Here is a 133,593-nt window from a genome sequence, read left to right as displayed (position 1 = left end):
TAGGTGCTGGTGATGAAATTCCCTGATGAGAGACGGGTCCAGGATGTTACAGATGGGGATCCAGCACCTCTCCTCAGGACTGTAGCCCTCCCAGTCCACAAGGTGCTGGAAGCCATGGCCCCGGCGACAAACATCCATCATTTGTCGCACCGTGAAGGCCTCTGACCCATCGAAGAGCCATGAGGGAGTGGGGGCTTGGGGACAGGACACAGGGGGTGGCTTGATGCAAGACACATGGAAGGTGGGATGAATGCGGCGGGGAGTGGAGGACAGCTTGAGATGGACGGCAGCAGGTCTGATGACTTTAGCAATGGGAAAGGAGCCAATGAAGCGGGGTTGGGGGGTGTGCTTGCAGGAATCCACCTTGAGGGGCAGGTCTGGGGTTGAAAGCCACACGTGCTGTCCCTGGCAGTAACGTGTGGCCTTGGAGCGATGGCGGTCAGCTTGACGCTTGATCCTAGCAGAGGCATGGAGAAGGACAGAGCAAGTGTGCCTCCGCGTCCACTGACAATGGCAGATGAATGCCTCAGCAGATGGAATGCCAACCTCCTCCTGGGCAGGAAACAGTGGAGGTTGGTAGTCAGGGCAGCACTCGAAGGGGGACAGACCGGTGGATGAGGATGGATGAGAGCTTATGGCGTATTCGGCCCAGGGTAGCTGCTGACTCCACGCAGAGGGGTTCTGGGAGACCAGACACCTCAATACTGTCTCTATTTGGTGGTTGGCCCATTTGGTCTGGCCATTGGTCTGTGGGTGGAATCCTGAAGACAGACTCACAGAGGCACCCAGAAGATTACAGAATGCCCTCCAGGAGAGCCCCTATCTGACACAACATCTACAGGTAAACCATGCAATTTTAGAACATGCAGTACTAGTAATTTGGCTGTTTCTTTGGCAGAAGGGAGTTTAGGTAAAGGTATGAAGTGTACAGACTTGGAGAAACGATCAACTACTGTGAGAATGGTGGTGTTACCATCTGATGGGGGAAGACTGGTGACAAAATCCAGGGCAATGTGAGACCAGGGTCTCTTGGGGATAGACAGGGGTTATAACAGACCATTGGGTGACTAGTTAGAGTTCTTGCCTTGAGCACAGACCAAGCAGGCTGAGACGAAGTTGCAGATGTCATCTCCTATGGAGGACCACCAGAACCGCTGACTGATGAAGGCCTGAGTATGCTTGGTTCCAGGGAGACAGAATAACCGGGAAGAATGACCCCACTGCAGTACCTGTGAGCGGGCAGAGCTGGGAACATAAACACGATTAGTGAGGCATTGCCTAGGGGCTGCCTCACTCTGTTGAGCAAGTGGCACAACATGAGACGCTGCACCCACGAGACAGTGAGCAGAGAGGATGACATCAGGGACTTCAGAGGTCTCAGAGGAGGGAAATCTTTGGGAGGGCATCAGGTTTCCCATTCTTGGAACCAGGGCTGAAGTACAGAGTAAATTTGAGACTTGAGAAAAATAGGGACAAACGAGCTTGACGGGAGTTGAGATGCTTGGCAGTACGGATATATTCCAGGTTCTTGTGATCAGTCCAGACTAAGAATGGTACCTTGGCTCCCTCCAGAGCTAGCTTCATGGCCAGCAGCTCCCGGTTTCCGACATTGTAATTCTGCTCTGTGGGAGTGAGGCGGTGAGTGTCATACTGGGGCGTGCTGGGAGCAGACCCAAATGCAAGACACAGACACTGAAGGACTACGAACGGGACTAGCTGAGTCAAGCAAGCAAGGGAAGTAGGGAATAAACAACGCTGGACAAGACACAGGCCCTGGACGAGGCTAGGATACAGGGCCTGGGCTAGGACTAGACTAGGGAAACGAGACCTGGACGAGGAACTAGGGACTTGGAATCTGGACAAGGACTCCGAGCCAGAGACTGGACAGGGACCCAGGATCTGGGTCTTGACTCGGGCTCGGACCCCAGATCTAGGCGAGGACGAGACGTGGCTTCAGGATGAGGAGTGGCAACAGGACTGGACGTGAAACTCCTGGACAGGATGAGGGAACCCCAGCACTGGGCTAGGCGAGGTACTCCTGGGCTGAGTGAGGCACATGACCAGGAGGAGAACATGAAGATTGGACTTGGTCGAGGGAGAGAGGATTGCAGAGCCTTGGTCAAGGGAGAACAGAAACACAGAGCCTTGGTCGAAGGAGAACAGAAACGCAGGGACATGGAACACACAGCCGGGACCTCTCCTTGGGAACAGCACTTGGGGCCGGGGCTCTACAAAGAACACAGAGAGATAGTTCTCAACACAAGGTAGCAGCAAACAGCCGGACCTACCTAGCGAAGGCGTGGACACAGAGACAGTTCCAAACAACGAAAGACAGTTCCTTATCTAGACACAGCAAGGCCCTGGTCTTGCCCTGGGGGTTGAACCTGACGGCATTACAGGCGAAGGTAGCAGGCGAGACTTCAGAAGAAAGGGGAGGGAACAGTCCAGCAACTGAAGCTGAACCCAGGAGCTGTTTATGTAGCCACCCCAAAATGGGAATCATGTGCCTCAATTAAGGCACACAACAAGGCAAGTGAAAACTGGAAAACCTGGAATAAGGAATGATGGACCGGACCGTGAACTGGAATGCAGACCTCACGGACTGGACCATGAAAGTGAGAGAAGAAGGCGCAGGGGTATACCTTCTCATCCTTGGCCAAACGCCGAGAGAGAACAGCTCCTATGTCAGATGCATCCACCTCCACAATGAACTGACGGTCAGTGTCGGGTTGAATCAGGATGGGGGCAGAGGTGAAATGTTCCTTCAAGCCAGAGGACGCTTTTTCAGCAGCAGGGGACCAGGAGAATCTGACAGCCGATGAGGCAAGAGCAGTGAGTGGTGCAGCCAGTGTACTGCAATTTCTGATGAAGCGGTGATAGAAGTTAACAAAGCCCAAGAAGCGTTGCAACTCCCGACAAGTCAATGGTTGGGGCCATTCGACCACCACCTTGACCTTCTGTTGGTCCACCTGAATGGAACTGCCTGAAATTACATACCCCAGGAAGGAAACGATATTGCGATGAAACTCACATTTCTCAGCCTTCACAAAGAGCTGGTTCTTCAGAAGGCACTGGAGAATTCTGCAGACATGACCTGTGTGTTCAGCAAGGGACTTAGAAAAAATCAAAATGTCGTCGAGAGACACAAAAACAAATTGGTTCAGCGTGTCCCTGAGAACGTCATTTACCAGGGCTTGGAAGACAGTGGGGGCATTGGTGAGACTGAATGGCATGACCAGATACTCGTAATGGCCTGAGGGTGTTGAAAGCAGTCTCCCACTCGTCCCCTTTGCGGATGCGGACAAGATGGTAGGACGTTACAGAGATCAAGCTTGGTGAAAACTGAGACTCCTTGCAGTAGTTCAAATGCGAAAGTCATGAGCGGAGAGGGTAACGGTTTTCAACAGTGACTTCATTCAGTCCCCGGTAATCAATTCATAGACATAAGGAGCTGTCCTTCTTTTCAACAAAGAAAAAATCAGCCCCAGTAGGGGAGGAAGACGGCCAGATGATGCCTGCAGCCAGAGACTCTTGAATGTACTTAGTCATGGCTTCTGTTTCAGGTATGGACAAGGAATACAGGTGGCCCTTGGGGGAGATATGCCAGGAAAGAGGTCAATGGCACAATCATATGGACGATGAGGCAGTAAGGAAGTGGCCTGGGACTTGCTAAACACAGACTTGAGGTCCATGTATTCAGAAGGGATGTCACTAAGGTCCAGAAATTCCTCTGGGGGATCTGAGCTTGGAGACAAGTGAATCTGAGCCTTGTGAAGACAGTGGGAGTGACAGAATGGGCTCCAGCCTACAATCTTGCGACTGAGCCAGTCAATGTGGGGGTTGTGTTTAACTAACCAGGGATGGTCCAGGACAATGGGAGCTTGAGGAGAGTCAATAACATAAAGGGATTAACTGTTCATGATTGTTGCCGGATAAACTAAGACTCACTGGGGCCGTGACATGGGTGATGTTAGTCAGTCTCTGACCGTTCGAGGCGTTGGCCACCAGTGGTGACTGGAGAGCAGCCATGGGTAATCCCCACTGGGCTGCCAAGCTGGAATCGATAAAACACCCTTCCTCACCGGAATCAACCAAGACGGAGACTGCTCACCGTTGGACGCCCCACTCCAGAGAAAAAGGTATGAGAGTGAGTGGTGTTGAGGAGGGCCAGACAGGGGTCCCCCTCACTAGTACTCCTCATCCTACTGGTGAGTGCTTGGCTTTTACTGGGCAGGTGGAGATGAAGTGGTCTGGTTGGCCACAGTACACACAGGAACAGGTGCTGATTCTCCTTTGTCTTTTAGTTGGCGTCAGGCGGGTACAGTCAACCTTCATAGCTTCCGGCTCTGGAACAGGAATAGTCAATGGGGCAAATGGCAGGGCAACATTGACTAACGAGGAGCTTGGAACTCACCCAATGCCCCCAGGGACCCACTGGAACTCCTCCCTCTGTTGCGCTGCTGAAAGTGAACATCAATATGGATGGCCAAATCCACCAGGGCTTCAAAGGTAGCAGGAAGGTCCTGAGTGACCAGTTCATCCTTGATGTCTTCAGTGAGGCCATTTAGGAAGGTGTCGTACTGTGTCTCCAAGTTCCAGCCGCTGGATGTGGCTGGGGTCCGGAACCCTATGGCGTAATCTGACACAGATCTGTGCCCTGGTGCATATGCAGCATTTCACGGGCAGCCTCTCTCTGATGTTTGGAGCGATCAAAAATAACTGTAATATAATATGTAATTTTGGATCATTTTTCTCAATAAATAAATGAACAAGTATATGGTTTTTGTGTTATTTATTTATTGGGTTCTCTTTATCTAGTTTTTGGGCTTAGACATGTGAAGATCTGATCACAGTTTAGGTCTTATTTGTGCAGAAATAGAGAAAATTCTACAGGTTTCACAAACCTTCTCAAAGGCATCCGTTAGTCTTGCGAGACCATGGATCTGCACCTGGAAAGACTTCACTCTCCAGGGTGCAGACCTGGGCAAGGTTGTATGGAAGACCAACAGTTGACTATGCTACAAGTCTCCCCTCTCCACGACACCAATGTTGTCCAAGGGAAGGGCATTAGGACCCATACAGCTTGGCACCAGTGTTGTCGCAGAGCAATGTGTGATTAAGTGCCTTGCTCAAGGACACAACACGTTGCCTTGGCTGGGGCTCGAACTCATGACCTTCAGGTTGCTAGTCCAATGCCTTAACCACTTGGCCACTTGCCCACTAGCATCACTGTATTTGTCCCTAGCACCTGAGGAGCTTTACTTCGAGACAAAGCATGAGTGACTCAAATGCTTACTGGCAACTTTGGAACAGTCTTAATGTTTGAATAAAAGTTAGTTATGCTCTTTCAGAGGCTGTGAAAGTAGGTTTCATGGATGTTTTAGTGTAGACTGGTTGCTACACAAGTAAGACCATTAAGCCACCACAAAGATGGGCTGACAGTAGTTGAGTGAATCAGGGAATTAATATGCTCATTACAATTGAAGTTAATGTAAATATCTTTGTTGGAAAGCATTATTGTGCCTTGCGGGTTTATAAGAACATATTATTCTGTTTGTTTTCTTTAAAGGGGGAAGATGTGTTATTATGTTTGTACGTAATAAAGAACTTCAGTTCCCAGTGTGCAATGTGGGTGATTCACTCAGAACTCAAAGTGATGTTGGTGAACAAGACACAGATATATATTTGGCAGCCTGAAGGCAACAAGTAAAATGTGGTTGAGCTGAAGCCAGGACTGTAGTATTCTGTAAATAATATAGTTCTAGCTTTTATACCCACGTAAGTTTGTCTTTTATCAAGAAGAAACATAACATTTTGTCAGAAGTGGGATATGAGGTGTGAATATGGAGCATAACTGAATACTGCGAGCAATTAAGAAAGAGATGATGCCAGCACAAGAGCATGCTGTCTTGATGTTCATCAAGGAATTGAAGTGAGTGCCTAAAAATCCCCTCATCAGATTTTCTGAGGAAATACAACTCAGTGCAGATGTAGTTATTTGAAAGGCTGTATGTCTCTCAGAATTCCCACATCTCACACAAAAATCACATCACAACCCCCGGAGCCATTCACACTGCTCTAACTAGGCCCTAACAGATGAAGAATGAAGAGTGAAGAAGCTCACCAGATACCTACCTCACCCTAGCCTGTTCTTGTCAAAGCCCGATGAGCCAAAGCCTCCCCACTCTAACCCTGATCCACTCACACAATGGCAGCTCCAAAAAAATGGCTGCTCTATATGGCCCTGGCTTATTTTTATTTGCCCTTGCTAATGAGTCGCAACTTCACCACCAAAAAAAATTCCCAAAACAATGAGAGAAAAGTTTAATCCTCAGGTGCCTTTTAAATTGCTACTTCTCACCTTAAATGTATGCCTTCTAGTTTTAGATTCCTCTACTCTGAAAAGACTGACCATTCACCTCATCTATACTCACTAATTTATATGTCGCTATAACGTCACCCCTCAGCCTTCCTTCATCTCAACAGCCCCTGCAATTCACCACAGTACAGGCCCTTCATCTCATAATGTTGTGCCAACCTTTTAACCTATTCCAAGATAAGATCAATCAAATGCTTCCCTTCCGCATAGCCCTCCATTTTTGTTTCATCCATATGCCTACCTAAGAGTCTCTTAAATGTCCTTAATGTATCTGCCTCTACCACCACCCACTCTGTGTAAAAAAAAACTACCTCTGACATTCCCCCTGTCCTTATCTTTTTCTCCATTCACCTTCAAATGATGCCCTCTTATGTTAGCCTTTTCCACCTGGGAAATAAAAGGAGTTGGCTGTCCACTCGATCGATGCCTCCTATCTTCTTATACATCTCAATTAAGTCACATTTCATCCTCCCTCGCTTCAAGGAGAAAAGCCCTAGCTCACTTATTCTTTCTTCATAATATGCTCCAGGCAGCATCCTGGCAAATCTCCTCTGCACCTTCTCTAAAGCTTCCGCATTCTTCCTATAATAAGGTGACAAGAATGGAACACAGTACTCAAAGTGTGATCTAATCAGAGTTTTATACAGTTGCAAAATTCCCTCATGAACTCAACCTCCAACTAATGAAGACTAACTCATCATACCCCTTCTTAACTACTATATCAACTTGCATGGCAACTTTGAAGGATCTATGGACATGGTTCCCAATATCCCAGTTTTCCTCTATACTACTAAAAATCCTGCCATTAACCCTGTATTCTGCCTTTAAGTTCGATTTTCCAAATTGATTCACTTCCTTTACAGTTCCGCCTGTTGTGCAGAGCCTTGCTTCCTGATGCCGGCAGTTCCATTTCAGAAACAATGGGCCATCCAACTATCCAAGTTCCTCTCTTAATTATTGAGGAGCCAATGGAGTACAGAATCAAATCTGGGTTTAGTAGAGGTGTTTTCTTGTAATAATTTGCGTCTTCATGGAACCTTATTATCTTTACACAGTGATGGCCATCGTAGTCTAACAAGAATCAGCATATTCATTCCCAATCAGTAAGTTAACATACACTGCAAACCATCTAGTTCTTGCTCTATCCAGGTAAGCAAGCATTGCAGGGAAGTTCTTAGTCAGCTTTGAATTCAACAATACTTCCATTACATCTGAAATTGTTTGGTGAAGCCCTGTTATCAGATCAGGATTTGTGAGGCAGAGGATTGAACTTGTTGAGCTTGTTCCTTTTGCCCGTCTTCTATACCAGCAGCTGTGAGCCCAGTTTTTTGTGATATCACTGGAGGAACATTGTATCATTTTTTAATGCATGCATTTCTAAATGACAATAAACGAGGACTGAGTGTCTTTTTATTTACCACCACACTGACAACTTGTATTAGGGGATTGGCCTCAGAGATGTGACTCAGTCTGAGAAAGCTGCGGTGTACACAATGAATTCCAGACCCGCTTTCTCGGTTGGTTATTTGTCATTGGCTGTTGACTCATGGACAGCGGCTGTTGATTAGCAGGGAACTGACCCACCTGTAATGATCTTATTCAGATTTCAATATCTCATTTCACTTGTTTGGCAGCTTGCACTAGCTCACTATATGAAGTAACAACTTCACACCAATATGCTTTTGTCAGCTTCACTATTTTTGGCAATATCTGGTTTCAAAGCATCCTTAAAAGTTAACTTCATATGTATAGACTCTATGTTTTCTTCATTTATTCCCAGAATGTCTGAGTAACTTATCATTGCTGGGCTGCGGAGCTCCTCGCATTCAGAAACATCCTCTAAAATCTGTTACTTGCATCCACCACTTTCCTACAATCAGTCTGTATTGGGGCCTGGTCTTCCAACCACCTCTTAACATCATCACAACTATCTTGTGAACTTTGCTTATCATCTCCCATGTTGTTGTCAACTCTATGAGTCAACTGTCTAATTTGATGAGAGGACAACAATGCAGCCAAAGTTTGGATGCCATCATACGGGTGTAATTTGTATATGTTCTTAAAACATTGAAGCTCAGTCCAGGTCTTCAAACTTCTTTTTTTAGAATGTGGAACTTCTTTGGACTATTATCTATCTTTACCAGTTCAGGAGGTTAATGAAACACCATCTGTCTCCTTTCATAAATTCTATCTTCAGTCCTGCATGTCTTCACTTCCTTGGACTACACTAAGGCAGCTGTGATATCGCTACCAATCCTATCACTGTCATTCTTAATTGAGTCACTAGAGGTCGCTGTAGACTACATGCTGCAAATCATTGTCATGGAGTAACAACTAGATGAAAACTACGGCGCAGAAAAAGGTCCTTCAGGCCATCCATTCTGTGCTGAACTATTTAAACTGCCTAGTCCCATCGATCTGCACCCGAACCACAGCCTCCATACCCTTCTCATCAATGTACCAACCAAAGTTCTCTTAAAAGTTGAAATCAAAATCATATCCACCACTTGCACTGGCAGTTAGTTCCACACTCCCACCACCCTTGAGGGAAGAAGTTTCATGTCCTCCTTAAACATTTCACCTTTCAATGTTAACCTATGACCTCTAGTTGTAGTCTCATCCAACCTCAGTGGGAAAAGCCTGCTTGATTTACCCTATGGTAGGTGACCAGAACTCCGCACAATACTTCAAATTAGGCCACACCAACATCTTGTACAATTTCAACATAACATCCCAACTCCTATACTCAGTACTTTGATCTATGAAGGCCAATGTGTCAAAACCTTTCTTAACTTCCCTATCCACCTGTGACCGCACTTTCAATGAACTATGGACCAGTATTCCCAGATCCTGAGCAAGTGAACTTTCTTGACCAACCTCCCATGTGGGACCTTGTCAAATGTCTTGCTGAAATCCATGTGGATAACACCCACTACCTTGTCTTCATCAGCTTTCCATGTAACAACCTTGAAAAACACTACAAGATTGGTTTGTCATGACCTACCATGCAGAGAGCAATGCTGACCGTCCCTAATCAATCACTGTCTATCCAGATACACATATCCAATCTCTTAGAGTAACTTCGAATAACTTCCCACTACTGATGTCAGGCTCACTGGCCTATCATTTCTTGATTTATTCTTTGAGCCCTTCTCAAACAGCAGAACAACATTAGCTATCCCCGGTCCTTCAGTACCAATTGAATCAGAATCAGAATCATTTATTATCGCCAGGTATGTGGACACATACAGGGAATTTGATGCCGGTTTCCCTGAGCTCTCGCTATATAGAATCAAAAAGCAAACAAAACAATAGTGCAAATAATCGTGAACTATATACAATGAGGTATACCTGTGTATGTACAGGTGGACTTGGTTTATAATAGACTAAAATTCAAGTGTTCATAAGACTGATGGCATACGGAAAGAAACTGTTCTTGTACCTATTTGTCCCGGCATATTGTGATCTAAAGCACCTACCAGAAGGAAGGAGTTGGAACAGGTGATGTCCAGGGTGTGATGAGTCTACAATGATGATGCTTGCTCGCTTCCTGACTCTAGATGCATACAAGTCCTGGATTAAGGGCAGCTTCACACCAATAATCCTAAGGATGATTTAAATATCTCAGCAATTTCTGCACTGGCCTCCCATAGGGTCAAAAGGAACACCTTGTCAGGCAGGCCATAGGGATTTATTCACCCTAATTTGCCTTGCTGCTGCTTTGCCTCACTTCTATAGACTCTGCATCTTTTTCCTTGGTAAATACAGATGCAAAAATCCATTTAAGATTTCCTCCACCTCTTCTGGCTCCCTGTATAGATTACCATTCCGATCTTCCAGAGGATCAGTTTTGTCCCTTGCAATCTTATCCAGATGGAATTTTTATTCAGGTAAAAATTCAAAACCTCAGATACCTGCTCATATGCAACAAATGGGAGATTCAACTGCACCCTTTCCTGTAGTAGGTTTTGCGTCTTTGTCCATTGTAGCAATTTAATCTCACAGAATACTTAATTTGTATGTATTATCACCGGCACTGCGATCAATATATCGTTGGTTTGCATGAAGATACTATTGGATTACAATCAAAATATTCTCATAGGACTGCAATTGAAATTTTTTAGGATTGTAATTGAAAATTTGTTTTAGGATTGCAATCACAAAATATTACTGTTTTGCAAGCAAGTTTTGGTTCTCTTTGGATTGCAATGTGAAGCGGGGGCATGGAAGTGCAGTGATTAACACAACACTTTACAGTCCAGGTGATCTGGGTTCAATTCCCACTGCTGACTGTGAGGAGTTTGTCTCTTCTCCCCGTGACGGGGTGGGTTTCCTCCCACAGCCCAAAGACTTGCCAGTTGGTAGGTCAACTGGTCATTGTAAATTGTCCTGTGATTAGGCTAGAATGAAATAGGTGAGTTGCTGCGTGGTGCAGCTCAAAGGGCCTATTCTGCACTGTACCTCAATAAATGATATTTTTCCAGCCCTAGATTACAGTTGGAAGGACTCTAAAGAACTCCACCAGTGAGGACACAGGAAACTGGGTGACAGTCAGGAAGGGGAAAGGGGTTATGGAGCCAGTGCAGAGAATCCCTGTGGCCATCATGCTCAACAACAGGTATATTACTTTGGATGTCTTTGCGGGGGGTTGACCTAACGGAGGAAACTCACAGTGGTCAGGTCTCTGGCATGAGTCTGGCTCTGCAACACAGAAGGGAAGGGGAGAGAAGATGCACGCTGCAGTGATTGGAGTTTTGTTAATAAGAGGAATGGACAGGAGGTTCTGTGGGCAAGAATGAGATTCCTAGATGGCATTTTGCCTCCTGGGTGCAAGGGTCTGGGATATCTCAGATGAAGTCTTCAGTATTCTTAAGTAGGAGAGTAAACAGAGGTCGTAGTCCACGTAGGTACCGATTACATGAGTAGGACAAGTGACGAGGTTCTGCATAGGGAGTTAGGTACTAGGTTAAAGGGCAGGACCTCCAGGGTTGTGGTCTCAAGATTGCTACCCATGCCACGTGCTAGTGAGGCCGGAACTAGGAAGATTATACAGTTTATTACATGGCTAAAGAGTTGGTGTAGGAGGGACGGCATAAGATTTTTGAATTATTGGGCTTTCTTCCAGCGAAGGTGCAACTGGTACAGATAGGATGGTTTGCACCTGAATTGGAAGGCCACTAACATCCTAGCAGGAAGGTTTGTTAATACTGCACAGTGGGGTTTAAACTAGAGTGCAGATGGATGGGAACTGGAGTGCCAGTTTGTGGAGAGGCTGTGGAAAGACATCAGACAAAAAGTGAGCACGATGTGACTAGTGTCCTGAGCTGTGTATATTTCAATGCAAGAAGTATTGTAGGAAAGGCAGATGATAGTGCTGAACATGAGGCAGCTGGTTTACAAACTGAGGCAGTATATACTGAGAAGAGACTGATGATGGGGCAAAACTATATTCAACAGGATGAGTTGCAACATAAAAGGTGAACAAAATCAAAAAGGGTGAATACAGGACTGAAGATGTTATATTTGAATGCGTGCAGTAACGTAGATGAACTTGAAGCACAGTTGTGGATTGGCACGTATGACGTTGTAGGTATCGCTGAATCATGGCTAAAAGAAAGGATTATAGCTGGGAGTTTAATGTCCAAGGATACACATTGTACCAAAAGAACAGACAGGAAAACAGAGTGGGTGGTGTGTTGCTGGTAAAAAATGAAATCAGATTATTAGAAAGAGGAGACACAGGATCAGAAGGTGTCATATCATTGTGGATAGAAGCAAGGATAAAGAGACCCCAATGGGAGTTGTATACAGACCCCCCAAACAGTAGTAAGGATGAGGTCTACAAAGTACGACAGAAGAAAGAAAATGCATGTCAAAAGAGGAAATTCAATACAGAGGTAAATTCGAAAAATCAGGTCTGTGCTGGATTCTTGGAGGGAGCATTTCTAGAGTACCTGTGGCTGAACCCACCAGGGGATCAGCTATTTTGGATTGGATGTTGTGCAATGAACCAGAATTGATTAGACTGTTTAATGTGAAAGAACTTTTAGGGGAAAGTGATCATAATAGGATTGAATTCACCCTGAAATTTGAGAAGGAGAAGCTAGTCAGATGCATCAGTATTACAGTGGAGTAAAGGAAATTACAGAGGCATGAGAGGAGTTGGCCAACATTGATTGGGAAAACACTGACAGGGATGATACAGAGCAGCACCTTCTGAAATTCGTGAAAGCCATTTGGAAGGCACAGGATACATACATAAAGAGGAAGTATTCTAAAAACAAGATGACGCAACTGTGGCTTACAACAGAAGTCAAAGCCAACATAAAAGCCAAAGAGAGGGCAGATAATAGAGCAAAAATTGTGGGAATTTAGAGGATTGGGAAGCTTTTAAAAACCAACAGAAGGCAACTAAAAAAGTCATTAAGGTAAAGATAAATACGAAATCTAGCTAGCCAGTAATATTAAAGAGGATAATAAAAGTTTCTTCAGATAGATTAAGTGTAAAAGAGGCAAGAGTGAATATCAGACTGCTGGAAAACGATCCTGGAGAGGTAGTAATGGGGATAAGGAAATGGCAGACGAACTGAATAAGCACGTTGCATCACTCTTCACCATGGAAGGCACCAGCAATACGGTGGAAGTTCCAGGTGTTAGGGGTCGCAAAGTGTGTGACATTATCATTACCAAAGAGAAAGTTCTTGGGAAACTGAAAGTTTTAAAGGTAGACAAGTCACCTGGACCAGATGGTGTACACCCCAGGGTTCTGAAAGAGGTGGCAGAAGAGATTATGGAGGCATCTTCCAAGAATCACTAGATTCTGGAAGACTGGAAATTTGCAGATGTCATTCCACTCTTCAAGAAGGAAGAGAGGCAGAAGAAAGGAAACTGTCGGCCAGTTAGTCTGACCTCAGTGGCTGGAAAGATGTAGTCAATTACAAACTGTATTAAGTATGAGGCCTCCGGGTACTCAAAGGCACACAATAAAATAAGCTGTAGTCAGCATTGTTTCTCAAGGGAAATCTTCCTTTACAAATCTATTGGAATTCCTTGAAGTATTAATAAGCAGAAAAGACAAAGGAGAATCAGTTGATGTCATAGAAACATAAAAAACCTACAATACAGGCTCTTCCACCCACAAAGCTGTGCCAAACATGCCCTTATCTTATAAATTACCTAGGGTTTCCCATAGCACCTCTATTTTTCTAAGCTCCATGTACCTGTCTAGGAGTCTCTTAAAAGACCCTATTGTATCCACCTCCACCACCATTGCCAGCAGCCCATTCCACGCACTCACCACTCTCTGCATAAAAAACTTACCCCTGACATCTCCTCTGTACCTACTTCCAAGCACCTTAAAACAGTGCCCTCTCGTGCTAGCTATTAAAAGCCTCTGATTATCCACACGTTCAATGCCTCTCATCATCTTATACACCTGCTTGGATCATCGTGTACTTGGATTTTCAGGCCTTTGACAAGGTGCCACGAGGCTGCTTAACAAGCTACGAGACCATGGTATTGCAGGAAATATTCTAGCATGGATAAAGCAGTGGCTGATTGACAGGAGACAAAGAATGATAATAAAGGGAGTCTTTTCTGACTGACTGCCAGTGACTAGTAGTGTTCCACAGAGGTCTGAGTTGGGACCAATTCCTTTTATGTTATGTCAATGATCTGGATGATGGAACTGATTGTTTTGTGCAGTTTGCAGACGATATGAAGATACCTGGAAGGGCAGGTTGTTTTGAGGCAGTAGAGGCTACAGAAGGAGTTAGACAGATGGAAGAACGAGCAAAGAAATGGCAGGTGAAATAGTGTCAGGAAGTGTATTGTCATGCACTTTGGGAGAAGAAATGAAACCGTTGACAATTTTCTAAATGGAGAGAAAATACAAAAAACCGAGCTGCAAAGGGACTTGAGAGTCCTTGTGCAAGATTCCCTAAAGGTTAATTTGCAGGTTGAGTATGTGATGAAGAAGGTAAATACAATGTTAGCATTCATTTCAAGAGGACGAGAATATAAAAGGAAGGATGTAATGTTGAAATTTTATAAAGTACTGGTGAGGTCACTTATTGAGAGCAGTTTTGGGCCTCTTATCTTAGAAAGGATGTGCTGAAACTGTGACGGTTCAAAAGAGGTTTGTGAAAATGATACCAGTTGAATGGCTTGTCATATGAAGAGTTTCTGATGGCTCTGAGCCTCTATTTACTAGAATTCAGAAGAATGAGGGGTGATCTCATTGAAATCTATCAAATGGTGAAAGGCCTTGATAGAGCAGATGTGGAGAGGTCATTTCCTGTGGTGGGAGAGTCTAAGACCAGAGGACACAGCCTGAGTATAGAGAACATCCTTTTAAAATGGAGTTGAGGAAGATTTCTTTAGCCAGAGAGTGGCGAATCTGTGGAATTCTTTGTCACAGGTAGCTGTGGAGGCCAAGTCTTTATGCATATTTAAGGCAGAGGTCGATAGATTCTTGATTGGTCACGGCATGAAGGGATACTTCTGCTCCTGTTATCTTTTGGTCTTATAATAGAATTTTCCTTCACTCTTAAACTTCCACGAGATGGCATATTGAAGCAAGAACGAGGCGACTTCTCAGATAATTTGTAAAACAGAAAGAAGGTCTTACCTCTTATTTAAATATATTTTAAATAGAAGTTTCTATTTCATCTGGAATTCTTCCAAGTCCTTAGATCTTCACAACCATTTGCTGACTAGGACAAAATTGTTGGATCCTGATGTTTTTGATCCAAGGTTCATTCGAAGTCAGGAACGAGGCATAAAATTTGTTGGTTATGATTGTTTATTAAGCATTACAAGAATGAAACTAGGAGAAAGGAAAGAGAGAAAGAAAGACAAAGAGCCTAGTTGGGGAGGGGTGGCGGGGTGGGGTGGAGAAGACAGACAAAAGATCAGGAGACTGATTCAATGTGTGTGGGCTGGTCCTCTTATGCCAGTTTGCTAATTCTATTGAATTTCCACAGACAAAAGTTAACCAATGAGATAGCCCCTATTCAATTAATGTGATACCTGCCACTAAAAAACTAGAAAGACAAACAAATGCAACCACTAAATAACACACTGAACAATTACATGCACATAGGTAATTGTATAAAATACAAACAAGCATAAGAAAGTAAAACTATAAGGGAAATAACAATGATATAGTCCAATCGAACAGCAACAGTAATATACTTGCAAATACAGCGCAGAATAAACTTTAATAAAGCTCTTAAAAAGTACATTTTCAAAGCAACACACACCAAATGCTGGAGGAACACAGCAGGTCAGGCAGCATCAATGGAAATGAAGAATCGATGTTTCAGATTGACACTTCTTCAGAACACTCAGCCCGAAACACGACTGTTTGTTCATTCCCATGAATGCTGTTGACCTGCTGAGTTTCTCCAGCATTTTGTGCGTGTTGCTTTGGATTTCCAGCATCTTCAAAATTTCTCATGTTTACAGTACATTTTCAACATGGAAGACTTAATTTCACAGCACATTTTCCAGAAATCTCAAATATTATCCTTCTGCCTGAAAGATAATCCCGGAGGCCAGTCCACAATTTCCCCAAGTATTCAAAGCACACTAGGCTAATTCAAGCTTAAACACTGCATGGAAACTCTTAAGTGCGCATGGAAGACCTTTGTATAATCTTTCTGATGGGAAAAATATCTATACCACAGCAGTATGCCTAAAAGGAACTCAAATTTGATGTTAAAATTTTACTGCATTTTTCGAAGGTCAAAAGGCACCCTTGATACTTACGAAAGCTTCTATCCATGCTAACATGTAATAATATTAGATCAACTATTTTTAAGAAATGAGTATTCATAGATAATTTTAGAAATTAAGGCACATAAATTATCAAGGAAATCACTGGCTCTTGTACAAACACAACTGAAACATTGAGCACAATTTTTATTTACTGGTTGGGTTCTTGAACAGAACACACACTTTTCCAATCTATTCGTCATTGTAACAGTAATCTCTTTTCACATGCTAAGAACAGTTTTGTGTTAAATTCTTCACTTTGTCCATATTGTGATCAACTGCTCCACTGAGAAAATGCAACCAGTTGTTTTCCGATTCAGGACACACGTGACTGGATCTGTGCCAGAAAAAAAATAGAGAATTTGTTCATTAAAATATAACACAACACCAAACAGAAAACCATCCATTATATATAAATTGACCACACATTCTGAATTTAAAAAATTAATAAATCAGATGAATGTTACTTCAACACATCACTGGCAATGCCAAATGACGCCTTAATGATTAATAATCACATTCCAACCTTGTTTACCAAATCAAAACAGCTGATTTATAATCTCCACTGTCACCTTCAGCAAATTCTATCATTGCACAATAAAGGCTATTTTTTAAAATAGATACGAAAAGACTGTGGGCAACATTATTAATCAGAATAACAGGTGCAACATATTCTCACAAATGCAGGTGTGAATGGTTGCTGTGAGTTCAAGCACATCTTGCAACAGAATAAAGGTTGATGCAATCTAACAAGGGAAAACACAACATCCCACAACTTATCACTAGCATCACATTTTTCCGCAACTGCACATTGCATCTTTACTCCAATGCCTCCACCACTTCCCTCTCAAATCCTAATTTACGCTTTGCTGTTTCACAGCTGACAATTTCCACTTAGTTTGATCTATAATTCTATAATTCATCTAGAAAGGCATAACTGTCTTATCCACACCTCTGTTCAGGTAATCAACTTACATTGCCTCCAGCCTTGTCTTCCTACTAACACACTCCCCTTCTCGTTCCTCAATGTTTACCAATAATACCCAACCATTCTTCCAGCCAACTTAGCTGAGTTTTGTTTTCAAAGACAGAGTACTTTAATTGTGGTACCTTTGAATCTTCTTCAGACTGTCCACAGATTTCCACAACCTTTGATCTCTTGAAGTTAGTGACCAGGTATTATCCCACACAGCATTCTGCTGAGACCTCAACTATTCAACAGGTTACTTAAAGACCCAAATTAGTAACATCTTATCATTTGAAAAAAATATGAGCTGAAAAGGAAAATACTTAAGGTATAATACCCTGGTAAAATATTGAACTCACTTGGTTATTTCCAGAGCTTTGTTTAAGACAGAAGCAACCTTTGCAGCCTGAAATAACAAAAAATATCTGAAAACAATCCAGTTAAAATATATTTTCCAATAACTTAATATAAAACTTACAAGATTCCCATTAGTCAACCAAGGCCATCATATTAAATGCAACGGTTCCTAGAGTACAAGACAGTTCATACGTTGACCTCTAGAAGACGTAGGACATGACTAAATTGTAGAAATGTAATTCTGGGTGTGTTGAATATCATTTAATCCACTTTGCTGATCATAATATTTTAAAAATCAGAAATTGCACTTTTAGAGAAAAATTATTTGTGTGCAGAGTTTAAAAGAAGCAGGTTTAGTATTTTTTCATAAAATACATTTGGATGTAGTGTACAGAACCAGTGAGTCTTGAGATCTGGCTCTAGTATCCAATCAGTTGGCTCAGATAAATTTAATCATAGTAAAATACATTGTTAGCGTTAACAATCAGTCTGCCCACAGCACTGAGTGTGCACAGTGAGCAGACCGCAAGTGTCACCAAATATTCTGCCGTCAGTTCAGTATGAGCACAACTTAGCATGAACACCATAAGCAACAAGATGGCACCAGCGAACAATGCGACTAAAGGCATTGTCTTTCAGACCGTTCACAAAACTACTCCTTTTACTTCCTTTTCTTTCAAATATGATTCTGCTACTAAGCTTTGATATGTGATTGAAACCAGTGGTTTACATTTTGATGGTGTAATTGAGCAACCTCGTGCTTTGCTGTCTCCGAGGGAGCTCGGTAAGGTTTTAAGCACAGTGTAAACACAAAATAATCTGCAGACGCTGAGGTCAAAGCAACACTCACAACACGCTGGAGGAACTCAGCAGGTCGGGCAGCATCCGTGGAAAAGATCGGTCGACGTTTCGGGCCGGAACCCTTCGTCAGGACTGTAGAGGGAAGGGGCAGAGGCCCTATAAAGAAGGTGGGGGGAGGGTGGGAAGGAGAAGGCTGGTAGGTTTCAGGTGAAAAATCAGTAAGGGGAAAGATAACGGGGTGGGGGAGGGGAGACAGGGAGGTGATAGGCAGGAAAGGTGAAGAGAGAATAGGGGAAAACACAATGGGTAGTAGAAGGAGGCAGAACCATGAGGGAGGTGATAGGCAGCTGGGGGAGGGGACAGAGTGACATAGGGATAGGGGAAGGGAGGGGGAGGGAATTACCAGAAGTTGGAGAATTCCCCCACCCCTGTATCTTTCCCCTTACTGGTTTTTCATCTGGAACCTACCAGCCCTCTCCTTCCCACCCTCCCCCCACCTCCTTTATAGGGCCTCTGCCCCTTCCCCCTACAGTACTGACGAAGAGTTCCGGCCCGAAACGTCCACCGATCTTTTCCATGGCTGCTGCCCGACCTGCTGAGTTCCTCCAGCATGTTGTGAGTGTTGCTTTGAGTAGAGTGTGCAGCCTGGAGGCCAACAAGCCTGGAGACGGGACACAAGCATATGATCACCAATCTTGCCGACTGAAGCATCAAGCAAGATTGAAATCAACAAGAATGAGAGGGGAAGGCGCTGCCTGCCTGCATTTGACCGGTCTCTCTCTTCCTCTCATTTGCTGCCGCCAGAGTCTTGAGTCCTGGGCAAGGTTTAATCAACATGATTTGTGGATTGTACTCTATAGTTCATGTTATAAGTGTTTCTGGTTCTTTTTACTCTTTTTTATTGCTATTTTATGTGCTTTTGATCAGGATGGACTGGCTCTGCGGCCTTCAACCAATGAATGACACAGTGCTGAATTGAACTGAACTGACCATTCTTAGACTGTTTTAACAACTATGGTTTGATGTTTTATATTCGGTGCTTTCGCTTGTTTTTTTTGCTGTTAGTGAGATTTGTTCTTTCTTTCTGCCTATTGGGTGTTGATATTTTCTTTGGATGAGTTCCATGGTTTTCTTTGTTGCGTGGCTGTCTGTGGGACAAAAAATGTCATGGTTGTATACAGCATATATACTTTGATAATTAATGTACTTTAAATCTTTGAACAACATCACACAACAACAAACAAAACAGCAGCAGCAAAATAAGTTCCTTTCCGCCCACCCAATCACATATACACACAGACAGTCTTCCAACCGCAGGACAAGCTGCCAACAGATTCATGGACTCAGACATTGGGCCTCCAACTTCCCTAGTGGACTCACAGACTCAGGGGTTCAGCCATTGTGCTTCAAATTCCGGGCTCGCCAACTTCAGTTTTTGACCTTTAGGTTTTGTTCTTCAGTATCGACCTCAGGACTCACTGTGGACATGACCCTGAACTCTGGCCTCATTGACCTAGGGGTTACCAGCCTAATTCCAGTCTCTAAACCCTAACTTGACTGCTAACTCCCCGCTCTGTCCTCAAAACTTATGAACCTAAAAAACAACTAAGTCTGAGAGAGCCATGACCAAAGGACATTGCAGCTCAGTGCCATATTTAACCAGATTTTGACCCAATTCCTAAATCACCCAGAACCCATAAAAGGAAAAAGAAAGCTTAAAAAGCATGTGTGTATTAGTTCACTTGGACTAATACACCTCCCCATACTCAACCACCTTATATATCTATTAACAGGTACACAGTCATTGAGATGCATTGCAGAGAAAACAAACAGCTACAACAAGAAGCCCACAGATGCACCCTGTTAAGGAATATGGGATCACATCCAAGTCAATAATATGAAGCCCATTTTATTGATTTATTCCTCTAAAGATGTACATACTTACAAAATCAATTTATACACAATGACCCTAATATTAAACAACTAAAGATTATGGAAATATTCAACAAATCCAGCAGGTGGAGTAGTTTGTTTTTGTGTAAATGTCTAATGCTAGCAATTGCTTATTGGAAGATGGAGACTTGATACTCACGTTCATTTGCACAGTGATATAGTTCATTGGCGGATAAAGACTCAACACCAATTCATCAACACTATAAAAGAAAAAAAGTGTAACAATAGTAGCTTCAAATATACAAGAACTCAACAAGCTAGTATAGTGCTTCAGCACAAAAAAAATAATACAGGTGACCACATGGTGGGAGAGGTTCGCATCCTTTAAAAAAAACAGGCTATTCTGCGATTCCCTGTGATGCAAAACCACAGCATCTGTGCATTCATCAAGAAATGAGAATTGCAAAATCATATTGCTTTATTCTCCTCCCCACATAAATTCTATGAGGATAAATTTCATTCTCATTCTTAAATCTTCAGATAGTGATTCTATAAGGGCAAATTTCCATTACCCAAATGGCCATTATGCAGAATCACTTGTAAAGCATGCACTTCTATGCTGAACCTTACATTCTTGTGATAAAAATGTATAAACTTTATCAACAATGGATTAAAGTTTACTTTTCAACAACTTCCAAAGTAATATGTGATTATATGTAATAGTAATAAAGTGATTATGTATGTTCAATGTAATGATGTCAAGCAAATCAAGTAAATAAGGCCATTAACCTGACGGCCAGATAATCCGTTTTTGCCATCTTAGTTTACAGATAAATATTAACTTGGCTATTTGTTCTTCAAATATTGTCAACCGCTGTTTTTCATCCTCTGAGCAGGGAGACAGAACCTCAAATATAATGACTCATAAGACACACAGGCAAAATGCTATAGGAACTCAGTAGGTCAGGCAGAATCTATGGGGGCAAATAAAGTGTTGACATTTTGGGACAAGACACTTCATGACTTATGAAATGATAACATCTTTCATAGTAGCACAGGTCATGTGCTCCCCGCACTTTCAGAACTAGTAAGTGCTATTACCGAGATAAAGACTGAATGCAAGAAGTTTGCATAACTTGTATCTGGCTCCTAAATGAAATATCAAAGATGATACCCATCTTGAAGTAGATGGTAATCATAAATTCCGATGTTCTGGGCCGTGAAGTAATACAAAAAGTGATACAAGATTGCACCTATCTTTGTATAGTGCTCCAGGACAAAAGACAACAAAACAAAACTGAATCTAATTCTGATTAGCTTAACTTCAGGAAGGACATGAATTCCCCGGAAGGTGAAGAAACAATTCCAAGGATAAGCGATGTCATTTGAAAGATTAAACTGCAGAAGCTAAGGGCCTACACAAGATTTGATTGTGCTGCTAGCTTGGGTAAGTTAAATAGAGGAAAGTCACTGCATGTCTGCACGCAGATTTTAAATTTTGATCAAAAGGTAAAAAGATGACGACAGGAAAAAAATAGTATGTCATTTTTAAAAAATAGTCATTGTTGGGAGCCATGTATCTATTTTCTGTCTGACTGTATCGTATTTTGGGCTGAATGTTTAATTTGGGTAATTTGTCACGTGGGTTGGGGCCTGGTAGAAGTGAATAATTACGTATTCATGCTTTGTCTTTAGTCAGTTTTACTCTGGTCAGAGTAGGGAGTAAGTGAGGGGAACAATATTTTTTGTCGACCATTAAGAACATCCAGCCTAGTACTTTTAAGTTCATTAATGTTTAAGTATATTTCAATACACTTGTTTTGTGATATTGTTAGTTTTAGTTTCATTAATTTTTTTGGAATTGCTACAATAGTGTTTTGTCTTTGCTGATTTTTAGTAAAGGATTGAACGTACTTTCTTTGACTTAGAACTTCGGTATTTGTGGAGCACGCCATGGAGTCAACAACCCCACCCCGTGCCTTGTCTCTGAGCAGTTTTGATTTGTTTTAAAGTAACTGCTACATTTTGTGAACAAAAAAAATAATTATAGCAAATAAACATCAGCCTACAGCTAAGGGTTGCCTCGGTCCTGTTGGCGAAGTTGGAATCTCAACACGGCGCAGCCAGAGCAGCAGATAGCAAGCATGTTTTGACTATGCACAAAGCTGAGGATTCACAGGATGATGTACACCCGAGCAACGATGCGTCAAATGTCTATGCTTCAAGTTCTGCTGCAAGTAGAGAATTTTCTGCACCTGGTAACTCCGCTGTACTGTTAAAATCGTGGCTAATTTAGCTGCGTTAATCGGACAACAACAACTATTGAAGAAAAAACGTGTTAGAAAAGCAAGAGGAGCAGATGGAACAGCGAGTACAGAAATGAAATGAACAGCTTTAGAGAAGGAAGGAGCAGCTTAAGTTGCAGGAAGAAACTGCAGCACAAATGGCCAAAGTTAATGTGCCAAGGGCTGCAAGTGAGGTAGGTGTGTAAGTGCTCCAGCCGGACAGTCCTATGGTGTGAGTTCCTATATTGATAAGGCCAACACACTCAATGTCAACATTGATTCATTTGTTCCTCAAATGTCTGTGAAACATGAGTTATGGCCCTAAGAGGTAGTGCAGAGCATTCATTAAGGGGGCACTCTGAACCTATTTCATATCTTACAGCTCAAGATGCTCATAAGGACATTAACTTACAGCATAGAAACACTTGTTTTAAATGATAGAGGTCTGAATAGTACTATGGAGGCCAAAAGGACACAAAATGAAATAACAACCTATTGGTACAACAACAACATACTGCATCTCTGTGTAAAAGAGAGATTCAAATCTTCAATGGCAATCCTTTGCAGTATCATGCATCCATGAGGGCTTTTAAGAATAGTGTTGAAGGCAAGATTGACAACTATGTGACCGCCTCTATTTCCTTGCACAGTACACTGGAGGTTGTCCTAGAGAGCTTGTCAAATGCGCCAGCATATTGACCCAAGGGAAAGGTATCTAAAGACCAAGGCTTTACTACAGGAACATTTTGGCAATGAACAGATATTTGAATCAGACTACATGTGAAAGGCTCTTTACTGGGCACCTATCAAATCTATAGATCCGACAGCTCTCCTAAACTAGCATCTATTTCTTAGAGGCTGTTGCCATGCCATGGGAGAAGAGCAGTACATGTGTGAACTGGACATGCCTGCCAATATGGCAATTGTTATAAAAAGACTGCCCTATATGCTTAGGGATAAATGGAGAACGGTGGCCTGTGAACTGCAAGAAAGGCACAGCTGTAAGCTGACTTTTGCCAACATTGTTGATTTTATTGAAAGGCAAGTAAAGATTGCTACACACCCAATGCTTGGGAATATACAGGATGCTGCATCACTGGCAATAAGCAAAGGTGTAAACAATGAAGAACAGTTCAGCTGCGAGACAGTGGATAAGGTTTTGCATTCCTTCTATGTTGATGACTGCCTTGTGTCAGAGTCTTCTGAGAAAGAAAGTCTCTCTCGATCAAGACCTTGTATACAGCTGTGTTAAAGTGGATAAGCAACAGACACAGTGTACTATCTGTGATACCAAAAGAGGAATGAGCAAAAGACACGAAGGGTTTGGATCTGGATCAAGATATTCCTTCGGTGGAGAGAGTACTGGGTGTGCAATGAATGGTGCGTTCAGTCTGATACTTTCAGGTTTAAAATCATAATCCAAGATAGACCACTCACCAGAAGGGGGATCCTCTCCATAACTAACTCCATCTACAATCCTTTAGGAATCTTGAGTCTGGTGGTGCTATCTGCTAGAGCATCCTACAAGAGCTACGTAAGAAAGTGCTTTGCTGGGATGACACTATACCAACATCAGTTGCTCATGGACAAGCTGGGTGGAAGAACTCCGCCAGATGGAAGACTTAACGGTTGTTAGATGTTTGAACCGCTTGGATTGTGGAGACATCACTGCTGCATAGTTACATCACTTCACAGATGCAACTGAAGATGGCTAAGAAGCAGTGACCTACCTACTGTAGCATGACACATGTTCTCACATGTATAGTATTTTTATCATGGGAAAATCTAGGGCTCCTTTGAAGTTGGTTTGCATCCCTTGTATGGAGCTCATCGCTGCTACGATGGCAAGCTGTATGGACACAACATGGAGAAAGGACTTGCACAAGCAGCTTCAGAACTCAGTTATCTGGACTGATGGTACTTCTATGCTGAAATATATCAAGACTGAAACTCCCAGATTCCAAATCTTTGTTGCTAACATTTTCAGAAATTCTTAAGGTTTCACAAGCATCTCAATGGAAGTATGTAAACAGATGTGACCTCTAGAGGACTGAAGGTGACGGCTTTCCTGAAGAATAAGACATGGGTGTCAGGGCCCCAGCAGCTTCTTCAGCCTGAAAGGAAATGGCTTGCGAATCCTGATTGTTCCGGAGAACTTCAGCTGTATGATTTAGAAATCAAGGGAATTGTTACAATGAATGTCATGCAGATTGAAGAGGAGTTGGACACTGCAACATGTATAGTCCGTTACTTCTCGTCTTGGACCCGTTTAGGGAAGACCGATTCTTAAATTTAAGAATTTGCTCTTGTTTCTTAGTCAGAAGAGGCAGCAATTGAATGTTGCCCTTGCTCAGTCTAATTTGGATGAAGAACAAGGGAATTCTTTGGAGAGAGAACTTAAGAAAGTGTAGGAGTGGACTGCTTTAGACTTTTTGAGATGAAAAGCAGGAGTACAATGAAGAGGGAATGGGGTAATTTACCTGTCTAGCTATACAAGCTGTTTATATTGAAGTGGCATCCTCTTTAGACACAGATTCCTTTATTAATGCACTTGGATGCTTTATAGTAAGATGAGGACAGGTTTGTGAACTGTGCTCTGATAATGCCACAAATTTTGTTGCAGCTGAGTGTGAGTTGAGAGAGGCCAATGAGAAGTGGAATCATTCACGGATCGGTGATGCCCTTCTTCAGAAAGAAATTAAGTGGATTTTTAAACCACAGCTAGCTCACATCATGGAGGAACATGGGAGAAACTGATCAGGTCTGCAAGAAAGGTCATCAATTCTACCAAGAAGGTACAGAATCTTGATGAAGAGGGTTTCCACACAACTCTTTGTGAAGTAGAGGCTATTATCAATGGTCATCCGATTATTAAATTATCATTCGATCCTAATGATTTGGAAGTACGAACACCCAACCATTTGTTGGTTCTGAAGAACCCACCATCCTTACCACCAAAAACGTTGCAAAAGGAAGATGTTTATGCTTGTCGTAGGTGGAAGCAAATCCAATATGTGTCAAACTTGTTTGGGAAACGTTGGGTCAAGGACCATTTACCACAACAGCAAAGTCAAAAATGGTCAGGTAGAAAATGCAATTTCCTCCAAAGAGATATTGTGCCTATAGTTAATGTCCTGAAACTCAAGGATTATGGGAACAGTCATTTAAGTCTTTCCTCTGGCCTAAATGACTGACGCATGACTTACCTGGAAGAAGAAGAGGGCATTTGTAAGAATGTTAAGATTTCATGTCTTTTTTTTTTTAGTAGTATGCAGTTGTAATTATTATATGTAACAATTAAGGGGCTGGAATGTAGGATCCACGTATCGGACTGTATTATATTTTGTGTTGCACGGTTATTATGGGTAACTTGTCATGTGGGTTGGGACATGGTAGAATTGAAGAGTACAGTTAATTCATGCTTGGTCTTTAGGTAGCGTGAAGTGCAGAATCAAATATCGCTGTAATGATTGTACGCTCTAGTATCAATTGTTTGGCGACAATAAAGTAAAGTCGTCAGTTTTAGTTTGGTTAGAGTAGGGAGTAAGTTGTGGGAAATAATATTTCTTTGTTGACCATTTAAGAACTCTTGGCTTAGTACGTTTGAATTTGCTAACGCTTAACTACGAATGAATATACTTAGACTGCTTATTTTGTCATATCGCTAGTTTTAGTTTCATCAGTTTTTTAAAAAAATCACAATAGTGTTCATCCTTGCTGGTTTCTTAATAAAGGATTGGACGTTCTTTCTTCGACTTAGGACTTCGTTATTTGTGAAACATATACAGTGTCAACACCTCCACCCCCTCCCCCAATAACCCCCCCCACCCCATACCTAGTCTGAGTGATTTTAGTTTGTTTTAAATTAACTGCTAGTTATAGTTTTAATCACCAGAATAAGATCTTCCACTCACAGAATCTGCAATGATTATGAAAGACAACTTACATAAATCACATTTCATGCTATGTCCTAATCAATAGCTCACCCTAAATTTTGCCGCCTATGTACACACAAGGGCCAATTTTCATTGATCAGTTAACCTACCAAACTGCAAGCTGTTAGGACATGAAAGGAAACAGAAGCAAGTTTGGCAAATCTACTCAGCCACAAGCCGACAATAAAAATTCCATGAAGACAGCGTCGGAGATCACAAATGACCCTCGATTGCAGGAGCTGTGAGGAAATCGATTTATGATCTGCAAACCACCACATGATGGCATGGTGTAAACAAAACTAAATATTTTAAAGAGGAAATGAAGAGGCACTTAGATTGAATAATTTGCAGAATAACAGGGAAAAAAAGGATTGATTATACTGCTTTACTGGGAGCCAATGTAGATTAGTTGGGTATAACAATTTTCCTCTGTGCCTTTATGTCTATAATTCTATGAAAACCAGAATAAACATAACTGAGACGTTAAGTCCCAATGAGTCAGTCACAGAGCACTACAGCACAGAAACTGGTCCTTCAGCTCATCTAGTCCATACCAAACCATTATTCTGACCCGTCCTATCAACCTGCACCTACACCAAACACATCATACTCCTCCCATCCATGTACTTATCTAAACTTCCCTTAATTGTTTAAATTGAACCCACACCCACCACTTCCAAAGGCAGCTTGTTCCACACTTCCAGCACCCTCTGGTTGAAGAAGTTCTCTCTCTCATAAACCCCTTAAGCATTTCACTTTTAACACAACCTCCAGTTCTGGACTCACTGGACCTCAGTGGAAAAAGCCTGCTTGCATTTACCATACTTATACTCTTCATAATTTTGTTTAACTGGATCAAATCTCCCCTCGATTTTCTACGTCCAAGGAATAAAGTTCTAACCTACTGTTTTTCCTTATAACTCAAGTCCTCCAGTCCTGGCAACATCCTTGTAGGTATTCTCTGTACTCTTTCAATATAATTTGCATCTTTCCTGTAGGTAGGTGACCAAATCTGCACACAATACCCCAAATTAGGCCTCATGGGCATTTTTTTTTAACATTACCATAACATTCCAATCTCAATACGTTAACTTATGAAGGTCAATGTGCCAAAAGCTATCCTTACAACCCTATCTACCTGTGACTCCAATTCAAGGAAATATGGATGTATATTCCTAGATTCCTCTGTTCTATCACTCTCCTCAGTACCCTACTGTTCACTGCCTAAATCTTACTCTAGTTTGTCCTCCAAAAGAACACTTCACACTTGTCTGCATTCAATTGCATGTGCCCGTTTTCAACCCATTTTCCCAGCTGGTCCAGATCCTACAGCAAACTTTGATCGCTTTCCTTGCTGTCCACATAACTCCCCCCACCCCCAAATTTAGTGTCATCCACAAACACGCTGATCCAGTTTAACCACATTATCATCCAGATTGTTGATACAATAGACCCAACACCAATCCCTGCAGCACACAACTAGTCACAGACCTTCAGTCGGAGAGACAACCAGAAACTACCACTCTCCAGCTTCCCCCACAAAGCCTATGTCTAATCCAATTTGCGACCTGACTTTGAATGTCAAGCAGCTGAACCTTCTCAACCAGCTTGCCATATAGGAGCTTGTCAAAGGCTTTGCTGAAATCCATGTAGACAATATCCACTGTCTTTCCTTCATCAACTTTTCTGGTAAACTCGTTAAAAGGTTTTAAGAATCAGAATCAGAATTATTATCATTGGCATGTGTCGCGAAATTTGTTAACTTAGCAGCAGCAGTTCAATGCAATACATAATATAGAAAAAATAATTAAGTAAATCAATTACAGTATACATATAATGAATAGATTAAAAATCGCACAAAAACAGAAATAATATTTATTTTAAAAATGAAGTAGTGTTCATGGGATCAATGCCCATTTAAGAATCGGATGTCAGAGAGGAAGAAGCTGTTCCTGAATCGCTCAGTGTGTGCCTTCAGGCCTCTGTACCTCCTACCTGATGGTAACAGTGAGAAAAGGGCATGCCCTGGGTGCTGGGGGTCCTTAATAATGAACGCTACCTTTCTGAGACACTGCTCCTTGACGATGTCCTGGGTACTTTGTAGGTTAGTACCCAAGATGGAGCCAATTAAATATATGACCCTCTGCAGCTTCTTTTGGTCCTTTGCAGTAACACCTCCTGCCCCCATACCAGACAGTGATGCAGCCTGTCAGAATATTCTCTATGGTACACCTACAGAGGTTTTTTAGTGTTTGTGTTGACACAGCAAATCCCTTCAAACTCCTAATGAAGTACAAACGCTGTCCTGCCTTCTTTGTAGCTGCAATGATATGTTAGGACCAGGTTAGGTCCTCAGAGATCTTGACACCCAGGAACTTGAAAATGCTCACTCTCTCCACTTCTGATCCCTCTGAGGATTGTTAGGTGTTCATTTGTCTTACACTTCCTGAAGTCCACAATCAGCTCTGTTGTCTTACTGATGTTGAGTGCAAGGTTGTTGCTGTGGCACCATTCCACTAGTTGGCATATCTCACTCCTGTATGCCCCCTCATCTCTATCTGTGATTCTACCAACAATGGTTGTATCATCAGCAAATTTATCGATGTTATTTCTTAAACAGAACAACATCAGCTATACTCCAATCCTCTGACACCTCATCCATGGCTAAGGGCATTTTAAATACTGTTCCTAAGGCCCCTGCAATTTCTGCACTAGCCTCGCAAAGGTCTAACGGGACAGCTTGTTAGACTGTTCATCAGGACTGGAGAAAAAAAAAAATGAGGTGTCAGGACTCATTTTTTTTTCTCCAGTCCTGATGAAGGGTCTCGGCCCAGAATGTCAACTGTACTCTTTTCCATAGATACCGCCTGGCCTGCTGAGTTCTTCCAGCATTTGGTGTGTGTTTCTTAGATTTCCAGCACCTGCAGATTTTTTCTTGTTTGTTAGTGATCAACAGACTGGACACATGGTAATAGGATACAAATTACTCTAAGCAGGGTCAAGTACTGAGCACTGCAGCAAGTCTGCACAATGTGCCAACCTAATTTCAAACATTTTATTGTCGAAGCCTACCTGAACCAGATATATAAATCAAGTTCTGTTACGCTTCAATCATATTGAATTGAATTCTTTTTGCCACTTGTTGTCAACAAAAGCAGAAAACATTACTTGCAGGAATTCTGCATTCAGCAATTTAAAACTTACCTGGGGCTAATTTCACTTGCGACATCACCCAGATCATCCAACTGAGTTATGTTTTGCAATGTGTCTACTTTTCCATGATTTTTAATGGCTCCAGAGACTTTCCTCAAACATGCTTTGGCTGCTTTCAGTAGCCCAAAGCAGGGGGCCATGACCTGTTTGTCCTCTTCTGACCAGTAAGTATCCCGGTTTTCTCGCAAGTGTGATTCATCATCTTCAAATATATCACTGAATGGATCTGCATTTTCTGTGTGTTGAGCCTGTCAATACACATATCCATTAACTTCAACAGCACAAATAGGTTCAAATTACCTTGAATTCTGTGTAGATAAGAATAAGACAGGAAGAGAATGGGAAGGAGTCGAAGAAGCAAGTTTTGCTGCTGGTGAGTTTACAGGAGCGAGTGCAGGTGCAGGAAGGAATTAAAGCAGCAAGTCTTTTTGATTTGCTTACTGGCTAGGACATTTAACTTTTACTCTTTAAACTACCCAGATGAACTATTTGCTGAGTAGGCTTATAGTTGAGACGTAAGTGAGATTACTATCTACATGAGAATTAATAAAGACACAAATTACAACTAATTACAGTAAGAATGCAAGATCAGGTACAACACGAGCTTCAAATAGATCATGTGGTGCAGATGCATGCTGTGGGAACTGACAAACCCCATTTTGGTTGTATATGAGGAGAATGAGGGGAGATTTGACAGAGGTATGTAAAATTGAAGAATATTGATATGGCTAATGCAAGTAGGCTCTTTCCACAGAGGTGCGGTGAAGCTAGAACTAGAGGTCGTAGGTTAAGAGTGAAAGGGGGAAATTCTTCACTCAGGGCATTGCGAGTGTGGAATAATCTGCCAATGGAAGTGCTGATGAGGGTTCAATTGCCACATTCAAGAAAATTTGGGTGAGAGGGGTGCAGTTCAACGGGTCTAGACAGAGTAAGTTTGGCACAGACTAGATGGGCAGAAAGGCCTGTTTCTGTACTTTAGTGCTCTTTTGATCATGTTATGGATGTGCTGGCATTGGAGTGTCCAGAGGAAGCTATCAAAAATTATTCCGAGAATGAAATGTTTAACCTATGGGGAGTGATGGATGACTCTGGGCCTATACTCAATGCAGTTTAGAAGAATGAGAAGAATCTCACTGAAACCTACTGAATATTAAAAGGCCTGTATAGAATGGATATGAAGAGAATATTTGCAATAGTGGGAGAGTGCAGGACCAGATGATATAGCCTCAGAATTAGACATACATTTAGAACATAGATAAGGAATTATTTATTTAGCCAGAGGGCAGTGAATTCGTGAAATTCATGGAGAATAGGGTTGAGAAGAAAAATAAATTAGCCACATGTTGAGTGGCCTAACTTTACTCCTATGTCTTAGGGTAAATAAAGATCAGCTTAATTTGCTCAATGCATATCAAAACATACAGCAAAATGTGTAATCTTGTGTCATCAAGTCAGCAAGGATTGCGCTGTGGGCAGCCCATAAGTGTTACTATACTTCCGGAACCAACATAGCATACCCACAGCTTACTGACCCTAACCCTATGATCTTTGGAATGTGGAAGACTGAGGAAACCCACACAATCACAGGGAGAATGCACAAACTCCTTGCAGACAGTGGCAAGAATTGAACTCTGATCACTGGCGAAGTAAAGCAGTTGCACTAACAGCTAGCAGCCACCCGTAGCCTTTATTATGTTGGTATCTGAATACAGGAGTAAGGACATCTTACAGCAACTGTATAGGGCCAAGGCAAAAAAAAATCCTGGGGTACTCTGTACAGCTTTGGTCTCTTTACCCAAGAACAACTTGCGATAGGGAGTTCAGTGATGCTCACTAGCTCCAAGGATGATAGATTTGCGGTCTGGGAATTGAATAGATGTGAATTTTCCAAAGTTTTGAAGAACGAGAGGAGATCTCACTGAAACAGATTTTCTTTGAAATATATTTGACAGGCTATATGCAAGGAAGACATTTACCCAGGCTGAGAACTTCAGGGTCACAGTTTGAGAATAATGGGTAGGGTATTAAGGACTAAGATGTGCTGAAATTTCTTCACATAGAACCTTTCAAATTCTCTACTGGGAGGTGGGGGTAAAATCTGTCATGTTCACTTAAAACATAGACTTACAATTTCCTTTAATATCTGTAAAACTAAGCTTTACTAGAATAATGCTTGAAAATGATGCTGAACTAGAAAAGACCAGGATTGCGCTAACCAGCAGAACAATCTTTGCTGGCTCCTACTTTTTATGTGCCACGCCAGCTCCAAAAGAGCAATTCTTGCTGCCCCCCCAGTGTTCAAAATAGAAAGCTCAGAGATTTACTGCCCATAATTCTTTCTCAATGGGATGACAGTATACAGAAAATTATTCAAATAAATACAGCATTTGATTTGTATGCCACAAGTTATTGATGAAAACTGAAGCAACTAATTAGCTCCACTTCAGAAATTGCAAAGGTGGACAGAAGTTGCAAAGAAGTTTCAAAGGCCGGAGCTAAAAGTATCTGGACAAGTAATTGAATTAAAAGAAAATGGAGTTTCAATTTTAGATGAAAATTAAACACTTCCAAAGTGGAATTGTTTGATGAATTACATAAGGAGAATCTACTTCCTGTGGCAGAAGGCTCAGTAACCCAAATTCAAATTTAAGATAATCCTAGATTTATAAACATTGGGTATAATAATCAATTACAGTGTTTTAATGCATTGTCTTAAGTGATGGTGGAAGTAATTCGATAAAAAATAAAATAGCTACAAAAATAAGACAGTGAGTGCCAGTATTCAACAATTATAAGACAAAGGACAGAATTAGGCCACTCGGCCTATCGAATCTGCTCCGCAGTTCCAACGTGGCTGACCCATTATCTCTCTCCATTCCATTCTCCTGCCTTTTCCCTGTAATCTTTGATGATCTGACTGATCAAGAAACTATCAACCTCCGCTTTAAATATACACAATGACTTGGCCTCCACAGCAGTCTAAGGCAATGAATTCTAAAGATTCACAACCCTTTGGCTAAAGAAGTTTCTCCTCATCTTTGTTCTAAATGGATATCCCTCTATTCTTAGGCTGTGCCCTTTGGTCCTGGATGCATTCACTCTTGGAAATATCCTCGAGACATCCACTCCACCTAGGCCTTTCAATATTCAATAGGTTTTAATGAGATTTCCCTCCCCCATTCTTCAAAACACCAGTGATTACAGGACAGAATCAGCATCACTCCTAACAAGTTAACCCTTTATTCCAGGAACCTTTTTTGTGACCTCCTCTGGACCTTCTCTAATGCCAGCACATTTTTCATAGAAATCTTTTCTTGGATAAGGAAATGCTCACAATATTCCAAGTGCGGACTGACTAATGTCTTCTGAAGCCATTACATCCTTGCTCTTATATTCCAGTCCCCTCAAAATGAATGCTAACATTGCATTTATCTTCCTTACCACCAAATGAACATTCAAGTTAACCTTTAGGAAATCCTGTACAAGGACTCCCAAGTCCTTTTGCACTTCAGATTTTTGAATGTTCTCCCCACTCAGAAAATATTGTACGCTTTTATTCATGCATGACCATACACTTCCCCATACTGTTTTCCATTTGCCAATTGTTTGCCCATTCTCCCAATCTGTCCAAGTTCCTCTACAGACTTCCTGCTTCCTCAACACTACCTGTCCCTCCACTTATCTTCGTATCTTCCGCAGACTTAGCCAGAAAGCCATCAGTTCCATCATTCAAATCACTGATATATAATGCAAAAAGAAGCGGTTCCAATACTGACCACTGTAGAATACCTCCAGTCACTGGCAGCCAACCAGAAAAGTCCACTTTATTCCCCACTGGACCTCCTGCCAGCCAACCAATCTTCTAGTTTTTAGTTACCTTCTGTTGGTTTTTTAAGAGCTCCCCAATCCTCCAACTTCCATCAAATATTTGTTATATTATATGCCCTCTCTTTTGCTTTTATGCAGTTTTTGATTTCTCTTGTCATGGTTGCCTCATCCTTCCTTTCGAATACTTCTTCATCTTTGGCATGATCTATCTTGTGCCTTCAGAATTCACCTAGAAACTGCAGCCATTGCTGTTCTGCTGTCATCTCTGCTAGTGTCCCCTTCCAATTAACTTTGGCAATTCCTCTCTCATACTTCAGTAGTTCCCTTTACTCTACATTAAAGCTGTTACATTTGATTTTAGCTTCTCTCTCTCAAACTGCAGAGTGTATTCTCTATTATGATTACTGTCTCCTAAGGGCTCCTTTACCTTAAGTTCTCTAATCAACTCTGGTTCATCACACAACACCAAATCCAGAATTGCCTTTCCCTTTGCGGGCTTAACCACAAGCTGCTCGAAAAAGCCATTTCATAAGCATTTTACAAATTTCCTCTCTTGGGATCCAGCACCATTCTGATTCTCCCAATCTACCTGCATATTGAAACCCCCATGACTATCTTCCCCTTTTTTATACACCTATCTCCCACATCCTGGCTACTGTTCAGAGGCTTTTATATAACTCCCATCAGGGATTTTTTTTCACCCTTGCATTTCCTTACACTCTATCAACAAGGATCCTACATCTTCCAATCCTATATCACCTTTCGGTAAGGATCTGATTTCATATTTTACCAACAGAACCATACCGCCCCCTCAGCCTACCTGTCTGGCTTTTCGATATAACATGTATCCTTGAATTTTAAGCTCCCGCCTATGATCTTCTTTATAACTATTTCCATGAAACTTAAGCTAACTGGGGCAGCCACTTAAATAAGATAAAATGTACTGGTCCTGATGTGTTTCAATTAACCAGAATCCACTGTATACTTCATAGTCTCAAGTCCACTCCAAAGTTTTTTCCTTCAGAGATGCTCCTGAACTCATGCACGGTTCACCATTTTGTAATAGTATACTTTCTATAGCATAGAATGCTCTAATGAAAATGCAAATAATTCAATTTTATCATGAGTCAGCATTCCTGACTGCAAATCTGCATAATCCTTTTATACCTTCAACATCCTGAAGAAATGCAGACTCAGAAATGGAAAATTATATATATTAATGTATTTTTATATATTTTTTGACTCTGCACCTGTTTCATTTCCTCCAAAGCATCTTCTACAATTACCAAGTAAGAAGACATCAGTGATAGAACAGCTGCATGGTTATCTGCAGAGAAGTACAAAGAGATTGGTATGACACCCTTGGTTCAATTGAGCTAGGCAAAACTGAAAAATATTGTACTCAAAATAAGACGGTATTACTACAAAAACATGCATATAACAGTCTCATGAAGAAATATATACATTTTTATAACCAATGGTCAAAATTACATTTTAGTAGAACCTGTGCCTACCTTCTTAAAACCTAAAGTAACTGCAAGCAAATGACACTAATTTATGTTGTGTAATGTTTACGAATACAATACACAAGGGTTTTTAAATAAACACTAGTAAGAGCAGAGTACAAGCATAAGAGTAAAAACTTTACTCTATCTATACTACCCACATGTGACTGTTAAGGCCAAACGATAGTATGGATAGATTTGATAACTACTCACAAAGCTACCATAGTCAGTTAAAAACTTAACTGCTAAAAATATAGCTAATGTGGCATAGAACAGTATCCAGTGGATTAGTGTCAAATTTGTTGACGAATACTAAAAGATCAAGCAATTTTAGCATCCTTTAAACAAATTTCCATTCAAATTGTTGGCAGCTTTGAGAAAATATCAACACGAACTGCGTCAGCTGTCTCTCTTTGCAGAGACAGGGATAACTGGGAAATGTTACATATGAACATGATTTATATGAAGGAGTTAAATGTCGAGCTTTGTCCAAAGTTTACTTGAAACTAATGTAATGAATTGTTGTTCGTCTTACTTTCTTGACTAGCACTTCGAATTTCATTTTTTTTCATATGCAGACTATCTGGGAGAGGTGGAAAATAGTCATAGTCATACTTTATTGATCCCAGGGGGAAATTGGTTTTCAAAAAAGCACTTCAGATTGTAATTTGAAGCATGTATTACCTTTTGGTATCTTGACAAATCGGTCACAAGCTTCCCAGACTCCACCTGTGGATATCAGTTGGTCCTGTGACAAACTAAAACAAAAACCAATTTCACTCATAAGCCAAGGAAAACAATAGTTTGGGGTAGAACACCATTGGAAACATTACTGTTCCCAAATCAGTATCAATCTATTATTCTATTTCGCAAGGAGATCTCCTCGTGCACACATTATGTAAATACTGCATCCAATTATTAAATTGAATGCATTGTAATAAAATCAAGCCCCCATTGCAGCAGTTTGGGAACAAAACAGTTAAATTGTTTGACTAGTGAATCAAGTTTAAACCTATAGCTTTCCTTTTTACTACAATCATTTTGAGAAAATTAAATAATTTTGTGCATAGATGTTAGCATTTATTTGAGAGGACTTTAATATAAAAGCAAGGATGTAATGCTGAGGCTTCAAGGCACTGGCCAGACTGCATTTGGAATACTGAGAGCAGTTTTGGGCCCCTTATCGAAGAACGGATGTGCTGTCATTAGGGAGAGTCCAGAGGAGGTTTATAAGAATGGTCCTGGGAATGAATGGTTAATGTACGAAGAGCATTTAATGGCTCAGAACCTAGTGTTAAATTAGTGTTTAGAAGAATGGATGGGGGGGGGGAATCTCATTGAAACTTATCAAATATTGAAAAGTCTAGATAAAGTGGAAGTAGAGAGGATGCTTCTAATAGTGGGAGTCTACGAACAGAGGGCAGTCTCAGAATACAAGGACATCCCTTCAGATCGGAGATGAGGAGGAATTTCCTCAGCCAAATTCTGCAGAATTCATCACCACAGATAGCTGTGGAAGCCAAATCATTAGGTGTAATTAAAGCAGAAGTTGATATGTTCCTGATTAGCAAGGGCCTCAAAGGTTATGGGGTGAAAGTAGCTGTACACAGTTGAGAAGGATAACAAAAGAGCCATGATGGAATAGTGCAGCAGACCTGATGGCTGAATGGCTTAAATCTTCTCCTATGTCTTATGGTCTCAGACCTTAATAAAATCCTTTCCATTTTCATTTTATATACAAAATATTTGCTTAGTTAGAGAACTTACATTAAAGACATAGAACACTTTCACACTCCCAACAATACTCAAGACGCCAGAGGCAAATAGTTTCTTCTCCAGTTAAGCAGGTGCTTCAATGTCAATAATTATGTGCGACGTACAAAATTCCGGAGGAATTTGTGGCTCAAGATTTCCAGCATCTCCAGTGTGACAAAAAAAAAGCCAGTTATCAGAAGATTGATGCCGATAAGAGGACAATGGGGACCCTTCAGAGATGTTAATGAGAGACGAGAGGGATTAATGGAAAGGAGACACAGTTCCGAGTATTGTCAGAGACCGGGGGCTTTGAACCCTGAACTGTTTGAAGTGTGATGGACAGGCGATACCCCAGCAGGGGGATAAAAAGGGACAGGTTCGCTAAGGCAAGAGACACACGACTCCACGAGGTAACGAGACCCTGAAAGCGGTGTGCCCCCCCACTACTTGGTGGGAGTTTTTGGAGGTCTGGTCGCGGGACCAGCCATAGACGCACAGGGTAGAAAGATACGGATTGGCGGGAATCTGGTGTGTGTGTCCACCCTTGCCTGGGTGCCGGGTTCACCACAGAAGAACGATCGTATCTGGAATGGAGGGGTCACAGTTGGTGACCTCAGAAGACACTACAAAGGGCTCGCCCAAAAGCTGACTGCGAGGAATATCGAAGGTCTGTTTGGAATCCGATTTGAATATTCATTTGTTCTCTCTCCCCCCCCGCCCCCAACAGCACAATAGTGATTACTGTGAACTGACCTGAACGTTGCGTCACTTGAAACTGGTCATTTACCCCAGACGGCGATAGAGCTTGATTGATCCTATTATCCTAGATCTGTGTACATGTGTGTTTATCATTGCTGAACTGTTGCATTTATTATCCTTTTGTTTAGAGTACTGTGTTGCTTATTTCTTTAATAAAACTTGCTTAGTTCCAGTAATCCAGACTCCAACTAAGTGGTCCATTTCTGCTGGTTTGGCAACCCAGTTACGGGGTACGTAACATAAGTGGGGTTCTCGTCCGCGATTTCGAACGCTAAATTTGGGATGGGGTAAATTGATTGGGTTAAAATTCTCGAAAGAAAGAAAAGGCAAACAGCAGAAATGGAGATTGAGGAATTTCTAAAGGCGCCGACCTTGGAGGCATTAGAGGATACCAGGAAAGCGGAATTGGCAGCTGTGGCCAAACGGTTGAATCTTGTTAAGGGGAAGTCGACAATGAGGAGAGAGGAGATACACAGAGCTATCGTAGAGCACTATGTATCTAAAGGTGTGTTTCCCCAAGGGGAGCTGGAGGTGGTATCTATGGGAAAACCTGGTGGAGACACAGTACAGGTGCAGATTGAAAAACTGAGACTCGAGCATGAGTTCCGGGTACAGCAGCTAGAACACGAAGAAAAACAGTTAGAACGGCAAGAGAGAGAGAGACAGTTAGAATGGCAAGAGAGAGAGAGACACAAACAGTTGGAGCGAGAAGAGAAACAGAGGGAAAGGGAATTCGAGCTGGAGAGGTTAAAGATAAGGGCAGACCAGGGGCCCATGCCGAACCAAGGTGGAGGGTTCAGGGTGACCCAGGAGGTTAGGTTGGTTCCCCCATTTGATGATACCGATGTGGATGGGTACTTTCTCCATTTCGAAAAAGTTGCTGCAAGTCAGGACTGGCCGAGGGATAAGTGGGCTGTTTTACTTCAGAGTGTACTTAAAGGGAAAGCCCAACAAGCTTACTCAGCTTTGTCCACGGAAGATGCCCAGAGATATGAGGTGGTGAAAGAGGCCATTCTCAGGATTTATGAGTTGGTCCCGGAGGCATACCGGCAGAGGTTCCAGAATGCGAGGAAGCAGTGGGACCGCACATATTTAGAGTTTGCCCGTGAGATGCAGACATATTGTGAGCGTTGGTGCGCCTCGAAGAGGGTAAATGGTGATTATGACAGACTGCTACAGCTGATCCTGATTGAGCAGTTTAAAGGTTGTGTCCCTGACGGTATGAGACCCTACCTAGATGAGAAAGAGGCAGACACTTTAGCCGCAACTGCTAAGTTAGCGGATGAGTACGCATTGACACATAAAACGAAGTTTGCCCCAAGTAAAGGCTACCAGAAGGGTAGTCAGGACGGCGGGGAGAGTCCGCCAGAAAAGTCAGAAAGTAAGCTGGGGAGTAGTGAGAAGGATAAGGTAGACCGGGAGCAGTCTGGTAGGAAGTCCCCTGGGGTCGTATGTTATAATTGTGGGAAAGCCGGACACTTTGCGTCCAGGTGCTTTGCCCCAAAGAAGGAGACGGGAAAGGGAAAGGCGGTGTTTCCGACTGGCTGTATTGAGCTGGTAAACCAACCGCTAGGAGAGGAGAGGGCTAACAAAGTTCAGGAAGGGCGCGAGAGGTTTATCTCAACCGGATTGGTGTCGGTGAAGGAGGGGTTAAACTCAGTTCCAGTGCGGATCTGGAAAGACACAGGAGCGTGTCAGTCACTGATAGTAAAGAGTGTGCTAGAGCTTAGTTCAGAGACCCGGACTGGGGAGGTCAGGGTCAAAGGAATTGGGCAAGGGACTGAGGCAGTACCCTTGCACCAGATACACCTAAAAAGCGACTTGGTCTCTGGACCGGTCACGATAGGGGTGAGGCTCGAACTACCGATGAAAGGCGTGGAGATCTTGCTCGGTAATGACCTCGCCGGCGGGAAAGTGTATCCGGCAGTAAAATTGACAGGCCCGCCTGCCAGCATTGAGGCTCCGCCCATGGACTCACAGGTTTATCCCGTTTGCGCAGTGACTCGGCGTATGTCCAGAAAGACTGCCGAAATAGCTCTAGCTGAGACGTTTCTACCAGCCTTGTACCAGGAGGGGGTAGAAAGTGAAACAGGAGGAAGTGAGGAAATTAAGGTAGATTTATCATTGGAAAGGAGGGAATTTGTGCAGGCGCAGGAGCGAGACGAGGAGCTGATGGTTTCGGCGGGGACAGCTCTCTCTGAAGCAGAGTTGAGGGGAGAGCCAGTAGGCTATTGTGTGGAGGAGGGAGTGCTAAGGAAGACAGGGTGACCAAGTACCGTGCCCGCAGATGAGGAATGGGGGATGGTACCAAAAATTTATGGGGATGAGATTCTTAACCTGGCCCACAAGATACCCCTCGGTGGACATTTTGGGGGGAGGAAAACAGTCGGTGGAATCATGAAAGAGTTTTACTGGCTGCACAGGAGGAAGGATGTTATTGACTATTGTAGATCTGAGTTAACACAGTTAGAGGCTATTAACATGTTAAAAGCTCACCACGATCAGAAAACAGATCTAGCTGGTGATATCATGAAAATTAATGAGGCTAGGGTGCCACCTGATAAGGGGAGGGCCCATTTTGAAAAGATAAGTGTGGTGTCGACCAGATGGGAGAAGTCTATCGTTTTCGCCAGCTTGGCTGATAAGGTCTCTCCCTTAATCCCCGAACAAAGCGAGCTAGTTAAATGGCACGCACACGGATGTCCGAACGTCACAGTACATGGGGTGGTTGTCATGTCAGGTCAGCCTAGTGAGCAACACCCCTATAGAATGATTAATTCAGTGTCAAAAGGGCTAAAGAACACAGAAGTGTATATTGGCGATGTAGTAGTCTGTAGTGACACGTGGGAGGAACACATTATGGCGGTAGAGGAGCTGTTTAAATGGCTGAAGCCAGCCTGACAGTGAACCTCGCAAAAAGTGAGTTCGGCCGCGCGAAGGTCACTTATCTGGGATTTGTGGTAGGACAGGGGCAGCTGGCTCCGATGCAAGCTAAGGTGCGGGCTATCTTGGAAGTCCCCACCCCGACAGACAAGAGAGCCCTGAGAAGGTTCTAAGAGATGGTGGGGTACTATCGGAAGTTTTGCAGAGAAAAAAACAACTTTGCGGATGGTACCCACCCTCTTACTAAGCCCTTGCCAAAGAATGCTAAGTTGGTATGGGACGACCCTTGTTATCTGTGTCCGGGGCGAAAACCACTGAGACGTTATACTGATCACAATTCATTAGTGTTTTCGGCCACTATGAAGTTTGCTAAGTTGGAGCCTGGTTTAGAGGATTATTAAAATAACACATATAAAAGGAACAGAAAATGTGATTGCTGACTGTCTGTCAGGTGTTGACAACTTAAAAGTCTCTGTATTAGCCAAATAGCTGATAAACATGTATATTGATGTGTATCTGATAGTGTATTCATGACTATATTTTTACCCCGGCAAAACTCCTTTGAAGTGTAGGGGTGTGACACAAAAAAAAGCCAGTTATCAGAAGATTGATGCCGATAAGAGGACAATGGGGGAACCTTCAGAGATGTTAATGAGAGACGAGAGGGATTAACGGAAAGGAGACACAGTTCCGAGTATTGTCAGAGACTGGGGGCTTTGAACACTGAACTGTTTGAAGTGTGATGGACAGGCGATACCCCAGCAGGGGGATAAAAAGGGACAGGTTCGCTAAGGCAAGAGACACACGACTCCACGAGGTAACGAGACCCTGAAAGCAGTGTGCCCCCCCACTACTTGGTGGGAGTTTTTGGAGGTCTGGTCACGGGACCAGCCATAGACGCACAGGGTAGAAAGGTACGGATCGGCAGGAACCTAGTGTGTGTGTCCACCCTTGCCTGGGTGCTGGGTTCACCGCAGAAGAATGATCGTATCTGGAACGGAGGGCTCACAGTCGGTGACCTCAGAAGACATTACAAAGGGCTCGCCTGAAAGCTGACTGCGAGGAATATCGAAGGTCTGTTTGGAATCCGATTTGAATATTCACTCGTTCTCTCTCTCCACCCCCGCCGCCCCCAACAGCACAACAGTGATTACTGTGAACTGAACTGAACTCAATTGAACTGAACTTTGCGTCACTTGAAACTGGTCATTTACCCCTAGACGGCGATAGAGCTTGATTGATCCTATTATCCTAGTTCTGTGTACATGTGTGTTTATCATTGCTGAACTGTTGCATTTATTATCCTTTTGTTTAGAGTACTGTGTTGCTTATTTCTTTAATAAAACTTTCTTAGTTCCAGTAATCCAAACTCCAACTAAGTGGTCCATTTCTGCTGGTTTGGCAACCCAGTTACGGGGTACGTAACACCAGAATCTTGTGTCAAAAATACTATATTCCTGGAGGACTGTGACCTTGAAAGCTAAGATTGAGTGTAAGGGTATCAGCAACTCCAATGTAGCGTAGTTTCAAAGTGTGGGACAAATTTTATTTACTTTATTTGCATCCCTGCCCCAGCCTCATCACAATCTACTTCCTATCCTTTGACCACCAACATAGCTAATGTGAACATTACCTCATGTCACACTACCACATAACAAATTAAAATTTATCACATTATACCAGGGTTCATATGATCAATTTATATAAAACCCTTTTAGAATTTCATCCTGGAGACTTCCGGTAGAGCTCATGGAGTCAAGCCGTGCTCTTGACTCGCTCCATTACCTCTGAGTTTTTTTTCTTATGATCAGCTATATTTAACTAACCATTAAGGCATCGACTTTTACAATAATCTCAAACAAATTGGGCTTTTTGATATTCGGATGCTTTTAAGGTCTGCTATGTCCAAGAACGGAAAAAATGGGAAAGATGGCAAACCTCCAGTTAGACCAAAAAGTACTGATCTCCCTCCGACTGAACCACCGTTGACTCTGAAAGCTATAGCGGATCTAATTCAAAGGGAAATTTCAACCTCTATAACGGAGCTGATTCGTGCGGAAATTTCAATTAATTTCCAGAAAATTGCGGATTCAATCGATAAAATGCAAACATCACGGAACATCAGTCGGCTATATCTAATCTTCAAAAATCCACGCAACAAAATGAACTCAAGATGGAGAAAATTGAAGAAACAATTACTTCAATGAATAAAAAACTGGACTTTCTGACTTTTAAAAACTCTGACTTAGAATCCAGAATGCGACGGCAGAATATTCGAATTATTGGTGTTCGTGAAGCTGTTGAATCTGACAACCCTATAAAGTTTTTTTCTCAACTTTTAAAAGATGCATTTCCTACCGTATTTCCTGACCAACCACCGTTATTGGATCGGGCTCACAGAGTTCCATCATATTCGTCTAAGTCAGATAAACCGCGACATGTCATTTTACGTTTTCATTACTTTCAAGACAAGGAGAAACTGCTTCGATTTGTTCGATCTAAAGGTTATATTGATTTTTTGGATCTTCAGTTCCGATTCGTGGAGGACTTCAGCAAACAGATTCGGGATCAACGGGTTCATTACAGATCTGTGATGTCGGAACTCTACAAGATGGATTTAAAACCAGCGCTGCTTTACCCTGCGCGTTTAAGGATTCATACGCCTGACGGAGCCCTTCGTTTTTTTGAATCTCCATCGGATGCCCAGAGTTATCTGGATCAATTTTCACCTTCAACATCTTAATCGTAATTTTTAATTATCTCCGTTTGATCGGAGGTTGTGAATCTGTCGGGTTTAATTTTTGGTTGCTTTATATGGGCAGTAAACTTTATTTTTGATTAATTAATATGGTTGCCAAACTTTCTTTCTAACTGCGTCATTCCTTTCTTTTTCCCTGGGGATTCTGGGTGGTTATTCCCTCAGCATCATTTCGTGTATTTCCTTTGAGGTCTTTAATTTCGTAGCCTTTAAATGTACTTTTTTCTGTAGGTTTTCCTAACTAGTTTATATTAATAATTTGGTTTCATTTTTTTGGGTTATCATAGGGTCTGTGGTCTGTTACGGTGTTCTTTATATTTTCTGGCTTTTTCTCTGTTTTATATCGTGTTTGTCTTAACTGTTCTACTTTTTTTATTCTTTTACTGTTTTATAACTAGCTGATCTTTTTTATATTTACACTTTTTTTAGTGAGCATCTATCGGAAGTCATGGGGGTAGTTCTAGTGCTTGCTTCTTTCTGGCGGGTCTGCTTTAGATTTAGCCTTGGGGTCATGGGGTGGGGTGGTGGGAGGGGCTTCACGTTTTAGTTTTTTTCTTCTTGGGCTATTTACATTACTGAAGCATTGGTTGCGTTCTCCTACCCGTTATCTCTGGTTTGTTCTGTTCCCTTTCCCGGTTTGTGGGTCGAACCTATCATCAATCCTCTTTTTTGCGGGTTGACTTTAGGGTTTATGGAGTCTATTATTAATTTTGTCACCTGGAATACTAATGGTCTTAATCATCCTATTAAAAGGAAAGAAGTTTTTAAAGTATTCCGGAGACTTAAAGCACATGTTCTATTTTTACAAGAGACCCATGTGCGGAGGGGGAACAGACTACTTTTTTTTAAATTCTGGAAGGGACAACAGTTTCATTCGAATTCTAACGCTAAGATTCGAGGCGTCTCTAATTTTATGGACTCCTCAGTTACTTTTGTACAACATGATATTATCTCTGATCCGAATGGTAGATTTCTACTGGTTAGTGGTCTACTATTCAATAAAAAGGTAGTTTTGGTTAACGTTTATGCTCCCAATATGGACTGTCCGGAATTTTTTAAATCATTATTTAATCGGTTCCCGAATTTGAATGAGTTTTCATTGATCTGGGGCGGAGATCTTAATACTTGCTTATCTCCAGTTTTGGACCGTTCGGCTCCTCTACGGACCTTACCCAATAAATCTGCAACTTTGATTAACTCATTCCTCTCTGATTCTGGGTCGACGGACATTTGGCGTTTTTTGCATCCTCAGGAAAAAGATTTTTCTTTTTTTTCACATGTTCACCATTCCTATTCAAGAATTGATTTTTTTTTAATTGATTCTCGGCTTAGCTCTTCAGTGATTAAATGTGATTATGATTCTATAACCATTTCGGATCATGCTCCACTTAAGCTTTCTATTAAAATTCAGGTCAATACACAAAATAATACACAATGGCGTTTTAATTCGTTGCTGCTTCAGGATTTTGTTAACTTTATGAATGAACAGATTGATTTCTTTTTTACAATCGACTACACAGAGGATATTTCTGTGAACATTCTTTGGGATACTTTTAAAGCTAATATTCATGGTCAGATTATCTCATATTCTGCTGCTTTGAGGCAGAAGTTGAAGCAGGAGGAGTTGGCAATTGTGGACAAGATTAAGGAAATTGATAAGAAATATGTTACAGCTCCCTCTGAGTAGCTGCATAAACAAAGAACTGAACTTCAAATGGAGCACAGCTTATTACTTTCGTCCTCAATTGTAAACCAAAGAAAACAAGAAGTGAATTTTATGTACACAGTGACAAAGTTGGTAAACTGTTGGCTAACCAACTGAAGTCTAATTATACTAAATCTCAAATTAATCAGATTTATAATCAAAATGATCGACTGATGTTTGATCATGCGGAGATCAATCAAACCTTCTTGGATTTTTATTCTTCCTTATATCAATCCGAGTCTTTACGAGACTCTAAATATATGAATGACTTTTTAAGATAACCTAGATTTCCCTGAGATTTCACAGGATATGTCTTCTATGCTTGATACTCCCATTACTACTGATGAGATTAAGAATGTTATTTCCTCTATGAACCTGGGGAAAGTTCCTGGCCCTGATGGGTTTACCGTGGAATTTTATAAGTTTTTTGCACCTTCATTAATCCCTTGGTTCTGTAGGGTTTTGGAGGCTTCATTAAAACTTGGTAAACTTCCCAAACCCTTTTATAGAGCATCAATCTCTCTAATATTAAAGAAGGATAAAGATCCAGCTCAATGTGCATCTTATAGACCAATATCTTTATTAAATGTTGATTCTAAAATTTTTTCTAAATTATTAGCAAACAGATTAGAAAAAGTACTCCCTTTTATTATTTCGGAAGACCAAACGGGTTTTATTAAAGGTCGTTACTCTTTCTATAACATTCGCACACTGTTAAATATTGTTATACCCCCTCACAAAATGTTCCTGAGTGTGCTATCTCTTTAGATGCTGAAAAAGCTTTTGATAGAGTAGAATGGCCTTACTTATTTAAGGTGCTTGAAATGTTTAATTTTAGCTCGAAATTTATATCCTGGATTAAACTGTTATATCATTCTCCTATGGCCTCAGTCCGTACTAACTCTTTAAGCTCACCTTTTTCCCTCTTTTTCGAGGTACTCGACAAGGTTGTCCTATATTATTTGATATTGCATTAGAACCTCTTGCAATTGCCATTCGAGAATCTCCAAATATTATTGGGATAACTCGGGGCTTAAAGTCCCATAAAATATCACTCTATGCTGATGACTTACTTTTATATATTTCTAATCCTCAAAAATCTATCCCTGCTGCTTTAGATTTATGAGCACAATTTAGTCTTTTTTCAGGTTATAAGTTAAACCTTAGTAAGAGTGAACTTTTTCCGATTAATAAACAACTTCCCTTGTATCATAACTTTCCGTTTAAATTGATTAATAATTATTTCTCATATCTTGGGATTAAAATTACTTGTAAATACAAAGATTTATTTAAGACTAATTTTTTTATCCTTAATTGATCATATTACTCAACTTTCATCTAAATGGTTTCCATTATATTTAACTTTGATTGGTCGTATTAATGCAGTTAAGATGTTTATTCTGCCAAAATTTTTATATATATTTCAGGCATTACCGATTTTTGTTCCAAGATCTTTTTTTGATAAAGTTGACTCTAAAACTTCTTCATTTATTTGGCAAAATAAAAACCCGAGATTGGGTAAAATACATTTACAGAAAGCCAAGAGAGATGGAGGTCTAGCATTACCTAACTTTAGATTCTATTATTGGACAATTAATATTCGACATATGAAATTTTGGTTACTTGACCAAGATACACTATCCATTCCTAAATGGGTAGTATTGGAATTACAATCTGCTCAGGGCTATGCACTTGGCTCTATTTTTGGTCCCTCTCTTCCTTTTGATTTGAAACGCCTCAAACTGGTCTCTAACCCGATAGTTAAATATACCTTGCGTATTTGGTTTCAATTCAGAAAATTTTTTGATCTCAACCAATTTGGGCTAGCGATCCCTATTTTAGGTAACGTATTTTTTCCTCCCTCTTTCACGGATCGTGCGTTTCAAATTTGGAAGACTAAGGGTATTTCGCGGTTTTTGGATTTATTTTTAGATGGTTCCCTTATGTCTTTTGAACAATTATCTAATAAATATAATTTACCAAGAATACATTTTTTTAGATATCTCCAAGTTAGAAATTTCCTAAGTACTATACTCTCTTCCTTTCCGACGCTACCTCCTACATATATTTTAGATACTATAATTAACCTTAATCCATGTCAGAAAGGTGTAACGGCTATTATTTATAATATTATTATGAAACTTAGGAAAGCTCCATTTGATAAGACTAGGTCAGATTGGGAACAAGAATTGGGTTCTATTATTTCCGTGGATGACTGGGGGCAGATTTTACAATTAGTCAATACTTCCTCTATCTGTGCTAAACATTCCCTAACTCAATTTAAAGTTGTTCATAGAGCACATATGTCCAAAGATAAATTAGCTCATTTCTATTCTCATATTAATCCTTTTTGTGATAGATGTCCGGGGCAGATAGCCTCTTTAACTCATATGTTTTGGTCTTGTCCTACTCTGGAAACTTTTTGGAGAGACATTTTTAATATTATCTCAAAGGTGTTGAATATAGAGATCTCTCCTCATCCTGTTACTGCTTTCTTCGGATTACCTAAAATTTCCAGTAATCTTTCTCCTTCAGCCCGTAGAATGATTGCATTTCTTACTTTAATGGCAAAAAGATGTATCTTACAACATTGGAAAGAGCCTAATGCTCCAACTACCTTTTTTTGGGTTTCCCAGACGATATTATGCTTAAATTTGGAGAAAATTAGAAGTAATCTTTATGATTCCTCACTTAAATTTGAACAGACCTGGAGATCTTTTATTCAATATTTTCATTTAATGTAATTTTTTTTCTCTTTTGTTCCATATTTATATTCCCTTCTTGTCTTTTTTTAAAAACTGTTTTTAATGGAGGTCGGGTTTGAGGACGTGATTTTAAATTCTTTAACTCTACCTGTTTCCAAGTTAGCCCATTGCTTTGCTTTGCTTTTAGTTTAGTTGCACGGTGGGTTTTTTTTTGGGGTCTTTTTTCCTTTTCTCTATTGATTCTCTCTCTATATATATATATAAATTAGTATACTATTATTTTACCATATTATTTTATGTTTAAATTGCACTGTTTGTATCAATTTTTTCTTCTGTATTAATATCTCCTGTAATTTCTAACAGTGTATTAGTGCCTTTATGGTTTACCCTTTATATACTTATTCAAAAAAAAGATTTAAAAAAGAAAGAAAAGAATTTCATCCTGATTACTTGAAACTTCTTTTTCACATCTACAGCCTGCTAAGAACTAAGGATTTAAATACACAATTCGTATTACACAGCAAAGTAACAATGCAATTAGACTTTACAGTAGACCAGTCTCCAACAAGGAATGTTGATACTATGTGCTATGATTACGATCAGTCACCAGAGAGAAACCGAAGCTGGTGATAAAAGTCTTTTTCATCACGACAAGCAAGTATTCTTCTGGAGACCCTCACAGTAGACTACTGCAAAATTAAAAGTACTTCATATTTTTACACCTTTAAAATCACAGGTAACAGTAGGTGATTCGTACAATTTCCATAGTTACAACATCATCACTGCCTTCAATATTTTGCATTGACAATATTCTGGGGAACACCTCTGAATGCTCAATCACTTTTGCTGGTCTAGCAGCTTGTGAGAACAGAGATTCCAGGCACCCACAATTAATGCTGTCAGGGCTGACTCTGAATACACAAGTATGCTGAATATTGATTGTAACTATACTTCTGACCATGTTTGATATGCTAGGTGACAACATCAGCCTGGTCTGCCAGCTTGAACTTGTTTACAATGGTGCAAATAACTTAGTCATGTTGCCTAGTTTCATGCAGTTACCATTAACATAATCCAATTTTAACATAAACAAGCAGTTTGTCATTGAGCCTATTATGGGATCAGCTATACTGAATTGGATCTTACTGTAATGAACTGGAGGTGATTGGGGATCTTAAGGTAAAGGAACCCTTAGAAGCCAGTGATCACAATATGACTGAGTTCAACTTGAATTTTGAGAGGGGGAAAGTAAAGTCTGATACAGCAGTATTTCAGTGGAGTACACAAACTTAGTTGCATGAGAGAGAAGTTGGCCAAAGTAAATTGGAAGGAGATACTGGCAGAGGTACCAGCAGGGCAGCAATGGCTTGAGCTTCTGGGAAAAAATAAAGGAGATGCAGGATAGATGTATTCCAAAAACAAAGAAATACTCATGGCAAAATAGTACAACCATGGCTGACAAGGGAAGTCAAAGTTAATGTAAAAGCAAAAGAGAGGGTATACAACAAAGCAAAAGTTAACAGGCTGATAGAGTATTGGAATGCTTTTAAGAATCTACAAAAAGCAACTAAAAGAATCATTAGGAGGGAAAAGATGAAATATAAACACAAGCTAGCAAACAACATCAAGGTGGATAGAAAAAGTTTTTACATGTATATAAAAAAACAAAAGAACGATGAGAGTGGATATAGGACCCTGAGAAAAGGCAGCCAGAGAAATAGTAATGGCAGACAAGGAGATGGCAGATGAATTAAATGAGTATTTTGCATCAGTTTTCACTGTGTAAGACAAAAAAGTGTGCCAGATGTTGAAGGACGTGAGGGAAAATAAGTGAGCACAGCTATTATTACAAGGGAGAAGGTGCTCAAAAAGCTGAAAGACCCAAAGGTACATAAGTCACCCAGATCAGATGAATTACACCCAAGAGTTCTGAAAGAGGTAGCAGTAGAGACTGTAGAGGCATTAGTAATGATCCTTAAAGAATCATTGGATTCTGCCATGGTTCTGGAGGATTGGAAAATTGCAAATGTCACTCCACCCTTTCAGAAAGGAGGGAGGCAGCAGAAAGGAAATTAGGGACCAGTTAGCCTGGCCTTGGTGGTTGGGAAGATGTTGGATTCAATTGTTAAGGATGAGGTTATGGAGTATTTAGTGACACAGGACAAAACTGGACATAGTCAGCATGGTTTCCGTAAGGGAAAATCTTGCCTGATGTACCTGTTGGAATTCTTTGAGGATATTACAAGTAGGATAGATAAAGGCGATGAAGTGGATGTTGCCTATTTTGATTTTCATAAGGACTTTGACATGGTGCCACACAGGACGCTGCTAACCAAGTTAAGAGCCCAAGGTATTACAGGAAACTTACTGGCATGCTTAGAGCATTGGCTGATTGGTAGGAGGCTGTGTGTGGGAATAAAAGGATCCTTTTCTGGTTGGCTGCCAGTGACTAGTGGTGTTCCGCAGGGGTTGGGGTTGGTGTTGGGACTAATCCTTTTTATACTGTACATCAATGATTTAGATGATGGCATAGATGGCTTTGTTGCCAAGTTTGCAGATGATACGAAGACTGGTGGAGGGGCGGGTAGTGTTGAGGAAACAGGAAGGCTGCAGAAGGATTGAGATAGATGAGCAGAATGGGCAAAAAAGTGGCAAATGAAATGAAATAAAACGACATCCCCTTCTCTCAATTCCACCATCTCTGCTGCATCTGCTCTCAGGATGAGGCTTTTCAGTTTAGAACAGAGATGTCCACCTTCTTCAAAGGAAGGGGTTTTCCTTCCTTCACTATCAACGCTGCACCTCTTCCATTTCACACATGTCTGCTCTTACCCATCTTCACGCCACCTTACCAGGGATAGGGTCCTTCTCGTCCTCACCTACCACCCCATCAGTCTCCATGTCCAGTACATAATCCTCTGGAACTTCCGCCATCTTCAACGGGATCCTACCACCATTTTTGCCCCCCACTTTCTGCTTTCTGGAGGGATCGCTCCTTACGCAACCCCCTGGTCCATTGTTCCCTCCTCACTGATCTCCTTCCTGGCACTTACCCTTGGAAGCGGAACAAGTGCTACACATGCCCCTGCACCTCCTCCCTCACTACCATTCAGTGCCACAAACAGTCCTTCCAGGTGAGGTGACACTTCACCTGTGAGTCTGTTGGGGTCAAATACTGTGCCCGGAGCAGCCCCCTGTATACCAGTGAGACCCAGCATAGACTGGAAGACTATTTCGCCGAGCACCTACTCTCCATCTGCTGGAAGAAGCACGATTTCATTCCATTTTCCATTTGCATTCCGATATGTCAATCCATGGCCTCTTCTACTGTCGCTATGAGACCACACTCAGGTTGGAGGAACAACAAGTTATATTCCATCTGGGTAGCCTCCAACCTGATGGCATGAACATTGATTTCTCTCACCTTATCTCCTTGCCTGATCATCGCCTCCCTCTGGTGCTCCTTCCTCTTTTCTTTCTTCCATGGCCTTCTGTTCTCTCCTATCGGATTCCCCCTTCTCCAGCCCTGTATCACTTTCACCAATCAACTTCCCAGCTCTTTACTTCATCCCTCCCCCTCCCAGATTCACCTGTCACTTTGTGTTTCTCTCTCCCCCTCCCACCTTTTAAATCTACTCCGTATCTTTTTTTCTCCAGTCCTGCCGAAGGCTCTCAGGCTGAAACGTCAATCAACTGTACATTTTCTATAGATGCTGTCTAGTCTGCTGAGTTCCTCCAACATTTTATGTGTGTTGCTTGGATTTCCAGCATCTGCAGATTTTCTCTTGTTAATGAAATATAATGTTGGAAAATGCATGGGCATGCACTTTGGTAGAAGAACTAAATGTGCAGACTATTTGCTAAATGGGAAGAAAATCCAAAAATCTTAGGTGCTCAGGGCTGTGGGAGTCCTTGTGCAGAACACCCTAAAGGTTAACTTGCTGGTTGAGTCAGTATTGAGGAAAGCAAATGCAATGTTAGCATTCATTTCAAGAGGTCTAGAATATAAGAGCAGGGATGTATTGTTGAGGTTTTATAAGGCACTGATGAAGCCTCACCTTGAGTACTGTGAACAGTTTTGGGCTCCTTATCCAAGGAAAGATGTGCTGGCATTGGACAAGATTCAGAGGAGGTTCACAAGGATGATTCCGGAAATGAAAGTGTTATCATACGAGGAACTTTTGATGGCTCTGGGTCTGTACTCACTGGAATTCAGGAGGGGATGGGGGGGGGGGCGGTGGTGGAATCTCATTGAAACCTTTCGAATGTTGAAAAGCTTGGACAGAGTAGATGTGGGAAGGATGCTTCCCATGGTGGGGGAGTCTAGGACAAGAGGGCATAGCCTCAGGGTAGAGGGGCATCCATTTAAAACACAAAGATGCCGAGAAATTGCTTTAGTCGGAGGGTGGTGAATTTGTGGAATGTTACCACAGGCAGCTGTGGAGGTCAGGTCGTTGGATGTATTTAAGGCGGAGATTGATAGGTTCTTGTTTGGCTATGGCATCAAATTACAGAGAGAGGGCCAGGGAGTGGTGCTGAGGAGGGGGGAAAAAAAGGGGATCAGCCATGATTGAACGGTGGAGCAGACTCAATGGGTAAAATGGCCTAACTCTGCTTCTATGTTTTATGGTCTTAACACTGCATCTCTTCAGCAGCCAGCCTATGCTCCACAGTCAGTATTATTTGCAAAGATGTGCTTTTAACTTTGGTTTACTGCTTGCAAATTACAACTTACATTAAGAACTGAAGACTTGTTCTTGTTTGAATTAATATCTGCTATATTAACATAACTCCAGAATACTCTGTAACACCATGCGAGCACAAGATATGGGAGACAATTAAAAAGCTGGAAAGGAAATTCTGAGCTTCATGTTGTCTCTCACTTTATTTCTCCATCCCACTCTCACATTTAGTCGCTTGCACAGTTATGAGGTCCAATGAAAACTTGAGCAACAGCATGCCATCATCTATTTAGGAATGATGCAGTCTTCTGGACTCAACATTTAATTATATCATTTACAGTAACTCACCTTCTGTATGTCACATCTCACCATTTCCTTAGCAAGTCATTTGTCTGTGATACTAGTTCAAGCTTTTCTCTCTTCATTAGCACAGCTTCCTTTCACCGACATTTTCCACAACCCAGCACTTCACAGCATTTTACAAAACATTGTCATGTTATCATTCTCCACCATTAGTGGAGAATAACTGTCACCATTAGTGCATTGACCATCAGTTATTACTTTTGCCCATCTATCTTTTGTCCCGTTCTTGCTGCAATTTAAAACTCTTATTCTCAATTCAAAGGGCCTTCAAAGAGAAACATGAATGCTCCTGACTGAAGTGTTTCCAACATTTTCTGTTTACATTACAAAACAGTGGAGATTCAGAAAAAAAATGCCTCTATAATTTTAAATATTAAAGTTTGTTATTCACACCTTAAATTTTCAACACAATTGTATAAATTTAAAGATTGGCACCTTTGAAGTGGTGTGTTCAGTATCACGTTCAATAGTTGAATAACTCCCTCCACTATGTCCATTGTGGCATCTCGAACTAATCGTCGTAAAGTCAAGCCTGAGGCAAAAGAAACCTCTTATTAAACACCTAACAGTCACAACACCTGCTCATGATCACTTATTTTCTACATATTTTTGTACTTTTAGCCAAACAGTAAAGGTCACACTAAAGATTTCAACTAGATGATCAAATACTTTTTAAGTAATTCATCCAAAGCAACTTTTAAAAGGACATGGGCTTATTTAGAAAACACGAATGCATTTTAATTAATCAAATCTTCTATTACGTATTTAAACACATAATTGCTCAGATCCCGCATGTGGCTCTTCAAAGGCTAAAAGTGTGAAAATATGGAATAGACAGTGCAATAAAGTTTCTCTCTACTACACCAGACTTCTTGATCTTATTTCGCTTCTACAAATATCGAAACTAAACTGTGCTCAAATGAAACAACATACTCAAGGTTCCAACAAATGGACACCACGATAAGATATTCGGAGAGTAATAAAGAGGCAAGGATTAACTAAGGTATTCAAGCAGTAAAAACCTGAAGCTGAATAGGCAATTGCAGATTTGAACTAACTTATTTAGCAAATTTACGCTGTTTAGTACTCGTGAGCTGCGAGGATCCAATTGAATGTATAACTGCAGTGCTTTGATAACACTTGAACCATCCTTATCATTATTGTCCAACAAGCAGGAACTCTGGACTTCTGAAGCATTTGTTATCTGAAATGGAGGTTTCGAAACCCAAGCAAATTACTTTTTGTGTATTTCAGAGACAATGACAAAAGAGCACTAATTTGACACATTCATTCATTCATTCTTGAAAGGAAATTGTACTTGGAACAAAATTAGAATGCAAAATGTAGTTTTGTATAGGACAGATGTAGAGAAACACCTAATATAGGACAGATGTAGAGAAACACCTAATATAGGACAGATGTAGAGAAACACCTAATCGATATACTATATTCAAGGACACTATACAGCCTGTATACATTTTTCGTTTATCAAAGTACCTCCCTATTTTAATAGAGCATTGACAGCTTCAGCAAGGAACAGACACAGTACAGTAGAGTACCAGAGCACCAGAGATCAGAAAGTTGCGTTTCAATTCCTGCCGTTGTCTGTAAGGAGTTTGAACATTCTCCCCGACTAGGGGTTTCCTCAATGTTCCAGTTTTATTCCACATTCGAAAGGTGTACAGGTTGATTAGTAAGCTGTAGGCCTGCTATGCTGGCGTACCTGCGGGCTGCCCCCAGCACATCTTGGGACTGTGTTGGTAGTTGATGCACATGACACATTTCATAATCATTAATTTTTTTTTGCACACCAAATAAAAATTATAACTATTAAACAACAGTCACACTTCTGCTCGTGGATGTACTCACTACAGTTCTGGAAACGTCCAAATGGATAAATTTGTAAGCTTTTCAGTACCACTTGCCTTGACTCTTTGGCAACCAGTAATACACACTGGATAAATTAAGGATGCTCTTCTGAATTTCACTAGTGAGCTTCTGACAGTCCTATACAGAAAACATCAGTCAGTAGAATTTGATTACACCTCATCAATTGCAAAATTCATAATCTGAAGTTCAACCTTTACACTTACTTGCTCAGATGGCAAAGGAGGCTTTGAAAAGGCCAGACTGAGTTTTGTTGCTTCTTGAGATACTGCTTTGACACACTCACCTAGAAGAAAAATAAAACTAAGGGTTATACAATTTTCCATGAAATTACATAGTTGTACAAGTACAGGCTAATGAAAAGGTATGTAATTGTCCAAATATTTACACTTTGATTTATTAATGAAGTAGAACTGTGATTAATTCCCACTGTATCTCCTTGTACACACCAGCATCAACAACCACACATCTCCACTCCTAAGTTATAGTAGTGTTAACAAAGTTGTAAAGTTAAACAGTGGGAGACAATGCTAAAACATCACCAAAAGATTTTGTGCATCAGCATTTGAATTCAATAACAATTCACTTTCTATCCATTGAAAGCTATTATTTTTTCCCAAAATTTATACCACTTGAAGTTAAAATTAAACTCATAACACCATTACAATGTTATGAAATGTTCAGGTTCTAAACAGGTATGGTAAGTGTACCGATGGATTTACTACACAATTTAATCACAGTCAATTGACCTTACCACAAATGCTGAGAATAGAAAGCTATCTAAATATTCCAGTGCAACGAAATTATAAAATAACAATAGTGATAGCTGAAGCATGTAATCTAAAATGTTGAAAATCTAGTCATTTATATTAGGGACAAATAACTAAAGTTATGAAGATAACACAAGTTACTGTACTGGCGCTGTGCGTGTGCGCGTGTGTGTGTGTGTGTGTAATATACAAAAGTCAGAGATACTCAAATTACACCTTTTGGTGTAATTGGTAACTTGAACACTTATTCTCTACTATATTGAAGATGTCATACCAATGGATAACTCTGTACATCATTCACAATCTCCTTTTGTAACATTGACATTAAATACCAAACCTAGAGTTTTCCAGAAAAATTCCATGTCAAAATTCTCCAATTTCCACGATTCTCCTTCTGTAAAGAGAAAAGTTCATATTAACATGCCACTTTGGATTCACACAGTAGAAACAATAACGTAACACATTAAAAGCCATTTATAAAAAAGATTAACAAATTCATTGCAAGGAAGTTCTCTCTACCAGCCCCTGCTAGAACAGCACACATGTGAATCTATATCATCTTACAAGAGCTTCATGAACTCTTCCTCATCTTACTCTTGTATTCCACATTAGCATTTTGTGATACATGAACAATCTGTTTCCATATTTAGAGCACAAAATGATGAGAAGTTGTAAAAGTTTGACTGAGGTTCAGTAAAATGCTGGTTGCAAGAACTGACTATTAGATTCAATTGGTTAATGCTTAGAAAACAGCAGGGTAGTATGAAGGATGACAACAGTAAAGTTCTGGGATACTACTATCAGAACATTGCCACTAATTGATCTAGGATCAAATCAAAAACTGTGTATGAACCAAGAGGTTTATACTCCAAGGACGGCAGGATCAGTGGCATTCAAGACCAGTGATCCAGAAACATGCAAGAACTCCAGTTATGACGTATGGGCAACAAAACAATTCCGATTGAGGCTACAGATGGAATTGGATGCACATCAACTCTGGCAGGGTTTGAGGCCATTACTTCCTGCAAAACAAAACCAAACGTCATGAATGGCTATGAAGCTTCACTCCCAGATGAGTTCAACACCTTTTATTTATGCTGTGAAAGGAAGAGTAAAACTACACTTGTGTAAATCCCTGCAGCATCTGGTGATCCTGTGATCTCTGTCTCAGAGGCCAGAGTCAGAACATCTTTCAAGAGCATGAGCCCTCACCAAGCATCAGGCCTGATGGTATACCTTTTGCCAACCAACTGATGGATGGGAGTGTTCAAGAACATCTTCAATCCCTCACTGCTGCATTTGGGGGTTACCACCTCTTTCAAAAGATACTAATACCCAAGTAGAGCAGGGTTTGCTACCTCATCAAGTATTGCCCAATTGCACTCGCACCTACAGTGATAGAATGCTTACAGCAATTCGTCATGACTCACTGCAATCTCACTGGCCCTCCAATCACCTGGAAAATAGCAATACCGATGTCAGGCTGCTGTTAATTAATCGCAGCTCAGCATTCAACAGAATCATACCCTCAGTGCTAACCATCAAGGTCCAAAACCTGGGCTTCTGTACCTTCCTCTGCAACTGGATCCTTGACTTCCTCATCAGGAGACCAGAATCAGGGCAGGTCAGGAAAACACACCTCCTCCTCACTGATAATCAATGCTGAGGCACCTCAAAGATCGGTGCTTAATCCACTGCTTTACTCTCTCTACACCCATGACTGTGTGGCTAGGCACAGCACAAACACCATCTATAAATTTGCTGATGACACAACTGTGGTTGGCAGAATTTCAGATAGTCATGAGGAGGCATACAGACATACAGAAGTGAGATAGATCAGCTGGGGTTGAGTGGTGTCACAACAACAATCTTGCACTCAACATCAGTGAGATCAATCAAAATCAAATCAAGTTTAATTATCATTCAAGCCATGCACAGATACAGCTGAACAAGACAGTGTTCCTCTGGGGCAAAGGTGCGAAATATTTAAAATTAACTCGACCAAGAAATTGATTGTGGACTTCAGGAAGGGGAAGACGAAGGAAGACACACCAGTCCACACTGAGGGATCAGCAGTGGAAAGGCTGAAGAGTTTCAAGTTCCTAGGTGTCAACAACTCTGAGGATCTTTCTAGGGCCCAACATATTAAGTTGATTACACAGAAAGCACAACAGAGGCTATACTTTATTAGTCTAAGGAAAATTGGTATGTGACCAAAGACACTGGCAAATTTCTACAGATGTACCGTGGAGGACATTCTAACTGGTTGCATCACCATCTGGACTGGAGGGGCCACTGCAGAGGATCAGAAAAAACTGCAGAAATCTGTAAATTCTGCCACCTCCATCATGGGCACTAGCCTCCGCATCACCGAGGAGTTTTCAAGAGGCGATGCCTCAGAAGACCAGCACCCATTATTAAGGATCCCCATCACTCAGTTCATGCCCTCTTTTCATTGCTACCATCAAGGTGGTACAGGAGCCAGAAGACACATACTCAACACATCAGGAACAGCTTCTTCCCCTCCACCATCAGGTTTCTTAATGGATGATGAACCCATGAATATCTCAGTATTTTCCATCTTTTGTAGTCATTTAATTTTTTTTAATACATACATATTGCAACTTACAGTTTTTATTATATATTGCAACCTACTGCTGCCATGAAACAATGAGTTTCACTACATATACCACTGATATTAAACCTGATTCTGATTGAGAAGGCTACGAATAAATTACCCTCTTTGCTAATTCTCAGAATGCCATTCCCTTCTTTTACACATATATAAACTAAGCAAAAACACGAGTTCAAAGTGAATAATTTAGCACCATCTTTTTGTCCTGAAGTTGATGTTTTACATTAATGTGGCTTACACTGACCATCTTCTGGGTCCAACCCAGAACTTCTGCCACAAATATTAATCACAGGGTTAACTTTAGCACACAAACCGAGTCCAATCCTCATCTCACTAGATGCAACTGATTGACATATTCTATGCTTGATTCCATGCCATTTCCAAAGAAGACGCTGAGGCAAATCCTGTTCATGGGAACCAGTTCAGCCAGAAATTCAAAATCAAATGTACAATTTTAATTCATTTTCATACAAAGTAGAACTTCAACATTTGGATATTTGCATTTATTCATTATTATGAATATATAAAATATCCCAACCCTCTAACCGCAACATCCCTAACTCTATAGCTGTGACTTTGGGCAAAAACTAATACCTAGCCCAAAGAAACAAAATTCACCAATTCCCCTCTGATAGCGCCAACTGATCAGAATGTAGCAAATGTGATACTAGTATTTAAAAAAAACATGAGTAGGAGTGTTGGCCAGAATTAGTGGATTCAGATGAATCAATTTCAGAAGAATTAGGAAAAAACAGCTGAACTTGTTCTCCTCCCACCCCCCCTCCCCATTTTGTGAACTCTGAGCTGATTGTAGTTCTGGGATACTCTACTAAGAGCAACTGAATGTAGAGCCTGAGGAAGGGTCTCAGCCTGAAACGTCGAATATACTCCTTTCCATAGATGCTGCCTGGCCTGCAGAGTTCCTCCAGCATTTTGTGTGTGTTGATCGTGGACACAGGAGCTTCAGGTAATGACTTATTAAACCTGAGACCACTCTCAGGCGAGTAGCGATTTATTACATGAAGTGCCAGACCTACCAAAGAAACAATCTGTAATCTCGTTAGACTCAGCACCTGGTTTGACTGGTTAGGATCAGAGTTTAAAGGAACATACTGTATACACAAGGTTGGGAGGCAAAACCATAGAATAATGTGGGTTGTAGCCCTGAACCAGAGGCAATAAAAAAGTGTTAAGGATCAACCAGGTGATGTGTATCTAATGATACTGGAACTTTGCAATAAGGGATGAATATAAAAGTGGACACTTCGATTGTGCTATCAGTGATAACTCTGGAGAATCACCATCGTGAGGAAAAATCCTCACACCAGAGAAGAAAAGCTTGATTGTCTGGCAAACAAATATCCCCTATTTCAGTGTTATAAATTGTCTTGAGTGAGTATCAGTACAAAGTGAACAGTAGAATTCATGTTCTAAGTTGTTGGCCCAGGGTCAACATAGTTACATTGTCTGTGCAGAGACAAGAAAGTGCAAGCTTCAATTAATTACGAGTTGCATAGTGAGTTTCCTAACCTAGCTCCACTGATGAACGGTCAACAGGAGTATCGTGAGTAAAGCAAGGAACTATAAATCTGTTAATGCGACACTAGTGGTCAGCAAAATCCTTAAAACACATTTAGGATGAATCAGAATCAGGCTTAATATCACCGGCATACAGCATGAATATTTTTGTTTTGTGGCAGCAGTAGTGCAATACATAATAGAAACTATAAATTATGATTAAGTATTGTAAGTTTGATAAAGCGCCTCATTAAAAACATTTGCAATGTAGAACAGTCTATGCTCGAAACCTTTCCCGATCATACTCAATTCTTCCTTGGCCACATTGACAACTGCATTAGCGCTGCTTCATGCACCCATGCTGAGCTCATCAATTTCACCTCTAACTTCCACCCTGCCCTTAAATTCACTTGGTCAATCTCTGACACCTCCCTCCCTTTCTCGATCTGTCTCCACCTCTGAAGACAAACTATCAGCCGACATCTTTCATAAACCTACTAATTCCCAGAGTTATCTCAACTCTACCTCTTCCCACTCTATCTCCTGTAAAAATGCCATTCCTTTTTCAACAGTGTCTCCACCTTCGCAGCATCTGTTCCCAGGACATGGCTTTCCATTCCAGGATATCAGAAGTGTCCTCCTCCTTTAAAGCATGGGGATTCCCTCACTCTGCTATTGATGTTGCCCACATCCACATGTCCTTCATTTCCCGTACATCTGCGCACACCCTATTTTCCTTCCAGCTTAATAGTGATACAGTTCCTCTAGTTCTTACCCGTGACCCCATCAGGCTGCACTTTAACTCATTATCTTCCACATCTTCCACCATCTCCAAAGGAATCCTACTACTAAACATATCGTTATCTCTCCCCCCCCACTCCACTTTTTGTAGCGATCACTCCCTCAGTGATTCCCTTGCCCATTCATCCCTCCCCAGCACTTATCTCTACAAGTGGCCTAAGTGCTACACCTGCCAAATTCACCTCCGTTCAGGACCTCAAACAGTCCTTTCAGGTACGGCAACATTTCACCTGTAAATCTGGAGTTGTCTATTGTGCCCGATATTCCCAATGCAGCCTCCTTTACATTGGTGAGACCTGTCGTAAATTGGTCTGCCACTTTGTCGAGCACCTCCACACCATCCACCACAAGCAGGATTTCCCAGTGGCCAAACATTTTAATTCTGATTCCCATTCCTGTTACAATGTGTCGGTCCATGGCCTCCTTTTGTGCTGAGATGAGGCCACCCTCCGGGTGGAGGAGCAACACCTTATATTCCATCAGGGTATCCTGCAACCTGATGGCAAGAATATCGATTTCTCTTTCCAGTAAATAAATTCCACTCCTCCCCCCCCTCTATTCACCACTCTGATCTTCTCACCTACCTATCATTTCCTCCTGGGTCCCCTCCTCCTTCTCTTTCTTCTATGGTCCACGCTCTTCTATCAGATTCTTTGTTCTCCAACCCTTGACCTTTCCACCCACCCAGCTTCACCTATCATCTTCCAACTAGCCTCTTTCCCCTCCCCCCACTGTTTTATTCTGGCATCTTCCCCCTTCCTTCTTAGTCCTGAAGAAGTGTCTCAGCCCAACATTTCGACTGTTCATTCATTTCTATAGATGCTGCTGGACCTGCTGAGTTCCTCCAGCATTTTGAGTGCTTCGTTAAAAAGCAGCAGTAAGTACATCAACCTGAATAGGAAATTATTTGAAATATAGAAAGCTGAACGACAAGATCTTCTCCCATTGATAATTACTGGTAAGGTACTACAGATCACAAATGAACATAAAGTGTTGGCACCCAACCTTCATGGCTGACTTGCCATTCAATATGATCTGAACAGCTTAGGAGAATGGACAAAGAAATGGCAGATGGAACACAGTGTAGGGAAGTATATGATCTTTCACTTTGGTAGAAGGAATAAAGGTGTGGACTATTTTCTAAATGTGGAGAATATTCAAAACTCAGAGGTGCAAAGGGATTTGGGAGTCCTCGTGTGGGATTCCCTAAAGGTTAACTTGCAGGTGGAATCTGTGCTGAGGAAGATAAATGCAATGTTGGCATTCATATCAAGAGGACTACAATATATAAGGATGTGATGCTGAGGCTTTTATAAGGTATCGCTCAGACTGCACTTGGGAGTATTGCGACCCATTTTTGGTCCATTATCTAAGGACGAGGTGGCATTGGCAAATGTCTGAAGGAGTTTCATGAGAATGATCCCAGGAATGAAAAGGTAAATGTGTAAGGAGCATTTGATGGCTCTGGGCCTATATTAGTTGGAGCTTAGAAGGGGGGAGGGGGTGGTCTCACTGAAACCTATTGAATATTGAAAGGCCTAGATAGAATGATCTTGGAGAAATCATTGTTTCCAATAGCAGGAGTGTCTAGGACCCAGTTTCAGAATACAGAAGGCACAGCCTCAGAATACAAGTAAGTTCCTTTACAACAAAGACCAGGACGAATTTCTTTATCCACAGAGTGGTGAATCTGTGGAATTCAATGCTACAGACAGCTGTGGTAGCTGAGTTATTAGGTACATTTAAACCAGAGGTTGATAGGTTCTTGATTAGTAAGGGTGTCAAAGTTTATGAGGAGAAGGCAGGGGAATGGGATTAAGCGTATCAAATTACATAATTCTGCTCATGTTCTTATGATACAAAGATTGGTAGTGGTGTGGGCAGCATAGAAGACTGGCATAAGATACAGCAGAATGTAGATCTGTTGCAGGTGTGTATGATGAAATGGCAGATGGGAGTTTAATCTGGCATGCTTGCCTATATTAGTCAAAGAATGGAGTTCAAGACTCACCGTTATGTTGCACTTGGGCCATTTCTAGTGGTTTACCAGGATAGTCCTTGAATTAGGGGACGTGTGCTATAAGTGGGTGGACAAACTTAGGTTGTTTTCTCCAGAGTGTTGAAGGCGGAGGAGAGGAGATCCGATTGAGATTTATGAGAGACATAAACCAGTATCACTTGCTCAGGACTGAAATATCTTATATAAGAGGACATGTATTTAAGGTGAGAGGAAGCAAGTTCAAAGGAGGCACGTGGACCAAGCTTTTTTTTAAACAGTGATAGGCGCCTGGAAAATATTGCCTGAGATGGTGGTAAAGGCAAAGATGATAAATGTGTTTAAGTAGTTCTTAAATAGGCACATGAATGTACAGGAAGTGGAAATATTGTATATAGAGGGTATTAGTTTAGCTGAGCCATTGATTAATTCAGCACACCATTACAGGCTGAAGGGTCTGTACCATGTGATGTTGGGATGAAAGGTGTCAGGCTATCCAGAAAATCTTAGGTATTACATAGACTGGCTGCAACAAATGAAGTGAGGTGTTTTACACAATCAACTGACAGCCTTCACATCTCAATCTAGAAACCCATCACGGGGATAATCCCGGCTATTGTGCTTTAATTCATTCAGGCTCCGGGAGACAATGGACCAACAAGGGAAGTAACATGCCTTCACCCAGCACTATCGGCACCCACTCAGTCCTTCACCCTCACACGATGCCAGGCATCAGACACAATGCAAACAAATGCCCCCTACCAACCCCCAACCAACCGAGCCCAGCAAGAGTCCAAGCAGCGGCTCCGGGCTGCTGGCCGACTAGCTGACTGATGACCGAGAGCTGCCACCCGACTCGCCCAGCAGTAAATGCCTACACTAACCTCGAAGCTGCGACACTACTTCCCGCAGGCCCTGCACCAGATTCCGCAACGGCAGCCGCAGGTCACCACCACACCGCAAGGCCTCGGTCTCGGGCTCGGGCTCTATTCCTTCCTCCATCTCCAATTTACAAACGGCCGCTGAGCACCGTTTCCTGAGGAGGCGGGGTTACGGAAGGGCCAATGACACTGAGGCGGCGATGGGCGGGGCTAAGAATGGGGCGGAGTAACAAGGGACAACGCAATAATGAAGGCGGAGCAACCTTATCTCCTTAACAACAGGAAATCTGCAGATGCTGGAAATTCAAGCGACACATATCAAAGTCGCCGGTGAACGCAGCAGGCCAGGCAGCATCTCTAGGAAGAGGTACAGTCGACGTTTCAGGCCGAGACCCTTCGTCAGGACTACATCTCCTTATCTCCTTACCTGCCCATCACCTCTCTCTTCCAACATGGTCTGCTGTACTTGAATGTTCTCTATAACAATAACAACTGCTTTCTTCTGTGTAACTGTTTTCATTTTGGTGCCTATTAACTTCAATTTCCCACACTGGTTCAAATGCTGCCTTGACATCAAGGGTGGTTACTTTTGTCTCGTTCCTGAAATTCAGCTCTGATCCTTGATGAGATCTAAGTGACCCTGGTGCAATTCAGCCCCAGCATTGTGAGTAGCTTCATGGCCAATAAATGTTGTTTTACAGTATTGTCAATGATACTTTCCATCACTTTGCTGATGATAGAAAGGAAGCATCAGGACTGGGTGATGTTATCCTATTTGTCTCTTGTCAGAAGTCTTATACGTTAGTTCAGCCTAAGCAGTTGTCAGATTCATTCCAGAAACATTCAAATTGATGGTCTTCTCACAGTCATGCCATCTTCTCCCTGCAAGAGGTACAGCAAACTGAAGTACCACACCACCAAGTTCAGGTGCAAACACCAGTTGCTTAAACCCTAACCCTACCTCAGCCGTGGGACACTGCAGACAACCTCTTGCACTAGTATGGTCTTGACTTCGATTGTGTCTTTTTGTTTTGTGCTCTCTTGCTTTTGCATATTTTAGCTGTGATATAAATTATAGTTGATACGTTATCTGAACGCATGTGCCTGAGACGCTGCTGTAAACAAATTTTTCATCGTACTTGTACCTTACTCTACTTATGCACGTGACAATAAACTTGATTTAACTTCTTTGCTATTGTCCCAGATATTATACTCTAGAAACAAGAGGCCTAAATATACTTTTTGAATTTCTCTGCAATTTTTAGAAGGTTGTGACTGAAGCCCTTGACTTCTTCTATTTCCTCAATGTCCAACCCATTGGGAATCATAATACATGAATTATGTAATAGAAACGTATTAAACTTTCATCCTTTGCTTTTGTGGCACATTCTCTTTTGTTTTTTTTTCACTTTTGCTTCCAGACAGGGTAAAACAAGATTAAAACATATCTTGAGTTTCCTTTCAATTAGCATTTTTACTGGAGAGTAAATGAAAATTAAGAACCAAAATCTGCGGATCTTGAAAAGCTTAAAAACAGTAAAAATTTGAAATGTTAATCATTTCTCCTTCCAAAAATACTGCACGACCTGCAGAGGGTTTCCAGCATTTTCTGTTTTTACTCCACTAGTGAGTATCCTGTGGGATGCATCCATGATAGCTGTCTTGAACAGCAGCTATAGAACCCACATGGGAACGTGTGGTGTTAGATCTGGTCCTGTGCAATGAGACAGGTAAAATTAGTGATCTTGCAGTTAGGGATACTATTGGAAAGAGTGATCACAATGTGATTAAGTTTCTCATACAAATAGAGGGTGCAGTAGTTTGATTGAAAACCAGTTTATTATACCTAAACAATAGAGACTACAATGGGATGAGGAAGGATTTGTCTAGTGTAGACTGGAAACACAGGCTATCTGGTGGGACCGTTGAGGAACAATGGAAGACTTTCAAAGAGATTTTTCACAGTGCTCAACAGAAGTATATTCCAGTTAAAAGCAAGGACAGTAAGAGTGGGGAGAGCCAGCCTTGGATTACTAAGGAACTAAAAGAAGGCATCAAACTAAAAGTTCGTGCATACAAAGTCACCAAGAATAGTGGGAAAATGGAAGATTGGAAAAACTTTAAAAAGTAACAAAGAACCACTAGGCAAGCAATCAAGAAAGGGAAGATAGATTATGAAAATAAATTAGCACAAAATATAAAAACAGATAGTAAAAGTTTTTATAATTAAGCAGAAAATAATGGCTAAAGTGAATGTAGGTTCCTTGGAGGATGAGAAGGGGGAATTGAATTGGGTAATGAGGAAATGGCCAAGGCTTTGCATGACTATTTTGTGTCGGTCTTCACAGTGGATGACACGTCTAACATGCCATAGAGAGATGTTATGGATGCAATGAGAGGTGAGGAGCTCAATACAATAGCTATCACTAAAGAGGTAGTGCTGAATGAACTTGTGGGCCTGAAGATAGATAACTGTCTTGGTCCTGATGGACTGCATCCCAGGGTACTGAAAAGAAAACGGCAGAGGTTATAGTGGAGGTTTTGGTGATAATTTACCAAAATTTCCCAGATTCCAGGCAGATCCCAGCAGACTGAAAGATGGCAAATGTCACGCCACTGTTCAAAAATAGGATGTAGGCAAAAGGCAGGTAACTGTAGTTGGGAAAATGCTTGAAGCTATCATTAAAGAAGAATTAGCGAGGCATCTGGAAGGAAATGGATCCATCAGGCAGACGCAGCATGGATTCAGCAAAGGCAGGTCCTGTTTGACAAACTTACTGGAGCTCTACGATGATATAACCAGCTCAGTGGATAGAGCGGAACAGATGGATGTTATTCATTTGGATTTCCTGAAGGCAATCAACAACATGCCGCATAAAAGACTTATCCATAAGATAAGGCTGTATAGAGTTGGGGGTGTTGTATTAGCATTGATAGAGAATTGGTTAACTAATAGAAAGCAGAGAGTTGGGATACAAGTTGTTACTCTGGTTGGCAATCAGTAGTGAACGGTGTGCTGCAGGGGTCAGAGCTGGGCCCGCAACTGTTCACCATATATATTAACAGTCTAGAAGAGGGTATGGAGTGTAGTGCATCTAAGTTTGCTGATGACACTAAATTGAGTGGAAAAGCAAATTATGCAGAAGATACAGAGAGTCTGCAGAGATATAGATAGGTTAAGTGAGTGGGCAAGGGTCTGGTATTTGGAATACAATGCTGGTAAAAGCAATGTCATCCACTTTGGAAGGAAATATGGATGAGCAGATTATTATTTAAATGGTAAAAAAATTGCAGCTTGCTGCTGTGCAGAAGGACTTGGAACTGCTTGTGCATGAATCACAAAAGGTTGTTTGCAGGTGCAGAAGGCTATCAAGAAGGCAAATGGGATGTTGGCATTCATTGCTAGAGTGATAGAATTTAAGAGCAGGGAGGTTATGCTGCAACTATACCGGCTACTGGTGAGGCCACACCTGGAGTACTGTGTGCAGTTCTGGTCTCCTTACCTGAGGAAGGATATACTGGCATTAGAGGCAGTGCAGAGGAGGTTCACCAGGTTGATTCCAGAGATGAGGGGGTTAGACTATGAGGAGAGATTGAGTCGCTTGGGACTGTACTCACTGGAATTCAGAAGAATGAGAGGAGATCTTATAGAAACATATAAAATTATGAAATGGATAGATAAGATAGAGGCAGGAAATTTGTTTCCACTTATAGGTGAGACTAGAACTAGGAGACATGCCTCAAGATTCAGGTGATTAGATTTAGGACAGAGATAAGGAGGAACTGCTTTTCCTAGAGAGTGGTGAATCTGGTGAATTCTCTGCCCAATGAAGCAGTGGAAGCTACCTCAGAAAATATATTTAAGACAAGGGTGGATAGGTTTTTGCATAATAGGGGAATAAGGGTTCTGAGGAAAAGGCAGGTAGGTGGAGATGAGTCCATGGCCAGATTCTTATTGAATGGTGGAGCAAGCCTACTCCTGCTCCTATTTCTTATGTTATCAAGCAAGCTTTTGACATTGGGTGGTAAAGAGAAATAAAATTTTCCTTTCTTCTCCATCTCGTTCATAAATTATGTAAACTGAAACAATCCAAGTAGAGCACTATTACCTATTGAAGACTTCTTGTTCAAGTACGTGGTAAAGAAAGATATTAATGTTTCCGATCATTAATCTAAGGCTTATTACAGATTCAGGCTAGGATAAGATGTGGGCAGGATTTATGGAAGAGCCTTCTTGTGTGGAGCTACAGCAAGCCCCTTTGTATTACAGAGGATTCCAGGGGAGAACATGGTCACTGGTCCAATCTCTCAGTAGTCCCATAGACATTACTATATAAGAAATAGAGGAAAATAAAAAATAGTACAAAATCTGTTAGAATGCCCATTGAAAAAGGACAGTCGTCTAAACCATTCATGACAAACTAAAAGCGATATTTTCTTCCACACAGAACATATTTGCTCATTCAAATCACCGAGCTTTGTTTTTAACTGGCAAAATCCCTCTACTTAATATATGCTCAATGGCCACTTTATAAGCTACCTTCTGTACCTTATAAAGTGGCCATTGAGTGTGCATTTGTGGTCTTCTGCTGTTGGGGCCCTTGCTCTTCAAAGTTCAATGTGTTGTGTACTCAGAAATGCTCTTCTGCACACCACTGTTGTAACACATAATTATTTGAATTGCCATCACCTTCCTTGTTGAACCAGTCTGGTCATTCTCCTCTGACCTCTTATTAACATGGCATTTTTGCCCACAGAATTGCTGCTGACTTAATATTTTTGTTTTTTTTTTCCACCATTTTCTGTAAACTCTAGAGATTGTTGTGTGTGAAAGTGCCAGGAGATCATCAACTTCTGAGATACTCAAACCACCCTGCCTGGCATCAACAATCATTCCACTGTCAAAGTCATTTAGATCACATTTCTTCCCCATTTTGATGTTTGGTCTGAACAACTACTGAATCTCTTGACTGTGCACTGAGTTGCTGCTACATGATTGGCTGATTAGATATTTGCGTTAATGAGCAGGTGTACAGGTGTACCTAATAAAGTGACCGCTGAGTGGACATGTGCCTACCTCAAACAAAAGTAGGTCTGGGAGGAAGGCCAAAGCAAAGCAGTGATTCAGAACATCTTTTACAGGGTTCATAGAAAGTACATGTTGAAGTCATAGTCATAGTCATACTTTATTGATCCCGGGGGAAATTGGTTTCCATTACAGTTGGACCATAAATAATAAATAGTAATAAAACGTTAAATAGTTAAATAGTAATACGTAAATTATGCCAGGAAATAAGTCCAGGACCAGCCTATTGGCTCAGGGTGTCTGACCCTCCAAGGGAGGAGTTGTAAAGTTTGATGGCCACAGGCAGGAATGACTTCCTATGAAGCTCTGTGTTGCATCTCGGTGGAATGAGTCTCTGGCTGAATGTACTCCTGTGCCCACCCAGAACATTATGTAGTGGATGGGAGACATTGTCCAAGATGGCATGCAACTTGGACAGCATCCTCTTTTCAGACACCACCGTCAGAGAGTCCAGTTCCACCCTCACAACATCACTGGCCTTACGGATGAGTTTGTTGATTCTGTTGGTGTCTGCTACCCTCAGCCTGCTGCCCCAGCACACCACAGCAAACATGATAGCACTGGCCACCACAGACTCGTAGAACATCCTCTGCATCGTCCGGCAGATGTTAAAGGACCTCAGTCTCCTCAGGAAATAGAGACGGCTCTGACCCTTCTTGTAGACAGCCTCAGTGTTCTTTGACCAGTCCAGTTTATTGTCAATTCGTATCCCCAGGTATCTGTAATCCTCCACCATGTCCACATTGACCCCCTGGATGGAAACAGGGGTCACTGGTACCTTAGCTCTCCTCAAGTCTACCACCAGCTCAGTATCCTGACTAGGCCAGTCTTTAATGCGCTGGTCACTGATGATCTGGCCATAGCAAGCAAGCAAACAGTGAGTAGAGTCCAGTCTCAGCTCTTAATGAATTGTGGTAGTCTGAGGAATTAATGTCCCTCCCTCCAATATCTGTGTTGGATTCATAGAAAATTGGAGCCCTGGATCAGTGTTACATGGGACATTATATTTTCCTTTTAGATATTTTAAGTCCTGTATAATGTAGAATTGATAGCAACTCTAAATATATTGTGTGGTGTTATAACAACCTTGAATGCTTCCTTTCTAACCACGTTGAATGGCTGTTAAATAGTACTGCAAAATGTCAACATTTGTTTAGAAGTAGGCCTGCAGGCTACCTCCAAGTCTTAACTAGTGTTCTAGAAAGTTCTGTTTTGCAGTCTTGATAGAAGCTACACCTAATGCTTCAGCCTCCTGTACGATATTAGAAAAGTAAAATCATCCAACCACTGTTTCCACATTCATCATACCTGGGTGTTCCATCTGGAATTCTTTCCAGGTATCTCATCCAATGTATTCATTTTATGCAATCTTGGTTGGTAGACAGATTTATCATTGAAATAATTCATGCCTTCACCCAGACTTGTGTCTAAATCAATCTGTATCTTAACATGCATCCATGCACTTGACTCAAAAATCACATCCCCTTGTGTAACTCCGCCTGCTTTGACAGGAGAAATAGCTCATATTGTTTTCAGACTATAAATTTCATTACCTGCATTTGTCATTGCTTCATTGTAAGATAATGTCAATAAGGTATTTAGTATTGATGCTCTGTACTCAACATCATAATCCTTTTGATTGAGACGGGCCATCATCATGATAACAGCCGAACAGTCAGGGCATCGTCACAAAAGGCTTGTGGTTACTAACCACTGTGGATCGTCTTCCCGACAAGATCCAGTGAAACCTCTTAGTTACAAATATATACCTACATCTCCTTCTCAAGTATAACTATTTTCTCTCCGCGGATTGGCACCTTGTCGTGGTGGAGAAGCTTGTGTGGTCCTGTGATCCTGAGAGCAATGCCATCTCGAGCTATGCTCCTGGTAGGGTCACCCATGGTGGTAAGGTCGAGGGTGAGGTCCCTGACAAAGAACAATCCAACCAAGACTTCAATGGTGGAACAGGCGGATGAAATTACTTCGGAATCAACTGCTGTGAAGGTGGGTGAAGGCTGCAACAAATCCATCAGCTCCAATCGTCGTGGTTTCCATGCCATTGGAATCAGTTGATTTGTGAAGTATCATGTGCTTCTTGGAGTGCAACATCAAGTACACGCTAAACAAATACACGCTTAGGCATCTTCACTCTGCGGGCCTCCTCTTCAGAATGAAGACGATCATCCTCGACCTCGAGGGATAGCCACAACGACGATAACAATTTTTCACTTTTAGTCATTGGTCACATAAGGTTTTCCTTTCATACCTTCTCTATTACACCTGCCTTTCTAAATTACCTCAAATATAGTGATTGTATTCAATTCCACCACCTCCTCCAGCAGTAAGGTCCTGATATTAAACTTTTCTCTGTGTAAACATTTTTCTTCCATTGCTTATGTATGCCTTTTCAACAGTTGATTGTATCAATGTTTATGTTGATATTTTGATAATTGTTAATTGTTTTTCCATTTTGAAATCACTCTGCTTTTTATTGTTTCCACCTCAAATGCACCTCTAATTGCTCAATGCAATATATGTCTCTTGAGTGTTTATCTAATTGTTCCCTTGCCACTGGAATACTGATGGCACCATTTTGGTTTGCTTTGCTTAAATTTTGCCTGCACATACAGATTAAATACTCTTGTGTTGCACAGTCTGAACCATCATATTAGTGCCAAATGATTTCCATTGCAATGGTAGCAGGGCTTCCTGGCAGATCCACTTTTCAAGCTCATCTGAGCTCTCCTTAAAGAAATTCTTCGGACTAAGCAACTGATTATTTGTTTTTTTAAATGTCCTGTGAAAGCTGTTTCACTGTTTTACCATGCAAATATCAGGGAATATAACATTGCTTTGCATTGTTGCGTATTTGATAATAAATGCTAACTATACTGAATTTCAGACGGTCAATATATTAGGACCAAACTGAGCCAATAAAGATTGGCACACATGGGGCAAGTCTGGTTTTTGCCCACAAAGGAGTTGACACCACAATGCAAAATATCACTTCTCTTTCATTGATACCATTTTTTGAAACCAATGTTAATTTAGCATTCTTTTCACTGACTCCAAAAGTTTTATTAAAGTAATTTTATTTGTTTACATTTTTGAGGGACATTGAATATTGGGCGCAAGCAATTCTGTAATTAATGGTTTAATCTGACAAACAGCTTTAAGGTTTCTAACAAAATTATCTATGGAAAAACAAAATCTGCTAAAAGTTAATAACTTTACATTAAAACCACAAAAAGGTGATTAGAAATCATTCACACAACCAATAATCGGAACAATAACCAATAACCAGATTCTTCACTTTCTGTGGGATGAAGGTTAATACTGACAGAAGATAACCATTTTCCTACAATGCTGCTGCAGTATCTCCTTGAATGGTTTGTCAATGACAGCCAATGTTTTGAAAGGTAACCATGTCCTAGGATTACAAACATTAATATTCAAACTCTAGAGATGTACTAGCACTTCAATAGGTGCATATTTCCCTAAACAATGTTTGTCCAATTTCCTTTAAATGTTCCTGAAGCCTTGCATATTGCAGCTCTTTATATAATGACCTCATCAACTGGGTTGGTACCTACTCCTAACATATTTATCTCAATTGACTTAATAGAGCATTGGTCTATTACTCCTGGATTAAACGTCAAGATGCAACATTTGCAGACTTTAGCTACTCAACCATGAGGCAAGCGTGAGGTGTTCAGCAACTGAGCCATGAGATCTTTTGGCCTTCCAGTCACTAAGTGGACTCAAAAGATGTGCAAAAATAGATTTGTAGAAAGTGGGGTCTGTTATTCTCACCACAATAACTTAAAACTCCACAAGCTGGGAGCCTCCTGTTATACCCAATTTTTGTTCTTCTGATATGGTAATTTTCATGAAGAAAATCCTTTGCTAAGGAGCTGCTTCAGAGCTGTATACAAGCCAGAATGAAACTTGCTCGGTAAAAAAAAGTCCGAGTATAATTCAGATGAAAAAAGTCCTTCATCTTTGTTGGTTCACTGCACAACCACATTGTTTCCTCGCCACCACTTTCACTGACAGATTTACCTCACCTACTTCTAGGTGAAGAGGAGGCTCGGCATAGAGAATGCTGCCCAAATATCCCAATGAACGGCAGGAGCATGGCTTCTCTTGACAGGGATTTCCCCAGGCTCCTCCGGATTATACAGTATTTAGACTGAAATTTCCTGAGTTTCCTGTTTCCTGTGGATGATGGCTGCAAATTTACCATCAGTAGGAGGGACAGTGGCATTCATTTGTAAAGGATAAAATCAACTATACAAACCTAGTTAGTCCCTCAGTTTCCAAGTGTGCATTTTTGCAATAAACTAGTCAATTACCTTCCAGAGGAAATATAAACTATGAAAGCTGCATTTTAATGACAAGTAAAAGCAAAACATAAAATTAGAGTACAAAGTGAAAAACAATGAATAGGAAGTCCACCTACTCTTAATTTGTTTTGGGTTTACAGATCAACATTGACTGCAACACATACAAACTTCAAATCATTTCTAGATTAAAGACATTTTAAATATATGACCGATATTTAATTATACTAAAATGCAATTGTTTCAAGACACATGATACAAACTTAATCCAAAACATATTGTAATTCAACCTAATCAATTTTGCTTTCAATTTGCAAAGGATAAAACACACGGCACAGCCCCTGGATAAAATGAAGCCTGATATTCATGCCTTGCAACAGCATCATCAAAGTTCTGCAAAGTCACCACAAGATTCTGTAAACACTCCAAGATTTTATGCATAGGAATGAATGAGAACCCTTGCTTACTCTCAGAAAAATTCTGCAAGTTCTCTAAAATTCAACATATTGTTTGCAGTCTCTGACCAGACAGGATATTGAGCTCCATCCATTTCTGTAGCCACTTGGTTGCTATGCTCCAAAGCATGGTTGGTACCTCCAATCATTGCATCGCAATCTGGGCATTTGGTTTTTTCCATTGCACCTCCACATTCTGTGATAACATAGACATGACCATTTGGACACTTGTACCAATGACCTTGACGAAGGGCCATTGCTTTAACGATCATTACTCGCTCTGAATCAGAAATGCCAAGAGCAGTTTCGGGCAGAGCCAACTTTAATTTTTCCATGTTTTCTTGAACTAATTTTTCATCCCCTTTGGTAAATTTCCTTGTGCCTTCAAGGATGTGCTGTACACGTGCAACAGTCTGTTCTGTTGAAGAGTCCAGTTTTTTCCCTGATGCCTTACTGCACCGAACATAGAGGTCAACAAGGAATGTAAGCCTTTGAATTTCACTTTGCAGGTCATTAAGCTCCTGTTCTGTAAATCGTTCTCGACGTCTGCCTATCCAAGTTAGATACTCAGATAATTTAGTATTAAACTTTTCTTTCATAGACATATCTAATTTCGCCTCTTGGCTTTTAAGTTTAGCAAGTCTGCAAAGAAATGAAATTTTATTTTCAATGACAGAAAGACTATACAGTGACATTCCAGATGACTGCAATGAAGAGAGCAAGTCTTCATACAGACTTGGGAACTGTTCAGCTATGATGGAGTATGTGTTTAGTTGAACTATCAAATCTGTTGCACATTGCTTGATTTTTTCTACATCCCCATGAACAAGCTTCTTTACTTTTTCAATTTCGCAGAGACTCTTTTTTATCATTGCTCCGTAACGCAGATTCTTCCTGATGGGAGTTTGGCATCTTGGACAGCTTTTCAGCTTTATAACTGTATCACTGCTTTCCCCCTCACCATCATTCATGTAACGGTCAAAACCAGTTACTTCAAAAACATGGTGACAGTCTTCCAGTTGAACAAACCTGGCATCGGGTTCTTCCTCAGTACCAAAAAAAATTTCAGTGAGATCAGCACGGTCACAAACACGACATTTACCTGGGCATGGTTCACCACAGAGTCCGACACAAGGATGCCCACATTTCAGCAGTTTTTTGCAAGGCTCATTACAAGGTTGCCTGTCACATGGCTCTGAGCAGAGCTTTCGGCATTTATAATGCTTACATGCCCACTCACAAGGCTCTACACACGGAGTACATGAAGCCCCACACCTCTTCCCACATTTGCTGTGCTTGCACAGGTTTTCACAGGGCCTTTGACATGGAGGGCATTGTTTTGTGCAGGGCTCTAAGCACTCATGGGAGCAAATTAGCAAACGCTTGCATGGCTGTTTGCAACTCTCATGAAAGCGACCTTCGTAGCAAAGGTGGCAGGATCCAGGACAGTTATGATCACAGTCCAAGATAGCATTACATTTTTGTTTGCAAGGAACACAGTTCCCAATCTTTGCAGCTTCTTTTATGTAACATTCTACTTCTTGGACATGACCACACTTTAAGGTTATTGCAACTTGCTTCTTGCATTTTGCACATTTCTCTCCACAGGACATAGTACATTCATGTCCACAGTAAAGTATTTTTGAACAAGGTTCTTTGCAGCAAAAATCTGCTGGGTTCTTAAAACAAGGCACTTGCTGCAAGTGTCCACATTTAGGAATGATCTTCTCCACCTTTACTTCACACTTGCCACATTTCTCATAGCATCGTTTTGTACATCTATGCCCAACTGCACAAATCACTTTCTGACATGGTTTCAAACAATCAAATTTCTTGTGGTCCACATCATATGGATGGCATGCCCTTGTGCAAACATGACCACAGTCCAGCCTGTACTCACATGGCAGGGAGCAGCCTCCCTCAGGCACTTCGCTGAAATCCTCCTTTCTGGACACTAAGGTCTTTGTTTTGGGGTGGTTCTGGCAAGATAGTAACAGTGCACGACCAATATTGCCTCTTGCATGCAAGGTATGCATTATCTTGCTCCATAGAGGAACATTTGCTAGAATACTCATGTTTCCTATGCAGTAAAGACCTTTCTTGGCCCTTGATAGTGCCACACAGACCCTATTTGCTATTTGCAAAAATCCAATTTTGCCTGATTCATTGCTTCTCACCAGAGAGAGCAGAATGATGTCATTCTCCTCTCCCTGATATTTGTCGACCACGTGAACCTTCACACCAGCGTACTTCTCAGAAGGCATCATTTTGCGCAGACAGAAGAGTTGCCCTGTATAGGTGGTGAGGATTGTGATCTGAGAAGGAGAGTAATCCTGGCAGATGAGATAGTGACAGAGTGCAACAACAAAAGCGGCTTCGTGCCGATTCTGATGGCTTTTGCCTTCTCGGATTTCTTCTTCGGGGAAATCATGTTCTACAAAGAAAAGATTTGTTGAAATTCCCTGTGGAAAAATTGTGGAGCAAGAAGAGAGGTTAAAAAAAAACGTAAAGATCACCATGATCAACTAAAATTGTTCTGTATAGCTTAACCTGAACTGGACAATTATAAACTTGTCTACTTATCCAATTAACTTTTTGCAGAAGCATGACACACTCAAAGTTTGAGGGTTAGTTAATTCCATTACAGCCCAGGCTACCAAGTGTTCAATAGCATTTCCTCAACTGAAATTAAACTGTTCTGGCTATAAAATTAGGTACACAAGTTAGGTCAAATTACTGAATTAGGTCAAATTAGGTCAAAAAACTTGTGTATTATGTGTAACATATACAAAATGCTGGAGGACCTTAGCAAGACAGGCAGCATCTCCGGAGGGGAATAAACAGTCTACATTTCGGTCTGAGACTCTTCAACAGGATTGGAATGGAAGGGAGCAGAAGTGAGGTGGAAGGAGAGAAGAAGGATGAAGCTGGGAGGTTATAGGTGGAAGAGGTGGGTTGAAGAAGGAGGAATCTAATAGGAGAGGATATGGAAGAAAGGGAAAGAGGAGGGGAACAGAGGGAGGCGATGGGCAGTGGAAAGAGAGGATGGAAAAAGGTAACTAAAATGGAGAATGGACAAACAGAGAAGGGGGTTGGGGCAGTGATGACAAAAAGTTAGAGAAATCTTTGCTCATGCCATTCAGGTTGGTCGCTACTCAGATGGAATATGGTAACCCCTCGTCGTTGAGCATCATCAATGCAGTAGAGGATACGTTGTACTGGAAATGGGTTGCCACTGAAAGATCCTGCCATTCGTGTTGGATAGGATGAAGGTGCTCGATGAAGTCATACCCCAATCTGTATCGGGTGTCACAAAGGTAGAGAGGGCTACACTGGGAGCAGAGCACCTGATACCATAGATGACCCTAACACACTTGCAGGTGAAGTGTTGCCTCACCTGGAAGGACTGCTTGAAGCCCTGAATGTTGGTAAGGAAGGAGGTGTAGGGGCAGGTGTCGGACTTAAGGAAATAAAACATAGAAGCAGAATTAGATCTTTTGACCCATCCAGTCTTCTCCACCATTTCATCATGGCTGATTTATTATCCCTCTAAATCCTATTCTCCATTTTTCCCGTAACTTTTAACAAGATGACCAATCAAGAACTATCACCCTCCACTTTAAACATACTCATTGACTTAGCCTCCACAGCCATCTATGGCAATGAATTCCACAGATTCACTACCCTCTGGCTAAAGAAATTCCTCGTCATCTCTGTTCTAAATGGACATCCCTCTGTTCTGAGGCTGGGCCCTCTAGTCCTGACTATAGGAAACATCTTGTCCACAACCACTCTGGCTAGACCTTTTAAAATTCGATAGGTTTCACCAAGATCTCCCCTCATTCTTCTAAACTCCAGCGAGTACAGGCCCAGAGTCATCAAACATTTGTTATGTTAACAGTTTCATTCTTGGAATTATTGTCATGTACCTCTTCTGGACCCTCTCCAATGGCCAGCATATCTTTTTTTAGTTAAGGGGCCCAAGAATACTCCAGGCGCAGTCTGACCAATGACCTATGAAGCCTCTGCATTACATCATTGCTTTTATATTCTAGTCCTCTTACAATGAATGCCAACATTCTCTTTGCTTTCCTTACCACCAACTCAATCTGCAAATCCCTTTGCACCTCTGATCTTTGAATTTTCTCCACATTTAGAAAACAGTCTACACCTCTACTCCTTCTGCTAAAGTGCATGACCATACATTTCCCTGCACTGTTTGCCATCTACCACTTCCTTGCCCATTAGCCCACTCTACTCACGTCCTCTGCAGGCTATCTGCTCCTCCACTGATCTTCATATCATCCATAAATTTGGCCATCAATTTCATCATCCAAATCTGATAGTTAATGTGAAAAGAAACGGTCCCAACACCAACCTCTGTAGAACACCATAAGTCACCAGCAGCCAAATGTCCTCTTTATTCCTGTTCTTTGCCTCCTGCTAGTCAGTTAATCTTCTATCCATGCTAGTATCTTTCCTGTAATACCATGGGCTCTAGTTAAGCAGCCTCATGTGTAGCACCTTGTCAAAAACTTTCAGAAAATCCATGTAAGCAACATCTCCTGTCTATCCTGACTCTTTTTGTTTGTCCTGCCTGTTATCCATACAAATATGACAAGTGCCAGCAGGGAGATCAGCGAGGTAGGGAAAGGGTACAAAAGGGTCACATAGATAGTGATCCTTCCAGAGAGTGGAGGGGGGAGTGCAGTGGAGGGAAAGATGTACTTAGTGACAGGATCTCAATGGAGATGCCAGAAGTTGTGTTTGTCTATTATGTGTCAGGGTGAGCAAGTGTTGGCCTGTTTCAGCATTGAAATAGTGTTCATGACAATTTCTAGTCAGTATTTCTGGATTTTTTAATCAGTCTCCTGTGGGTTATGTTCCTTAGGATGATTTGCTCTTCTGCTATCCAGTAAGATCGCAGCTGATCTGGTTGTAACATCAACTGGTGTTCTTCCAGTCTCCTTCTATACAGTGCTCTACCAGACAACTCGCAAGAGGTAAAATGTTACATTATTGTTCAAATAAAATGGATGGGGAATGTGACCAACAAATACAGACCAGTCAACTTAATCTTAACGGTAAGAAAGTTTTTAGGGACAATGATAAGGAAAAGATGTGTTCTGATATCTTGACTGCTTCAATCACATCACACTTGCAAACTCCAGCCTTTCAATCTTTCCTTCTTGCGGTGCTAAATTGGAAGAGCAACCATCAGTATAGGAGAGGATCAAGCTGACACCGGAGCATAATGTGTTGTTGGTCTTTGGTTCTATTCTAGAGCTGGGCCATCTGACTTTATTGTGGTAGCGTCAGACTAAAATCTGTGTTTTAGATATGGAAACCAGGGGAAAGCAACTCCTGGGAAATTTTTAAACAAGTCAGCTTTAATCACCAGGCATCAAAAATTTAGGTGGCTGCACTTATTTTAATTATTGATCCTTATACCCACTGCAATATGGACTAATTTATGATTTAGTGTGTAGGAGGCAGGGTCAAATCTAGGACAATGAGCTGCAGAATTGGGTATTTTATTTTAAATATACTTCTTTGATTTCCCAGTGACTGAAATGAGAAGACACTTTTGTAATAGTAAGTTTGTCAGTGAATCAATAAATCATTGAAGTAACAGTAAACACTATTCATTTTCACTCATTTTATTCCCCTGAATATGTACTATTCGCTAATGTAAAAAATATACCTTAATGTTTTCATAATCCATTACAGATGGGTGATTCTCCAGGTGCTCGTAGATGTGAGGAGTTAAAAGCTCAGCAATTTCTGGTCTCATACGATGCTGAAAAAAAGAATTAACCCTTCATTATAAATATATGTATGAAGCAGGAGTAGAAATACACCATTTGGCATCTCAGGTAGGTTGTGCTGCTCAATAAGATCATGGGTAATCTGGTTGTAACATAAATTGGTGTTCTTGTTGTCTCCTTCTATACAGTGCTCTACTAGACAATTCACAAAAGGTAAAATGTTAACACTATTGTTCAAATCAAAATGATGGGGAATGAGATCAGCAAATGCGGACCAGTCAATTCAATCTCAGTGGCAAGAAAGGATGTGTTCTGATATCTTGTCTGCTTCAATCACATCACACTTGCAAACTGAGGCAGATAGAATTCGAGCTTCTTAATCTTTCTTTGTAAAACAATGCAAACACGAGGAATTCTGCAGATGCTGGAAATTCAAGCAACACAACTCAAGGTTGCTGGTGAACGCAGCAGGCCAGGCAGCATCTCTAGGAAGAGGTACAGTCGACGTTTCGGGCTGAGACCCTTCGTCAGGACTAACTGAAAGAAGAGCTAGTAAGAGATTTGAAAGTGGGGGGGGGGGGGAGATCCAAAAAGATAGGAGAAGACAGGAAGGGGAGGGATGGAGCCAAGAGCTGGACAGTTGATTGGCAAAAGGGATATGAGAGGATCATGGGACAGGAAGCCCAGGGAGAAAGAAAAGGGGGAGGGGGAAAACCCAGAGGATGGGCAAGGGGTATAGTCAGAGGGACAGAGGGAGAAAAAGGAGAGAGAAAGAGAGAAAGAATGTGTGTATATAAATAAATAACGGATGGGGTACGAGGGGGAGGTGGGGCATTAGTGGAAGTTTGAGAAGTCAATGTTCATGCCATCAGGTTGGAGGCTACACAGACGGAATATAAGTTGTTGTTACTCCAACCTGGCGTGGCTTCATCTTTGTAAAACAATGCATCACTTAGTCCGATTGATAACTTTCCACATAGAGCAGGGCTCATATCTTGAAGGGAAGACGGGTATTACAAGTTGTATAGGAAGTATGTCAAATGGTAGAGAAGTTGATGTCATGGGTGAGATGACTTTGGTTGGTGAACTGGGGACTTGATTCTTATGTAGCAGTGACTAAGACACCATGATTGAGTCAAATTTGAAGCAGGTAAGGAGCTGTGGGACATTGTTATCAATGAGTGTAGTATGTGGATGTTGTAACTGGAAGTAATCTAGGAGCTGCTCAGAAAAGGCATATGAAGGGAGGGGAGGACTGAAAAACATCATCCACAGTGGGTACACAGTCGAAACATTTCACTTTGTTATAAGTATCCAAGTCATTCTTGTGCTAGATTGGAAGAGCAACCATCAGTATAGGAGACGATCAAGCCAACTCAGGAACTTGATGCTCTCTCAGTGGTGTAGTTGGTCTTTGGTTCTGTTCCAGGGCTGGGCCATCTGAATGTATAGTGATAGCATTAGACTGAAATCTGTGCTGTAGACATGGAGACCATGGGAATGTAACTCCTTATACTCACTGCAGTGTGGAATAATTGATGAGGATAAGAACTAGATCATCACTAACAAATGCAACATCAGTATTCACTTTAAATTAATGTGGCAGCCTGACAACCCTTTAAACTTCAAAATAGAAGGGTATATTGTTTGTGTTCATATTGCTCCATTAAAATAGAAAATGAATATTTTTAATATGTTGGGAAATTAAAAGGTGGATCTGAGTGCTCTTGTTCATGGACCACTGAAAGTTAACATGAGAGTACATCAAGCAGTTGGAAAGGTCAACAGTACACTAGTCTTTTCTGCAAGGACATTTCATAGATATGAAACCCCGGGAAGTACGGTGTTGCTGCCATGAAATAATGCCCTGATGAGATCATATCTGGAACAATGTGAACAGGTCCAGCCTCTCTGACCGAGGAAGAAAATATTTGCAATCAGGGGAATGCAGCCAAGGTTTACTATATTGATCACTAAGAGGAGTTTGTTGCCTAAAGAAACTGAGTGAACAATGAGAGATATCACATCATAAAATGTAATCTGTACAGATGCAGAATCAATGCTTCTCCAGGATAGGGTATCACAAACCAGAGTTAGAATCTCAAAAATATGGAGTTGGCTTGGCAGGAATGACTCAAACAGAAATTTATTCACATAGAAGGGCAGTGAATCATTAGGATTATCTAGCCAACAAGGCTGTACAGATTCAGTCAGTGACTTTGAGAGAGGAGATTAATAGATCTTCAAATGCTAAAGAAGTCAATGGTATGGATTATTGCAAGGAAATTGTGAAGAAATGAAAGATCTATTATGATCTTAATTAGTATCATAGTTCGTGCGAAGGGCCGGATAATCTCCAAGTGCCCTTATTTATAATGTTCTAATAAAGACACAATCCTTGGAAATGTACCAAAGATGTTTTTTTTTTGGCCTAATATTGCCTAAAACCTTAAAGATGGCCTTTCACTTTCAGGTTGTGAATAGAAAATGCCGGTTTTTCAATTGTTTAAAAAGCATAATAACAATGTTTTTTTGGGTCATGAAACTCTTTGGCATATACCTCACTTGTTCTCACCTGATAATCCAGCCGCACGAATGGAACGTTGACTTTTACGAGCCTTTCAAATAAAGAAACCTCCAAGTGGAAGTTTCTGGCGAGATCATACACTGTTGCACTGGGACGAAGCTGTCAAGGAAACATAATGGCTGAAGGTAGCATAAAGATAATCCATATAATCTGATTATCAACATCCAACTACATATTCTCAAGACCACTCGAAGTACAGAAAGATTAACAGAGCTGTAATTTCAAGAAGTCACATCACAGTGAGCAAATGGATGGTCACCAACTTTCTACAGCTCAGCATATTTGGTGGCTAGACTTGAATTATAACTTCAACCTGCATTACAAAGTAGACTTAATGAAGAAATCTTCTTAAACAGTAATCTTTCAAAATCAACTCGTGTTACTTTGGTAACTAATCCTCAGACAGTAAGAGCTCTTCACTTCAGAGAGAGCATTGGGGCTGACAAAGGAACAACACAAAGAGGGAACCCAGGTAGAGATCAGATTAGCCAGCAGTTTTTTTTTAGCGAGTATTTTTTTCTTTTTTTTTGAAGCAACGGGCATCAAATCTCATCAACATTGTGGTGCTCATCAGTTATTGAAATCAACTGCACTATTTTGTGCTTCCATTTAAAAACTGTAAAGGATAATTAAATGTCTTTGATTGGCACTTAACACCTGAATATTCAGGTTGGTTAAAGGATATATACTACTAATATTTAAGTGCCATTTTGGAAATACAGTTTTGTAGCAAAGCAATCTTTTTCTACTGGCTGTCCTCTATTTAGCAGTAAAAAAACTAGAGGTCTTTTTAAAATCAAGACCCTAGGAGGATTAGGTATTGGTTTTCTGTTTGCATTTTGTGATGACAAAAATCTCACTAGGTAACAAATGGAGAATACATTTTGACAATTTAAAGCAGCATCGTACATTTAAAGGTAATGCATTCTCTTAGTTATGCTTCGCTAGCTGCACTTGCCATTATTTGAGAACATCTACTGTTTGGATTTTACAACACACTTTATGCAATGGATTATGGACCCAAGGCAATTTGAAAGAAGAGAAACTGTTTTTTAAAGATGAGCCTGCAACACAGTAAGTGTAAGTATGGTTATAATGTGGAATTTTACATTCCGGCATTTGAAGTTATAAAGAGGGCAAACTGTATTCCTGAATGGCCTCATTATTAATTTGGTATGGGTGCCTTTTTACTGACAGACCATAAAACTGTACAAGTGGCACAGCACATTCTGCTAGAAGTCAGAAGTTCCAAACTTTGCCCAAGGTGGCTGGTGGTCCTTCCAGTTCTTGCTTCCAAAAAAAAAGGTAATTTGCTTTTTCATAGCAAAGCTTTAATACATTTTACTGAGCCAGTGTTGAACTGTAGCTATATACCAGATGGGGCTATTAATATTGAATGGACTTGTAGTGTTTAGTTTTTATTTTTCAGTGGAATTAAAAGAGTGTTGTTTCAGAGTTTGAACCTAATGTTGTTTTTAAAAGGTGAGAGAAAGGTCACAATCTCCAATTGTCAGCTTCCCAGAAATGTGCTGTTGGATTTCATAGTATTTTCTGCATATTTAGTTTCAATACACGATTAAATTATATACAAATCATCTATTGCAAGATCTCCAAAGTGCCAACACATAGCCTTGCAGCTGCAGTTTCAGGGCCCAGCTCTTATAGGGTCATGCTGGGGCTCCATGATGGCACAGTGGTTAACACGATGCTATTACAGCTCAGGGCGTCGGAGTTCGGAGTTTGATTCCAGCATCCTCCAAAAGTAAGTTTGTATATTTTTCCTGTGTGCATATTGGCTTCATTCGCGTGCTCAGATCTCCTCCCGCAGTACAAAGACGTACCAGTTAGTAGATTAATTGTTGGGTTGCTGGGCAGCATGGCTCAGTAGGCCGTAAGGGCCTGTATCTCCAAATAAATACTGCTTTCTCAAGATAGATACTGTAACAGTGGGAGAAGGGATTCAAAGTGTTTTCAAGGACTCACAAATATCTGGTGAAGGATAGTAACCACAGAATCCCAACTGTTTATGCAGTAGGATCCTGGATTCCTTTCTGATGGTCGTGGCAAGAGGTTTCTAGAATATTTTTGCAAAGAGAAACACTACAAAAAATGTCCGTAATCCTCAGCTCTCATGGGCAAACACATGTTCTAGCATGTATTTGAGGTTGTAGATCATGTTTCTGTTATTCCCATACAGGATGTCGCTGGCAAAGCCTGCATTCGTTGTCTGTCCAGAATTACCTGTGAACTGTTGAGAGCTGTTCATAGTTGATCTTATGTGATTTTAGACCTACCATTGGCCAGAAGGGGCAAGGAAGGCAGTTATTAACCAGAAATGACAATTTAATTGTTTCATGGTTACCACTGTTGAAACTCATTTATTTTTAAAATGAACTCTTTAAAATAATTAATTTTGAATTTCCCTTTTGCCTTGGTGAGATTCAATCTCATATTTCCACATAAGCAGTCCAAAGTTAGCCACTGTACCATACCTGGTATGGTTATGATCATTTCTGATGATCTTAGTGATGCCTAGCCTGCATAGACATTGCTCCACACAACCAGTTGTATGTTACACTCCTTGTAAATTCTGGACACTGAGTACTTAAGTGCCTGCTTGTGTATGATCGTTGCGACTAGCTCCAATGCCTATGATTGATTTCTAAACTGTACCGAGAGATATCCCCAAAAGGATGCCAGATTTGAGTATGGAAAAGTGATTGAAGATTAAAAAAGGCTCAGTGTTAAATATGACCATTGTGATCAGTAGGAATACAGAGTTCTGGGGAGCAGACCAAAAAAGCATGCAGTTTTGTGCGTTGACCCTTTTAATTAGTGTTTCAGGAAAACATGGTTGGTGAAATTTTGTGCCATGAGTCAAAACAAAATATTGGATCCTTTGATCAGTGAAGCTGAAGTTCAGATTGGAGATGAATATTGGGCACTATTTGATTTTTGACATGATTTGGAGATAGAGATTGAGTACTCCCTTATCAGAAACGCTTGGGGCCGGAATTGCTTTTTTTTTCCGTATTTGTAATATATGGATCATGGGATCACCATCATTTCCGACTCTGAATTTACATGCTACTGGCAAGCAGACTTTGTCTAAGACTTGTTCATCATACGCATGCACTTAACAGTAAAAATTATTACTTAGCATTAATATAATGAAAATACAATGTGTGCAGGGTAACAAAAGCAGCACAGCAGCATTGGGAGAGAATACCTGAATCTGCTGTTGAACAACAACAAACAACAGCAGGCTTTCAGTCTCTCCTATGCTGCCATGTTTTAATTAAAAGGTTACAGTATACTGTATTTGTATTTTACTTTTTTATTTTATGTAAATTATAAAAAAACAATCAGCATTGTATACTTTTTCTGGTGTTAAATTTTTCATCAGCGATGATCTTCATAAATATCAACATATTTTTCTGCTGCTTCATGATCAGCAGATGCTTTATCTTTAAAATGTTTTCTTCTCTTAAATTTCTGCAACCAGCCTACTAAACATTCACAATTACCTTCAATTTTAGATTGTCATGATAGATCTTTGTTTCATGACCAGCATACCATTTTAAATGGCATATATTAACTCTGACTTTGACAAATCCACTCTTTCAATACACAATCAAGATCTTTATTTTTCACTTTATACGGTGTTTTTCTATTTCTCATTAACTTTTGTTCATTACATATGTTAGATCACTTCTCAGAGCTGACTGTAATGCTTGGGGACCTGCATATCATCTGAGAACTTTCCCAATGCTTTAGGGAAATCTCCATCATATCAGCACTTGAAAAAATATTGGATTTCAGAGGGCTTTCGGAATTTTGGATAAGGGGTACTCAACCTGTAATTGGATGCTAGTATAACATTTCTATAGCTAATGAAAGTCCCATCAAGAAGTCACGCAATTGCATTCCTGCCAGGGGATATGCAGCCGGGACTGGGTTTGATATTGCTCTATGTTCAGCTGCGTAACATTTTGCTCAGTGTTGTGAGAAGGAATGCTTAGGCCATTAAGATTCACCCAAAAGAGATGTAACTGGAAGAAATATGCAATCAAACATGAAAGACACAAGTACAAATTCTAGTCCAAGTGATATTGCATCTATGTGTAAGGTGAAATAATCAAAAATAAAGTAATTCTTCCTACATGTTTACCTGCCATTGGTCAGTTCAAAAGCACCTGATCTGTGGGGTGGATAGATGAAGAAAATGAACATTATACATTAGTTGCTAGGATGCCCAATTCCATTGAACTGTTAGATTTCAGAAAAAAGGGTAGAAATAGATATCATCAATTTCATTTTGTTTTACTCATCTGTGCGCTGAACTGAGACTGTGGCCTGCAACTAACGTGCTCCTGGATCGGCTGTAACTGGTTTAATGGCTGTGGACTCACTTTTGTGAACTTCAGTTCTGAATGTTAATGGTTACTTTTATTGTTTCCACAATTTGTTTTTTTTCCTTGCACATTGGGTGTTTGATGATCTTTCTAAATGGGTTCTATCAGGTTTCTTTGTTTCGTGGCTGCCTCTAAGGAGATGAAACTCAAGCTTGTACGTAGTAAACATACTTTGATATTGAATGTACTTTGAACCTTGAACTTCATAACAATTGGGTGAGAATGAAAACAAGGTTATGAAAGTCAATTAGTTACCTCAATCAATTAAATGTGCAACTACTGAAGGGACAATAGGGAGGAAACAGTGCATACTGACCTGTTGATGGTCTCCAATCAGAATGAGATGTTGACATGCTTTGCTGAGTGTTGTTATTAAATGGGCTTCAAGAACCTCAGCTGCTTCTTCTACCACCACAATGCGGGGCTGTACTTCCTGCAGAACCTTCCTGTATTTAGCTGCACCTATTTAAATGAATAATTCAGTTTAACACTTGAGATTCCACTGAGGTTGGGTGAGATTAGAACTAGAGGTCATTCGTAAAGGGTGAAAGGTGAAATGTTTAAAGGGAACCTGAGGGATACTTCTTCACTCAGAGAATGGTGAGAGTGTGGAACAAGCTGCCAGTAGAAGTGGTGGATGGAGTTTCAAGTTCAACATTTAGACTATAAAACCAGAAGACACAGGAGCAGAATTAGGCCATTTGGCCCCTGGAGTCTGCTAAACCATTTCATCACAGCTGATCCATTTTCCCTCTCGGCCCCAATCTCCTGCCTTCTCCCTGTATCCCTCATGCCCCGACTAATCAAGAATCTATCAACCTCTGCCTTGGCCTCCCAGCCACCTCTGGCAACAAATTCCACAGATTCACCACTCTCTGGCTAAAGAAATTCCTCCTCACCTCCATTTTAAGAGGACAACCCTCTATTCTGATGCTGTATCCTCTGGTCTTAGACTCCCCCACCATAGCAAACAACCTCTTCACATATAATCTACTGAGGGCCAGAGAGTGGCGTCAACTGGAATGGATAACAGGAAAGTCCATTGGGTTTTCCTTTGGTAGCTGTTGAGTACATCAGCAATTACAAAATAAGTAGCAAACAGTAGTGGCAGCGGGAAAGGGGACACTCAAATCCTAATTGAGCAATGAGACAGGCGATGATCATATAGCTAGATTGTGTAATTTCTATAAAATCTTGGAGAACGTGGAGTAGGAGAGAGGTACAGTACAGGAACTGGCCCTTTCACCCACTAAGTCCACAGTGACCATCAACCACCCACTTATTTACACTAATCCAGCTTTATTCCCCCCACATTCCATTGTCTCTTCCCAGAGTTTACAACTCACCTACACATTAGGGGTAAATTACAATGTCCAATTACCCTAGCAATCCATGTGAACTTGTTCATAGGAGGAAACCAGAGCACAGAGCAACCAAAGGAAGCCACACAGTCATAAGGACAACATACAAATAACACATAGATAGCACCCAAAGTCAGGATTGAACCTCAGATTCCAGCAATGTGAGGTAGTGGTCCTGTCAGCTGTGCCAACTTGCTGCCCATATCAACCTTCGGGTACCTTGCTACATAGATAAATGAAGATTTTTGTACAATGTGCATCAACCAACTTGATCTTTCAAGAATCATTCCAAAGAACTGGAAAATTGCAAATTCCACTCCACTTTTAAGAAGGGAGGGGGCTAAGACGGGAAATTATAGGCTAGCTAGCCTGACTTCAGTGTCCAGTAAGATATTGGCGTCCACTATTAAGGATAAGGTTCCGAGGTTGTTGGGGTACATGATACACTGGGCCAAGTCAGCATGGTCTGAAGGGGAAATCTTGCCTGACAAATCTATTGGAATACTTTGAGGAAATAACAAGCAGGATAGACAAAGGAGAGTCAGTGGATGTTGTTTACTTGGATTTTCTGAAGGCCTTTGACAAGATGCTACCCTTGAGGCCGATTAGCAAGAGCCTATGGTGATACCGGAAAGATACTTGCATTGACAGAACACTGGCTGACTGGTAGGAGACAGGGAATAAAGAAGGCCTTTACTGGTTTGCTGCTGGTGACTAGTGGTGTTCCACAGAGGTTAGTGTTGGGACTGCTTCTTTTCACATTATATGTCAATGATTTGGATGATGGACTTGATGGCTGTGTGGCCAAGTTTGTGAATGATACAAAGGTAGCTGATAGTGCTCAGGAAGCGTAGAGTCTGCACAAGAAATTAGACAGATTAGAGGACTTGGCACAGAAGTGCAGATGGAATACAGTGAAGTGTATGGTCATACACTTTGGTAGAAGGAATAAATGTGCAGACTATTTTCTAATTGGAGAGTAAATTCAAAAATCAGAGGTGCAAAGGGACTTGGGAGTCATGGAGCAGTATTCACTAATGGTTAACTTACTACAAATACAATTCATTTTAAAAGGCCTCTCATATAAAAGTAAGCATGTAATGCTGAGGCTTTATAAGGTATTGGTCAGAGCATATCTGGAGTATTGACAGCAGTTCGGGACTCTTACCTGAGAAAAGATGTCATGGTATTGCAGAGGGTCTAGAGGTGGTTCATGAGTATCTCAGGGATAGAAGGGTTTATATATGAGGAGTGTTTGATAACTCTGAGCCTATACTCACTAGACTTTAGAAGAATGAGGGGGGATCTCATTGAAAACTATTGAATATTTAAAGACCTAGTTAGAGTGAACATGGAGAGGATGTTTCCCACAAATGTGGAGTCTAGGACCAGAAGGCACAGCCTCAGAATCCAAGAACATCCCTTTAGAGCAGAGGTGAGGAAGAATTTCCATTGCCAGAGTGTGGTGAATCTGTGGAATTTATTGCCACTGTCTGCTGTTGAGGCTAAGTCACTGGGTATATTTAAAGCTGAAGCTGATTGGTTTTTGATTAGTATGGGCATCAAAGGTTATGGGAAGAATGCAGGATTATGGGAGGGAGATAATAAAAATCAGTCATGATGGAACGGAAAGCACACTGATTAGGCTGAATGTCCTTTATTTATAGGCATCCATTAGTCTCGTGAGACCATGGATTTGCGCCTTGGAAGGTTTCCAGGGTGCAGGCCTGGGCAAGGTTGTATGGAAGACCGGCAGTTGCCCATGCTGCAAGTCTCCCCTCTCCATGCCACAGATGTTGTCCAAGGGATGGGCACTAGGACTCATACAGTTTAGCACCAGTGTCGTCACAGAGCAATGTGTGGTTAAGTGCCTTGCTCAAGGACACAACACACTGCCTCAGCTGAGGCTCGAACTCACGACCTTCAGGTCACTAGACCAACGCCTTAACCACTTGTCCACGTGCCAACACCATATTAAATGGCCTTAAACCATATTAAAACAAGTTTACATTTCATTTACACATTTATCACAGAGCAGTGGTAAAGTTTTAAATGAACCAGGTTTCAGGCTTTGCTGGTGAGGTTCCAAAAAGAAGCATGTTAACAGTGGATTGGTTAATTAGCTAATTAACAGCAGCCAAAAACAAGAAAGTTGAGCAGTCATTTTTGAGCTGCAGTTACAAGATAGGGCTTCGTAGAAGTGATGAGCTTAGGCTTTGATGTGAGGAGCCTGAGCAAATGGCCCAGGTGTTGAGAGTGAACGTGCATCTTTAAAAAGGCTTTGGTGAAGAAGTACAAGTAAAGTTTATTTTGTTGCTGATCCTTGGTACTTGATTTAGTATAGGTAGAATGGTAGTTAGAGCAGTGGAATGCTGTTCTGTAGGATGTGGGAAATCAAGGAATCTCAGTCTCTCTAATGACATCAGTGCGAAGCTGCATTTCCTGATAGACTGGGTCAAGGAAACGGAGAAAGAGCAGGAACATCTGGGAATTTGAGAACATCATTTATGAGACTTCTATGGAGGTGACCAACCCAAGGTTTAGGCTCCAGATAAATAACTGGTATACCTCTTTGGATACTGTTGACATGGACCAATTGGACTGAAGGCCTGTCTCTGGGCTGTATTACTCTGGGGGAGGGAAGGGGGGGGGGATATACTTTCAGGTGCCAGCAATAGTATTCAGGTCTCTGGCACAGTAACTACCTCAAGCTCGAAAGGAAAAGATGAAGTCAGACCGGTTAACAATGATAAAATATTCAATAGTGAGGGAGGCAGACATGAGATTCGGTGACTGCAGAAGAGATGCCAGAATGGTGTGTTGCCTCTAAACGCCAAGATTGGGGATGTCTCTGAGTGGCTGTAGAAAATAGCTGAGGGGGAAGAGGAGCAGCTAGAGATCATTGTACGAATGACAAAAGTAAAACAAGGATTGGGGTCCTGCAAAATGAGTACGGAGTGAGGTAAGAAGTTAGAAGCATCCTCCTTTGAGGGTAGTGATCTCTATAGTGCCATACGCAAGCCAGGTCAGAATTGGAAGGATAGGCCAGACGTACTTGTGGCTGAGCAGCTGGCCAAAAGGGTGGGGATTCAGGTTCTTGGACCACTGGGATCTCTTCTGGGGTAGACATAGGCCGAACAAGGTGGATGGGTTGCACTTGAATGGGACAGGGAGCAATATCGCTGTGCTACACAGGAGGGTTTAAACAAGTTTGGCAGGGAGCTGGGCCTTTGAACCAGGTTAAAGCAGTGAACAGTGAAAGCAAATTAGGTAATCAGGATAACCAAGGAGATTGTAAAAGCAGGGGAAGGAATACTCAGTTACAACGCTCATTTCATTGCACAAGGTTTTTTTCATTACAGGTAAGGCGGATGAACACAGCACAAATTGACTCAGGTGTGGGATGTTTATAGTTACAACAGAAATATGACTCAGAGAAAGGAGAACCATCAATTCAATTTTCCCATGCTACAGGTGTGACATAAGTACAGGTAAATGAGGAAAGAGTTCTGCATTATTAATAAGGCAGGATGTAACAGGAATACTTGGGGATGACAATCTGGGGGTCATCCAGTGAGGCCACATGGGGAGAACTTCGAAACAAGAGGAGGGTCTCTCTGGTGGGATTGTATTATGGACCCCCATAGTCAATGGAACAGAAGACTGAGGAATAAAAGTGCATAGTTTGTTGGAAGTGGGATCACAAGTAAACATGGTGGTGAAAAATGTGTGTTGCCTGCTGTATTTCATCAGTCAGGACTTTGAGCATAGAAATTAGGACATTATGTTGCATTATACTAAGTTGTTGGCTAGCCTGTGTTTGGAGTATGTATACAGTTTGAATGCTCTTATAGGAAAGGCATGATTAAACTGGAAAGAGTGCAGAAAACACTTGCAAGAATGCTGCAAGGGCCAGAGAGCCCTGAATAAGAGGGAAAGTTTGGCCAGCCTATGTTTTAATTCCTTGCAACATAGGGCAATGTGGGCTGTATTGCTCTGACTCTGACCCCCAGGTCTCCTGGAGGTTAAAGCCGATTTATATCCAGGTGAGTTTTTAAGTAAGTGCCCAAACTCTATTGACTCACATACTTAATAGACTTAAGGAGACCAAACCTGTGGTTGTCATTCCAACAACTTTAGCTTCCTTCAGGACCCAGAGGTCTTCTTGTAGCCTTAACTCTGTCAGTCTGTCAGCTGCTGTTTGATACAGCTGCTCATGCTGGATTATCCGTCGCCTTATATCCATCTGATATATGGATATCCACAATCTAGAATTTCAAAGTTTTACATTAATTAATCACAGATTCACTAATGTTATGGGAAAAGTTCATGACTATTCCTTTCCAATGTGCCGGGTTTTCAAGTACTGAACCATGGCATGTCAGTCTTTTTCCACTAGCTGGTGGCTAATAGCCTTTGCTGACTTTACCCAGGTTCGAACAACCAGAGATCTCAGGAAATGGCTGCATTTTAATCTACAGAGTACTGTTACTGCAATCTTTTGCAGATGACAAGTGGGGATGAAATATTTATTAGTGATGGCAGTATGTGGGGAAATGTGTCCTTTAGCCCAGAAACAGGCCCAAGACAGGCTGTCTCAGGCCTCCAGCGGACTAGTGGATTTGCAGACATTGGGCCTTTGATTTACCCAGCATACTCAGATACTCCAGCATCAGTCCTCAACTTCCGACAAGACTTTCAGGCTTTGGTCATGCTTTCGACCCCAGGATTCACTGATGGCAATGAATAAGGACTCGCACTAAGCCTTGAATTCTGGATTCTCTGATGACTAGGACCCCGAACCCCAGGCCTCAAGCTCCGGTCTTGCTGACTTGCAAACCTAGTGGGTCACCAGCATGGAACTCCAGTCCCAGAATGCACCGATGACTCATTGAACTGGCGCCATGAATCCTCATCCTAGCTGGCTTAATATCCAACCACAGATGTCCTTCTTCATCTGTCAATGCAACTGGCTTTTGAGCACTGAGCTAGATCCTTGCCTGTCCTCTAATTCCACCACATCCCTGTCCCTCAACCCTAACCTAATCCATAACTCCCCGCTCTGTCCCCAAATCCATCCCTAAAAACCAAAAAAAAAACAAGTCTAAGTCACTGAGAGACTACCTCAAATGATACTGCAAACTAGACGTCCTGATCTTTCTTCTCTCATCTCACTCATTCTGGATCAAGACAGGCCTGATCCTTTCCTCCTCCATCCTCATACTTCCTTGGGCATACTATCCATGCCTTATCGATGGATATTTGAATTGGGAACAGGAGGAGGCCACTCATTTCCTCTGGTGAACTCCATTATTTAATAACATCATGGCTAATGCAACCAAATGATGGTTTCAAGAGCACCAGGGAGTTTATTAACAATGAAAGCACAACACACTGGCCAATTTAAACTTGAAACAGAAAATTCAGGCAGTAGCCAGATTGCCAAGAGAAGAAAAGAATTAATTACTGAGATCAGATAAAATGACATTTCATCAGTTGATCAACCTGAAACACAAATACATCCCTCTCTACTGATGATGCTTCATCTACTGAATATTTTCAGCATTTACTCTTTATAATATTCCAGCATCTGCAGGTTATTGTTTTTTTTCCAATGAAAGAGGGAATATTGATAGAGAGCAGTGTGCATCCTCTCACCTGTACAGACGCCACCTGTCCTCGAGAGGGAGCAGCCAGATATTGGTAATTTTTTTCTGCTCTGCTGCAGACATAACACCACTCTTCTGCAGTTCCCCTTTTGCTTTCTTTTTCATTTTCTTCTTCTGTGTGCGTTGTTGCTGTTCAAAAGCAAGGACACCATGCTAAGAGCAGGACTGAGAAGCTATATGAACAAGTTATTCTGAAATACAAGCAACTTGAGTACAGAATAGCTGTTCAAGTGTATATTCTTGTTATGCAGCATCTGCCCAAGACTTTCTATCCATAATGAGCCCAGTATTTGCTGACCCACACTGGTACTGTACAGTACAGAGTACACATGCAGTATATTCTGCTGAATTTGCACTGAACCAAGTAACAGTGCTTGTTACTTACATTAGATTTGACAATTTCAAGCACTTCGAACTTTAATGAAAAGATCTAATTTCAGAACCTCTAGTCTACACTTACTTGCCAGCCTTCTTCTATTTGGTGTGCTGCCTGAGTTCCTTGGTTCAGATTCATTGCTAACAATGTGTTTGCCAGTTCAGCAATATCAGCATCTTCCTTCTTCCTGGTCCTCGTTTTTAGCTCATTCCCATCAATCACTCTCTCTGCCTGAATGAGCTCTGCTTCCTCAGGGATATGAATGAGTTCTTCTTCCTCGTCATCTTTATCCTCATCCTCATCTTCCTGGTCATCTTAACACAAAAAAAAAGGTTCAGTTCTTTTAAGGACATGAGGAATAGGGCCAGAATAGAGTCCTGTAGTGCTGTAGTTTTCTCTCACTTTAAGAGGTGGTGTCTTACGTAATAATATCACGGTAAGAGGACTTCTTTTGGTTTGTTTGTAATGGAAGTAAACACCTGTGGCTTTTGTTAAGCATGTAAAACAACACTCACACGTTTTATTCACAAAATCCTACAATATATTCTATTTTCTCCCTCAGTAATCTCCCTACCTCTCATGCAAGGTTCACTGGCCAGTAGTTACCTCACTTATCACTGCTATCTTCAAATAAAGTAACAATATTAGCTATCTTCCAGTCTTCTGGTTCACGACCTGTGGTAAACAAAGATTCAGGTCTCCTCAGGGTCCCGACAATTTCCCACTTTGCCTCTCACAGCAGATAGATCTCACCAAGCATTGAGGATTTATCCTTCCTGGTGAAATCCATGACATCTAACACCTCCTCCAAAATGCTGACAAATTCCAGAGTATCAGCCACTCCACCACTTTCCACACTTTTATTCTGGTGAATATAGACAAGAAGTATTAAGTTAGGAACTCACCCACACTCTGGCCCCGCCAGTCTCGCTCTGTAGTCCTGACAACATCCCTATGAATCTTCACTGCCCCCTTTCCAGCTTAATGACATCTTTCCTATTGCTGGAGTCCTGGTGAAGTCTTGGCCCAAAACATTGACTGTTTGTTCCTCCCCATGATGCTGCCTGATCTGCTGAGATCCTCTGGCACTTCATGTGTGTTTCCAATTGCTAGGCAACTGGAACTGCACACAATACTTGCATCTCACTAATGCTTTGTACAGCTGCAGCGTAGCGTTTCATCTCCTACACACAGTGTCCTGACTAACGAAGGCAACTGTGTCAGGCAACTTTTTCACCACCTTGTCTATCAGTGCCACCACTTTCAAGGAACTGTACTTGGTCTCTCTGTTCTTCATTAAGTTCTCTCATAGAAATCTTGCATACCTCAAGAGTTTCACTAATTTTTGGTAGCCTGTATGTCTCCAATTCTATTGCGTTTAATACTACAGGATAATTGCATGTTTTGCCCAGATTTTCAACCAACATTATCACAGCAATTGAGATGGAAACATGAGATTTTCAAGACTTAGGTTCAGAATCATGGAGTAAAATGTTAGTTGTGGCCCAGTAACAACCTAAGAGTTGCAATAAAACACACCTGAATATTTTAGTACCTGCATTTTCCATGTTAAGTGGTGATCTTCCAGGAATTTCAGGTACACCCATGAAGCCAAGACCCAACCACTCTAAGAGTAATGAATGCTTTTGTCCAGGAAATTGATTATCAAAAATCTGCAAAATTAAAACATTTAGTAAAACTTCATGAAAATAAAAAACTTAAAATCTGTGGTAACATCATAACATGGAAAAACTTGGCAGGTCAGCGTGGAAAGAGCTACAGAGTCATTAATTCAAACTGAATACGTTTCATGGCTTAGACACAGGATCATAAACACTCAAACTAGTGTTTGAAAATCAGTTAATACAGGAAGAATGTACAACAAAGAACACCTAATGCATTTCAGTTCTGAAACATACTCTAAAGTTCATCAATTATTTAGAGTTCATCTGTATTACAGAAGTTAAAGCTTTCATTACAGTTGATGTTAAGATGTCGTCCATGAAGGAATTAAAATCTGGTAGACAACATCAAAGTCAAATGAGTCAAGGACAGTGGAAGTGGACAAACCATTTGTCTTTGTTCTTGAAATATGGTTGAAGAAATGGAGGTTGCCATTTTGTGAAACTGCTCTGTAACCTCTATTTTGTGAATTGTCTTATGATCTGTTTCTGCTCAGAAACAGATCTATCTTCAAAATGGCTTAAAGCAGACACAGTGATACTCCTGATAATCTGATGAACTAAAAATTATTTCCAAATAAGAAGTTATTTGTGACGCTTCTTTGGTATGATAGTACTTGCAGGTTTATGAACAGGGGAATTTGTGTCTGCACCTGAGTAACTTGAGCATAGTACCAGGGTGATTCAGAACCAACAGAAAGAAAGATAAACAATTTGATGCTGGACAATTTGGACTAGAACCAATGGGAAGCTGAAACACATTAGCCAGACAGGCCAGAGCCAACAAGATCATAACGCAGCATTTGAACTGATAAGGAAAGAGTACAAAAATATGGGGCTTCAAAAGCAGCGAGAACTCCGAAGTCAACTATCATAGCCCATGTTAGGGACTAGGAGAAAAAGGATGAATCTTTTAGCCAATGGGAGATCCCCTATTTTGGTGCTATGGATGGGAGAAGTGGTCTGAGTGAGTATTAAAGGCATCTGTTAGTCTTGCGAGACCATGGATCTGCGCTTGGAAAGTCTTCACTCTCCAGGGCGCAGGCCTCAGCAAGGTTGTATGGAAGACCAGCAGTTGCCCATGCTGCAAGTCTCCCCTCTCCACGACACCAATGTTGTCCAAGGGAAGGGCATTAGGACCCATACAGCTTGGCAGCAGTGTCGAGTGAGTATTAGTACAGAGGGAACAGTAGAATTCATGTTTTAAGTTGTTGGTCTGGATTCAACATACTTACATTGATGTTTGTGCGGAGACATTAAAGTGTGAGCTTTGATAAATTAAGAGCTGTGTAATGAATTGTCTAACCTAGACCAGTTAATGATCAGTCAACAAAGGGAAAGCCAAAAACTGTTATATCCGCCCTGATGTCATCTAGTGACACCTTGAATAAAAAGGTTTACTAAACTGCTTCGAGCCCATATGATGAACAATCACTTGTTGTGATAAAGCATGATGAAATTTATGGAGCCATTTCTTCAACATACTTCATTGTAACAGGAAAGAAAATCGAGCAATAACTAGTAATTCTTACCCATCCACTCTGCAAGCTCTGCCAGTGCACTGGCGAGATGTATTTTTCCAAATACTGTTCATGGAGAATTCCTTGTGTTGTGCACTCCAAGTGTTTTGCTGCAGTGCAAATCTTTTGCTCAGATTCTCTCATCTGGTTTGTTACCTTTAACAATTTAGAATTTAGTTAATAAGTTACTTCATGCAAATGTTGCTAATATTCATTTAAAGATATGGGGACTTAGCAATGCTTTATACACTAAAGAAGATATAATTAAAATAAAAAATACCAATTTGATAGTGGTAATGAAAGAGGGAAAGAAGAGGGGAAAAAAGTTAGAGGAAGAGGAAGGTGAAGAGGAGAGAACAGAAAAAAGAAGTAGGTGCCATAAAGTTTTAAAAATGGAAAAAAGTAGTGAAGGTTCCCTCTATCCCCTTTTATCCTCCCCTCCCCTCCCCTCCCCCTGACACTCAATCTATTGTGTAGAATTTTCTGCTCTCCAGATCAACTGGCACAGGAGTCAAATACTCCATCTTCAGTCCTGGCTCATCTCCTGTCTTCAACCACTACTGATGACCAGGCAGGATACAGATTTGTTGGGGGCAGTAAATGCAACTTAAAGGTCTAATATCAAGGCAATGGACACTAGGACAGTGTGTTGAAGATGGATCTTGTTGTTTAAACAAGAGCGATAGATATACATCAGCTAAAAGAGGCTCAAGAATATCAATATAAAGCTTGTAAATTCTGATTTCTCCAGTAGTATGCACTAATTAATAATTATCTTGCTGGTGGCTAGCTGAGAATCTGAATACATGCTGAATTCTTACTTCAAAATAGGCTCCTCGCAGGTGCTGAGGTAGTTTTTTTCTGAAATCCCTGGCGTTCCGCAGTTCCTTCAGGGTGAATCTTTTCAGTAGTTCGCTGTTACTCCTTCCACCCACTCTGACCAGACCATTGTGCAAAAATCCATAGATTCCTGACAAAAGAATAGTAAGTTATATTAGTAACACTGTTTTCTTCAAAATGTAAAAGATTGAGAGGAGATTTGATAGAGGTATACAAAATTATGAGGGATTTAGAAATGAGGGCTTTTTCGACTGAGGTTGGGTGGGACTATAACCAGAGGTCATGGGTTAAAGGTGAAAGGTGTAAAATTAATGGGAACATGAGGGGAAAACTTCTTCACTCAGAGGGTCGTGAGAGTTTGGAATGAGCTACAAACGCAAGTGGTGCATGCGAGCTCAATTTCAACATTAATAGAAGCTTGGATAGGTACATGGATAGTAAGGGTATGGAGGGCTATGGTCCCATTGAAGGTGGATGGGAGAAGGCAGTTTAAATAGTTTCAGCATGGACTAGATGGGTCAAAAGGCCTGTTTCTGTGCTGTTCTTTGCTATGACTATACAAGTTGATTTGGCTAAGCTTCTCCTCTGTCAGACAGAGCCGGATAAGGGAAAGAACTTTGTCTAACACCCCAATACCATCTTCTCTTAAAAACCTCCTATGCTCTTACTAAAAATCTGGGTTTGCATTCTGTGCCATTTAGTACTTTATTAATGGCACTCCTGTTGGATTTCCCATGGAAAGACAAAGCAATGGTTCTGATGCTTTCTTTGGATGACTAATACTTTGTTGCTTGTGAAATTCACTTGGAGGAAGAAGGGTACCTCAAAGCAGTAGTAACTCACATTGAGCTAGATCTTAAATAGCCCAACATGCCTTAACCTTCAGTTAAGATCTCCTTGTGTTCTGTGGAAATGAGAGTTCATTGCCTTCACCTGTATAGAAACTTGCACGTAAATGACATCAATACTGTGTCTTATACTCTTTGATATCCATACATCTGAAACCTTTGTGAGTTTATCACAAGGATCCATATCAAATATCTGGAAGTACCTGATTGTGTTTTGCAATTGAGATTTTCTTTAAAAAAAATTATATTCCCTTTGTATGTAAAAAAAAACATTGCACAGCATTACAGAATCTCCAAGCAAATATCTTTAGAGAAAGGAAAAGAAAAATAAAACAGAATATTAGTCTAGCTTCTGGATGTTCTTAGAAAACCTTACCAAGAAATATAGTTTCTATCATTCAGTCATTTCAAATAACATTATAGAACAGTAAGTTAGTATTATAAGCACTTGCCTTGCATAATAAAACAGAATTTCTATGCAAATGAAATTTAATGAGTTTAATATCTTAATCACTTGGCCTGCAAGCCTCTTTATAATCTTACAGAATGAAAAATGAAATGGAACCATGCAACTCAATGTTCCAAGCCACATTCAGCACTCATAATATCCTGCAGTAGCAGACATGCTGCAAGATTTTAGCCCATAAGACCATCAAGCATAGGAGGAAAATTAAGCTATTCGGCCCATTAAGTTTATTCAACTGTTCCATCAAAGCTAAATTATTATCCCTCTCAACCCCATTCTTCTGCTTTCTCCCAGTAACATTTAATGCCATTACTACTCAAGAATTTATCAACCTTCATTTTAAATGTGCTCAATAACTTGGTGTCCACAACCACCTGTGGCAATAAATTCCACAAATTCACTGCTCTGTCTCTCCACCTATCTTTGCATCTTCCACGAACTTCTCTGGACCCTCTCCAATACCAGCACATCCTTTCTCAGATAAGGAGCCCAGATCTGCTCTCAATACTCCCAAGTGTATATACCAATATGACCAATACTTTATAAAGCCCCAGCATTACATCCTTGCTTTTGTATTCTATTCCTCTTGAAATGAATGCTAACATTGCATTTGCCTTCCTTACCACTGTCTCAACCTGCAAATTAACCTCTAAGAAATCTTGCACAAGGACTCATAAGTCTCTTTGCACTTCTGATTTCTGAATTTGCTCTCCAATTAGAAAAGAGCCTACGCGTTTATTCCTTCTACCAAAGTGCATGACCGTACACTTCACTACATTGTATTCCATCTGCTCTTCTTTGCCCATTCTCCTCATCTGTCCTATTCCTTCTACAGACCCCATGCTTCCTCAGCACTACCTGCTCTTCACTTATGTTTGTATCATCTGAAAACTCGGCCACAAAGCCATCAATTCCATCATCCAAATCATTGACATATCATGTGAAAAGAAGCGGTCCCAATGCCATCCCCTGTAGAACTCCACTAGTCACTGACAGCCGATCAGAAATGGCCCACTTTATTCCCACTCTGGTTCCTGCCAGTCAGCCAATCTTCCATCCAAGCTAGTATCTTTACAGTAATACCATGGGCTCTTATCTTCTTTAGCAGCCTCAATTGTGGCATCTTATGAAAGAACTTCTGAAAATCCAAGTAAGCAATATCCACTGACTCTCTCTTCTCTATCTTGCCCGTTATTTCCTCAAAGAATTCCAACAGATTTGTCAGAATTGTATCTCAGGCTTATAACCAATAAATCTAATTGCAATATGTGGTAGATTCAGTATTCTTCAACTAATGACTAATTTGAGCCTTGTACATCACTTCTGATAGTGTAGTTGCAACTGATGAATAAAGTACATCATGTACACGATCCACATAAGGATTATTATTCCACACTGCCCATTACAAATATTAAAAAATTAAACTCCAGTACAATCAATCTTTAATATTATAAATCAAGAGACAAAAATTAAGGAACTTTAGTAACATCTTCATTACACAGCTATCTAATTTATGTAGGCTCAAAAAAGATAGGAAATTGCTTCAGTTAACAAAATGCAGAGGTAACTATATATAATATTCAGAATTTGAATAAATTTGAAAACAAATTTCAAGCAGAGAAAAACAGAATCTTACCTTCAAGAAACTGGTCAAGAGCATGGTTTGTATAGCACACCACCAAAACTGGAGCCTTCTGCAAATGTGTTTGCCAAATTTGCTCATTATGTAGGAGTGCTTGCACAATTTTTAATCCCACATAAGTTTTTCCTGAAAATGATGAATTAACTGTTATTAACAAAGTTTGAAGAAAACTATCAGATTATCACTGACATGCACATTGCAACATTTACTTGCTTCAAATTTTCCAGAAGCATTATACAAATTGTAAAGCAAAACCATAAGTACACATTGCAAGAATGAATTCAATTTTTTTTTTGTAAAGGAAACCTTGGTTAGTCTTCAGATACCAGATTCCTTCAGTTTTTGTTTTCTAGTTAAAAACACACTGGAACAATCATGATTATTGAGGCCATTCACCTCAATAAAAGCTTGGATACTGTTGTGCAACTAGATCTTGCAGACCAGTTATGGGTGAGCAGTGGGCTGAGCACACAGCCCTGGGGAGAGCGGGGGGCACTGGTGATCAGTGTGATGGAGCCAGACATGTTGCTGCCAACACGGGACCGTCTGAGATCTCTCTGTCAAGGGCTCCAAGATCCAGTTATGCAGAGGTGTTCAGACCCAACAACGACAGTTTGTCCACCAGGTTCTGAGGAATACTTGTACTGAATGCCTAACTGAAGCCTTTTAACAGCGTACTGAGATAAGAGACACCATACTCCAGGCGGAGCAGGACTAAGTATGGGGCTGAGGCTATTGCATTATTGGTCGACCAATTTGAGTATTATGCAAATTAGTAAGTGTCCAATGTAGTGGGAAAGCAGGTTTAATGCATGTCAAGACCAGCTGTTCAAAGCACTTCATTATTATTGAAATCAGTGCCACTGGACGGTAGAGGTTAGGGCAGGTTATCGTCGGCCTCTTGGGCACTGGGATGATGGTGGCAGCCTTGAAGCCTGGAGAGACGGTGGACACGTTAAAGTCATCTGTGAGAACATCTGATAGCCGGGCTGCAGTCTCTCAGCACCCAACCAGGTGTGTTATCAGGCCCTGCCGCTTTGTGTGGGTTGACCCTGACTGGGGTCTGCCTTACATCAGCTGTGGCCAGGGTGCTGGCTCCTGTGGGGAGTGGGGGCTTACTCACGAGCATATCGTTAAACCCTGGTCAGGAAGAGAAGCATCACTGTCACTCGTCTGCAGCGTGGTCTTACAGTCCATTATAGTCTGATTGCCCTGCCACCTTCGCAGCATGTCCCTGCTATCACGGAAATGGCTGTAGGTTATGTGTTAGTCCTGTTTCACCTTCCTAATAGTGCAGGAAAATGCACTGCTTGCTGACCTGAGAGCCATCTTATTTCCAACCCCCCCCCACCCCCACCATCATCCCGTCCTTTCATCAGTGCCTGGACTTCTGCTGTTAGGCTTCTCATTGGCCCAAAACATGATGGATTGAATGGCAGTGACGTCCTCACTTCACTGCGCCAATCAGCCAGTCATGGGTCTGGCATGTTTATAACATGATCATAGGTCGCCACCTCCCTGAACAAGCTCCAATCCATGCTTTCAAAACAATCCTGCAATGCTGAGGTTGCCAAACCCCCATTTCCTTGTGGACTGGTTTGACTTGTTTAAGCAGTGGTCTGTGTGCAAGTATTAACGTAACAGATAAGTGATTATAGTAAACAAAGTCAGGGTGGGAGGAGTGCTTGGGGCTGCCTTGTAAGCCCCACAGATGCTGGTGTAAACCATATCTAATGCGTTTTCTCCTTTGGCAGCAAAATCCACATTGATAGAATTTAGGTGGGACTGTTTTTAAAACTGGATGATTAAAGTCGCCAGCAACAATGAAGAAACTACATGCAGAGCTTCTCCAGTGTTAGCACAGTGGCGGGGGGGGGGGGGGGAATGAATGTTTATATCTTTATCTCTATATTGCCACAATAACAATGGCAGTGAACTCCCATAAAGACAGATCTTTCCAAATCCCATATTTGTCTGTTTTACGAGGTCCACCATTTTCCCTCATCTACATACCACTAACAGACTTCACCGCACCTCACCAGAATTGATTTCACCCAATATCCCTCTTCCCACCCTGCACACTCCCTTCCACAACAGCCCAAACCTTGAACCTACACTCAGCGGCCACTTTATTAGGAAGCTTGTGGTCTTCTGCTGCTGTAGCCTGTCCACTTCAAGATTCTACATGTTGTGCATTCAGGGATGCTCTTCTGCACACTGCTGTTCTCACATGGGTTTATTGGAATTACTGTTGTCTTCCTGTGAGCTTGAACCAGTTTGGCCATTCTCCTCCGACCTCTCTCATTAACAAGGTGTTTTCATCCACAGAACTGCTACTCACTAGACTTTTTTTTGTTTTTGCACCATTCCCTGTAAACACTATAAACTATTGTGTGTGAAAATCCCAGATCAGTAGTTTCAGAAATACTCAGACCACCTCATCTGGCACCAACAATCATTCCACAGTCAAAGTCAGATCATAATTCCTCCTGGTTCTGATATTTGGGGAACAAAAACTGAACCTCTTGACCATGTTCGCATGCTTTTATGCATCGAGTTGCTCCACGTGATTGGCTGATTAGTTATTTGCATTAACGAGCACACGTACAGAGGTACCTCATAAAGTGGCCACTGAGTGCATATCCATTGCTGCCCCTGGACACTATCCTTGCCACAGGCACTCACCATGTTCACTGATCTGATCCCCATGCCCTTAGATACAGCCATTACGCTGCTCTTGCTCATCTTCACTTCACCCTAGACTCACACATTTCCCTATGTGTATTATGGGAAGCTTCAGTCAAAAGTACAATGATTGTGTTCTGCCTTGAGAGGTGATGTTCACTTTGTAAGCAGTTCAATTTGTACGAACATCATTTCCTGTACATAAGCTGCCTTTTACATCATTTCTCGTACAGGTAATTTAGGATTCATTTTGGCGGTCATGGCAGAAAGACAACCATCTCCATCCACCCGTTATTTGCACTTGAAAAGCAATAACGGTGAGTCTTAGGTTCTAGTTAATATTGTAAACTTTTAGTCGCTGTATGTTGAAGGAAGTATTATGTTTATTGCTATTACTCGTAAGCTGTCATTGTGCCACAGGCTCACTCTGATCTACACACCATAGTAATGTTCTGTTGCATGTGTGTATTGCCTTGGTTAACACTGATCGTGAGAATAATCTGTGGTATTTGTATATTCATAACAAGTTTCTGTATTGAATTTAATACATATCTTACTTAACTCTGTCGCTTTTCTAGTTTTTCGTCATTAAAAACCCTGAAGAAAGCTTCCAGCCAGGGTGATTTTTGAGAAGGTGTTTAACTCCCAGGCTAGCTTTGTACATATGCACTGCGAGGGCAATAGAATGATCATTAGTTCCCGTTGAAGTCCAGCAGCAGGATTGTGACCATCTCCTGTAAACATCTATGTAAACCAGTATTCTGAAGGAGCTACATGCACAGTAATCTCAAAGCTTCAGTCTCATACAATTCCAGAATAGAGAGCAGGGGAGGGAGAATAAAACAAATAAAAGAAATTTCTTTAAAATATACTTTGCAATTTTGTAAAGCATGCAACACATGAAAATTTTAAAAATGTGTTTCATCAAGCGTACCTGTTCCAGGAGGCCCTTGTATGATGGCCAGTTCCTTAGTCAGTGCCATCTTCAGAGCTTTCATCTGTGACTCATCCAAGTTCAATGCTTCCTTTGACGGCCACGATGTGTTATTGAGAACGTTGATTTTGGTGTTCCTCATCAAAATTTGAAATGGGTCTTTGTCCATTTCCTCAGAGCGTTTTGCTTTCTCCTTCATTAGTGGTTCAAGGTCATATTGGCTATTGTAATATAAGTATCTTGGGGCCTGGATATCTGTGTTACATTCTACAATATACTTCTGGAAGGGAATATCCTCCCCTTCTATCTCCTGTAGTCCTTCAAGAACATGGCGGTAGGCTTCAAAATACGCTGTTGTTTCCACCATCAAAAAACAATCTGAAGGTTCTACTTCAGCTAGCAGGGGCCGGCTTCGTGCATTAAAGGACAGATAGACAACACCTTCTTTGAGTTTCTTAGGATCCCTATCTGACACAGTTGCAAAAAGTAATGTCTCAAAGTTGTCTTTTGACATACACACAAGTGAACCATACAGCAAACGCTTTGAATTTTGCCACCGGACAAACCTCAAGGGCTGCGTGTCAAACTGAACTTTATACCCAACACCACTAGCCGTGCACAGGGGGACTAAGATGCGGGTATTGAAATATACTCTGATGTCATCAAATACTTTCCTCCTCAGGCCTTTGCCATCATAATTATGAAGCAAGTCTAAGATACCTTCTCTCAAAGGTCTCACAAAGTCTTCTCTCAGAAGACGAAAATGGGTGTCGAGGTACACTTCAGCATTTGTATATTTTTCAGTAATTAGATTAGGTCGCAGAAATGGCTTCTCTTCAAGATGCACCTCATTGTAAGTAGGATAGATGGTCATTCTTCTGTAGTTGTCTTCAGGATTTGTTTCCTTATTGTCTAGCAACATAAGGGTGTCATTTTTGAGAGTTCCATCTCGCTTTCTCTGCTGTAAGTGTTGAATTATATTTTTTATCTTTTCCATACTATTTTCAATCTCTTCACCAATTGAAACCCCAGCAGCCCGTAGTGTATTCACCGTAGGGTCCAATACCAAAATTACCATAGACACCTCTTGAACTGAACTGGCTGGAAAGATGCTTATTAATTCCTGAAGCAAGAACAAAATTCTTTCAATATGTTCAGGGTACTGCTCTCTACGGACAGGCACCGAATCTGTACTCATCTGAACCACATAATGAGGCAATCGAACCTTCAGAAATTGAGAGTCCTTTACCATGCCCAAGAGATGTTGAATGCTCTGACGATCAGTCTTAGACTGACAAGCCTTATGCAAAACTTTACAAATGAGTTGGATAAAACCTATGTCTAGTTGTTTATTTAATACATCTTTCAGGCCAGAACTGCAAGCTAATGTTATAACAATTTCAGATGGCTCTTTATCCAGAAGGTTCTCCAGTGCTTTATAACCTAACTTTCTCACACTGTGTTCTTTGTCCTTTGTGTGTACTTTGTGAGATCTCCTTTCCTGATGGTGCAAATTATCCTGCGTTTCAGCCTGTCTTCCTCTGCCTCCCTCAGGAAAGTCATTCCTTCTCCATGGTTCATGTCTATGTTCATTATGCTGGTCCCTCTTACCCTGCTGGGGGCCTTGACAATTGCCCTGAACGTTGGGGGCTCTACCAGCTGTGTTCCGATTCGCCCTGGGACCATTTTGCCTCCCATCTGCATTCCTGGGATTGTGATTAAAGTTACGATCTTGGTTCCTTTCTCCAAACTCTTTGGTTGGGAGCAACTCTCCTGGCCTAGGTGTTGAAAGTGCTCTCCTGGGATGTGGTGCACCTTTTCTGTCTGGTGCTCCTGTGGCATTTCTCTGGTTCCTGTTACGATGATATCCTTGTGGTAAAGCTCTTTCTGCAGAGGCTAAAAACATTGAAAAGGAAAACACATTCTAAATTTCAGTCAAATTGTGTATTACCACATGCTTTCAAAAGCACTTTTTTCCTTTCTATTAATTGTAAATTTAATGAGCTCCAAAATTCCATGCAATGGTTTGCTATTCAGGACAATGCCTGTTCTTCAGTTCGAGAGGACCACAGCACACAATGCAACCTTAGTTTTTCATTATTATTATTTTAAATATAATTAATTGGGCATTATAAAAGTCACTTGAAACAACCAACTATCCTACAACTAATATTGCATTTACCATCAAAGTGCTGTTCTCAAAATTATTGCATAATATAGTATCTTTCTTGGATTTAAATTGCATTCTAGTTTTAAAAAGTTGAAATTCACCAACTAATTATATTGCAGTTTCTTATCTACAGTTTGGTTTATTGGCTGTGTATTTAATAACTATCTGAATGCCACTTTGAAAACAGGCTGTGTTTCTTGGCTGAGAGAAAATATAAAATCACAGAGATTACATGTGTGTTGGATCTCCCACATTGCATCATAGCCAGTGACCTCCTTTGATAGTATGCTGACTGTCTTTGGGTGGGTAAATACAGGAGCTATTTTGTGTGCTATAGTCCCATAATCAAAAGGATGAAATGACAAGCGAATGAAAATATATTTTTTAAAAACTGCAAGTGCTGGAAATATGAAACTTAAATACAAGCTAGTTGGATAGAGTCAAAGAATCAAAACATTGATTGTTTCTGTTTGCACAAATGTTACCTTACCTGTTGAAATTTACCAGCATTTTTTAGTTTTGTTGGAAATGAAAAGAAAATTTATTTCTGTGTGCGTTGGTCAGGACACAAGAAGAACCTCTTTACTCTCAGTGCTACAAGATCATTAGGAGTCTGCTGAACTCCCATTACTGGCTAGAATCAATTCCGCGGTCCAGTCTTCATATGTCACACCCCGAACACTTACCTCAGCTGTTAGGTGGACTCCAGAAGTGGAGAAAGTGGAAACAAGAATCAAGGCATGCACCAAGATCAGAAATTGTCCCTCGAGGCCATGTGAATATTTACAAAAATCATGTGAATCAAATGCAGTCTTCTGCCTTTTCTCAGATCCATTACATTAATAATCATTGCAACTCAGATCTTCTGGGACTCTACAACTAATGCATATTTTACATGGTCATCATTGTTTTATTGCTAATAGTTCATAGGTTCTAATCCATATTGTGATAATGTAGCAAGAAAGATATTTTAATGGATGATTTTACAAATTCAAGCTCAATCTAATACTGCAGGGCTCTATTCAGAATCAAACCTGCCAATCTCATTTACAATCCAGAGAGTAAAGGTCAACAGTGAAAGAATGGAAAATTTAAGACAAACATAAGAAAGTAATGCAAAAAAAAAAGTAAAGTCAAAGCAAGAAGTAGATGAAAACTGGTTAGGTGTAAAAGGAATAAATACTAATGCTTCCTCTTTGGGGAAAGAAAGAGAACAATCAACACTGACTCAGTTTTCCCTTGTCCTGAAATATCTGCATTATTCAAGAAGTTGAACACAACAATATTTAGCTGAACCCTGTGCCTTGAAAATACATTGTGAAATTAAATACTGTGATGCAGTACTCTAATGAGGCTGGTTCCCCATCTTAGTTGTTACTAGAGGCGGCATTACGCACGAGGTCTTTTTATTGGATGCAAGAATTCAAAGTTAAGTTGCAGAATATCATCTAGAAACAGCATAACCAGAACTAGGACCCCAAGTGTAGGACAGTCAATGACTGAAACCTATCCCTCCACGCCACAGGATTCTGGGAGATCTTCTCCATTTGTATGTCCAATTGGAATAACCTCAAACTCTCGTTATGCTCAAAATCTATCTATCAATGTGATGAAAATGCTACGCCTGAGAATCTCTAATATAAAGAATTCTGGAGGCTTATAACTCTTGGTGAAGAAATTGTTCCTCATCTCAGCTGTAAATGTCAAACCCTTATGCTTCAGCCTAACTGCTGACACTTTGTCCACTGGAAACAGACTCTTAGTAGGAATCCTTTCATCTTTCGTTCTTCTAATGTTCTTGTGTGACCACCCTATAACCACAAGAATGGAGGAGATGAAAACAATGTACCCTTAGATCATTGGCCTCCAAACCTAGCAGCAGGATCACCATGGCCCAGCGGTTCTAAGACTAACTTTCTCCACACTGTATATATCAATCCCGATCTAATCCTGCTGTCTTCCTGCGGTCCTGTATCACTCCCAAGCTGATCCTCCTATTCCAGGATCTCACCATTCCTCTCTATCAATCCAGCTTCAAGCAGCAATCATTAAGGCTTGGAAGCAGGTCACTTACCTGCCTTTCTACCTTGGTAAATGGTGAATACTTCAGAAAGGCATAAAGAGAGGAAGAAGAAAAGAACATTGTAAAAGACAAAGAAAACTAGATCTAAAATACATACTTAAAGAACTGTCAGTAATCTTCCAAAACAAACTCTTACCATCCCCTCTTCTAGGATTTCGTCTTGACTGTTCTGCTGTAGCTGTTCTTCTGAATGGATTCTCCACTTCACCTTCTCGGTCCCTCAACCTGTAGCCTGGATCCATTCGAAATGGCTTGCTCTGTGAAGGACATCAAGCCATTACACGTCATTTACTTTACCAGCAACAAATAGAGCTTTCCAAGAAAACCTGGTGCAACCTGGATTAAGGTCTAAAAAGCAGCAAAAAAAAAGTTTCATAATGCTTTCCATATTTTTTTCTTGTCTTCTGTCCTTGAAGTTTGTTCAAGCAACAGTTGTTAGCAAAACCTAGATTACAAGTCATCGCAATCAATTTGATTGAATGAGTACCAGAGGCAAATCCAACTCGGGTCTCTACCCAAATTATGTGCACATAGTCATCCAACAGATCTCAAAAGACACTTACTAACAATTGAAAGCATGCTCAAGTTCTCTGCTCTCTCCAAACGTAACAGTGTCAGTAATGAACTGAATTCCCCAGGCAATGAATCCTAGGAAAATTAGATGTTCTGTTACTCAACGTGTTAACCATTTTAACAGTGAAAAGTTTAGAAGCTGGGATTCCACAAGGATGGTCTGTGAAAATAACAAATAATTTGTTTAAAATATCTTATGATGTGGTATTTCAATGATGACTCTAGATCCGTGGATTTGATTAAAATTACGAGGGGTGATTGATAAGTTCCCGGCCTAAGGTAGAAGGAGTCAATTTAAGAAAACCTAGCACATTTATTTTTCAACATTTTACCCTCCTACATTTACACACTTAGTCCAGCAGTCATGGAGCACACGGATCCCTTCTTTGTAGAAGTCGGCATGTTGGACTTCCAGAAAGTGGTCCACAGCAGGGTGATTGATAAGTTTGTGGCCTAAAGTAGAAGGAGATGAGTTATTAACTTCAAACTTTCTGCATAATCACTCAAAGAGTTGAACTGCACATGCATGTAACGAGAGCTGTATAACTCATCTCCTACCTTAGGCCACGAACTCATCAATCACCCCTGCAGTGGACCACTTTCTGGAGGTCCAAGACGCCAACTTCTACAAAGAAGAGATCCGTATGCTCCATGCTGTATTAAGTGTGTAAATGTAAGAGGGGACTATGTTGAAAAATAAATGGGCTAGTTTTTCTAAAGTTGGCTTCTTCTACCTTTGGCCACGAACTTATCAATCACCCCCCCCCGTTTCTGTTTACATTTATATAAGTTTGATTATTGATGTTTACGCATGTGACCATTCTAGTACTTGTTGATTGCTTATGGCTGTTTGCAATATTGTCTTGTAAATTGCTGGTTGCTATTGTGTTGTCTGTTATGGTATGCCCTGTGCTTAATGCTTGGCACCGAATCGCAATCAATGCTGGTGAGTTTCACTGACTGGCAATAATGTGATTCTGAGATTAGAGAGTTCCTCTCATTGTTGGTAGACAGATGTCATTCCTTTCTCTAGCAATATTTTCAAACGATTTACTTAGAAAAAGGAAGTTTGTTATTATAATTCCCTGCACATTTTCTTCATGTACCCTTATAAATAGCTCAGCAAATTAAAAAATAATAAATTCCTGAACTAATAAACCCAGGAACCTGAAGACCCACACTCAAAGTTTGGTGCCTACCATCAGATTTCTAAACCATCCATGATCCCACAGAAATTACTTTGCTATTCCTTTTTTGCAATTTTATTGTTTAGTTTTTATTTATATATATATGTCATACTGTACTGGTGCAACAGGACAACAAATTTCATGACGTACCACATAGCAGTGATAATAAACCTGATTCTAATTCTGGTTCTGCAGCCAGCACACAATCTCTTCTGCTTAAGAGAAATAGAGATTCCCCATAAAACAATTAGAAGCACAAAAATTATTTTCTCACTGTGGATCAGCTTCCTTTCACATTAATGGGAATGCTGGGTGGAATATCAGACAACTGTTCAGGATCACGTATATGAAATCAGCTAAGCAACATTTTGTACTTCACATCCCTACAAATAATCAGCTAGCCCCTAATAACAATATGAAAAATATTATCAATAGACATTATTCTATTTGGCATGTAAAGTTTGCAAATACCTAGATGCATATCCCTCACTGAATGGGTGTGCAAGGACAAGTTTCAATGATAAATTATTAGCTATTAGCTTTTGTTTAAGTTTAAGCAAAGTTGCAAAGTGTCACTGTCAACTGATTATATATGGAATGCACAGTGCTGTAAAAATTAATGCAGAATTACATAAAGCTCAGAGTTTTCCATACCTGAAGGGATGGTTTTTACAGGATTACAAACTAATCTTCCATATTTAGTATCTAGTCTGGACAGCTATGGGACATTTACAGTTCTATGCAAAAATCTTAGGCATATACTGTATATATAAATAGGGTGTCGACGACCTTTGAACAATACTGTAGTTATTTTATGTATTGTACAGTACTGCTGCTGCTGCAAAAAAATTTCAAGACATGAGTGATAATAAACCTCATTCTGATATGGGTCTCTATTGCGGACTGAGAATGGGAGAGGGGAACCATGGTTGAGAAATGGGGAAGTGAGAGGGAAGGAAGAAAGATCAATAAACCAACTGTTTGGATTAAAATGATCTTGCCCGGTGTGCCAGGGCTGAGTGTATCTGCACTCGCCCCAGCACTCCTCTGCCACACTGCTCCACCCTTTGCTCATGCCAGATTTACAAACTCACTCTCTGCTCCACATTGACAACCACAGCACTGTGCAAAAGTCACAGGCAACCTAGCTATATATATGTGTACCTAAGACTTCTACACAGTTCTATAAGATTGGTCTCTGAATACTACGTACTTGGTGAGACAAGAGGAACTGCAGATGCTGGAAATTTAGAGCAACATACACAAAATACAGGAGGAACTCAGCAGGTCAATGGAGGAAAATAAGCATTAGACATTTTGGGCCAAGTCACTTCAAAATGACTGGAGAGAAAGGGCAGAAGCCAGAATAAATAGGTGGAGGGAGGGGGAGAAGCAGAGATTTCAGGTGATACATGAATCCAGGTGTGACAGGGAAGATGGGGAGATGGTGAGGGTGGCAGGGGGAGGGGGGAAGTGGGAATGATTTAAGAAGCTGGAAGAGGCTGGAAGGTGATGAGTAGAAGAGGCAAAGGGCTGAAGAAAATGAAATCTGACAGAAATCAGAATCAGATTTAATATCACTGGCATATGTTGTGTAATTCATTAACATTATAGCAGCAGTATACTGAAATACTTGATACGTAAATATAGGGGACAGTCGACCATGGAATAAAGCAGGTGGAAACAAGACGGAGGAAAGTGTGGGTGATGGGCAGGTTGGAAGGGCAAGGGAGAGGAAAGAGAAGGGGTAAAGAGGCCAGAGGTATCAGGGAAAACAAAAGGTGTGAGGAAAACAGAAGTGAAAAGTTACTGGAACGTTGATGCCATCAGGTTAAAGACAACCAAAACCTGACACAGTTTGGGGGAAATTGCTTCATCGAGCGTCCTTGTTTAATCCACTGTAACAACCAGAATCTCCCATTGGCCATCCACTTTAATTCCACTTCCCATTCCTACACTGACATGTGTATCTACTGCCTTCTCTACTGCCATGCTGAGGCCAGATGCAGACCGGAGGAGCAACATTTCATGTTCTGTCTTAGTAGTCTCCAAACTGATAACATTTGCTTCCCCACTTCCTTCCCACACAATGTCCTCTTTCTTTCCAGTCATGATGAGGGGTCTTGGCCTGAACTGGTGACCGTTAATCCCCCTCCACAGATGCAGACTGGCCGACTAAGTTCCTCCAGCACTTTGTGTATGCTAGTTTATATTTGCTGACATATGTCTAGCCCATGCCTGAACACCTCTAATGCCACAAGAGTCTAAAGAAATTTGGCTTGTCCCCGTCAATCCTCACCAATTTTTATTGTTGCACCATAGAAAACATCCTATCTGGAAGCATAATGGCTTGGCATGGCAACTACTCTGCACATGACCACAAGAAACTATGAAGTTGTGGACACAGTTCACCATCGCTAGAACTTGTCACTACTTCTCAGTGCCTCAGTAAAGCAGCCTATTAATCAAAGACCCACTCATCCCGGGCACTCTCTCTTCTCCCCTCTTCCACTGGGCAGAAGGTACAAAAACCTGAAAGCATAAACCACCAGGGTCAAGAACAGCTTTTACCCTGCTGCTATAAGATTATTTTGTAGCTCTTCAGCACAATAAGTTGGACTCCTGACCCCACAATATACCTCATCATGATCTTGCACCTGTTGTATACCTGCATTGTAATTCTCGGTAGCTGTTACATGTTTTTCTGTTTGGTTATTGTTTTATTTTGTTTTACCTCAATGCACTGTGTAATGAAGTAAACTGTATGCTTGACAAACTATTCACTGTATCTTGGTACATGTGACAATAGTAGTAGTAATAATAATAATAATAACAATAATACAGTCTTATAAAAGACACCATACCTCACTATAAATACAAGCCTGATCCAGTTTTAGAGTCAGAGTCCCACAAATTATATTATGACTGATTCATTATTACAAATAGGACAATCCATAATAACCATCTGGATATAATATTACAATATAAACAAGCAAGAACAACTTATTAAATTGATGTAGCCATACCAAACACACACATATAGAAATCAATGTGAAAAGCACCAGAAAAGTGCTGAATTAAAAGAGGAAATTGAGACTATGGAACATGAACAAGAGTATACGTTGTCCCAATAGCAATATCTACAATTGGTATCATCCCAAGGTCACCACACAAAGCACTAAACAATTAGGACTATACAGGAATAGTTATGTAAACCTTCAGAACACCAGTAGAGTAGTCTGAAAGTTCCTAGCAATTGAGAAATGAGCCTGCTTGGCTATGCCTGTACCTCAGGTTTTACCAGCTTGAGTTGAGAAAAAATAAAAGTTAAAAATAACTAACAAAAAATCCAGTCCAGGTTGCAGAAGCACTGGCTGACCTCTGGTACTTCAATCAAATATCCATCCTCTATAATGGCTAGTATTATTTCATTATACAATGCTACCCTGCCACTTTTTGATAGCTAGGCATAATCACTTGCTGGACACATCATTCAATAGTAATTAAAAATAGGATGTATTTTTCCTCTTTGTTTGACCGGGATTCATGGAGTCAACATGATTTTACCACAAATGTCACTGACTTGAAATCACCACCAGAATACTGCTTCACCACATGGTCAAACAATTGATTTCAGAGGAACAGGACAAACTGTTTTTTCCAAAAGCTATAGGGCTATTAAAACAAAAACTTCACACCACCTTAAAAGTTTCTTCCCCCGGGCGGTTAATCTGATGAAGGGTTTTGGCCTGAAATGTCAACTGTTTACTCTTTTCAGGTTGCCTGGCCTACTGAGTTCCATCAGCATTTTGTGTGTATTACTTAAATTAATCTGATCAACTATTCTAGTTAGCTTCCACCTTTCGCCCAGAGTTACGTCAGTAACTGCACTGCACTGTAACTAAACATTTTATAATTCTGTCTACATTGTAAATACATGCTGCTATTTATTTATTTATGCACATTTTATTCCATATGCATACTTCCAGCATTATTTTATATAATTCTTTATAAATGTTGTATATTGTTTTTTTTGTTGCATGTTGCACCAAAGCACAACGAATTCCTAGTACCTGTAAATGTACATGGCGAATAAAGTTGATCCTGGATAAAGGACGTGAAGAAGATTATCCAAATGCCACAATCTGAAAGCATCATCTACAGCGGACTCATATAGAACACAGAACTTGTACAGCACAATATAGATCCTTCATCTTACAAAGTTTTAAAATACTCCCAATCAATATACCCTTCCCCCCTACATAGGCCATAACTCTCTATTTTCCTTTCATCCTTGCTGTCTATCTGAGAGCCTCTTAAATGTCCCTATTGTATCAGTCTCTAACACCACCTCCCATAGAAAAAGTATACATTTCTCGGATATCAAATTTACCTATTGAAACCTATTGAAACACCACGTTCCAGGTCTTTACCACTCTCTGTGTAAACAGCCCACCTGTGCCATCACAACTAAACTCTGCTCCACTCGCCCTAAACAGATGCGTTCTGATATCGGTCACTGCCGCCCTGGGAAAAAGACACTGGCTGTTGTACAACCTTAAGACCCTAAGACATTGGGGCAGAATTAAGGTCTTTGGGACATCGAATTTGCACTGCCGTTTGATTATTATCCCTCTAAACCCCATTCTCCTGACTCCTCCCTTTAACCTTTAACACTTCTGCTAACAACAACCCATCTACCTCTGCTTTATGTATTCTCTATACGTTGGCCTCCACGGCCATCGGTGCCAATGAATTCCAGATTCACCACCCTCTGGCTAAAATTCTTCACTTCTGTACTAAAGGGATGTCCTTGTATTCAGAGGCTGTGTCCTCTGGACCTAGACTCTCCACTATAGGAAACATCTCCGTGGTTTTGTTTTGTAACTCCAAACCATCAAACTAATTTAAAGGAAAAGACAGAGTCCGAAATGAGAGTCCAACTTAGTTTTTATTGTCAGTGAGGTGCACACGTATGACATGGTAGAGTCAAGATGTATGCAATTCCCTTATTTCATACATATAACTATAATGAATTATTTAAACAAAGAATGCATAATCAAACAGCATATTTACAGTATTACTCAAATATTACTTAAATACACATTTACGTTCACTCTTTCTAAGCTTTTTAATTTTCGATAGGTTTCATTGAGATCCCCATCCTCTTTCTAAACTCGAGAAAGTGCAGGTCTAGAACGACCAAATGCTCCTCATACATTAACTCTTTCATTCCTAGAATCATTCTTGTGAAACTCCTCTGGACCCTCTCCAATGCCAAAACATTCTTTATTAGATAGGGGTCCAAAACTCTAAATGTGGTCTGACCAGTGCCTTATAAAGCCTCAGTATTACATCCTTGCTTTTATATTTTAGTCCTCTAGCAATGAAAGCTAATATTGTATTTGCCTTCCTTATGACCAACAAAGTGGCTGAGTGGGGCTCCACTCTATCTATGCCTCTTATAATCTTATACATCTCTATAAAGTCACTTCTCGTCCTAGTAAATCTCCTCTACACTCTTGCTAATGCTTCTGCATCCTTCCTAAAATGAGGTGAACAGAACTGAACACAATACTCCAAGTATGGTCTAACCAGAGCTTTGTACAGCTGCAACTTTACCTTATGGCTCTTGAGCTCAGTCCCCAAATAATGAAAGCCAACAAACTAATGCTTCCTTATTCACACTATCAACTTGGCAGCAACTTTGAGGGACCAGTGGACTTGGACCCCAAGATCCTTCTGTCCTTCCACTCTGCTAAAAATCTTTCCATTATCTTTGAATCTGCATTCAAGTTTGACCTTCCAAAGTGTATCACTTCATACTTTTCTTGACTGAATTCCATCTGCCACTCCTCAGCCTAGCTCTGCACTGTGTCCTGTTGTAACCTGCAATAACCTTCTAGACTATTTATAACACTATCAACCTTTGTGTCATGTGCAAATGCACTAATCCACCCTTCCATTTCCTCACCCAAGTCATTTATTAAAATCACAAACACCAGGGTTCTCAAAGCAGTTCCCCACATAACACCACATCACCAAACTCCACACAGAGTATATTCCATTTACTACCACCCTCTACCTTCTGTGTGCAAGCCAATTCTGTATTAACACTGTGAAGTTTCCATTGATCCCATCCCTCATGACTTTCTGGATGAGCCTTCTATGGGGAATCTTGTCCAACTGGCTTACTAAAATCAATATAAACCACATTCACTGATCTACCTTCTTCAATTTGTATTTTTCACTTTCTTGAAAAAGCCAATCAGGCTTGTGAGGCACAACCTGCCCCTTACAGAGCCATGCTGACTATTTCTAGTAAGTCTATACTTCTCCAAATTCTCACCCCTAAGAATCCTCTCCATGAGTTTGCCTACCACTGACATAGAACTCACTGGTCTATTACCCTTCTTGAACAAAGGAACAATATTTCCCATCTCCAATCCTCAGATACTACTCCTGTGGGAAGTGAGGAAGCAAATGTTATCTTCAATGCCCTAGCAATCTCTTTCCTCGCTTCCTGTAGTAACCTGGGATATATCCCATCAGGGCCCAGGGTGTTATCTATACTATTGTTTCTCAAAAGCTCCAACACTGCCTTTTTTTTTAACCTCAATATGCTCTAGCTCATTCATCTGTTTTGTGCTGACCTCAATCATAAAGGTCCCTCTCACTGAAGCAAAGTATTCATCAAGGACCTCCTCCAACTCCAGGCAAATGTTTTCCCTTTTATCCCCAAGCAACCCTACCAATGATCTAATTATCCTACTGACCTTCACGTACATGTAGACCCTGGAGTTCTGTTTAATCCTACTTGCCAAGTCATCCTCATGTCCCCTTCGAGCTCTCCTAAATCCATTCTTATGCTCTTCCACCTCTCTTCTCAACCATAGTTCTTTCACCCTGCCATATTTTTCCTACCTCAGATGGGACAAATTTATTCAGAACCCCATGCAAGTGCTCCCTCCCTAAACAACTTCCACATTTCCACTGTGCATTTCCTTGAGGATATCTGCTCCCAATTTGCGCACCTAAGTTCCTGCCTCATACCCTCATAATCTGCCTTCCCCCAATTAAATACCTGCCCATACAGTCTGCTCCCATCCTTGCCCATGGCTATGCTAAATGTTAGTGAGTTATGGTCACTATCTCCGAGATGTTCATCCCGCGAGATTTGTCATCTGAACAAATTAATTACTTAGTACAAGATGCAGTGAGGCCTCTCCTTCAGTTGGTCTGTGTACATAATGTATCAGAAATCCTTCCTAACACATCCAACAAACTCTGCCCCATCCAAACCTTTTGCACTAAGGTGTCAATCAATATTAGGCAAGTTGAAATCACCCATGACAACAACTGTTATTTTTGACCTTTACAAAATCTGCCCACTTAATTGCTCTTCAGTTTCCCTGTTGCTGGGCAGAATGGGGGGTGGGGTGGCTGTAGACTACTTTTAATAGGGTGATTGCACCCTTCTGTTTCCAACTTCCAACCCACATTGATTCAGTAGGTATTCCCTCCATGGTATCCTTCCTTTCTGAAGCTGTGATATTACTGATGATTAGCAATGCCACTTCCCCACGTGTCTTTTACTTCCCTGTCACTGTTCAAACATCCAAACCAGGGTTTCTCAACCGAAGTTCCACAGAAAATTGCTAAGGGTTCCGCGAGAGACTGTGGTTAAAAAAGTAACATCATTTTTTGGACTTGTGCAACTCGCAATGCTAGTACTCACAGTGGTGGGCTGTGGCCAGGCAGCCCAGCTAACTATCTCATTCGAAGTCTCTCAGCCCAGTAGGGCAGAGCACAGTTATCTGATTGAGTCCATTCCCAGTCTTCAACGGGAGATAGGGGAGGCCGTTGACAAATGGTGAATGCTGTATTGCACGGAGGGGAGGACGGTAGGCTGATAATTGGTGGAGAAGAGGCTGATGAGGAACATGAAGTGCACTTTCTGAGCATTGAATGGACTCACCCAACTTGGGCTGTAATGTCAGCCTCTCCCTCTCGAATTAACTCGCCCAACTTCCCCTTATGCACTGACTTATAGGATCAAACAAGCCATCAATGTAGTAGAGCACTGGAGGGAAATTTTCATTCTAAAGAAGGAATTCTTCCACACTGCAACTCAGCTGTTGGCCTGCCACTTTGCTGTTGTTGTAAACATTGCAAAAAATGAATTGTATTGTGAAGTTTTCATATTTTTTGCAGTTTTCTCATTTATTATGCCTTTCTTTTTTATATTTTATTAACCCATGTGTTTTACAGACATGTCTCATTTAGTAAGTAAATGTTTTTTCAAAGTCTTGTATAAAATTGTGTCTTAGGCTATATTTTTATTCATATTGCTTTAGCTTATAGTTTTTAATAACTTTACTATTCAACTTTGTCAATAAATGTTCATGTTGTAAATAACATAAAATAAAATCAATTTACAATCTTTATTTCAATTAAATCTACCAAGCCTACCTTCAGAAAAATGAAATACCATTTTGGTTTAAGCCAGTTATTTAACAGAAACATATTATGTTTGCCTTATGAGTCTTTAAAATTTATGAACAGGAAAGAAAGAGATTAATTTCAAGAAAGTTAAGCTAAACTTAACTACCTGTTCTTTTCCCAGGAAAGGTTTGCAAGAATTCATTCTCTACTCATAAGAGCATTGATAATTATTTTGGATAACTATACCTACAACTTACCGATCACACTAACGTACCATGAGCTGTAAATGTCCTGCAATAGTTTTTACGCAGGGGTTCCCTGAGACCTGAAAATTATTTCAAGGCTTCCTCCAGGGCAAAAAGATTGAGAAAGGTGGATCTAAACCCTGGAACACCAAGCAGCCAATCCTGCCCCTGTGATAGCCAAAACCATTTTAAGGCCATAGCATCATAACTGCATGTACTGATCCATGTTCTAAGTTCATCACCCTTATTCAGTGTCACCAAGAGCTCAAGGCCAAAATCATCATGAGGAAATGCTGCAGATAGGTTGGGCATGTGATGAGAACAGAGGCCAACTCCATCATCGTCAGCACTCACTGAACCCCTGAAGGACAGAGGAAATGGGGAGACCAAAGACAACTTAGTGCCATACCACAGAGACAGAAATAATGACCTTGAACCACACCTGGGGCACAACAAAAGATGGCCAAGGTCAGACGGCGATGGGTAACCTTCATTGCTGCCCTAAGTGCCAGTGGCACAACTGGGAGTAACGAACTAAACAGAGCCTGATATAAGCGTTAATTACAATTCCTTGCTTCAAAATATCTAATGCAAGCTTCCCATTAATAGGATATAGTAGTATACACAAATGCTACGTATTGATGCATTTACATGACAACTTCGAAGTAACAGTGAATAACATGGGGCAACTGGGACTTGTCGCAATGCTGTAACAGTATTGGGGTGTAGTTTAATTAATGCCAGAGACTAATAAGAGATTATAAGGGGAGCAGTACATTTATGATGCATCATTTTAATTTTTTTATAATGATGGTTTGCACACATGGCACAATTAACATTTTCTTTACCACCAATCCAACATTCTGTTTCTTAAGTTACGTGAACTTAACATGAACTGTGATGTTGTGATGTTGCTGGGAAAATTTTAAATAGAAGGCTATAGGTAAGCCTAGTAATTTCTAAGATAGGGACATGTTCCGCACAACTTTGTGGGCCGAAGGGACTGTATTGTGCTGTAGGTTTTCTATGAAAAAAATTCATGCCCACAAGGCAATAAATATTTGTTACAATTTCTCTGAGATCTTAAGGAAAATTAAAGTGGTCTCCATTGTAATGAAGCACATTTTACACTCAAATCCTCCTTCAAATGTAGTATTTAATATATGTCAGTAGATATCTCTGTAAAATAGAATACAATTTGCTCTGTATCATAAGACTGAGCACCTATACCTCTTTCAAAACATCACACTAAAAACATGTTGTGTTCTTGTCATGTGATGCAAACATCATAAGAACAGCTTTCCAAAACAAGAATTGCATCGTTACCACTTAATCTCTTCAAACCTAATTGTCCTTTTTTTAAAAAAATCTTACTCAACAGTAAGAATGAAATGGTACTTTTGTCTTACATATTTTATCATGATTATCAAATTGGTCTGCACTTTTTACTCAACTTTCAAGTTGCCAATCTCAGATATTTTAGATAATTATTCCTAGCAGAAAGATAAATATAAATTTGCTTCCCAAGAAGGCAAACTTATATGCAACTTCCTTCAAATTTAATGCAAATAATGGTTCATGTGATGAATATGGCACCCCTAGAAAACCTAATAAACGTTTATATTAATAAAATTGATAAGTTTATTCTTAAGTACTAATATTAAACTTGATTGTTTTATACAATATTTTAATTCATAATTGAAACTCAAAGTAATTGACTCTCACACATATTTGACGTGTTAGTGGAACCAGAACCGTTAGCCATTGGGGCGGGCTCAATAAACCGATCAGAAAGGCCGGCTCTGTTATAGGAGTCAAGCTGGACACACTGGAGGCTGAGGTAGAACAAAGGGCCCTACGGAAAATTCTGGACAATGTTTCTCATCCTCTGCACGCCACCTTGGCTGAACAGAGGAGCACTTTTAGTAATAGACTAAGACAACTGCGCTGCTCCAAAAGAGCGGTGGATTCTTACCCTCGACCATTAGGCTCTATGAGTCAACCTATAGCCAGGGAAGTGATTATCCCCTCCTGTAAGAGGTAACCTATTTTTTATTCTTTCTTACTTCGCCTCTGATATTTGTATATCTATGCAATTGTAATGCTACCGTAACAATGCAATTTCCTTTGGGATCAATGAAGTATCTATCTACTGAAATGAAGTCATCGTTATTTTTACTCTGAGCAATTCATTCCGCCAGGGTACCGTTATCTGTCGTGGTCAGCACCACGCACCCGAGCCAACACTGGAGGGTTCTGATAAAACTACCGGCGCTACTACCCTCACTAGATCAACTCCTACTTTCAGCACAACAAAGTCTTACAGCTCACCGGAAAGGCGGGGGTATAAATGGTGTCCCAATAAGCTGAAATATTTTTGCGTTACTGCACAGTTAAACTTACATTAAAATGCACTTAAACATTGTCTTTGCTGTCCTCCCTGGTAGGACCAAACATGTAATGCCCATAAGGATGATTTGACCTTCACTGAGGGAGCGAACGATAGATAGAGGTCACACAATCAACAGCGTCAGTTTATACTGTACCTGCAGGCAATTGCTTACAGAACATCAGGAAATGGCACTAGCTTTCACAATTTTGGCAAAAACATGCATCCCCCGGAATACTGTAAGGTAGAGCGAGGAAACAACTTGATGGTGCAGTAACTCAATGGTGCAATGACATCATTTTCACATCGGTCTGAAAGCATCCATGGGAGAGGTAACGTGGTGATTTTACCATGGTGACAACGATTATTACAGACATACACTTAGACGTGCATAGCAACATTTCGAACCCAGTCCCAATATGTCAGCTACTTTACCTCCGCATAAGGAAAAAAAGCAAATATATAACCCAATGGATCGCTGCAGTTTACAATCGGTCTCCTCCCATTTTGCAGCAATTACGGTAAACAAACATTACTTTTAATGAGCCTCTGTTCCCAATATTATCAAAGCAAATTCACGGTGTCACATTTGTTGGAAAATGGTGATTTCAACACCAAAAGAGTTTCGAAAACAAACACCGGATTATCGGTGAAATTACATCCTGCAAAACAGGAAGCAAGCGTTTATTTCCATACTCGCGTAAAGGTGGCCTTATTTATTTATTAGGTTACTCGGTTTGTTGTCAATATGTTCAAAAAGTTAGGCCATGGGATTGAATGTCAATAGCAAAGGTCTGAATAACAAAGACGTACCAGAAGGTCGCCCTCTTGTTTCACACCGAAACAAAAATGTGAGCTATGATATTCTCACGCCTGTATGCGTGAAATTTTATTTGATAAGAATTATCACGGTAGCCAGGCATATCTCCCTCCCATTTTGAGTGAGTGGGTACGGAAACAAGTCAAAACAATTTTTGTTTTCTGAACAAAGCTGTTTTGGAAAATCCGATTAAAATACCGAGAAACCGTATATAATTGATCAGCATTTGGGAAATAAAAATGGGTCACCAAATCTCCACCCACTTCGTGACATCATCTTCGGCAGAACCTGGACGAGGACGCAACTCGCGTTACATATTCGCGAAGGCAGCGCAATTCGGTCACCTTTATAGGGGAAGGAGTGCAGGGAGCATTTTCACGGCAATTCCCCTGGTGTTAAGAAGTTTTTCACTGCAGTTACTTTGTTACAACAATAAACTTCCGCATTCTGTTTACGCACTTTACTTCCGGAAGAACTTTGCCCAGAGTTGACTGTCATGAGTTATTCATGCTTGGGGAGCTTGTCGCTGTCAAGAACGCGAAAATACATCCATTCTCCTTCATTCCGTTCACTCATTCACGACCCCGAACATTAATCTACAACGAGACAACACTCATCTCCGCCCGTCTTATTGGTTACTGTCGCGCTCACCTTGTTTTGTTCCTGTCCACCTCACTGCTGCTTCGCCTAGCGATGGCGACAGCACTAAAATACCGTAAAATAATCAAAATGCCAGTGAACAGATCGCTTCGTCTACTGCCTGTCGGTCAGATTAGTCTTCTTGCTATGTCTGATCAGCCGCGCTATCGCCCTCCTTTTATAAAGTGGCACTGATTCATCACCGCCCTCATTCTCGTCACTTTCGGTTTTCATTCCTCGATTTGGTTCCTGGTCTGAAGAAACACAACAGCGACCGGATCTGAAAGCCAATCGCATGATCAGCTGGAATCATAGGGCCACCGTTTTGCTAAAGGCGGATCCCGTCTCCGCGGCGGCTGACGCCGAACCCGGTTTCATCCGGGTAAAAAAAATGCAGCTCGGCTTAAAAAAAAGTAGTTGACTAGAAAACCAAAATACCGAGAACCGTAAGAGTGCAGTTAATCTATTTCTCAATTCTCAATTTTACAATTGCAAATTTAAAAAAAAACAAAGGAGGTACATTAGCCTGAAGACCCATACACAGAGAATTAGAGGAACAGGTTCTTCCCCCACCCCGCCCGCGTCACCAAATTTCTGAACGACTCCTGATTCCATCAATACTACCTCAATATTCCTTAGTTGCATTTTTATTTATTTTGCAATTTACAGTAATTTTACGTCTTTACGCTGCAATGCTGTCACAAAAAAAATCACATTATAATAAACCCGATTCTGAAATCCCGGACTTACCATTCCATCCATACCCTTTTGTAACATCAATACAAGATGTGCCTTGACATTGCGTCGCCTTAGGATATCAAAATATATGCACAAACAAATAATACTGATAACCTCCCATAGTTTCAAGTTCCATGGAATAAAATAAGTGCTCTGTCATTTATATGGTGCCCATCAGTGGACGTTACAGAAATGCTGTAGTTTTGGAAGTGGGAACATCGTTATAATATAGTTTTGAGGAAGTTGGGGGGCTCCAGAAGGAATGAGACCGATAAGGAGAATAGGCAACGAAAGCGGCAGGCGGAATACAGCGTCAGGAAGTGATTGGTCATGCACCTTGGCAGAAGAAATAAAATCCTAGATTATTTTCTAAATGGAGAGAAGATTCAAAGATCTGAGGCACAAAAGGATTTGGGTCCTTGGGGTGCAAGATTCCCTAAAGACTACCTTGCAGGTTAAGTCGGTGGTGAGAAAGGCAAATGCAATGTTAGGATTCATTTCAAGAGGACTAGAATATAAAAACAAGATTGTAATGTTGAGGCTTTCTAGTGCACTGGTGAGAGCTCACATGGAGTATTATAAACAGTTTTGGGCTCCTTTTCATAGAAAGGATGTTCTAACACTGGAGAGGATTCAAAGGAGATTCACGAAAATGATTCCAGTATTGAGCAGCTTGTCACCTGAAGAGCATCTGACGGTTCTGGGTCTGTATTAACTGGAATTCAGAAGAAAGAGGGATGACCTAATTGAAGCCTATCTAATGTTGAAAGGCCTAAATAGAGTGGATGTGGAGATGTTTCCTACGGTGGGAGAGTCTAGGACCAGATGGCACAGCTTCAAAATAGAGGGACATCCTTTTAGAACAGAGGTGATGAGGTATTTCTTCAGCTAGAGCATGTGGAATTCATGGCCTCAGGTGGCTGTGGAGGCCAAGTCATTGGGTACATGTAAAGCAGTTGTTGATAGGTTCTTAATTAGTCAGGGCATGAGGGGATATGGGGAGAAGGCAGGAGACTGGAGCTGAGAGGGAAAATTGATCAGCCATGATGAAATGGCAGAGCAGACTCAATGGGCCAAGTAATCTAATTCTGCTCCTATATCTTATTGTCTTTTAGTAAGTGCAATTACATTTTGTACACAGAATTCATAAATAGAAATGAGTGATAGGAACCACCAATATATCTATTTTCGGTAAAATTGACTTAGGGCATGAGTATTGGCCACAAGAAGGAAAACTCTGCTTTTCAGTGAGTTAGACCAGCACGAAGAGTTTAAAAGGAGACAGATTTTTCTTCAGTAGTTTGATCGAGGGATGACTGTGGAAGTGTGTGAACATCAGCGAGTTGGACTGGCATGAAGTTTAAAAGGAGACAGCTTTACAGAGCAGGCATCAGAGGAGCAGGCAACGGAGTAGAGGGAGACAGAGTTGGAGGGCTTTGGTTCAACAGGGCTTTGGTGATAATGGATTGAGGCCAGGTAGGTTATCTATGAAGAATAGAAACAGGACGTAGATCTGTGAGGCTGGCATTCTGTGCTGGGTGTCAGATGTGGGAAGTCTGGGAAACTCCTAGCCTCCTAGAAGGCAACATCTGTGCCAGGTGCATCAAATTGCAGCTCTTTAGGGACCGGTTTAGGGAAATGGAGCTGCAGCTTGCTGACCTTCGTCTGGTCAGGGAAAATGAGGAGGTGATCAGGAGGAGCTGTAGGCAAGTAGTCACACCAGGGCCTCGGGAGACAGATAAGTGGCTAACAGTCAGGAGAGGGAAGGGCAAGAGGCAGATACTACAGAGCACCCCTGTGGCTGTCCCCCTTAACAATAAGTACTCCTGTTTGAGTACTGTTGGGAGGGACAGTCTACCTGGGGGAAGCAACAGTGGCAACATGTGCTCAGACTCTCTCTGGCACAGAGTCTGGGCTTGTGGCTCAGAAGGGTAGGGAAAGGAAGAAGGCAGCAGTAATAGATGACTCTATAGTTAGGGGGTCAGACAGGCAATTCTGTGGACACAGGAAAGAAACATGGATGGTAGTTTGCCTCCCAGATGCCAGGGTCCGGGAAGTTTCCGATCGCGTCCATGTTATCTTGAAGTGGGAAGGTGAGGTTGTGGTACATATTGGCACCAATGACATAAGCAGGAAAAGGGAGGAAGTCATGAAAACAGACTACAGGGAGTTAGGAAGGAAGTTGAGAAGCAGGACCTCAAAGTTAGTAATTTCGGGATCACTGCCTGTGCCACGCAACAGTGAGTATAGGAATAGAGTGAGGTGGAGGATAAATGCGTGGCTGAGGGATTGGAGCAGGGGGCAGGGATTCATTGGGAGCTGTTTTGGGGCAGACGTGACCTGTACATAAAAGACAGGGTGCACTTGAATCCTGGGGGGGGGGGGGGCGAATATCCTGGCAGGGAGGCTTGCTAAGGCTGTTGGGGAGAGTTTAAACTAGAATTGCTGGGGGCTGGGAACTGAACTGAATAGACGGAGGAAGGGGCTGTTGGCTCGCAAATAGAGAAAGCTTGGAGACAGTGAGAGACATAGGAAAGGCAGGTGATAGAGAAAGGATGCGCTCAGACCAATGGTTTGAGACGTGTCTATTTTAATGCAAGAAGCATCATGAGCAAAGTGGATGAGCTCAGAGCATGGATCGGCACTTGGAGCTATGATGCTGTGGCCATTACAGAGACTTGGATGGCTCAGGGGCAGGAATGGTTACTTAAAGCTATCAGAGAGGACAGGGAGGAAGGCAAAAGAGTTGGGGACATGGCACTGCTGATCAGAGATAGTGTCACGGCTGCAGGAAAGGAGGAAGTCACGGATGGATTGTCTACTGAGTGTGTGTGGAAGTTAGGAACAGGAAGGGGTCAATAAATCCACTGGGTGTTTTATATAGACCACCCAATAGTAACAGGGACATTGAGGAGCAGATAGGGATACAGTCTGGAAAGATACAATAATAAGTGTTGTCACGATGGGAGATTTTAATTTCCCCAATATTGATTGGCATCTCCCTAGAGCAACGGTTTTAGATGGGGTGGAGTTTGTTAGGTGTGTTCAGGAAGTTTTCATGACACAGTATGTAGATAAGCCTACAAGAGGAGAGGCTGTACTCGATCTGGTATTGGGAAATGAATGTGGTCAGCTGTCAGGTCTCTCACTGAGAGAGCATTTTGAAGATAGTGATCACAATTCTATCTCCTTTACCATAGCATTGGAGAGGGATAGGAACAGACAAGCTAAGAAAGCGTTTAATTGGAGTAAGGGGAAATATGAGGTTATCAGGAAGGAACTTGGAAGCATAAATTGGGAACAGATGTTCTCAGGGAAATGTATGGAAGAATGTGGCAAATGTTCAGGGGATATTTTTTAGACTTAGATTATGAGAACACACAGTCCTCTTTTATGGCATTTAGAAATGCATACATGCATTAAGAAATGATACAATGTTTCTCCGGATTGATATCACAGAAAACAAGACAGACCAAAGACTAACACTGACAAAACCACATAATTATAACATATAGTTACAGCAGTGCAAAGCAATACCATAATTTGATAAAGAACAGACCATAGGCACAGTAAAAAAAAGTTCTCAAAGTCCCGAGTCGATCGACTCCCGAGTCCCCGATAGCAGGGAGCAAAAGGGAGAAAGTCCCTGCCATAACCCTCCGGGCACCATCAACTTGCCGATACCTTGGAAGCAGCCGACTCCAGCCGACCCTGAGTCCATCTGTCCGAAAACTCCGAGCTTCCGAGCAGCCTCTCTGATACAGCCTCCCGAGCGCCTTAAACCTCTCCCCGGCCGCTGAAACATGCAAAGTGGAGGATTTCCGGGCCTTCAGCTCCGGAGATTCTGGTTATCACACAGTAGCAGTGGTAGCAAAGCAGTCATTTCAGAAGTTTTCCAGATGTTCCGTTGTGCTCTCACGTCTGTGTGGCATTCTGCATAAGTACGTTCCAATGAGACAGGGGAAGGATAGTAGGGTACAAGAACCATGGTGTACAAAGGCTGTTGAAAATCTAGTCAAGAAGAAAAGAAAATCTTACAAAAGGTTCAAAAAACTAAGTAATGACAGAGATATAGAAAATTATAAGACTTGCAGGAAAGAGCTTAAGAATGAAATTAGGAGAGCCAGAAGGGGCCATGAGAAGGCCTTAGTGAGCAGGATTAAGGAAAACTCCAAGGCATTCTACAAGTATGTGATGAGCAAGAGGATAAGATGTGAGAGAATAGGACCAATCAAGTGTGACAGTGGAAAAGTGTGTATGGAACCAGAGGAGATAGCAGAGGTACTTAATGAATACTTTGCTTCAGTATTCACTACAGAATCAGGTGATTCACATATTAAAGGAGGCATCGGGAATGTTGCTCTTCATTGCAAGAGGTTTTGAGCCAGGAGCAAGAATGTCACACCACATTTATGCAAAACCTGGGTGAGTCACACCTGGTTTCTTGGTCTCCTTAAAGGGTATACCTGGCAAGGAGACACAGCAGTGAAGATTAACCAAACTTATTTCTGGGATGATGGAATGGAAGCAGAAGGTGCTGGATGCATTCAGAAGATTAGGCTGCATCTTTAGGAAGAGTATATGTTTCAAATCAAATACCCTCTATTAGAACTGGGAAAGAACAAAAATGTTTGTTTTAAGTGATAGGAAAATGGAAGAGGGATAGATACAACAGAATATTCCTGCTAGCACGGGGCAGGATTGCTGCAGTGATCAGTTGTTGAAGCCACCTCATTAACAGTCAGAGAGAGTGAAAGAAAACACAGGCATAAGAGCTGTGAAATACAGCTCAGCTGCAGAAAATGCCCAACAGAAAAGGCAGTGTCCATCAAGAGAGAAACATCAAGTACATATTCCAAGAAGTGGCCAGTTTTTATACAGACTGAGAATATTAACATCCTGAAGTTGCTGAATTTGTTACCAAGTCCCAAAGCTTGCAATATGCTTGGAAAAAGACGAGGTACTGTTCCTTGGGTTTACACTGGGCTTTGTTAGAACATTGCAGAAAGCCACAAACTGGAAATGGAATGGTGAGTTAAAATGGCAAACTGACATAGATAATTTCACATTCCCAGCAACACTACTTTTGTTTGAATTTTGATCCTGAGATGGTAGGACTTTTCTTTGTGGGGTGATAGGATTCATTAGAGTCTAGAATACTGTAATAGGAGAGGATCTCATTGAGATATTCACGACTTTCACAGGACAATTTCAAAACTGGCTTGAAGGTAGGAGGGAAGAGTCTGATGGTCCAAGGTTGTTTCTTGGAATGGGGGCCAGTGACTAGTGGCATGCCACAGGAGCTGATGTTGGGACCCTTATTACTACTTGTATAAATAATTAGGATGTGAATGCATAAAGCTTGATTAGTAAGTTTGTGAATGACCCGAAATTAGGAGGTGCGTTGTCAGTGAAGGCTGCTGTAGATTACTGGGGGATATTTGAAAGCAGCATCATAGAGAGACAGGGAAGAAGAAAAAGACATTTAGCATATTGGCCTTCATCAAACAGAGGAGCTGGGACATTATGTCACAGTTATGAGGATACATTTGGAATACTGTGAACAGCTTTGGCCACCTTGTTATAGGAAAGAAGCAGTTCAAGTGGAAAAAGTGCAGAAAAGGTTGACAAAGAAGTCACATGGACTAGCGGGCCTGAGTTATAGGGAGAGATTAGTTAGGTTAGGTGTTTGTAGGAGAATGATGAGTGACATTATTGAGGATTATAAAATCATGAGGGGTATTCATAAGGTGAATTGTAGCCATTTTTCCCCAGAGTAGGGGTACCCTAAACCAGGGGGCAAAGAATCACAGTGAGGGGGGGAAAGATTTAAATGTGACTTGTGGGGGGGGGCAGCATTTTCATGCTGAGTATATGGAATGTGGAATGAGCTGCCAGAGAAAGTGGCTGAGGCAGGGACAATAGCATCATTTGGACACGTACATGCAGGGGACAGGGCTTAGAGGGATATGGGCTGAATGCAGGAGACTGCAACTAGGTGTGTGGGCACCATGGTTGGCATGGACATGTGGGTCCAATGTCCTGTGTCCATGCTACGTGACTCCATGAGTGGATGGATGCAGGGATCAAGTTTCTCCTTGCTGGGAAGAGGTTGTGAAGGTGGTAGGATGTAGGACCAGGAGTCACAGTCTGCGTCTATGTCACAAGAACTAATTTTTTTTAAATTTAGAGATACAGTGTGGAACAGGCCCTTCCAGCCCAATGAGCCCCACCGTCCAGCAACCCACCTATTTAATCCTAGCCTAATCACAGGGCAATTAACAATGACCAATTAACCAACTAATTGGTAACGTCTTGGGACTGCGGGAGGAAACCGGAAAACCCGGAGGAAACCCACACATTCATGGGGAGGTCATACATGGAATTGAACCCAAAGTCCGACACCCCGAGCTGTAACAGCATCATGCTAAAAGCTATATGACCGTGAAAGCCCCCGCAGATGAGGAGAAAACACTCCCGTTAAGTTGTCAAATGTAATATCATGTCCCAAAGCCTGCAACATGCTTAGTGACAAGATGTTGTTCCTCGAGTTTACATTGGGCCTTGTCGGCCAAGTCATTGCATATAATTTAAAGTTAAAAGGATGGATTTCTAAACACAAAAGCAATGAACCAGGAAGGGAGAATGTTGATGTCTACAGAGACAATGTATTATAGTGGTACAGCTACAATTATGTTGAATAATAGTGTGCTCAAAGGGTCAAATTGCCTGCTATTGCTCCCATGTTTTACGTTGCCATATTTCAACTGTAATCTCACCTATCTGTTCTGAACTGCCCGATAAGGAAGAAAGAGCATATATTTAACATATAGTAAACATGTTCACAACAAAGCATTACATGGCTGTAAAACACTATTCATTTCCTTGTTTAGTGCACAGTAGAAAGCAATGAAGACATCTAAAAACACACACACACACAAAATGCTGGAGGAACTCAGCAGGCCAGGCAGCATCTACAGAAAAGAGTACAGTCAATGTTTCGAACCGAGACCCTTCAACAGGAGCTTCAGTGTTTTCCTTTATCATGTCTGTAACTTTCTCCCAATTTTCACTATTGGCAATCATGCAAGTGGAGACCCAGGAATACTGCTGCACTCAAAAGTAGAAGGATTTCTCATTGCTATTTCTGTAATAATTTTGTTTACCGGTCAGGGTTGGTTGCCCTGAGCTGAACCCCTGAACCTGGTGGAGCAGTGAACCACTCTTAGTCTGGTCTCTATGCTTTGACCTGTTTCGCATGGGTGATCCTACCAAGAGCCAAAACATAAAGCCCTGACCCCAGCCAACATAGCTCTTTGGATCACTGAGGCATGCAAGCCTCCAAACCATGACAAGGTTGTGGTCCTCTTGGAAGAGAGGGCAAAAGGCAGTTCCTAAAATGTTGAATGTGGTGTCTCATTTTCTACATAAGGATGAATTTACTGTTCATTCTCAGTTACCTTTAGAAATTCATAATCTTCCATTTTCCTGTATATACAGTATATTAAATTACTAGGCTACTTCATAATGTTATAGTTGATCCTGTATGTGCTGCCTTAAGTCAGATATTTTATTTGTCATTAGCACCCTTTTCTGGTAGTTTTGTATAAGCAGTCATTTAGGTCATGTAACACACATCAAAGTTGCTGGTGAATACAGCAGGCCAAGCAGCATCTCTAGGAAGAGTTACAGTCGACGTTTCAGGCCGAGACCCTTCATTAGGACTATTAGGTTATGTAATCTGTGTCTCTAGTTGATGACATCATCAGTAGGTGTCGAGTCAGTTCTCCATGTAGAGTTGAGGGAGAGCTTGTGCCTTTTCGTTTGACATCATCCTGATGTTCAGGTCTTTGAAAGCATCGTCAGTATGTAAAAGTAATCTTTGAGTTTATTATTTATTGATGTATATGCATATTTCCACAAATCAGAGATATTCGAATGGTTTGTGTGCAGATAAAATACAGATGGAATATTCATGCGGGCCACATGTTCTGGCTAACCTGTAGTGAGAAAATGTGCATAAGATACATTGTATGTAGCAACATCTTGCTTACCAGTAGCCTATCTTTATGATATATTTGGAACTCATTTGTATACAGTATCTTGTGTATTATTTTGTATCATTTGTCGTATACTTAATGCTTGCCTTGTACTTAACTATAATGGGAATTTGGACATCTTTTGATTGTATGCTTTTATTTGTTAGTTTTACCCTACCACCAGTTGCTACATTAAAGAAAGTCAACTTGGAATGCCTTTGTCAATTGGGGATGGAGTAGTTTATATGCCTGTCAATTCATGCAAGGCGTGTGAAGAGGACAGAACACTGTACCTCCTCCCTGATGGTAGTAATGAGAAGAGGCCTGACCCAGATAGTGAGGGTTCCTTATGATGGATACGATCTTCCTGAGTTGCTGCCTTTTAAAGGTGTCATTGATGGTGAGCAGACTTGTGATGGAGCTGCAACACACTCAAAATGCTGGAGGAACTTGGCAAAGCTCAGCCCAAAACATCGACTGTACTTTTTTTCCATAGATGCTGCCTGGCCTGTTCCATTCCTCCGGCATTTTGTGTATGTTGCTTAGATTTCCAGCATCTGCAGATTTTTCTCTTGTTTGTGGAAGACATCTAAATTACATTTATTATAACTTGAATACATAAATACTGGTATAATACAAACATAGCAAAATAAAACTAATTGGGAACTTCCTCAGTACTATGTCACGGTATCTGACATTCCATGCACTCAACTGCCAATCAGGTGTCATGGTCTGGTCCGTGAAATCTGCATTCCGGTTCATGGTCTGGTCCATGTTCCTTATTCCAGGTTTTCTGGTTTTCCCCAGTTTCTGTTGAGGCAGCTGATTCTCGTTTGGGCTGGCTTCAAAAATACCTTCAGGATTCAGCCTCTGGCGGTGGTTGGACTTTCTGAGTAGGAGAGTGGGAGTTGATTGTGGAGCTCACTGGAAAATGGCAGAGAGAGAGAACATCAAGGAAAGAGCCAAGCTGTTGAAGGAAGTTTTTGGCGAGAGTGGAAGTGAACTAGAGATGGAGGTCGGTGGGAAAGAGGAACGGAATGGAAAGAGGAAGAAAAGAAAGCAGAGCTACGGGATATCAAACTCTGAGGAGTCAGCGGATGATCAAAACAGGACAGCAAAACAATGGAAAGAAGATAAGATGAAAGCAATTATAAAACTAAGCGAAGACGGGGCATCTTTTGGTGATTGGAACCCGATTTGTTTGATGAAGATGCTCTACGAAATTATAGGCGCGATTAAAAGAGCAAAGATTTTGCGAAATGGATCACTATTAGTGATTTGTTGGGATAGTGCTCAGCAAGTTAAAGTGATAAGATTAAGTAAGGTAGACGGCAAAGAGGTACAATGCTCAATACCCAACAATAGAAAGTGGAATAGAGGAGTTATTTCGGGGATTCCAACAAAAGTTACTATGGATGAGATTAAACAGAACATAAAAGGAGCAAAAATTATTGAGACCAAACGTTTGAAAGTTACAAGAAATGGGAAAAAGTGTGATAGTTTATCAGTAATGATCAACTTTGATGAAGAGCGATTGCCGACTAATGTTTACTTAGGGGATATGTGTTATGCAGTTAGAATATATATACCACCACCTTTAAGATGCTATAAATGTCAGAAATTCGGGCACATTGTGGCGGTCTGCAGAGGAAAACAAAGATGTGGGAGATGCGCTGGAGAACATGAATATGGGAAATGTGAAGCGGGAGCTAGGCTGAAATGCTGCAATTGTGGCCAGGAACACAGCGCAGCTTATCGAGAGTGCATTTATAGCAAGAAGGCAGCTGAGATACAATATGCAAAAGTAACTCAAGGAATCAGTTATGCAGAGGCAGTGAAAGAATTTGCTGATAAAAAGGCTGTCAAGCAAACAAATACAGGGAATAATAAACTGGTGAATTGTGAGGACTGTAATATAAAAAATAAGGATACACTATTAATGAGAAGAAAGGATTTCGTATTTTTTATGGAGAATGCAATTAATTGTTCAGCGCAAACAAGCAAAAGAACTGAAAAAATTAAAATTATAGTTAAATCCACAGAAAAGTATCTTGGTATTAAAGGGATTAGGTGGGAAGAAGTCAAAGAAACGCTGAATGGAGGATCCCACAGTTCACAGGCAGGGGAGATGGAATCTTAATGGCAGTATATTTATCGCAAATGGTCAAGAATTTAAGAAATATGTTTCAGAACTTAAGGAAAATCCTCAGATTTTATGGTTGAAGCCCAGGGTAAATGTGCAGAACTCCAACAACAAATAGAAGTATGCGACAAGAACAACTGTGAGTTGGAAAAGAGATTGGAAAATGGAGGAAATTATTACAAGGATACAAAAGGAAAAGGAATTTGTTGCAAAGTGAATTATCTACATTAAGATTATAAAATGAAAACATGGAAGCAAATGAAGAAGGACTCCGAGGTCTCAGTAAACAACTGCAGGCTATGATCCAAGAAAAGGAAAACCTGAAAAAGCAGATAGATTTGGAAAAGCAGCAATTTTAAAAGTATAACGTGCGATAATTACAATTCTTTAACAAGACGATTTTAGTC

At 41.1% G+C, this 133,593-nt stretch overlaps 2 protein-coding genes across 4 annotated transcripts; both read right to left on the bottom strand.

Annotated features, from left to right (window-relative positions):
- Positions 1–15,170: 15,170 nt before the first annotated feature.
- Positions 15,171–63,202, bottom strand: ccndbp1 (cyclin D-type binding-protein 1). The gene is made up of 11 exons (XM_063041501.1): positions 63,042–63,202; positions 55,545–55,601; positions 54,644–54,723; positions 54,476–54,557; positions 52,986–53,082; positions 35,625–35,698; positions 34,686–34,762; positions 29,599–29,855; positions 20,374–20,434; positions 17,483–17,529; positions 15,171–16,493 (listed from the first exon to the last, which is right to left on the bottom strand). Exons 1-11 carry the CDS (start codon positions 63,157–63,159, stop codon positions 16,385–16,387), a joined length of 1,059 nt encoding a protein of 352 aa, XP_062897571.1. The 5' UTR covers positions 63,160–63,202; the 3' UTR covers positions 15,171–16,384.
- A 7,945-nt stretch (positions 63,203–71,147) lies between these two features.
- Positions 71,148–122,512, bottom strand: znfx1 (zinc finger, NFX1-type containing 1). Of its 3 annotated transcripts, none has more exons than XM_063041499.1 (15): positions 120,965–121,282; positions 108,105–108,225; positions 107,960–107,989; positions 103,716–105,611; positions 100,091–100,222; positions 97,122–97,270; positions 96,313–96,456; positions 94,654–94,771; positions 93,183–93,412; positions 92,712–92,851; positions 91,167–91,321; positions 86,009–86,154; positions 81,266–81,376; positions 78,627–78,722; positions 71,148–75,384 (listed from the first exon to the last, which is right to left on the bottom strand). In XM_063041499.1, exons 2-15 carry the CDS (start codon positions 108,208–108,210, stop codon positions 72,937–72,939), a joined length of 5,901 nt encoding a protein of 1,966 aa, XP_062897569.1. In that variant the 5' UTR covers positions 108,211–108,225; positions 120,965–121,282; the 3' UTR covers positions 71,148–72,936. The 3 variants fall into 3 exon arrangements, with proteins under 3 accessions (XP_062897569.1, XP_062897568.1, XP_062897570.1); XM_063041498.1 differs by lacking the exon at positions 120,965–121,282 and adding an exon at positions 122,279–122,512 and having other exon boundaries at positions 71,149–75,384; XM_063041500.1 differs by lacking the exons at positions 107,960–107,989; positions 120,965–121,282 and adding an exon at positions 122,279–122,511 and having other exon boundaries at positions 71,150–75,384.
- Positions 122,513–133,593: the final 11,081 nt, after the last annotated feature.

The sequence above is a fragment of the Mobula hypostoma genome, chromosome 2 (assembly GCF_963921235.1).
Source record: "Mobula hypostoma chromosome 2, sMobHyp1.1, whole genome shotgun sequence".
NCBI lineage: Eukaryota > Metazoa > Chordata > Chondrichthyes > Myliobatiformes > Myliobatidae > Mobula > Mobula hypostoma.
Note: the sequence above shows the minus strand (reverse complement) of the source record. Positions and strands in the feature narration are given on the sequence as shown.

Coding starts and splice junctions, on each gene's coding strand:
- ccndbp1 (XM_063041501.1), bottom strand. CDS start 63,159: ATGGAGGAAGGAATAGAGCCCGAGCCCGAGACCGAGGCCTTGCGGTGT. Junction 55,602..63,041: donor AGTAGTGTCGCAGCTTCGAG/GTTAGTGTAGGC, acceptor TTCTCTTTACAG/AAGGAGAATCGTGGAAATTG. Junction 54,558..54,643: donor CTCCTTTGCCATCTGAGCAA/GTAAGTGTAAAG, acceptor TTTTCTGTATAG/GACTGTCAGAAGCTCACTAG.
- znfx1 (XM_063041498.1), bottom strand. CDS start 108,210: ATGGATCCAGGCTACAGGTTGAGGGACCGAGAAGGTGAAGTGGAGAAT. Junction 107,990..108,104: donor AAATCCTAGAAGAGGGGATG/GTAAGAGTTTGT, acceptor GCCTTTCTGAAG/TATTCACCATTTACCAAGGT. Junction 96,457..97,121: donor TGCGAGGAGCCTATTTTGAA/GTAAGAATTCAG, acceptor AAATTGTTAAAG/GTAACAAACCAGATGAGAGA.